The 144,179-nt window shown below is 34.2% G+C and overlaps 2 pseudogenes; both read left to right on the top strand.

Moving 5' to 3' along the window:
- The first annotated feature begins 74,747 nt into the window (after window positions 1–74,747).
- LOC149552430 (potassium channel KAT1 pseudogene) lies at window positions 74,748–111,969 on the top strand (annotated as a pseudogene).
- Window positions 111,970–112,022: 53 nt separating this feature from the next.
- LOC149552429 (potassium channel AKT1-like) lies at window positions 112,023–112,823 on the top strand (annotated as a pseudogene).
- Window positions 112,824–144,179: the final 31,356 nt, after the last annotated feature.

Genomic DNA, 144,179 nt, shown 5'->3' with positions numbered 1-144,179 from the left:
GAAGTTTGGTAGAAATTCGAAGGCACTTTTCTTCCTGCTGGACTTTGCCATATTCAGGATACAAAAATCCAAAGCTTCCAAGTTATCAAGCTCCAATCCCAATTGATTATAGGAATTGAAGATGATGAGATAGTTCTTGAGCCAGGCCTTGCTATGGTCTTCTCAGATCCCTCTCCACTTGAGAAGAAAATGGATACTGGCTTCCATTTTTGGCCATTCTTGAAAAAAAGGCATTCTCTCAAATTACCAGAGAGGGACGTTTAGGGACAATGGCTAGCTTGAAGCTCCCAGGTGGATGCACCATGTAAAGCTCTGGGAGAGGGATCCTAATTTTCTCATCTATACTCTGAATAGCTTCTTCGGGACCTACACACCAAGTTGGATTGAATACATTATAGTAAAGCTTGATAATTTCCCACTTCTCCACTTTGGCTCTAGCCAGACAACCTATAAAGGAACCTACAATGTCATTGTTGGTTCTCCAAGAGAATTCATAATTGAAAACACCTTCCCCTAAGACATGGTTAACAACAATCCTAGTCATGTAATCCACAAGATTTAAAAGACAATTCCATCTTTCTGGTTTTACATACCCCTAAATGCCATGGTATGAACCTCTGAGGAATGAAATAAGCTAACATTGGTTTCCATACTAAGACTGTAGCTAAATTAGGCTCAATAGTGTAGGGCAAAATAAGCATCAAGTACTGAGATGAATATAAATATAATACTAACAATCTCAGAAGAAGGATCCAAAAGAGCCGAGAATACTTGACATCATTTACGGATGCCAGCTGTAGGAAACTAAATAATGCTGATATATGATGATGCCTAGTGTCAAGCAATAATGGAAAATACAGGGGTATAATAAAGAGGTTACAGATGTTGGGAATAATAAAAAAATTACAAAAAAATAGTCGAGAAAAAGATTAGAGCTAGGGATCAAGAAACTTGTAGGATTCAAAAATATGTTCCAATATAGACTTACTAATATCCTCATTCTTAAACTGATTTCCTTTCATATTTGGAAGTACTATTGTCTTAATTATTTTCATTTTAAATTAAAAAACCTTTATTATTATTATTTTTTAAAATTATATTTTTAAATCTATCAAAGTCTTGATTAATCCCTAAGAATTCTTCTCCATTTGCCCCTTTGTTTGCTATGAGGGGAAAATGCTCGAAAGTTTATACATTTTGATACACACACACACACACACAACTTTTTATGTATATAAATGCATATATATATATATATGTATGTATGTATGTATGTATGTATGTATGTATGTATGTATGTATGAAAGTTACAAAGATATTATATTTGTTTGTATCCTTATTATCTAAATTATCCATAAGGGCTAATTTAGTTAATAAGAATGAGAGTTATATTATCTAGTTTTGATTAAGATGACTATTCAATTTCTTATTAAGTTACTTATAATTATAGATTAAGATATTTTTACCATCAACACCCTTATTTGCTAATTGACCTGCCTCTTTATTACCTTCCCAGAAAATATGCATAATCTAAATATCTTCAAAGAGGTCTAGGAGATTTAGAACTTCTTCCAATTTAGAATATAAAATCCAATTTGGTGTCTTCCTTTTTCTAATTGTATTTAGGACAATTTGTGAATCTCCTTCAATAATAAGTCTTGATATACTTAGATCCAGGCAAATTTGGATACCTTCTTGAAGGGCTTCTAATTCAACGAGGTTTTTAGTGGTTGATCTTATAGATTTAACCCTTTTAGTGATCCAATTGCTAGAATCATTATTAATGATGCATCTTATTCCCACAATACTAGAATTTCCTCTCGAGGCTGCATCAAAATTTAATTTGGTCCAACCATAAGGGGGTGGAATCCATCTACACTTGTCCCTCACATCTTTATTCTTTTTTTTATACATAAGCAGGGGATTAATTATATATTTCCAACTTTTTTTTCATTAGACCATCCCATTCTAAAAATGATCCTTCCTCTTTCAAAGTTTTCCTAAGGTTAGAGTTTAAAGTTTCCACAATACATGCCTCGATTTTATTAGTAAGCTCAAGTACACTCATGTCTTGATCGTGAAAACTTCTTCTACTTCTTTCTTTCCATATTACCCAAACAAGGATATATGGACAGATATTCCAAAGTTTACCATAAATACAACCATTATTATCAGTTGACCATCCCCTAAGAAGATCATCCAAAGATTTTGGCAAAGGAGTGGTTCAACCAAGCATATGCTGAAGCCATTCCTAAAAATATTGAGTATATGGGTAGTTATATAAGAGATGATCAATATCTTCATTGTCATGCTTACATAGTGCACATCTTGAAGGACCCTCAATGCCCATCTTTATGAGTTTGTCAATAGTTAAAATCCTGTTTTGGGAGGAAATCCACATAAAGAAGCCTGCCTTTGGCAAATAGGAAGAGTCCCAAAAAAATTTAAGGGGGGTATTCACTTATTCCCACCTTTGGGATGACTAATTACTCTATATCCATTTTTAACGTTATAACTGCCATCTTTTGATGCTGCCCATATGAGTTTGTCATTTCTCTCTAATTTCTTGATTTTCCTCTTATGAATGATTTTTTCATAAATCTGCTAGTTCCACTTCAATATTATCCAGGGTTTTCCATTCCCAACTTAAATTTCCATTAATGTCTTTTTTAGTTTTATAATTACTTATCTTACACCCCCATAGTTTTACTAATTGTTCTTTAAGGATAGCTAGAATACCTATGCTATCTACTAGGGGATGACCATCCCACAAATCCTCCCAGAAGAAAGCTTCATCAAAATTACCAACATCCCACGTGAGATATTTATTAATCAGGGCTATGCTTTTTACTATAAAATTCTAGCTTTTGGATCCTTTAGGAAGGGTCCTCATTCTAAACAAGGAGTAATGATCAACTGCATTTAGGTATTTGTTGTACAATTTTTTTGACCATTTTTGTTCTCTTTCTAAAAATAGTCACCATGTCAATTTGGCCCCTAATGCTTCATTTTGCTAGCTTAAGTTTTTGATACCTATGCCTCTTAATTCCTTTGGTTGACATAAGTTTTCCCATTTTATAAGAGCCATTCTTTTTTGTTCGTCAGTGTCATTTCAAAGGAAGCTTGTGAGTTTTGCTCCAAGCTTCTTATTGATACTTTTATATAGAGGTAAGTAGGAAAGGGGGTATGTTGGGAGGGCAGATAAAATTGCTTTGATCTTAGTAACTTTACTAGCTTTTGTTAGCCATTTATATTTCTAGCCTCCTATCTTTTTATCCATTCTATCAAGGATACTATGCCATCCCTTGTTAGTTTTAGTGCCTTTTTCTAACTCTATTCCTAAGTATTTACATAGGAATGTACCTCTTTTATATCCCATAATATTGCAGATCTATTTTTCTATTTTAGGTTTGGTGTTAATGAATTTTTTTTCTAATTTTTTAGCATTCACTTTTTGACCTAAAGCTTCCATATATTGTTGAATGATCATCTTGAGGTTTAGAGCCTTATTATTGTACTTTCTCCTAGTAGAATGGTATCATTTGCATATTGTTGGTGGGTTATATTAGGGACATTTTTTATTACAGTAATTCTACTTATTTTGCCATCAGTGTGTGCTTTGGTAATTTCTCTACTGAAGGCTTCTACCATGATAATGTATAAGAAAGGAGATAGGGGATCTCCTTGTCTTATACCTCTTGATATGTCAAAGATGCCTTCAAAGGTCCCATTAATAAGAACTAAAATTTTAGTTGTTAAAATGCATTGATAGATAAGATTAATCCATTGGTGAGAGAATCTGAATGCTTCTAAGGTTTTGCATAAAAACCTCTAGTCAACCATATCATATGCTTTTTGAATGTCTAGTTTCATGAACATGCTTGCCATTTTATTCTTATTGGTTGAGTGTAAAGTTTCTTGTATAATGAGTATCCAAGCTAGAATCAATCTTCCTAGTACAAAACCCATTTGTTCTCTGATATAAGCTTAGGAAGAAATGATTTCATTCGATTAGCTAAAATTTTGGATATGATTTTATAGATGGTGTTGCAAAGAGTTATAGGTCTAAAATCCCTTGGGTTTTCAAGATCATATTTTTTGGGAATTAAAGTAAGAAAGGTATAATTAATTTCTAATAGTAATGACCCACCATTTCTTGATGCTTCAATGGCTTTCCAAAGATCAATTCCAATAATATCCCAACATTTTTGGTAGAAGAAAGCCTGGAATCCATCTGGACCTAGAGAATTATCAGGGTTCATGTTGAATAACACATATTTGACTTCTTCTAGAGATATGGGCGAATTTAATGCTTTATTATCTTCTATAGAAACCAATTTTGGTATAGCATCAAGCAATTTTGGTTGAGATATCATATTTGAACTATCGAAATTATTTAATAACGACTTACAAAAATCTTTGCTATACTGTCAGGGTTTTCAGTGATAGAGCTTGATGAGCCTTTAATTTTAATAATTTTGCTTTTAGCTCTGTTGCATAGAGTGCTATTATGAAAAAAAATAGTATTACTGTCTCCCTCTTCTAGCTAATTTTCTCTCAACTTTTGCCTCCAAAATACTTCTTCCTTTGCTAGAATGCTTTCCTGCCTGGTGAGTAGTTATTTTTCTAGAAAGAAGTTCTCATTATTCATGCCTTCTTTAATTACTTCCGTGTTTAATTTTTTTAAGCTTTCTTCAATGTCTATTTTTTCTTTAAATATATTGTTGAAACGGTCTTTATTCCACTTAAGTATATTTTATTTAATCTTTTTCATCTTAGAGACAAATATATACATTTTGGAACCTTTAAAATAGCCTTGATTCCACCATTCTCTAATGAGCTCCATAAATTTTTAATGTAAAAACCAGATTTTTTCACATTTAAAAGGATTTTTTAAAGGTTTAGTAGGTTCAAAAAATTAAATTCTAACAAGATAGTGGTCCGATCCTGCTATAGGTAGGATTGAGGCTTGAATATCTAAATCTAGTCCACTTAGTTCTCCTTTGAGAAAGAACTTGTCCAGTTTCTCAATGATAAAGGAAAAGTCTTTCCTTCTATTATTCCATGTGAACTTACCATTATTAATAGGAATATCAAATAGGTTGTTAAGTTCTATCCATTTTTTAAATTCCAAAGATGCTTGGGAATTTTGCTAGATGCCTCCAAATTTTTCATCTATATTAGTGATAGTACTAAAATATCCATCTATAAGAATGAGTTCATTGCCATGATTTTTAATAAATGGACTTATTTCTTCCTATAGCATTTTTTTATCTATGTTATGGATAGGGCCATATATGTTTATTAGAATTACCTGTAAGTTAGTCTTTATACTTTTAATTCTACTGCTCATCCATGAATTATTTGATTTTAGTATATTTAGAGTTACTTTCCTAGGATTCCAAATCATTCCTAATCCCCCTGAGGCTCCTCTAGATTCATATAAGTTAATGTTCCAACTACCTAGTTTTTTTTTCTTTTCTTTTTTTCTTTTATAACGAGCTCTACAATTTTTTGAATTTTTTCTCGCCTGGCTCCTAGCACCTGGTTTTGCTTCGGCTTCGGCCTTGGGCAACCTGGCCTCTGTGTCTGGTCCTACATGAACTCTCTGCAATGGAGTCATTGTTAGGCTCTACATCTTTTTGATTTTTCCCACCTGGCTCCCTGCGCTAAGCTTTAGCTTCAGTTTCGGCCCCTGGCTTTGATATTGCCTTTGTGCCTGGTTTTGACTTTGGCTCGACCTCTATTCTTGGTTTTGGCCTTGGCTCCAACGTGGGTCCTTCTCTTTCTCCAATGATTGGTTTTAGTTCGTGTCTTTGTTAGGATCTTCATCTTTTTGATTTTTCTTGCTTGGCTCCCTGGGCCTAGCTTGGGCTTTGATTTTGGCCCCTAGCTTTGATCCTGCCTCTATGCCTGGAACTGACTCTGGCTTGGCCTCTATTCCTAGTTTTGGCCTCGGCTCTAACATGGGTCTTGCTCTCATTCCAACGACTAGTTTTGGTTCGATTTTTTTCCTATTTTTGGCTCTATGGAGGTCCCTTCGGCTTCAAGGTTTTTTTTGCCTGGTGCAGGTGGTTCAACCATTTCTTATGCTGACATGGTTGCCTTTGAGGTTGGTCTTGGTGGACTTGCTATTAAGCGAGGGCTTCATGCTTCCATTCGCTCAAGGTCTTCGATTGTAGTTAGTAACCCTTTAAAGATTAATTTACAACCTTCTGCTGTTGATGAGATCTCTAGCTATTTGGTTGACTTCTCAGCCAATGCTACTATCTTTTTCTTTAAGGGTTTTTGGCCTTCTTTGTCAAATTTGCATGCCTGGATTTCTCATAAATGGGATCCCTTAATTTTAGTGACAACCCATATCTACCCTTTGCCTAGGGGGTTGTTCATTGTCAAATTTGCATCTACTGTTGATAGGGTTGCCATCCTTCACCTTGTCTTCTACTGGAAATTGAAGTATCCCTTGATGGCTAAACCTTGACATAAAGAATTCAACCCATTGACAGAATCTCTTACTACGTTCCCTATCTAGGTTAGGTTGTTGAATCTCCCCCTTCACCTTTGGGTAGATTCTATTTTGGAGGAGGTGGGGAGTTCCCTTGGTGCTTTCTGCTACATTGATAAGGCTTCTTCCAATGTTTTTCACACTACATATGCTCGCATACTGGTTGAGATCGATGTTTCCAAGGGACTTCCAGACATGATTTCTTTGGCTTCTTCTTTAGGGTCATGGGATATCCTTCTTGACTATGAGAGTATCCCCTTCCACTGTAGGAAGTGCCACAAGACTGGTCACATGGCTTTTGGCTGCTCCACAAGTAAATCTGGGCTGAAGCTACCCCCTTCTTGGTGGAAAGGGGCCTCTGAAGATCACTACATGGTCCACAAGGTCCTCTCTTTAGGGGAAGATGACTCTCTTCAAGATATTATGGTGGAGGTCTCTTCTACTATTCCTGGTTCTTCAACAAAGGTTCCTCCTTTGGCACCTTTGGTGGTAGCAATCAGTCTTTGGTTACTGCTGTCCCATCTTCTAGTGCTTTGATGGAGGATCCTCCTTTGGATCCTTCTGTGGTTGCATATAATCTATCTTTTGGTGCCCTGGGGGTAGCCACCTCTTTGGCTCCTTCTTAGGTGGTTGTTCCTTCTCCTATTCCTACTATTAATTCCTCTACGACAGTTCTTCCCTTGGCTTTAGGGTTTCCAAGGTCTAGTTGTGGCCTTGCTGTTTCGCAGTGCCAGTTGGCTACTGGTTTGGTGGGGGTTGGAAGGACCTCTGTTAATGGTAATTTGGTCATGCCCTCCTCTTTTGTTTCATCTGGGGTGGCCCTTCCCCTGTCTTCTTCTCTAGATGCAGTTATTCCTGTTGAGGCCTCTTCCCTGGTCTTGAGGATTTCTGGTAGTTCTGGTGTTGTTGATTTATGATGGCAGAAGGCGGCGGGTTTGGTGGAGGATGGATGGACCATAGTAAAAGGAAAAAAGATGAAGCCATCCTTTGCCTCTTTTGATATGTCATTACGGTCTCATAAGAAGGGATCTAAAGGCAGTGCATGACTGTTTCTGGTCTGTTGTTCTTTTTTTTTGCCCCCTAGCTTTTGGCCTGTTGATCTTTGTTGTGCATCATGGTTGGGGATTTCTTTCCCTATATTCTTTGGGTTTCAGGAGCCCAGGAAAAACTTGTGTTGGTGGCTGTCATGATGCCACTTTGGTCACCTTTTGTTTGGTGATCTGATGTACTAGCCTTTTGTTTGGCCTTTGTCCTTTGGTTGGGCTTTAATTGCTTATTTTCAGCCTTTTGTCTTGTTTCAACTTGGGTTTCAGGATCCCTGTAAAACCTATTTATTTAATCAAAAACTACCTAGTTTCTTTTCTAGCTTAATACCTTCTTCCTTATTCAGTTTTGTTTCTTGAAACATAATAAATTTCGAATCAAATTATTTTAAATTATGTTTTAGTAAACATTTCTTGCTAGGGGAATTTAAGCCCCTAGCATTCCAAGTAGTGATCTTCATGCTACTTTGGGAAGGTTTTTCCCCTTTCCAGGATTAAGTAATTGATTTATCTTTTGCTATTCTTTTGCTTGCCCATTTGCTTCTCTGATTTCTTTAAGAGATTTCCTTCCTCTCTTAGCTTTCCATTTGCCATATTTGGGAGTAATTATCCCTTCTTGATTCATCAGACTACCCAATTTCTCTATGTTCTCTTGAGCATTTACAGCAGTTTCAGATTGCTTGCCTTCTTTCACATATTTTTCTTCATTTTCCAATTCTTTCATTATCTAATCTACAAGGGTTATCTGAACACATGTATGTATATTATCTGCTAAATCTAGTGTACTCTATGTTCTTCCTAAATTAGTAACATCTCCTTGTCTTGTAATTTTTCTATCTTCGGTTGTCTCTACAACTTTACTTCTCTTATCTTCATCCTCAATGATTAACAAATCTCTTCTTAAATCTTCAAAGGTGTAATTATCTCCACCTAGTTTTAGAACTCCTTTTATTAATTCCTCTTTTTGTAAGTCATTGTTCTTATAAATATTGTTAAAGTTAAAAACTTGGATTAGTTCATCTATTAGAAGTTCAAAATTTTCTTTTTTAGCGTCATCTGAAATTAACATTTCTAGATCATCAATCTTTGATGTATCATTATTCAAGAAGTCATGAAAATCTTGTGTTAATATTCCCTTTATCTTACTTTGGTCCTTCTCCCTTAGAATGTGCCCACTAAGGTTATAAATAGGAGATTCTTGTGTTGTATTTGGTGTTTTCCAAAATTTGGTGAACATCTTGATTGCCTCTTTATTGGAGTCTATGATCTCCTTCATAGAATCTTCTTTCTATTGTAGTAGAGTGTCAATTAATTATTTTGTGTATTTATCCTTACTTCGCTCAGGAGATGCATCAGAGAAAGGACTTTTGTTTTCAGTTTCTTCAAGAATACTATTAGTATTAACCAAGCTATTTTTGTCCTAAGACCTAGATTCCATTCCTGATGCTTTTTCTTTCGTCACTAATTTCTTTTTTAGCCTTAGCTTTTTGTGCTTTTTAAAGTTTCTTGTTTAGCCTTCTGCAACTATTTACCATCTTTTGCATCCTAATGTTAGTTGTATTAAGTTCTATTTTTTTTACTTCTCTTCTGTCGATATCTTTAGGACTTTGATCTTCACAGGTGGGATCAATTTTCAACTATGAGCTAGTGCCTTTACTTTCTTTCATATCTAATAAATCAATCATTTCTTTACTTTTATTTGATATTAAAGACTTTCCCTTTTCTTTTCTTTGAGATTCTTTTTCTTTTACTACTTGTAGTATCTCTGTAACTTTCTTCTGATCTTTGTATCCAAATTCTATAATTGGAGTTATGACTATTGTTTTTCCTTTTCTTATTTCACCATCTTCCAAATCTGAAACTTCTTTCCCTACTGTGAGATGACTGCACTTCCCCTGGAATTCTTTTTCATTCCTTATATTCATTATAGGGAAGGCATCTTTAAGATTCGAAGTTGGTTGAAATTTTTTAAATGTAATCTTTCTTTCATTATTTAATTTGATTATTTCAAAAATTTTGCCTTCAAATCTATAACAATTTAAGTTATAGATAGATCTATTTGTTATTTCCTTAATGGGTTGGAGTTCTAGAGTTTTAGTCTCAAAGTTGATAAAAAAATATAATATTATTACTATATTTATAAGAAGCATCTAGTCCTATCAGATTACCAATTGATGAACCTATATTCTTGAGAATCTTTGCATGCATAAGTTCCAGAGGGAGAGATTGAATTGAGACTCAGGTTGGGATGGAGAAGTTTAACAAATCTTCCTTACAATCTGGGGTCCATTCCAAGAATTTAACAACATAACCTTTAAAATAACAAATAGAGACAAAGAGGAAATGTTTTCTAACATATTCATCACTACAATGAATGTAAGCTAATCTATTCAAATGGTGAGATATACTTACCTAATTTTAACAAAAATCCTTTAGCCAATTAATGAGATTGATCATTTCTTGTTTTGGCCCATTCCAAAATTCAAATACACCAACATTCTGGCAATCCTGCCAATAATCTTTGTTGTCCTGATTGTTGATAATCAGGATTCATTCCTCAGTTTTTTAAACATTGTGGTGAGGAGCTAATTGGGATTGAAAGGGGGACTAAGAAGGAGACTTGGGAATAATATTCCTGCAGTGAGGGGGGATATATGTTTGATGGTTTGATATTTGAAGTATCAGGTTTACATAAATGTGCTTCACGGATATTGAGAGAAATCACATTGGGTTTAGCTAGAAAACCAATCTATTAGGAATATAGGGAAATCTATTTTAGGTTACATATTTAGTATGATTAAAAAGTGAAATTGTTTGTCAAGACTTTCAGTAGAAAATATGATATTAGGTCGAAAGCCTTTCTGGGAAGAAGAGTTGACTAATTGAGGGAAATCGTCACTTTTAAAGGTTTGAAGATTCAATAGAAGCTTACTTGCCTTATTCAGAACTGGGGAAATTTGAGATGAAATGATCTAGTTCATATCTAGTTTAGCCTTGGCATTGATATTCTGATTTGGTTTTACCATTGACTGAAACCCTAGCCTCTCTGAGGATTTCTCCAGAATATCTTGAGTAGTGGTCCCTGATTTTTTATTGATGATCTTATGTATGAGATTCATCTGTTGGACCCTAGAGTGTTCTAGAACATTGGTCTCAAACTAAAAAAAAATTGTTGTCTTCACTACATACCTCAAATTTGCAGAAAGTGAGGGAATGATGGGAGGGTGGCTAATGCAAAGTCTCCTAGACTTATTTGTTTCCTTGCTAGATCTTCAAGGCGATGACAAAGGATGATGCACCAACTGCTTGCATAGCAATTTAGATCTAGGGTTTTGAGAATTCACTAGATACCCCAATTTCTTGGGTTGCCAACCTTTATAACCTTATCGTTTGTCTTTATTCACAAAATTTGTATGTTTCGCCTAGCTAAAATCTGCTCTGTTCACCATATTCACCATTTACACAATCATTTTTCCAAGTTTTTTGGCTAATGATTTTATTTTAACCAGTTTTATTAATTATTGATTATGATTAAATGTTAAGATTATCAGAGTCTAGGTTAACTGTTAAGATTATTCATTGTGGTTTTCTTTAGGGCTATTTTTTAAAATTAAAATTTGGAATCATGGATAAGATTAGGAATTTGGGACCATTCTAGGGTTAGAATTAGGTCTTAGAACATAGAGTTTGATATTATTATTTGCTAATTGAATTTGTGTTTCAAATATTTGATTTTAGATATTTCTATTATAGTTCTTTAAAGAAGCTTTATTTTTTATTAAATTACTTTTGAGAAATTGTATTTCTAATTTAAAGCGATTTTTTAATAAACTTTATTGTTATTTTATTTTTCTATACTCAATTCTAGAGAGTAAAATAATATACATTGTATATTAGAGAAATTTTTAAAAAAATAGTTCTATATAAGTAAAATATTTTTAGTGACCATCATTTGATGAGCATAGATTAATAGTGTACACAATATTTTGGGCCAAAGGGGAAATAAAACCAAATTTTAGCAAAAAATTTTTGGAATCATAATACATATGCAGTGTCTACTGAGCAAGTCAACTCAATGTCATTAAAAAATCAATGATGACATGTCACATGTGACCAATGACAAGGCAAAATTAAATGAGAGTCTATGGGATCCATAACACCTGATAATGAATACCAACAACCATTTGATGAACACAAATCAATGGCCTGAGGTTTATTTTAGGCCAATTTGGGGAACAATCACCTTTTTTGCAAATGTCCCCCCAAAATAAGTTGTGTGTCATAGACATGCCTTTAGAAAAGAGTCTTCACAATAAAAGTTAATATTGAATATATTTATACAAGCCATGACCCACCTTGCAATATTGTATGAATATTTTCCTTTATATTTTCATTCTAAGTATTTTAGTTCTAACTAGTAATAAGTATTAGAAGTCTAGAAAGGGGTTACAACTTCTAGGTTAACAGACACAACACATTCTCTCATCTCTTTGCCCACTCACAATCTTCTATTTCTCAGGTTGAAATTCTAGGTAAAATCTTGAACAACTACTTTGTGCTTTTAAGTTTTTCAACTCTCACTGTGTGGTTTACTGTACTATAGATTGTAAAACTAGAATTAGGGTTTAATCTTGAATTTAAGTGTAAATTGTATCTTTGTAGAATTAATTTCAATTTTTGAATGAGTATATAGCATGACAGTGAAAACTATTTCTTCAAATCTCATAGTTTACTATTAAATTATAGAACTAGAATTAGGGTTTAATATTGAATCATGCCTATAAAGTGCAACTGTATAGAACTATTTGAATTTTTTATTGAGTACGTAGCATGATGACCAAAATAAACACCATGAGTATAAAACAAAGACAAGATCTAAAGAGATAATAGACTTCCACAAAAGGTTTAAAACACCAAGTTTTACTAATGAATTCCATAATATTTATTACCATGTTATCCATTAAAAAAAGTGAACTGTGAAAATTATATTTGCACTTGAAAATAAGTAGAAATTGTAGGGATTACAATGCGAAAGGTAAACTTTTGAGGGAGGGTAGGGCGGGGTGGGGGGTGGGGTTGGTGAATCAGTTCTTTAAACTTTGACCCATAAAACATTCACCACACATCCATCTCATACATTTAATAAGCGAACTAAAATATCATGTAAAGCATGTAAATCTAAATCATATAAACAAATAAGCATTCACACATATATGACACTAGATATGATTACCCACAAAACCTCCAATGAGAAGGTAAAACTGGGGTGCGGATGATATCCACAACTCTTCACTACTATAGTAATAAAGTGTATCCAATGAAGGTTACAATGTTTGATCATGAGACATGATCTACCTTGTGAAAGGTTTTCCCTGTTAAAGGCTTACAGAGACTATTAGGTCTTACCTTGTTAAAGGATTTCAACATCTTGTTAAAAGTGTACCTTGTTAAAGGAATTTAACTCATAATAAAGTAAGCACCTTGTTAGAGGATTTCAATACAACTTGTTAGGACTACTATGTTAAGAGATTTAACTGATTCACCTGTTAGAATGTCTCAACATTGATCTTGCGGTTAGCACTTTGTTTCTTGATAACAAATTACCTCTAAACTGATGTATTCTTGATCCTTCTTGATCAGTGGTCTCTCTGTTGTTCTTTATTTCCTTCCTCTATTCTCCTTTAACTAATTCTGCAATGCAATTTTGGATCATTATACCTTGGTCACCATGAATGTCCTAGTTTGCACATGCAAAACTCTCCTTGATCATTCACACATTTCCTTTTTCTCTAATATGAAGTTTACGGTTTTCCCTCCTTAAGAAGACATAGGTGATTTAGGGTTACGTATGAATCAATTATTGTGATTCATCCATTTTTCTGCTTAAACCTTCCCCTTACCTAATTGGATGCATGCACTTCATAGGGGTTCCAACTTAAGATTCATCCTTATCACCAAAATATCATAATTCAATCTATAAGTGAGCTCAAAAATGGTTTACATAGTAGTTTGTGTCAATAAAAACAACTATGAAAAAAACTATGTTACTTAGCATTTAAAGTCTCTGATGCTTAGCATAAAATGATTTCTATATTGTGACTTGACATCTGAATGAATCGACATGCACTACTTGCTTATCTCCTGAATCACTTGGCATATACTATCTACTCAACACTCGAGTGACTCGGCACATGAGTGACTCGACACTCACTATTGACTCGACATGCTCTATGTTGTGCTTGACATATACCACTTGTTTGACATGAACTAAGTAAATGAGCTAAGTGTATAGACACTCACTAGTCAAAACCAATCTGAGATCAATAAAAATATCCAATGGAGGAGACAAACCATTATCCATTTAACAACATGCTAAATTTGAAGATAAATTGCATTGTGGGTTACTAGATCAACACACACGAAATTACCTCAAGTATTCTCTTATCCAAAAATTATCATGGTATACACCAAAAATTATGAAGAAAATAAAAAAACACTTATCAATAAAAATACCTAGGAGGTAATGTCATCGATAAATGAGATTGAACTAGCTAGTCTATTAGACCTAAGGTTTGAAGCACAAAATGCAAGCGTGCACATTAACATGGGAGAGTTGGTAGAGAAACATAAGAAATGAAAAGAAAGTAAAAAATATTTTTATATCATAGGAATAACATGTATTTGTAGACTAGATGTGATTATAAGTCTGCCTATAATTATGACACTTTTGTGCAATGGGTTCAGGATAATGTGCTTGCTAATATTTCATTTTGAACGAAAAAGTAGCAAAGAAGTGGGTGCTACAATTCTTGAAATGATGTTTAATATTCATTATGAATAAAAAATAGTAAGATATAATTTTATTTAGCACACTTTGCATTACATGAAAGAATAATTACTAATGATTAAAATATGTTCACAGAGAATATTTAGATTCACAACCTACTTGTGTTATCTTTTTTTAGCAAAGCATCATGAAATTTTTTAGATAAACAAGATTGAAATTTAGGTTCATAATCCAATATATGAATGGACACATCTAGCAAGGATGAGTGATAATAGAAGGAACTACAACCATTTTGTAGACAAATTTTTGGCATTGATGTATCATAAAATTATAGACAATTTAGTGCATATATTGTTTGTGTCTTGTAGAGATTGCATTCACGTTAAAAGTCTAATAGAATTGGTTGACTGCCACTCCATGGAAGACTAGATTATATCAAGGTTTTATGACACAGTGATAAATTTGTACAAATTTCTAATACATGTGGTAGGGAAGGTTTTTGCATTGGATTATGTATGATAGATGGAGAGCACAAATGTACTCTTTCATGGTCAATGAAAGAAAATGATCTTTCCTTTCTCATGTGGAGGGTTCACATTTGAGAGAAGAGGATTCAAAGTGGCACACAATTTGCTTACAATTTTTACCTTTGATGTTGATGGTCACTAGTAGTATGATCCACTAAACATAATTGGAACAAAGCTTGTATGGAATGGGAAATCCATAAGGAAATGTCAACATTAGAGTTCCATTGATAGAAATATTTGAAAACATGGGCTCCTGAGATGTGGTCAAAAAAGAGATGGATGAAAACATCGTTGAAAACAATATTTCAATACAAGAATTGTCATCACAAATTATAGCATTGCACAAATAGGAAGGAAAAGTGCACTCCAAAGTTTCCTAAAATTTCTCCTAGAAATTTGATCATTCATCTAGAAAATCTATTTTAGATGACCTATTTGATCAATATAAAGGTGGTAATTGGACTCGAAAAAATAATTCTAATTTTTGGAAAACGAGGAAGAATCTCAGTGAACCAAAGACCTCTATGGATCTTTATGATTTGGATGAGAATGGAATATTTAGAAAATTATGAAATAATGAGGATGCACATAAAGCATATCATAACAATGATAAATGTGAATATAATGATTTTGAGGCTTTTGCAGACCCCACATCCACTGATTCCACTCCCAAAAATACTACAACCTATTCATCTATTAGTATATTCGACATGGAGATGAGGAAAAATTATGGAAAAGAGGCAGAGATGATAGAAAAATAGGTTATTTAGGTGATGGTTGTCTAGGCCCAACAGATGATGGATGTTTCTTTCCACTTGCCATAATAGATCAACTAAAACATGGCAGTAGGCCAATCATTGGTGGTGAATCATCAGGTTCATCAAAAAATGTACTACTCTATCTCATACCCTTATGCCTTTATTTATTCCATCTTCAATTACAATTCTACATATTCTAAACACTTAGATTCAATTTTAATCAAGTGTCATTGTCACTGGTGGGGATAACATAGGTAGTTATGGTGGTCCAAAAAGGACATTACTACTAGATGTGAAAACAAGAGATCTTAGTGATCAAGGAAATTCAAAGAAGAAAAGGTTATGACAAAAATGGTAATAATGAGTCTAGAAATTCTCACTATTAATCCAATGGTGAGTGCAACGATTGTTAGTACTAATCCAATGGCGAGTCCAACTATTTCCACTATTACAATTCCTTCAGTATAGAACCCTCAGAATAGTCCAAAAATTTCACTTGCTTCTGATAATGGGGTATGATTAGGAATGGGTTAACTTTTTTATAATCTTAATAGTGTAATTATTAGAACCTTAGTCATATGTGGATGCAAGTACATCACTAAAAGTTCTATTTCTCCTTTCATGAATTCAATTGTGTCAACAAACCCATATTTTCAGTACAATGATTTTGGAACTAATTTTGAACAAATGAAAAGAAAAATAATACACAAAACAATAAAACATTGAGGAGGGATGCAATTGTCTTAACTCATGATGTAGAACCTACATCAAGTATGACATTTCCCATATATGACCAAAACAAAGAAATGACAGAGTTCATGGTTGTTGTACTCTACTTAGAGATAATAATCCACCAATGAGTTTGATAGATCCATCAAAATTTTATGTTAGCACCCTACAAATGGATTTTCCCAAAATAAAAAATGTGGAAAAAGTTAGTGTGGCAAAAAAGACCAACGACGTGGTCCACACTTCACTATTCAAGATAAAAAGAGAAAATAAAGTTGGAGAAAGTAATTGAAAAGTTAAAAGAAGACCTAAGAAATGAAAAGGAACGGGATAAAGATATAGATAATAGGTTCAAATAATTATAGAAAAGGAGAAAATATACTTTCTCTCAAGAAGAAATTGCACAACAAGAATATATGGAGGCAAAACTAAACATTATGAGGGAAAAATTGGAAGAAAGCAATTAAAAAATTGAGGATGAAAAGGTCTCATCACTAAGTTTATTAAAAAAGGTGGAGACTACAACATAGGAAAACAATAGTTAAATAAGGAATTGGAGAATTAGAGGGTAAAATAAAAACTATGGGAAGAGAAAGCAAAGGAAATAAAAAAACTTGGTGAACATCAGTTGTCAAAATTGGGGAAGAGTTACAAAAGGAAAATAAAACAATTAAAATCTATGAGAAAAACTTGAATATGTAAAATGAAAAACTTAAAAATACATTCAAGAAAAATAAAGAAAACATTTAGGGGAAAATAAAGGCAAATGATGATAAGTTGTGTGATTGGTTTGAATTGAATGACAGTGCTAGAGATGTTTTTGGGAAGCTCAAAGAGCACGTTGAGAAGAACATAAATCTTTATCACATAGATAATATTGCAAAATAGACTTTGAAGAAAATAAATATGAATAGTGAGAGGCATTTGGAAAGCAAGGGAGTTCATGATTGTATTCATGCAACAATAAAGGCAACATCTATAATTCAAAAATGTCAGTAAATAAGGAAAGGAGATGAATATTTAAACTCATATGGGAGAAATCTTTCCAAGACAAGTAAATAACAACCAAAATGACAAGTCTTGGTTTTTTAAATCCATATCCTACTAACTCATCAACGAAATTCAGTGGAAGAGAACCTTACCAAAAAAGTTGGAGAACATAATGAAGTATGAAGTAGGCTAGTTTTCTTAGGACATGACTCCTGAAGGCATTTAAAATTGCACCAAACCATTATTAAATTTGAATGTAGTATTGGATGGATAATTTCTTAAAAGCCAATCTTCCAATTATGGAGCTTTGAGGAGGTCGCAGGTCATGTAGTATAACATGAAAAATATTGACCTTCTAAGAGAAGCAGAATGGAAAACCCTAAAAAATTGGGTAGAATCATCTCATAATTGATCATTTATAGTATGTGAAAGTACTTTCAATCATCTCTATATTTAATTTCTAAAGGCTTGAATTGAGTTTAAGTTTAAATTTTTTTTCTTGAACAATATAATTATAGTAGTTGCCAAAATCCATATGCTAATTTACTAAACCAACCTTTCAAATGTAGAAATGAACAGTTGTAGAGAGGTTATGATACTAATTTTGATCTTGAGTCTTCACATGAAGAAAATTGACCTGAAGGTCTTATTTCTCCTTTCTTTCTATAAAAGGAGTTTCAAGGTCATTTGTAAAGGGTTATGATTATGAATTTGGAACCTGGGTACTAAATTTTGCAAATAGAATCACTCAAAGTTTAATTATACTGTTACTCAATGAAGTGTATCATATGTGTACTACTACCTAATGAGAAACTAGAATCCCTATGATTTGTATCATAAAAATATGAATTTCTATATTTATAAAGAATCAATGAAATATCAAAGAATTATATAAGATCTCAATGTCACATATGAGTTGAACAATACAATTGAAAATCAAAATTAATTGTAAAAGTAGATTTGCACATAAAATATCATCAAGTTTTTGAGTTTCAACCACAATGATTAATAATTTTGTATATTTGACATTCATGATGTAATATGCATGATTAGTGATGAGAATTTGACTAAGTAAGAAGTTTAATTATCAATAAATACCTATGTCCTAGGACCTTCTACTACTAAAATGGATCAAGTTATTAGTTCCCCTTATCATCTACATCCTTGCCCTCAAATTTCTTTTGTTCAAGTTCATAGCTTCCTTGATTATTCATTGTATTATCTATTAACATTAATGCTAATGATATTCTTTTGGGGGAGTATCCTAAGCATTGGAGATATTGTGTATATGATTGAAATGTTGCATTAATGACTATGTTTTTCATTGATGTCAACATAGCATTGTTTCTATGAAGACTAACAGAGTAATAAATAGAGAATGAGGTCATACAAACCATTTGTTTTCAATTAGGTTAAGCAAAATTGAGGATGCATTCTACACTATGTCTTGATGAAGTGGACAAGTACATGTATAGAGAGTCAAAGACATGTAGAAGTTATTCATGAATTACAAAAGATAGTATGAAAACAATGTACCTAATAAGTGGTTTTTGATATTTGGATTTTATCTCTTAATAGGGATAAAATTGTGATAAGTGCAATTAGACAATAATAATAGACAACCTGATGATGATCTCAGTAAGTGCACAAGGTCATCGATCGTACGTGTGAGAAGTTGTGAAGACTGTGGGCTAACAATGTTGTCTAATTGTAAAATAATTGTATATCTTAATGAGGTCCTATTATAATTAATTGGAAAAGCCTCAAGGTTGACTCAAGGAGTTATTTTGAGGATATGGTATAAAGGTAAGTTATTTTCTTTGTTGTGAAGTATGTGATTTTTGTGTGAAGTTTGAATTGTACAAGTGATATGTGAAGTTGGTAAATGCGTGTAAGCAATCCAAGGGATTAATTGGATGAAAAGTTCAAAGATTTGGTATTGAGATTAGAAGATGATTGGTCTAGTTAAGATGAAAGAGGAGTTCAAGATTATTCATTTCTATTATTCTACAAGGAATAATACAGAGACCAATTGGACAGTGAGTTCGATGGTCTTTCCCATGAAGCTATTTAGATAGTGGGTCCTCTTGCCTTCTACAACTCCTAATAGGGTTGGAATATCCTAACAAGGATTCAAAGTCTCCTAACATGGAATGATATGTACTAAATGTATTTCATTGGCTCCTAACAAAATCCATCCTCTTATAAGGAACTTTTATATTAGTACATCATTTTGTGGGTACCATCCCCATCGGGGTTTTCCCTTTGGTCAAGGGTTTCCCTAGTTAACATATCTGGTGTTATTGTGTATGAGTATCTTCATATGGTTGATAATTATATTGCTCACATGGTTAAGGATTAATAAGGTTGATAAATGTTTTAATAGTTGGATAATTGATTCAGCCCCTGCTCCCCCCCTCTCACTTATCTTGGTGGGATTTATTTTCTAACAATTGGTATCAAAACATCAAGTCCTTGAAGAAAAAATATTAACATCTTAAGGTGATCAATGGTGGGTCACTTCAGAAAAGAAAGTCCTAAATTTGGTGGAGTTAACTAAGACTGTTGGAAAGAGAAGATGAAGACTCATTTGCTATGTATGTGTCTAGGGTATTGGTTGATGACAAAGAATAGAAATAAGATTGTGGAAGAAAGAAAACTTGAGGAATACAGTGAAGCTAAAAGAGATATATTTATGTGCAATATGCTTGTCAAAGAAGCATTATTGTCAAATCTTCCTAAGAATGAATACAATCAGGTAAGATCCTTAGATACATCTCATAAAATTTGGAAAGCTTTAGAAATTAGATTTGAAGGTGATGCAAATGCTGAAAGAATCAGATTATAGAATTGGACATGTTTGTTTCAAGATACTAGAATGATGGAAGATAAATTTGTAAGAAGCTATAATGGTAGAATATCACAAATTGTTGTAGTTTTTAAGTCTTGCAATGGAACTAAAACTAAAGATGAGGCTATTTGGAAGATCTTGAAAAATTTGATACCACCATTCAAGAAAATATCACAAATGATTGAGTTAGTGATACCCTGCATTGAGAAGTCTACCAAAGAGACACTACTTGGAATATTGGAAGTAGCAGAAGCAAGATTGAAGCAATTTGGCGATTTTACCAGAGTGGATACAACCTTTAGTGCAATAAGTGTTAACCCTTCTTTATCAAGAAGTGCAAGAATGAGTGGACACTATGTTAGTAGTAGCAGATCTAGATCTAAGGAGGATAGAAGAATTGAAGAAAGAATTGCCCTGCTTGTAAGAAGAGAACTAGATGGTAAGATAATTCTTAAATGTTGGATGTGTAATGAATTTGGTCATTATTCTTCTAAGTGTCCTAAAAGAGAGAAAAAGTATAAGAAGAATTTGAAATCTAAAAGGCCTAGAGATTGTCTGCATGCAAATGAAGATGATGAGTCTAAAGAAGGAGTTCAAAGTGAAAGTGATGATGAATTAGGATTTGTAGCTATAAAAGAAGAAAATATTGAAAAAGAAGTTAGAGAAGAAAAAACACGTGTTTCACAAGTTGAAAAGAGATCTAATTAGATTATAGATAGTGGTTTTTTGCACCATATGACTGGAGACATGAATAAGTTTGTTAAGTTTACCAATCATGATGGGGGAATTGTCTGAGTTGGTAACAATGCAACTTATCATATCAAGGAAATAGGATCTATTACTCTTGATGGAAAGGATAACATTGATGATGTCTATTTTGTTGATGGATTAAAGCATGACCCATTGAGTGTTGGACAGTTGGTTGATAATGGTTATCAATTACAATTCACAGAAAAGACATGCATTATCAAGGATAAAGATGGGAAGTTGATTGGCACTAGTACAAGAACTAGAGGTAATTTTTTTCAATTGAACCCTATAGAGAGGATATGTTTGGTTGAAAAGGTGGATGTATAATATTTTTTCATATAAACTTTGATAATATTGTGAAGGCTCATAGTACATTTTCTATTAGAGATCTACCTAAGATTGTGAAGCCTATTAATATTGTGTACAAAGAATGTGTTATGGCTAAGTAGAAGAAATTTTTCTTTCCTAGAAAGAATTTCACTACTACAACAAAATTGGAGATTGTTCATACATCTTTGAGTGGTCCTACAAGAATAAGAGGATTCTATGTTTAAAGGTGCTTTATGATTTTTGTTGATGATTTCATTAGAATGATGTGGGTAACATTTTTTAAAGAAAAGTCTGAGGAATTTGAAAATTTTAAGTTGTTTAAGAATAGAGTTGAGAATGAATATGGAGTGAAGGTAAAATGTTTGAGATAAGATAGAGGTGGAGAGTTTACCTCAATAGAGTTTAACACATTTTGTGAAGTAAATGTCACCAAGAGGCAACTATCATCACCTAAGACTCCTGAGAAAAATGGGATTGCTAAAAGAAGAAATAGGTTTGTAACAGAAGCAACAAGATCCATGATGTTTGAGAATGATGTATCCAAAACATTTTTGAGAGAAGCAATCAATACAATAGTATACACATTGAACAAAGTGTAGATTAGAAAAAGTAAAAACAAAAATCCCTATGAATCATGGTTTGAACATGCAACCTCAGTAAAGTATTTCATAATTTTTGGAAGTAAGTGTTACATAAAGAGAGATGGTGATATTGATAAGTTCAATGAAAAAGTGATGAAGGTATGTTCCTTGGTTATTCATTGAAAAGAAAAGCTTATAGATGATTTAATTAAAGAAATAAGACTATTGTTGCATGCACAAATGTTAAAGTACATGAAAAGTTTGGAGTTAAAGAGAGAATGTTGGACTATAATTCTGATGAAGAAGAAGATAATCCTAAACCTATTAGAGAGAATATTGAAGTTTTCTTTGAAACTAACAATGATTTGAAGAATGATGTTTAAATTGTTCAACAAAGAGAAGAAGTAAGATTTGAACCAAGAGAAGAAGTAAGAGTTGAAACATCAACACCTACACTGAGCATGAAATTGACAAAGAATCACCCTGCCGATCAAATTATTGGAAGTAAAGAAATGGGAGCTATGACAAGAAATAGAGTACATGAAATTTTTTGTTTAATCTCTCAAGTTGAACCAAAGAGTTTAGATGAGGCATGCAAGGATGGTCACTGGATTCAAGCAATGAAGGGAGAAATAAATCAGATTATGAAGAGTGAGGCATGGGAATTGGTTCCTAGACCTCAAGACAAGAATGTTATAGGAACTAAATGGGTTTTCAAAAATAAGATGAATGAAAAAGGTGAGGTTGTGAGGAATAAAGCAAGATTGGCATGCAAAGGATATTCACAACAAGAAGGAATAGATTATGAAGAGACATTTGCCCGTATTGTTAGACTTGAAGCAGTAAGGATTTTCTTGGCTTACACAACAAATAAGAAGTTGAAAGTATATTAGATGGATATAAAGTCAACATTTCTGAATGGAGAACTTAAAGAAGAAGTCTATATTGAGTAGCCTCAAGGATTTCCTTTGACAAAAGAAAAGGACATGGTATGTAGATTAAAGAAATAATATCATGGTCTAAAGCAAGAACTTAGAACCTGGTATGCAAGTTTGGATAAATATTTGACAAAATTGGGATTTTCTAAAGATACAACTTATAGTAATTTGTATTTGAAAGAAACTAAGAATGGATTGTTGATTATTGTGATATTTTTTGATGAAATAATATTTGGAGGAAATGATGAAGAAAGTGATAAATTTGGTGATGAAATGAAGAATGAATTTGAGATGAGTATGGTGAGATGAAATACTTATTGGGTCTATATATTGTACAAAATAGTGATGGTATTTTTCTATCATAATCTAAGTATTTGAAATATTTGTTAAAAATATTTGACTTGGAAAATTGTAATCCTATTGGTACACCCATGATAACTGACACAAGTTATCTTACAAAGATGAGACATCTACAGTTGAACAAAAGAAGTATAGATCTATGATGAATGTTTGAAATATCTCACTCACACCAGACCAGATATAGAAAATGCAGTTGGTATAGTAGAATGATTTCAAGAAGATCCTAAAGAAGCACATTATGTAGCACTAAAGAGAATATTTATGTAGTGTCAAAAAATGGAAGCACTTCCATTTAGGACTAGTTTAGCCCTCTGAGTAAGTGGTCTAGGGTCATGTCAAAAACCTTAAATTGGTCTTTAACTTGGATTTGAATTTTCCCCCTGTTTTGCCTCATTTTCCACTTTCTTTTTGACTTTTCTGGCATTCTGGACTGAAATCCTAAGATTCTTAACTTTTGGGTCAAGGATGAACTCAGTGTCAAAGACATTCTTTTTAGATTAGGGTCAACCTCGACCTTGACATAGGTCAAGCTTGACCTCATCCCTAACCTAAGGTTCACATTTCAAGGTTCCATAATTCATGGATGTTAGGTTTCAGAAAGAATTGTTTTCTTGCTTTTGGGTTGGCAATTTTGGTCTCTAAAATGATAAACTCTTAAATTGTATTTAATTTATGTCCTTTTCTGGGGGTTAAGGTTAATTGGGATTTAATGCTCCTATGTCAGCCTTCTCTAGAAGTTTGTGCCCTAGATCTCTATATAAGGAAGCCTCCTCCTCTCATTTTCTCTAACTAAGGCAATAACATATCTCGCAAACCATTATCAAGCATTTACTTTCATGATCAAGCCTTCAAGAGTTCAAACATTCAATTCATTAAGGAGATCCATTAGTAGCCATAGAAGGATTCAAGGTCTATGAAGCCCTCTTGTTGAAGATTTATCCATCCATTTCCATTCAAGCTTCTTCCTATGCTAAGATCCATTCAAGATTAGCGTTGAAGATCTAATGCCATTGATTTGAGACATCCTGCATTCAATTCTACATTTATTTGGAGCATACCTATTTGTGGATTCAAGGATTCAAATCCTCCATGAGGATTTCAACATAAGCAAGGTGAATAGTTCCATTTACTTTGTTTATGCATTTTGCAATTTCAATTACATTTCAAGGTTGATTCTAAACTAGGGTTTGACTAAGGAAAACCCCCCATCAAACAAAAATAATAATTTTTCTTCTAGGTACAAGTGTCAAACAACAAATATCAATGCAGATTTGGATACCCTTTTTGTCGAACTTATGGGATCCACAAACAAAAAATTTGTCAGAGTAGTGCAACTCAAGGTTAACTTTTTGGAGCACAATTGTGCCCCACTATTTAGGTCAAGGTCTAACTACCCTTATAAAAGAAAAATATTTATGGGCTTTGTAGAACTCGCAGTCTCGGTTTAAGGGCGTGAAAACCAATAGTTTTTGAGATTGTTTGACATGGTTTTCAACCGATTCTTTTCTCAAGGTAAGTATCTTTTATTTCTTCATTTCAATATTAGTAATGTAGCTTTACTTTCAATATGATAAGAATCTATATGAATGTGTAAAATGTGGGTTTAGGGTCTCTTTTATGTGCACTATTCTCAAACCATATTCATCATCCATATTTACCCTATACAGATCATAGATTTGAAGGGTACACCTAATTTTGGTTTATGGCATGACAGATCAAATAACTTCACTTTGTGTGCTTATACTAATGTGGATTGGGCATGCAGTATGGATGAGTAAAAGAGTACCAGTTGTGGAGCATTTTTTCTTGGAAGAAGATTGGTTTCTTGGCTAAGCAAGAAACATGATTGTATTTCATAGAGTATAATAGAAGTAGAGTATGTCGCAACAACAAAAAATTGTAATCAGATCATGTGGATGAAGCAAATGCTGAAGAACATTGGGATAGATTTTTTAGAACCTATTATCATACACTATGATAACACAAGTACAGTAAGTATGTCTAAGAATCCCATGTTACATTCTAAGACTAAGCATATATCTATCAAGTATGATGTTTTGAGAGAAAAAGTTGCAAATAAAGAAATTATATTAGAATATGTGAATACAAAAGAATATATTGTAGATATCTTTATGAAGCCTTTACCTAAAGCTACATTTGAGTATTTACGCGATATGCTTGGGGTTATGCTTCTACCTACTTCTGAGTAGATGATGCTGGAAGTACATCTGTCAAGTGGTGTAGTGAACTATTATTTATCAGGAATAAATATTGATGCCTCCTATATGGGGGAGAATCTTTGATGAGTAGAGTCATCAAGGACTCTTGGTAGTTGGAATAGAATAGTGTCTTTGGATACTTGAGCTAGTTGAATACTTGGAGTAGATGATTGACATAATGAAGTCTTTATCATTGATGTTAATGGGGGAGAGATTGCATTAAAAACATCTCCTATGTATTGGGGAGAAGTGTTATAGATGGAGAATGATTGAAAATATCCTCTAACATTATGAGGGAGAGATTAGAATGAGGTAGATGTGTATATGGGGAGATATGTAATAATGGGGGAGATACACTATTGAGAGTGATTAATGTCAATGGGAAGAAACATTGAATTATATCAATAAGGGAGAAATTGTGAACAATTGAATTCCATCCATGTAAGAATGAGAAAGCATAAATGAAGAATTTTTCTTGTGAGTTAGAGTATGAACAACTGATGTTGATCCTAAGAGTAGTAAAGTAGACATAAAAATCTTCTCTTGAATTTCAAATTTGATTGATGAAGAGGATTTGAAAAGAAGAGAACAACAAAGTTTGATTTGATATTCTTGGAACTTAGATATTTTTCATCTATGTTGCCATCAATTCCAAAGGGGGAGATTGTTAGCATGAATCTTGATGGCCTTCCTTTGGAGGAGTATTTAAGCATTGGAGAGATTGTGTACATGATTTACATGTTGCATTCATGACTATGTTTGTCATTGATGTCAACATAAAATTGTTTCCATGAAGATTGATAGAGTAGAATATACAAAACTAGGTCACATAGATTGTGTGTATTACTAATTAGGTCAAGAAAAATTGAGAATGTATTCTACATTATGTCTTGATGAAGTGGACAAGTGCACGTATGGAGAGTTGAAGACATGCAAAAGTTATTCATTAATTATAGAAGATAGTAATCAGACATAGTACTTGATAAAGTGGTTTATGTTGTTTGGATTTTATCTCTCAATAGGGATAGAATCATAATAAGGGTAGTTAGACAATGATAGTAGACAAGATGATGATGATGTCAGTAAGTGTGCAAGGCTAGTGGTTGCATGTTAGAGAAGTTGTGAAGGCTATGAGCCGACAATGTTGTGTAATTGTAAAATAATTCAAATATCTTAATGAGGTCCTATTATAATTAATTGGGAAAGCCTGAAGGCTGACTCAAGGAATTATTTTGAGGATATATTGTAAAGGAAGGTTATTTTCCTTGTTGTGAAGTGTGAATTGTACAAGTGGTATGCAGAGTTGGTAAATGTGTGTAAGAAATCCAAGGGATTAATTGGATGTGAAGTTTGAAGGTCTAGTATTGAGATCATAAGTGGATTGGTCTGATCAAGAGGATGAAGGATTCCAAGATTATTCATTTCTATTATTTTGCAAGGAATAATAGAGAGACTAGTTGGACAGTGCATTTGGAGATCTTTCCCATGAAGTTGTTTGGATGGTGGGTCCTTTTGCCTTCTACAACTCCTAATAAGGTTGGAATCTCCTAATAGGGACTGATATGTACTGAATGTATCTCATTGGCTCCTAATAGAGTCCATACTCTTATAAGGAACTTTTATATTAGTATATCATTTTGTGGGTACCATCCCCATCATGGATTTCTCTCTAATCAAGGGTTTCCTTAGTTAGCATATCTGGTGTTATTGTGTATAGGTTGTTGGAAATCTAATTGAAAAGCTCATTGTTGATGTCATTGATGTCAAACCTACTATTTTTAGGAATGACATTTTCTTATAAGAGCCAAGCACTATCACTTAGTTGATTGATGAAGAGGATTTGATCAACAAGATGTAACAAGAGCACCTAAGGGAAAGGTGAGTTATGATGTTGTAATGAAGTGCAAGGATCAATTAAGACAATGGTTAAATGATGTATTGATAACATACTCAAAGATACAGAGGTTGGTCACACTTAGAAACATTAGAGGAATAATTTGTAACAAGGTTGACTACAAAGCTTAAACTAAGTTCATTAGTGGGTGCCAAGCAAGCTAGTTGAAGCCGAGTAAATTTTTAGTTGGAGTCGAGCAAAAGTCTAGTGTCTACCAAGTGATCTTCAAGTGCCAAGTGAAGTTCAAGTGCTAAGAAAAGTATTAGGTACTGAGCATTAGAAAATCTTAGTTGGTGGTGAGTGAACTTTAGGTGTTGAGCATTAGTAAAAATGTAGTTGATGCTGAGTAACATAGTATGTGTTGAGCACCAGTATTTCAATAGTTCTGAGTTGCTGCATTATTTTAAATGATGAAGATTTTCCAAATCTGAGCTGACATAGTTGTTGCTTTGAATTTTTTGAACCAGTTGGAGGATAAGGATGATGAGCTAGTGGTACAAAATTTTGTGTAAACCATCTTTGAAAGAATTCAAAAGGATTATTCAAGAAGTTTCTAGAGGAAACAAAATATGGGTTAGATACAATGAATCCTACCTAATCCATACGAATTAAAATCAAAGGAAGGAATAATTGAGCGAGAAAGGAACTCCAAGACTTCTATTTAAGAAGTCATAGACCAAGAAGCAAATGTTGCTATTGGAGTACCAAATTGTGAAGTGGTTAGAAGGGTGTCAAGGAGAAGACATCTGAGAGAAGGAAGAACAGAGCACAGAGACTCTACTTCTACAAGTGGTCAATACAAGATGATTGCACTGGTACATTAAGCATGAAGACTCAAGGAGACAAAGCTTGAAAGAAGGGCAAGTTGACAGAGTTGCAGAGATTGAAGGCCAATCAATGAGAAGAGCTGAAGAGTGATCAGAGATCTGTAAGTTAATTTGTATGTTGTAATCAAGTCAAAGACTTTCTAATACTCTCTAACAATTGTATTAGATATGAAAATCCTATGGACTTATGTTGGTTTAATAACCATTTGTAAATCCTTTAACAAGGTGGCATTCCAAGTGAATGTTCTAAAGTCTTCTAACCAGGCCCACTTCTAACAGGGTGGATAAATCCTTTTACTAGGTCACATTTAATAGTGTGTTGTAAGCCTTTAAAAGGGTAGGCCTTTCACAAGGCATCACTTAAGAAGAGTGAGAATTGACTAACATGTTACAGGTGGTTTTTCCCAAATTGGATTTCCACATAAATCATTGTGTTATGTGTTGATCTTTTTATGTGTTATGCTTGCATGTTGATTTACAGTAACTTACTAAATAGAAATATTAAAGCTTGGATGAATGTATGGTTGAATGGGCTCACTACACTTAGTGAAAAAGTTTGAATTGGACATGTTGGACCTTGAATAATTGATTCACTCCCCCTCTCAATTATTCTAAAGCATTTATAGCAATTGGTATCAGAGCTATTGTAATATCTTATTGGAAAGAATGCTTCTAAGAGGGAGGGGGGGGGGGGGGGGGGGGGGGTGGGGGTGAATCAGAAGTACTAGCTTTTGACCTATTTTAAATCCTTAATAACATATATTTGAAATGAATGTGCATGCATATAAACAGTAAGGAATTATGAGAAACAAATATGTATCACCACATAGCACTTGAGATTTTGGTAACCCAAAAACCCTCCAGGAATAAGAAGGTAAAACTGGGGTGGGGATGATACCCACAAAAATTACTGCAGTAATAATGTTTAACCACTTCTGATGGTCTGCCTTGTTAAAAGCCTGCCCTGTTAAAGGCTTTACACTGTATCAATAGTGACCTGGTTAAAGGATTTACAAACACTTTACATGAAGTGTTACCCTGTCAAAGGATTTAATCACCTATTTAAAGGATCTACAAAATAGCTTTTAAGCTAACCTATCATCATATGATTTCCTTTCTAATACAATGGCTAAAGAGTATTAGGTATAATAAGCCTGATAGCTTACAATCCTTGATTTTTGAATACAGGCACTTGATCTTCTTTCTTCTGACCTTGATCCTCTAAGATCTGATATTCATTTGTATCCCCTATTTTTTGTTTTGATTAACTGGATATTTAACTGCTGATCTCTTCCTCTAACTCTTTTTATACTTCACTCTAAAAATAGTTTGCTTTCCACACCTTCATCCCCTCATCATACAATGAGACTTCATCTTCCTTATAAAGACATTTGAAGACTTAGGGTTAGATGTGGATCTACGATCCATATTGAATCTCTATTTCTCGCACATTCCCTATACTTCTATCATTGGTTGCATGCCTTCTCCATTTTTCTTATTGGCTACATGTAGATTGCATAGGAAATATAAATGATTTGATCTTATCACTTAAATTCTTTGAGATTCATCATATGTTAGCCATGAAAATGGTTTACATCTGAGTTTGTGAAGTTACAAACTCATATACTGATTTTGAGTTACTCGACACTTATAGATTCCTGATGCTCTACACCTTATGTAACTTGGCTCCTGTATCATTCCTATCTTGCTTGGCATTGTTTATGACTCGGTACCTAAATATTGCTCAGTACTTGTATCATACTCGGCACCTGTAGTCATTCGGCATTTGATCTTCACTCAGCACTTGAAGATCACTCGACATCTAATGTCTTTCCTGACTTAGCACAAGTTGTGGCTCGGCATACATAGTGTACTCAACTTTAATGTAGAAAGTGGTTAAGTGTGTTGGCACTCAAGTGTCAAAGCCATTCTTAGACTAACAATCTCCCCCTTTGACATGAGTGTCAAAAACACTTAACTAAGAATTATTTATCTAATCTTATGAGTACATTCACTGATCTCAAAAATTATTATAACTCCCCCTAAGTTGATCATGCCTTGTCATGTCATGAATTTTGATGTCTTGTGCCATTATGCCTAATATTCTCTTTAATATATCTTCACAAGATTCACAATATTATCTATATATCTTCACAATATTCACAATTATCTATATATCTTCACAATATTCACAATATTATCTCCCCCTTAGAATATTAGTCCTAAATAGTAATGCCATGCTTGGCCAAAAATGTCTTATTTACCTCAAGGAATATTTGGAGAGTTGCATCCCAGTTATTTAAGGCAATATCCAATGACTTTTTTTAGATGGCAAGCTCTGCTGCTAGATCAACTAGTCCTTCATGTGTAGAAATGTTTGGATCCTTCTTCAGAAATATTTCTGCACACATTTTCTCCTTGTGTAATACTTCCAAGTGAGGAGTAATGGAGGCTTGGATTTGCATCAACTTTTCTTTGATAGTGGCCTCTTCTGCTGATAATGCAGCTAAGTCCCTATGAGTGTGAAGTGTTTGAGCAAATTGCTTTTCACTCTATGCAGGATTTGAGGGTAGTTGCATGCTAGAGAGCTTTAATTTACTCTCAAGGTTCAAAATTTTTGGATTTATTTCTTGTGTGAATCTGGAAAAATCACACAATTTGCTATAAAGGGAAAATATGTTCCCTAATACACTCTTTACATTTTCCAATTTCTTAGCTAGGTCAACCTATCCCAAAATTATGTTATTAGCTATTTTTTGATTGAATTTACCTATAAACTTCTTTTCTGACCATTCCATTAGTTTAACATTAGTATCATGATCTTCATTATTCACTTGGTCAACTATATCAGATAGTTGCTCAAGTATTGGCCTGTTTGGATATAGAGGTTGAAGACTAAAAGCATCCATGAATATATCTTTTATCTCATTCATTGCCTGCTTGTATTTTTAGTCTTTACTCATTGCCTCTTGCCTCCTTCTCTTATCCAATGCACTCTGTATTTCATTCATCTTTTCCTCATTTAGAGTGCTTGAATCATAATAGGGTATTTTAATTTCTTCATCAAGCTTAGGAATACCATAATGAATGGTCCTGGCTACCCTAGTAGAACTTGAACTTGGTGTACTGACATGTAAGGTCATCATTTCAGTACTCAACTTATGACTGGGTTTGGTGGGAGTTCTTGTTTTTGGTAATTCAACCAAAGTTTGTATTGCAGACTCCTCTTTATCTTGTGTTTCTTCTTTGTCCTCTTCTTCTTGCTTGGCTTCTTCTTGTGTCACTGCTGTTGGAGGTATACTCACTGTCTGAACTGTTATCCTTGTGACTACCTCTGTTGTTGTACTCGGCTCCTGATGAGCTTGAGTGGCTATTCTTGGTGGTGATGGAGGTGGTAGAAATGTAAGCCCAATAGTTTAAATGATTTGAGGTAGTTCTTGTGGTGACACCTTGGCTTCTTTGAATTTGTCTACTAACTTTTGGAGATTATCCATACTGACCAATATAGGACTTGTACACAATTATGCTTGTAGAGTCGTTTGGTCAAGGGTCTTAGTAAGATCCTTTGCAGTTAATGGATTGATGTTTTGACATGTGGTGTCAACAACATCCTTAATCTTTATAATCTCTGTAGGTGTGGTAGTAGAGTGAGGCGGGCTAGGAGGTGAAAGTTGTGTGTCTTGCACACTTTTCTATTCATTAGTACCTTTGTCTTCATATTTATATTCCTCCTCTCTTTCTTTCTTGTTTTCCTCTTCGTCAACCTTTTTCTCTTCTTCTGTCTTATCGTCTTTCCTCTTCCTTCTTTCCTCAGGTTTAGCAGCAACTTCCTCTTTGTATTCCTCTTCAAGGACATCTTCAGTTGTCTTGTACAAGTTTTTCCAAACTCTTGTAGTTCTTTGTACAACTTCTTCAATTTTGTTTTGTAGGATGGAGAATGCCCTATATTTAGGTGTAAACCTTTTACTATGCTGCTTGACTGCTTAAGTTACCTATTCTTTTATTAAATCAGAAAGTAGGTTTGCTAGGGTTGATTCCGTCATCTCTTTCTCCATCATTAGACATAAATGCGATCTGTCTTCTATAGTTTTAGATAATTCCTTTGGTAATTGTCCATCTAGTTCAAGAGGTGTATACTTGAACTGTGCCATTAATGCATAAACTGATTCTTCTATGCTATTTTGTTCCTCTCTACTGAACTTATTGAAATCAATCTTTTACATTTCACTTAAATCTCCATTCCTAATCTTCTCACATTATATATCAACTGAAGATTTAGGAGGATGACTTACCCTTTCAGTCTAATCTTGTTCATTAGTATCAGGTCAGGCCACATATCTTTTCCTTTTCTTTGGCTCTTCCTGTGCCTTTTTAACTGTGTTCTTCTTCTTTGTGACTTCCTCTTTGGCCTTTTGGGTAGAGGCCCTTGTTGTGGCTCTGGTTGTTGGCTTCTTGGGCATTTGCACAACAGCTTTCTTTGGTGAAGTTTGAGAAGTAGGAGGTGTCTTTTTCTTCCTTTCGATATCTCTGCCTTTGATGGGTGCTTCCTTGGTTCCTGCTTCCTCAACACTCTCATCTTTCTTTTCAAGTGGCTCTTGTTCTGGCTCACCTTCTTCTTCTCCTTCACTAATCTCTTCTACTTCGCCTACTGCACTTGATTCTTCAACACTAAATTTTTTCTTTATCTGCTTTACCAGCTTGTCCTTCTTTGTGACTGCTGTGGTTGTCTTGAGTTCTGTAACAACTCTTGATTTGACAGTGTCAAATGTTCCAAATGCCTTGGCAAATTTTTCCATTTCCTCTGCAAGTAATGTTATGATGGTTGCAGAAGCTTGGTCAACATCAAGCTCATATCCCAATGGTCTAAGCCATCTTGTTCTTGGAAGGACTGCTTGAATGTAAGTATAATCAATATCAACAAGAAAACATATGTCATTTACATGCTTTTCTACTAGTGAAACTAGTATTCTCATTCTTTTCTTTATTGCATTTTTGAAATCCTCAAAATAGATAGACATTTGATCATCAAAGCTATCTCCCATTTGTGCAATGAAATCATTGATTTGATCAAAAATGGTTCTATTTTGACTCCAGTTAATTTTGCCAAATGAAGGGAATTCCTTCATTGCATAGAAGAACATACAAACCAACACTGAACCAAATTTACACTGTGCTCCCTTGGACTTTCTAATAGCTCCAATATTTTCATTGATCTATTGCAACAAGAGCTCTGCAAGGTCATAGGTGTGGCCTTTCTTTACAAGCTTATGTGCCACATCCACTGCTATGCAGGGTACACTATTTAACCTGCTGGATTGATGAAACTTATATGATATGATCCTTATAGAAAATTCTAGAAGGGGATTAGTTATGGTATCTATGGTCATACCTATATTGTTCCATTTTGTGCCTATGTTCTTCTCAATTGTTTCCTTCTTTTCACTTCTTAATGTCTTTGGCCAATCTAGGGTTGGAAAACTTGTAACCCTATGAACCATTTTCTTAGTAATTTTGACTAGTCCTTGTCTAACCAGAATGATCCATCATGGATTTTGCTGAGTATTATGCGTATCCACTCATTTTTAAATACGATTGGGAAAACTAGGGCTTTGGTTAAACCCTTCTTTTCCATAACAAAAAACTCATCTTTCAAGATACCATTTTCACAAAGTTTGTCATAGGCATTAAAGATTTTCAAATCTCCTATGGCTCCTATTTTACAATTCTAGCACTTTCGCACATCTTCAACCATAACAACTTTTTCAGGGATGGCAGATAGGGCACCAATGGGATCACTTTTGTATGCAACTTTTGGTATAGGTCTAAACTCAGGTTGCTTAACCTTGCTGCTGACAAGTTGTATCTCATGGCTTACTATCCCTTGGGTCATCTTAGAACTAGATGTCATTTATAACTGAACTAGGGTTTATCAATTAAAGTGAACTTCTCAAACTCTAAAACTCAGCACCAGAAAGAAATACCTAGATAAATGCTTAGATCACTTGAGTAGATGTTGAATCACTAGTTGAAAGCTTGAAAATCACTCAGTTGTGCTCAAGGTAATCGCTCTTCATTTGAATGTCTCAAGAATGAATCAATTTTTACTTTTAAGTGACAAAAGAAACTTTTCATTTAATGCATTTTAGTACTTGCACCTATCACTTTACTTCCAAAGGTTTTTTCAACTGGGCATCCACTCAGCAGCTATACTTACTTGGCATCTACATATTTTGTTAGTAACTTGGCATCCAAAGCAGTTTCACTCGTCATCCAAAGATAGCTCAGTATCATCTTTCAAGTTTAGTCTTAGCATCTTTTCTCATGCAAATTTATACTTTGCAGTGCTTCTTCATGGTTTAGGGTTGATGTGTGATACTTCCTATGTATTAGCCCTATAGGCTTATCTTGTGATTAGTTAGATGAGAAATGATCACTTGACCTCATGGGTGAAGTGACCCTTTCATAGGATTTCCTTGATCCATCCTTTTTCTGCCATGTCTTCTTCATGTTTGTTCTTATGTATTCTACATCAATCTTTTCTTTTCCCTTATTTACTTCAGTCTTGGGTGCCTTGGCCTTTGTTGGACAATTTCTACCTACATGTCCAGTTTTCAAGCAACTGAAGCAAGTAGTTTGGTTCAACCATCTTTTATAGTTACCCTTGAAATGTGTTCTTATGCAATTCTGCAGTATATGTCCATACTCTTGACAATAGTGACAACTGTACTTGGTGTTATAATCCCAATGGTAGTGACCTTCATTCTCTTTTGCTGGTTGATTTGATGTCCACATAGGCTTTGATCTGCATTCAAATGCCTTATGTCCATATTTCTTGCAATTATGACAATGTCCATTAAATCTTTGTGTCCTTGGGACTTTGGATCTGTAATCTTGTGTCATATGACCTTGCATGTTGCATTTGTGATAGTAACTCTTGCTTTTGGATGTGTTTGGCTGATTGATCCTTCTACTCCTGCAAACATTAGCAGTATGTCCCTTTTTATTACATTAATGACAAATGGGTTTAGAATCCTTACCTTTGTCACTTCTTTGCTCAACACTCTTTGATGATTCACCAACTTCAGTGCTCTTGTATCCAAGTCTTGATGTATCATGGGCGGATCTTGGGGATTTCAGCAACTGTTCAAAGTACTTTATGGCTTCGCTTGACTTGTTTAGATTCTTTGCTACCTCTTTTTCTCTGTTCAATTCATTCACCATTTGTTCATTCTACATCTTCAAAGTAGAGATCTCAATATCTTTCATATTGAGTTCATGATGAAGGTTCATCATTTGGGAAAATGTATCTATCTGCATGTTTGAGATCCTTGTTAATTCAGTACATTTTTCTTCAAGTCTGTTTGCAAGATTTATTTTTTCATCTTCCATCATGAATTTATCCTCGACTGCTCTTTTCTTTTGTTCAGTGATTTCACATAACATTATGGCCTGTGATTCATGTTTCATCTTGAGAGATCTTATCTCTTTTTCTTGAACTTTGTTTTTCTCCATCAATTCTGCTATTGTTGCATCAAACTCTTTAGTGTCTCCATTGGCAAATAGTTTTGTGGTATCTATCTCCTTGTAGTTTGTATCATTTTGATGGGGACACAACCCACATAGAATGGACACAACATAAAGGGGGAAATTATATTAAATGAGAAAATAAGCTAGTACAAACAGTACAGAGAAAATAAACTTCAAAACATGCCCTAAGGGCTTACAATAGCATAAATGTGGAGATAATTTCTCCTTTCAGTACCTCCTCTCAAACTCCACTCTGAACAGCCTTTTACAATGCTAGGAATCTCCTTAAATAGACCTTGAAGGGTTAAGGACTAGGAATACATTCTAGAAGGTGCTAGTAGGCATCCACTGACCAAATAGAAGGCTCCAAAAATTGCGTTAGAAGTCGGCGCAAATCTAGAAGAATCCAGAAATGGTAACCGAACTTTCAGGAGGCATAACTTTTGAACCATAGCTCCGATTGACAAACCGTTTACATTTTTGGAAAGCTCTCGAAGCACTCTATAGCCTTATGGACAGATTTGCTCATCCCCCATTTTTGGGCCCTTTTTGAGGTCATTTAATGCCCCTAACTTGACTTTGAAGCATTCTTAGGAGGTCTCCAAAACCTGAAAAACTGCAATAAGTTTCAAACCGTGGGGCCTTTTTACTTGATTCTTTTTCTGGAATGCTCTAAATCATAATTACATTCATTTGGCCAATTCAAACCTTCTAGTTTACCAAAATGATGGCCCAATTACATGCTCCTATTTTTTTAGGATTTACACAAACACTAATAGTGGAACTGTGAGAGTTGGAACCTTTATTTGACCCAAATGGGTATCCAAAAATGAAAACACATGAAATAGAAACTAAGTCTAAGTACATTTTTATGGGTGACACAGGATTGCCCTTATACCTCTGGATGCTCCTGCATCACATTTTCAGCTATGGCTATATCATTTCTTCTTTTCAAGGATTTTCTTAGTTCCTCCCTTGCTTCCTCTACTTTGTGTAGAGCCAGTTGCACATCAATCACTTGATTGTCAATAATCTTTCCAAGGTTGAAGACTTCCATATTCAGACCTTTTTCTCTAAGCTGTTAGACTTCTTCTTGTGAGAACCTTGTGGCTCTGATACCAATTGTTGTAATATCTTATTGGAAAGAATGCTTCTGAGAGGGGGGGGGGGGGGGGGGGGTGAATCAGAAGTACTAGCTTTTGACCTATTTTAAATCCTTAATAACATATCTTTGAAATGAACATGCAAGCATATAAACATTAAGCAATTATGAGAAACAAATATGCATCACCACATAACACTTGAGATTTTGGTAATCCAGAAACCCTCCAGGAATAAGAAAGTAAAATTGGGGTGGGCATGATACCCACAAAAATTATTGTAGCAATAATGTTTAACCACTTCTGATGGTCTGCCCTATTAAAGGCCTGCCCTGTTAAAGGCTTTACACTGTATCAATAGTGACCTGGTTAAAGGATTTACAAACACTTTACATGAAGTGTTACCCTATTAAAGGATTTAATCACCTATTCAAAGGATCTACAAAATAGCTGTTAAGCTAACCTATCATCATAGGATTTCCTTTCTAATACAATGGCTAAAGAGTATTAGGTATAATAAACCTAATAGCTTACAATCCTTGATGGCTGAATACAGGCACTTGATCTTCTTTGTTCTAACCTTGATCCTCTGAGATCTGATATTCATTTGTATCCCCTATTTTTTGTTCTAATTAACTGGATATTTAACTGCTGATCTCTTTCTCTAACTCTTTTTATACCTCACTTTGAAAATAGTTTGCCTTCCACACCTTTGTCCCCTCATCATATAATGAGACTCCATCGTCCTTATAAAGAAATTCAAAGACTTAGGGTTATATTTGGATCTATGATCCATATTGAATCTCTATTTCTCGCACATTCCTTATACTTCTATCATTGGTTGCATGCCTTCTCCATTTTTCTTATTGGCTGCATGTAGATTGCATAGGAAATATAAATGATTTGATCTTATGACTTTAATCCTTCAAGGTTCATCATATGTCGGCCATGAAAATGGTTTACATCTAAGTTTGTAAAGTTACAAACTCATATGTTGATTCTGAGTTACTCGACACTTACAGATTCCTGATGCTCGACACCTTCTGTAACTTGGCTCCTGTATCATTCCTATCTTGCTCGGCATTGTTTATGACTTAGTACCTAAATATTGCTCAGCACTTGTATCATACTCAACACTTGTAGTCACTCGACGTTTGATCTTCACTCGGCACCTGAAGGTTGCTCGGCACCTGAAGATCACTCAGCATCTGATGTCTTTCCTAACTCGGCACAAGCTGTGGCTCAGCATACATAGTGTACTCAGCTTTAATGTAGAAAGTGGTTAAGTGTGTTGGCACTCAAGTGTCAAAATCATTCTTAGACTAACAAGAGCCATCTGCTGATTTAGTTTCAAGGTATTAGAAGCAGGAAGATCAAGATGTCCAAGAGAAGTTCCCAAGCTCAACAAAGACAACTTTGCTACATGGAAGAGTCTGATAAAATTGCACCTTGGATCAATAGGTGACTACGCAAAAACCTCAATTGGAATAGAACATGTAAATTTAGTTGGACCTCTTACTACAGATGATTTGAGGAAAAGGAAGGAGCACAATCAAGCAATGCTGGAGATTACCTCTGCACTTAGCTATGTAGAATATGATGACATCAAAGATTGTAACACTACATTCAAGATGTGGAAAGCCCTAATAGATATCTATGGAGGAGATTGGAATGTCCAGAGAGCAAAGAGAGAAAGCCTCAGAGAAAAGTTTGATGACATGAAAATGGAGGAAGGTGAAAATGCTACTCAATATGCTGCTAGAATGAAAGAAGTGGTAAGTGCAATAAGAAGTCTAGGTGGTCAATTAGAAGAAGAGACTGTCAACAACAAATACTTAAGAACTCTGCTTCCTATCTATTCTATTAGAGTTTCAACTATCCAAGAGCTAAGGTGTGTACAAAGAAACACATTAACCTTTGAAGGAATAGTGGGAAGATTTACTGCATTTGAATTGTCAAACTTTGACAACTATATACCTGAAAACCTTGAATCTACTTTCAAGGCCAAGATGACAATAAAAGACACTAAGGAGGAGACATCAATCAAGAAAAGAAGAAAAGGAAAACATGCATCCAATGACAGTAGTATAGATGAAGAACATGTGGAACTGTTAGAAGCACTAATAGCTAGAAAATTCCATAGAGGCAAAGGAGAATTCAAAGGTAAGCTCCCTATCATATGTTTTAATTGCAATGAAGTAGGTCATATTGCTGCAAGGTGTACATAGAAGAAGAACTACAAAGAAGGAAACAAGTACAAGAATAAGAGAGAAGATGATAGAAAAGACTACAAGTAAAAAGACAAAAGATGCTACATTGTTGAAGAAGATTCTAATGAGAATAATGATGAAGTAGTCTATGTGGCCATGAAGGATGAATCATATATAGATGAAGATGAAGCAACAACATTTCTTATCTGTGTGAATAAGAATAATAAGTGGATCATAGACAGTGGATGCTCACATCACATGATAGGAGATAAAAGTAAGTTCATTACCTTTACTCAATATGATGGAAATAGTGTTAGATTGGTAATGATGCTCCATGTCAAATCAGAGGAAAAGGTTCCATTAAACTCATAGAGAAAATTTCATTTGATAATGCATACTATGTTGAAGGATTGAACTACAACTTGTTGAGTGTATCACAGTTAGGCAACATAGGTTGCAAAGTAGAGTTTGGAAATAAAAATGCCAAGATCTATGACATTGATGGAAATCTGATAGGAAAAGGTGAACTAACTAGGAGTAACTTGTTTTACCTAGATAAGAAGATGCAACTTGTCTTGTTGTTAGACTTGATTATGTGTGGTTGTGGCATAAAAGATTGTGTCACGTTAACTTTGACAATCTGATTGGCATAAAAAAAAAGAATAAAGTTAGAGGGTTGCCTAAATTGAAGAAACCTGAAAACACAATGTGCAAACAATGTCAACTAGGGAAGATGACTAAGTCTAGTTTCAAAAGAAAAACATACACTTCCAAAGAAGTACTAGAGTTAGTCCATACAAACTTATGTGGCCCAATAGAAGTTCAAAGCTACCTAGGAGATAGATACATAATGCTATTTGTAGATGATTATTCCAAGATGATGACTGCCATGTTTTTGAAACAAAAGTCTAATGCATTTCAAATTTTCAAGTGGTATTTGGAAAGAGTTAAGAAAGAAATAGGAAAGAGTCTGAAATGCCTAAGATCAGACAGAGGAGGTGAGTTTACATCAAAAGAATTTGAAGCATTCTGCAATGACAAAGGTATCAAGAGGCAAACATTAACACCAAGAACTCCCCCACAAAATGGAATTGCTGAAAGAAGGAATGGATCAGTGATAGATTGTGCAAGAACCTTGATGATTGAGAAAAATGTTGCTCTAAATACTCAAGAGAAGCTGTAAGCACTGTAGTCTACACATTGAATAGAGTCCAAGTCAAGAAAGGTACAAATGCAACACCTTTTGAATTGTGGTATGGTCACTAACCTAATGTTAAACATTTCAAAATCTTTAGTTGTAAATGCTATATTCTTAAAGATGCTAGAAATGGCAAGTTTGCTACAAAGAGTGATGAAGGCATATTCCTTGGCTACTCCACTAGAAGTAAGGCATATAAGTGTTTTGATACTAACACTAATAAGATTGTGGAGAGTGCAAATGTAAATTTTGATGAGCATGCATAAGTCCAAGTTGATGAGTCCAAACAACTAGAAGATTATAGATATTTTGTATACTTCTATGAAGGAATGTCTATTGAAGACAATGCTACCAATCAAGTTGGGAATCAACAACAAATCTTAGTATTAGCCAAGTCACACCTAGTGAATGCCGAGCTCTATTCATAAGCTGAGTTGCAGCATGTAGAAAATGCACATTCTGACTCTGAGAATAGTACACATGAAAGCAATGATGAAATACCAGATGAAGGAGAGCAAAATGACTCTGAAGCTAAAGAATCAAACATGGAAAGAAGGATAGAACCAAGGTTAGCCAAGTATGTAAGAAGACATCATCCTATAGATCAAATAATTGGTGATAGGGATGCCAGACCAATGACAAGGAATAGACTAAGGAATGAATCATGTTTGTTGAGCAAGGTTGAGCCCAAAATAGTGAAAGATGCACTACAACCTAATGATTGGTATAAAGCTATGGAAGAAGAGATAGATTAGATTGAGAAGAACAATACCTAGACCCTAGTGCCTAGACTAGTTGATAAGAATGTAATTGGTACCAAATGGGTGTTTAGGAACAAACTTTATGAGAATGGTGAGATAATAAGAAACAAATCCAAATTAGCTTGCAAAGGTGATGCACAAGAAGAAGGACTAGATTATGGGGAAACATTTGCCCCTGTTGCAAGAATGGAAGGAGTAAGAAGACTGCTTGCATATGCTGCATGCAAAGATTTCAAAGTCTACCAGATGGATGTCAAGTTTTCTTTTCTAAATGGTATACTAGAAGAGGAAGTCTACATAGAATAACCAAAGGGATTTTTTGATGAAAAGAACAAAGATATGGTTTGAAAACTACATAAGGCACTTTGTGGTTTGAAGCAAGCACCAAGAGCATGGTATGAGAGACTACACAAATATCTTCTGAAGATAGGATTGGAGAGAACAAATGACAACAACAACTTGTATATCAAAGCTGAAAAAGGTAAAGACATTTTGATATAAGAAATCTTTGTTGATGATATAATATTTGGTGGAAAAGATGCTCTATGTAAAGATTTTGCTGATCAAATGAAGCATGAGTTTGAGATGTCAATGTTTGGAAAAATTAAATTCTTTGTTGGATTGCAAGTACATCAATTGAGGCATGACATATTTGTGACCCAATCAAAATACATCAAGGAGATACTCAAGACATTTGGGTTAGAAGATTCAAAACTAGTTGGCACACCAATGGCAAAAAGACATAAGTTATCAAAGAATGATAAGTTAGCTGAAGTGAATCAGACATTGTATAGATCAATGATTGGAAAACTGTAGTATGTTATACATAGTAGACCAGACATTGCATTAGCTATTGGAATAGTGGCAAGATTTTCTACAAATCCAAGAGAAAATCACCTGATGGAAGTGAAGAGAATACTGAGGTATCTAAAAGGAACTAATGACTTTGGTTTGTACTACAAGAGAATTGAAAAGTTTGAACTAAGGGCCTACAATGATGCAGATTGGGGAGGTAATATTGATGATAGAAAAAGCACCAGTGGAGGAGCACTTTTCTTGGGAAAAAGATTGATTACATGGACCTGTTGGTCTGAATTTTCTCATCATAAAATTCCTTTGTCCAAGTATAGAAAATTCAGATTGTATCCATTAATGGTGAGTAGGGTTTCTAGCTAAGTCATCCTTTTGTTAGCCTTTAAATTTTTTTGTGAAAACCCTACGTTTCATTCCATTTATAAATTTTTGGGTGTGAAATACTTGAAAAATCAATGTGAGTGAATATTCTATTTTCTTTTTATTATTCTCACCCTTGAGTTACTTTTTCTCTTAGATTCCTCACCATCTAATCTAAGTAGATTTACTGTTGTCATTTCCTTGCTATAAGAAATTGAGCACTTTTTATGTATAGAGAGGTAGCAAGTGCCAAAAAGTTATAAAACGGGATCGCAAAATGAATATATGGTGGTCAAATATTTGTCTTCGGGCCTACTTTTCAGTCACATGCACCTTGCAAGTACTGTCAGAATAGAAAAAGGGACCTAGTGGAAGCAGTCAGAAGTCAGCACTAGAATCAGGGTCTTTTCGATATCTCACTACCTCACTATCAAAAAAACTAAGCATCTTGCCACTAGCAAAATAGCAAGGTGCCATGAAATCAAAGACATGGTGGCCTCAAAAATTCTTGGTAACCATGGTCTGTCTAGGTGGGATGACTAGCAGTAACTACTATTGTTAGAAGTAGTTAGTGAGAGTGATGGTGATTTGATGGGTCATTATATTTCACGACGTCAAGTTTTATTAAAGTTGCCGAAGCTCACTACCTCACTATCAAAAAAATTTGACATCTCACCCTTAGCGAAGTAGCAAGGTGCCATGAAAAGAACATCTAGTGGGACCTCAAGTGATGTGTAAGGGTGACTAAGATTAAAAGAAAGGTTTGGTTTGTGCTAGTTGTGTAAATTTTCCTATGTCACCAGTGCCCCAGACCCACAACTCATTCAAAAATCACATAAGGGATCCTGATTGTCAGATCAAACTAGAATCAACAGTCCTCGCTACCTCACTATGGAAAGTTGCAAGTTGTTTAATCCATGTGACATAGCGAGTATGGGACCCACCACTCTTTAGGGTACTTGGTGCAGTTTCTCCATCTTTGATTTAATCTCAGATCAATGGCCATTACTATCTTGCCATGAAGAGTTGCTCGGATGATACGTACAGTGAGGTAGAAAATGAGGGCCCACCACTGTCCATCTAAGAAGTAAAGTAATATATCATCCACAAGATCAAGATCAAATTGATGGCTGTCACTGCTTCGCTATGGAAAGGTGCTCGTTCTTTATGTATAGTGAAGTAGCAACCTATTGAAACATGTCCTTAGTTACCAGTGGGTCTAGATAGAAGTTCCATCAAGGAAAGAGCTATGTATGTGGGCAGTTTTCATTGGATCAACTAGCCAACTTGTCAAGTGCGACACCAAGTTGTTTTTCTCCATATCCCATGATCATAGGATTTTGAAAGATCGACAGCATAGCTTTAAACACAAAAGGTGGTGCCACTCTGTGTATTAATTAGACATGAAATCTTTGCATGTGAGGAAAAACAGAGTATAATACAAAAGATTTTATCAATTTCACCTTACACGAACAATGATTTCAAGCTATTCTTGAGCAGAAGAAATTACTAAAGAAAATTGTGCTGGAGTTTGGCAAGTTTGTGAAGCAGTTTGTTCATGAAAAAATTTGCAAGAATATAGAGAAAAATGAGGACATAATTCAAGTAAGTAATCCTACTATAATTTTTGTAGGTGTTTCAGTTCTATAAAGCATAAACAAAGATGCCTTCGAAGAAGGGATTTTCAGGTCAAGTAAATTACTTGGATAGAAATGTACATGATGACTTGCTTGAGTTGCTGCCTGAGTCTACTGTAGAGATAGTGCAAGTTAAAAAGTTGACCTCATTGAAACCTAGGTTGAGGATAGCTAATGGATTATATGATAAGGGTAATTGGGTTTAGGATGCTCAAACCTCACAAATCGGTTTAAATTTGTTCAAGAAATGGTTTGCCAAAAGGAAATTGTATGCCTCACATGCCAATATATGGAATTTTGACCTGGGAAAGCTAGTTGTTCCCAATGGGTTTATGGATTATGACCTCCTTGAGGCCATGGCAAAAAGTTATGATCAAGCCACTAGGGTAGTGAGAAGAGTAGATGGTGAAATTCTAATCACCATCAGTCCAGAAGAGATTAGGGAAGTTTTCCATTTGGGACCTCTCACTAGGTATCATGTGCCCATTGATTTGACAGATTTAGAAAAATAATATATGTGAAAGAAGGATGTAGTTAGACAAGGTGCACTGAAGGCCCACATTGGCAGAAGTGGAAACCTACCAAAAATAACATCATCCTCTAAAGAACCTTTCAAGAAAGCATGTTTCAATGCCAGGGCAATAGAGATATACAAGACCCTGTGCAGAGTTTTTGGAGAGGGTGAAGAAGATTTTATCCCTGTGAGCTTCATGTATATGATCACTCAAATCTCCTCATTTAGTGTGGAAATAATTTTTGATTTTTCTTCTTACCTGCCTGATGAGATTCATAGTGGATTGGTGGGGATTGCTAAGGGCAAGGTGGAGAAGGTTTGGGGCCAATACTCCCTATTGATACAAATGTTTGTATTTAAGGGGGCTACATACTTTGGTAAAGAAATGGTTTTGAATAGAGAACAAGAGGGGGAAGCACTACCAGTTCAATCATGGAGTGCATATATGACTCGAGAAGTAGAAAATGCTAGTTTTGTTAGATTTGACAGGCACTTTGCCTCCAAACTGAGATGCCTCATATTGAGTAACAATCCCAAAATTCCTAAGGCACTAATGCACCTCATTAGGCCTATGAACAAACCCCATAATCTGAAAGTTTCACATAATTGGGGAGATATTATCCCATATTTAGTTTCAACTATTATCAAAATTTATGGATTCAAGGGGACACCCCATGTACTACCTTACCAAGTGCCCTTAAAGGTAGGAGTAGCTGAATTCTTGTGGCAGTTGGGAGGAGTAGAAGAAGCCTTTTTGCACAAAAGGGGAACATGATCAATTTTTCTCACTTGCACAGTAGCCCACCAATTTGTAATAACCAAGGAAGGGTGGGTCTTCCTCTACAAATTTTTGGAGCAATATAAAATGGCAGTATCTCACTCTTATTTTTGTGATGCAGAAGGTTTCTTTAATTTAGCCCTTAGGCATAGGATCAAGCTTCATTCAGTTGAACATGAATTCTATTTCCCTGGAGATGTAATAAGGAATGAGTACTCTCTGTAGGAGCAAGAAAAAAATAAAAAAAATGGAGAGTTTATTTAAAATTTTTGGATTTTATTAATTGTTTTAACAAAGATTACAACCCTCTTAGTAATGCTATAACTATTGCAGATAGAATAAATAAGCTTATGAGTACATTCCCCGAAATAATGGAGGTAATGAATGAGAAGAAGCAACATTTCATTGATTCTTTTCCAGATAAAGGTAGGGAAATAATGAGAAGATTGGGCTTCACTCCCAATATAGGGGCAGGCCCACTAGTTGTGCAAAGGAGGTCAGGATATACTGTCATTCAGGATCAAAGGTCCATTGTGAATAAAGGAAAATAGATAGTTGAATCTACTAGTGCTACTTTTGAAGAAAGGCCACCTGAACCTTCTCCTAAGAGAAGAAAGATAATAAAGAAAGAGGAATCACATGATGAAAGTTACTCACCTTCCCAAACCCCTCTGAGAATTGAGAAGAAGCAGCTCACTAATGAGAAAATTGAACAAATTGGATCACAAGGGGGAGTTTTTGTTACCCAGGCAAAGATTGATGAAGGGAACCCCCAGGAACCTCCTATGCCAAGTTTTGAGTTAACTATAGCAAATTTTATGGGAAGGGAATTAGACCTTGTTTTGGACAATTTTTGTTTGATGACAGTTTTGTAAAATCTAGGGCTTTCCATCAGTTTGCTTGGAGGGAAAACATGCACATTTTTGAGGAAAGATGTAAAAATATGAAAGCAGAGCATCCGGAAATGGATGAAGCCCCATTTAGAATCAAATAAAGGAATAAATGATATAAGAGTTCTAGAATATATCCCCTGAAGAGGGGAAACAACTGGTAAAGGTTGCAAATATTTTATTATTGCCCAATTGGGACATTGCTGATGCGTTCATTTTTAATTCAGTGTTAAATAATTTGGGATTGCAAGATCCAGATAAAAAGGAGTTCTTAGGAACTGCATTCAGTAATGACCAAGCTACTCTTGTTATGTGGTCATTAAGAAGAGGATCCACGGTTGCTCCATCATAGCCTAATGATTTAGGACTAACAGGGAGTATCATTGTGAGGAGAGTTGCTGATACCTCACATGTATAGGTAGCCCACATGAATGTGGATTATTCTCAATTTGCCTTGGCTACTGCAGAAAGGGAAGAAAACGAGATGACTAAGATGCAAAGCAAGTATGAAACAGTGGTGGATGCCTACAATAAAGAGGTAAAAAAGAGAATTGAGCTTGAGAACAAGCTATTGGGAAAATCCACTAGGCCAAGAATAACATACCCCCACCCCCCAATTGAACCCTTCAAATCCAACCCTCTCATAGAAATACCAGATACAACCCAAAGGCCACAATACTACACTGCTGAGGATTTTTAAGAAGAAAAAGGTAAACTATGGGCCTTACATGTAGAATTGGAGTCCAAATATGAAGATAAACTAAGAAAAGCTCCCACATATTTGGGGGACAAAGTTGAATGGCCACTAATTCATGATCAGTTGGCTAGGGTGATCAATATATGGGAGGATTTGAAAGCCAATGATGAGGCTCTAAAGCCTATTGTGAATAAATGGGTAAGGAGGGAGAAAGAAATGACATTTTTGTGTTTTTTTGTCATAAGGGGTTCTTATGATCAAATTGAAAAAACCTTTGACATTGTTTCTGATCTTGCTGATTTTGACAATAAAAGGATTCATTTACAGAGATGATAATAGGTTACTTGAACAAGTACAAGAGCCAAAAATTCAGTTTGTTTCCTAGTGCCCTAGATAAGAAAAATAATTTAAAAAATAAAGATGAATGGGCAAAGGAACTTGATGATATATTCTATTTAAGAATGAATCAAATCATAAATGAAATAGGGCATGCATGGTGGGCAACCACAATAGAAGAAATGGTGAAGGCCCAGATATTCTTTGATTCTTTAAAACAAGAATTTGTTGCTATTAATAATGAAGCTGAGTATGTGCTAAAAAGGAAAAGGGATATTTTGCTATTCAATTGGACATATAACACACATTTTGACAAGTGGATGGCAGAAATAGTTTCTGGTGAATAGTTTGATGAAGATGAAACTGATAGTGATGAGGTGCAGGATGAAGAGATCCAAATCATTAACACCGTCACTACACAAGCTCGGATGAAAGAAGAAGACAAGAATAATCAGTCACCTTCAGTTGCAGGCCTAGGCCCACATGATGCTGATACGACCAAAGAAAAGATAAAGGTAGAAGTTACTCCCACCACACAAGGTAAAGACAGTGAAAGCCCACAAGTGGAGATTAGTGTGCCATCATCAGAACAAGCTTCATCATTGGCTAATTTGGTTGTTGCATACAAAGAGAGATCAGAATAGCAGCCAACTCAATAGTGTTAAAAGATGTGACAAACACTGACCCACCAAAAAGAATGTTTTGATTTGGACATCTTTTGTTAACCACATTTTTGTCATTTTGTGATAGGTGTATGTAAATATTTCTTGTAAAGGACACCTATCACTTTCTCTTAACCTAAAGCTTGTTGCATCTCACACTATATAAGTGAGATTCTAGGGCTAGAGAAAGGGTCTAAATTTTATTTTTTTAAAGTAATATACTTAGTCTATTTTTGGTCCAATGTTTGGAGAAAGTTTATGATGTATTTTCTTTATTAGTTCCTAAGAATATATGAATAATAGAATAATTTATGTGTTTCTTCCTAAGGTCATTATGAGTTTACTATAAATGTATACAATTTTCAAAAAAAAAGAATACAAATTATGAGCTTTCCCCATATCAGTTCTTTTTGAATTTTGTCTCCTTTTGATTACTTGGTTATCTTGATATTGTATGAGTAAAGGCTTGTGCAATTGAATGCAATCTAGTTAGGTTGTATATCTGTTCATCACTACTATTAGTTCAATGGATTAAGTAAAAGTTTTGATGAATTTGATAAGGTTGCTATAGTAGTGGAAAGGATTTTTGAATGATGAATTTTGATAAGAATTGCTGATAAATTTTTTTGTAAGGCAACAAATTAGATCTAATGATTTGTAGTAGACTCTGAGCCCTAATGGATTAGGCACTAGTCAAATTGATTCAGTTGGAAGAGAAATGTGTCATAAATGGTTTTCAAATGTAGAATTATAATCAATTTTACTTTTATTTCTTCAAGATTTTCAAAGTTGGTCTGTACTTGTTTGCATGGAATGTTTTAGCTTCAATTAGCCACTATTATTGAGAACACGTGCAGACCTATAGAAGAATTTTGGCCAGATCTATTATATGGGATGTGTTTATCAAATTGTCATGAATTATGCATGTATTTGAGGATTTGAGATGAGAATCATAATGAAAATAAAATAATCCTCATATAGTGTTTCCTAGTCTTGAATCATCCTTGGGTATACCCACCCTGGTTTTGCAGAGCCTAGAGAGTAGAAAACCACCCTTGGTTTTGTTGAAGTTGGGTCCAAATGGTTTGCACTTATAATTGTTGATAGGAATTGGCTAGTCCATAGATTGTATGAGTGATATCATTTTGGTATTGAGCATTTTGTTGCTTGGTAGTTTTTGTAAACACCAATAGGACCAACAAAAAGCAAAGTTATACCTTACAGTCTACTGTAGAAGATGAATATGTTGCAATTGCTATAAATTGCACCAATATTGTATGGATTAAACATTTGTTGCAAGGAATTAAGGAAGAAGTGAATGAGCCATTGATACTTTATTGTGATAATACAAGTGCTATCAACATATCAAAGAACCCTATAATGCATGCCAAAACCAAGCACATTGCAATCAAGTATCACTATGTAAGAGAGTTGGTGGAAGACAAACAAGTGAAGATGGAATATGTTAGCTCAAAGGAATAGATTGCTGACATTTTCACAAAAGCACTACCCAAAGATGTTTTTGAGTATCTTAGAGGTAATTTAGGGGTGATACCCCTAGCCAAGGCTACTTAAGAATAAGCAAGACTGCCCTACATCAAATGAGTTGATTGTTGAAGATTTTACAGATTGATGCAGAGGATGTTTACTTTAGGATTCATGCCAAAAGTAATTAAAGTGCTAAAGTTCCAAATTAGTCACAAGCAAGGTGACAGAGGGAGAAATTGAAAGAGCCTGCAAATGCTACACTTGCATATTAAGATGCTAAAATAGTATGTCTTTGGCATTGTTGTCAAAGAGGGAGAAATGTTAAGAAACTGATCAACAACTATTGAGTAGATCAAAAATGAAGATAGAGGGAGAAGTAGATAGAACTGGTCAACAATTGATAGGAGAAGATGAAGAAGCTGAAAAAATTTAGTAGAAGATGAGCAATGCATATAAAGGGAGAAAAAAAAGGAAGAGGATACAATAGCTAAGAGGGAGATGTGAAAACTGATGGTAACACAATCTTCTTTTTGGCATTTGACTTATTGTTCTAACCTAGTTAGCATGTGGTTGAATAGTTTAGTCTGATGGTTGATCAATTTGGTTTGCCATCAATGCCAAAGAGGGAGATTGTTGGAAATTTGATTGAAAAGCTCATTGTTGAAGATCAAAGAGGGAGATTATTGTTAACAAAATGTTTTCAATTATTATTTTGTCATTGATGTCAAACTTGCTATTTGTAGGAACGACATTTGCTTATAAGAGCCAAGTACTATCACTTAGTTTATTGATGAAGAGGATTTGATCAACAAGATGTAACAAGAGCACCTAAGAGAAAGGTTGAATTATGATGTTGTAATGAAGTACAAGGATCAGTTAAGACAATGGTTAAATGATGTATTGATAACATACTGAAAGATAAAGAGGTTGGTCACACTTAGAAACATTAGAGGAATAAGTTGTAACAAGGTTAACTACAAAGCTTAAAATAAGTTCATTAGTGGGTGCCGAGCAAGCTAGTTGAAGTCGAGAAAATTTTCAGTTGGAGCTGAGCAAAAGAAAAGTCTAGTGTGTGCAGAGTGATCTTCAAGTGTCGAGTGAAGTTCAAGTGCCAAGCGAAGTATCAAGTGCCAAGCATCTGAAAATCTTGGTGTCGAGTGAACTTCAGGTGCTGAGCATTAGTAAAAATGTAGTTGATGCCGAGTAACATAGTATGTGTAAAGCATTAGTATTTCAATAGTGTCGAGCTACTACATTATTTTAAATGACGAAGATTCACCAAATCTGAGCTGACATAGTTGTTGCCTTGAATTTTGTGAATCAATTGGAGGATAAGGATGATGAGCTAGTGGCACAGAATTCTATGTAAACTACCTTTGAGAGAATTCAAAAGGATTATTCTAGAAGTTTCTAGAGGAAACAAAATATGGGTTGGATACAATGAATCCTACCTAATCCATACAAATTCAAATCAAAGGAAGGAAGAACTAAGTGAGAAAGGAACTCCAAGATTTCTATTTAAGAAGTCATAACCCAAGAAGCAAATGTTGCTGTTGGAGTTCCAAATAGTGAAGTGGTTAGAAGGGTGTCAAGGAGAAGACATATGAGAGAAGGAAGCATAGAGCACAGAGACTCTACTTCTATAAGTGGTCAATAAGTGATGATTGCACTAGTACATTGAGCATGGGGACTCAAGGAGACAAAGCTTGAAAGGAGGGCAAGCTAATAGAGTTGCAAAGATTCAAGGCCAGGCAATGAGAAGAGTTGAAGAGTGATATGAAATTTGCAAGTTAAGTTGTATGTTGTAATCAGGTCAAAGACTTTCTAATACTCTCTAGAAATTGTATTAGATATGAAAATCCTAAGGACTTAGGTTGGTTTAATAGCCTTTTGTAAATCCTTTAACAAGGTGGCATTCCAAGTGAATTTTTTGAAGTCCTCTAACCAGGCCCACTTCTAACAGGGTGGATAAATCCTTTAACCGAGTCACATTTAATAGTGTGTTGTAAGCCTTTAATAGGGTAGGCCTTTCACAGGGCATCACTTCAGAAGAGTGAGAATTGAGTTGCACGTTACTATTGGTTTTTCCCAAATTAGGTTTCCACATAAATCACTATGTTATGTGTTGATATTTTATGTGTTATGCTTGCATGTTGATTTAGAGTAACTTGCTAAATAGGAATATTAAAGCTTGGATGAATGTATGGTTGAATGGGCTCACTACACTTAGTGAAAAAGTTTGAATTGGACATGTTGGACCTTGAATAACTAATTCACCCCCCCTCTCAGTTATTCTAAATCATTTCTAACATAGGTATCTTCTTATGGTTGCTAATTATATTGCTCACATGGTTAAGGATTAATAAGGTTGATAAATTTTTTAATACTTGGATAACTGATTCACCTCCAAGTTGTCTTGGTGGACTTTACTTTCTAACATTTTCTTCACTCTCATTCTGCATCTCAAATTCGAAGCTACTAGTAGGTCCACTTCTAGTACCAATACATGAGTCACTGTCATTCTTTTTGGCACTCCCACTCCCACTTTGGTTTGAAATATTGCCCAACCCACTTCTTTGGCATTTCTTGCCCAACCCACTTCTTTGGAATTTCTTCCTCCAAATTTTCATTGACCTATCATAAGGAAAAGTATGGACATCATATGTAGATTTATAAAACCTCAAGCAATTTTTCAAAATATGGTCTAATTAGTCTCTTAGATTTGACTTTGGGAACCCCAAAGTAATACAACCTCTCTCATCCTCCACTAAACCCAATATCATGGTGAGACATCAATTAGTAAGCTTAAAAAATTATGATATTTAATTTCTCTACATTTCTCTCTGATCTAGATATTTGAAAAACCTTGTTACTAATCCCTCCTTATGGGGATTTTGCACAATTTTATATCATGCCCTCATTATGCGTGAAAAATATCTTGGTTTCTTTGTCAAGTGATTTTCATCTAGAATTCCATTTATGATTATTCCATTAATTTTTTAAGTTTTTCAAAAATTCTTTATAAAAGTTAGAAGCTTATCTCAAAAATTAGTCAAATTGTTGAGATTCCAATATTGAGGAAACATAATAGCCATGGATTTATTTAGTTTGTATTGAGGGAATATAAGTTTAATCTATGAGGAAAAATGACATGAAATTACTTTAGTAGAAGTAGTTATAGACTAATGGTCTTTGGAATGTATTCCTTTGTAACATGTGACATTTTCTTCCTAAGATTTCCTCCTAGTTCATTGCCCCTGGTGTCAACCTTGGCATAGTAGTGCATTGGTATGTCAACTTTGTGTACATTGGCATAAATCTGCATGTCTACATTGATAGGTAGATAGTTATCAGAACTATTCAATTATATGATTGTCCACCACTTATCAAATTTTATAGTACAGACTGTTTTAGAGTGATAGAGATCATCAAGAGTCATGCATGTCATTTAATGTAATCTAGAATATTTTGCAATGTGCTTTTCTCTTTGTTGGGCCTTTTTAATATATCTCTCATTTCCTCTAGCATAGGTAGAAGAGCTTATAAAATTAAGAAAATCTCTACATTAGTTAATATCTTAAGTAGGACATGATATTTCAGTTGCCCTACATCATTGCACTTTGAGTTTATGAGTCTAAGAAATGATGGATATTTTGAAAACACATGATGGGTTAGTTTGTTTGAAGATATCCATCTAGTATCATTATCCTTAAAAGTCTTATTCCCACTAGCTATTCCATTACTAAAGTGTTAAAATTCTCCAAATTGTTTTGGAGTTTGACATAAGTATTGGTAGATCTCTTCTTGATAATAGATTGAAGAAGATAATCAAAGAGGGAGTTTGTTGAGAACATACAAGTATGACCAATATGCTTCAATCATTGTTTTGTCACTAATGTCAAACCTACTATGTATGGGTAAGACAACTACTTATATGATTTAAGTACTATCACTTAGTTGATTGATGAAGAGAATTTGATCAAAAGATGTAACAAATACATCACCTAGAGGAAAGGTTGAGTTATGATTATGTAAAGGAGTACAAGAATTAGTTAAGATAGTGAAAACATGATGAATTGATAATCTACTTAAGGTTACAAAGGCTGGTTACACTAAGAAAGTTTAGAAGAATAAGTTACACAAAGTTTGTCTGCCAAGCTTGACCAAGTAGATGTAGGTGTCGAGCAAAAAAATAGTTGGAGCTGAGTAAATGTTTATTCTAGTGTATGTCGAGTAGAACAGTGGATGTCAAGTAAAGTTTAGTTGGTAAAAAACACCAATAAACTTTAGTTCATGCTGAGTGATTTCACAAAGGATGCCAAGAAATGCACTATGTGCTAAGCATCAAAAGCAAGATAATGCCAAGCTGCTGCATTATTTTAAAGATTGTGAATTTGATAGACTTGAGCTGACAAATTTATTTTCTTGGATTATGTGAACTAGGTGGAAAATAAGATTGATGAGCTAGAGGTATAGAATTCAAGGTAAGTGATTTTTAGGAAAATTCAAAGAGAATTCAAGAAGAAGTTACTAGAAGAGATATGGAATGTGGGGTAGATTCATTGTATCCTACCTAATCCATCTAAACCCTAAATTAGACAATGGAGAATGAGTGGAAAAAGATCTTAATTTCCTATTTATAGGAATGGCTAGTCATGAAGCAAGGTTGTCATATTCGAGAACCTAAGGAAGTCAAGGAGACAAGGGTTTTGCTTCATCTAGTGACCTAAGAGAAGAGTCTACAGTGACATGTTAATCAAGAAGGCTTAAGGATATGAATGCTTGAAGGGTGAACAAGCTATTAAAGCTGTAATGTATGAAGGCCAAGTAGAATGGAGGACTGAAACAATGATCTATAATTTTCAAATGAAGTTGTAAGTTGTTATTAGATCAAAGCCTTACTGTTACTTTCTAACAATTTTATCAGTCTAGGGTAAATCCTTTGGATTAAGGTTGACCTAATAGTCATTTATAAATCTTTTAACTGGGTGACATACCAAGTGAATGGTCTAAGGTCCTCTAACAAGGCTCACTCCTAACAGGGTGATTGAAATCCTTTAACAAGATCACATTTAACAGTATATATTGTAACCTTTAACAGGGTTGGCCTTTTATAGGGCATAACTTCAAAAGATTGAAAAAGAGTAGCATGTTACTGGTGGTTTTTCCCAAATTGGGTTTCCACGTAAATCATTATGTCAAGTGTGTTGATGAATCTGTTATGTTTCATGTTTACATTTTTGCAAGTTGATTTAACAACAACCTACAATTTTTAAGTGAGTGCATAATATTATGAATGCATGCATGATGAATAATGTTTTATGGGTTCACTAAGCTGTGAAAAAGTTTTATTTATACATCTAGACCTTGGATAATTGATTCACCCCACTCTCTTAGTTATTCTAAAAGTATACCAACAATTGGTATCAGAGCCATCTGCTTAGGAGGACTAGTTTGAAGGTAGTAGAAGCACAAAGATCAAGATGTAAAAAAGAGAATTACCCAAGCTTAATAGAGATAACATTCCTACATGGAAAATTCTCATGAAGCTACACCTTGGAGGACTTGGAGATCATGCACAATCTATCATTACCACTCAACATGTTAATCCTACTTGTGCCCCAACTACTGAGGATATGAGAAAGAAGAAAGAACATAACCAAGAAATGCTGGAGATTGCCTTTGTCCTAAGTTATACTAAATTTGATGATATCAAAGGTTTTGACAGTGCAAAGAAAATGTGGGATGCCCTAACCACTATCTATGGAGGAGATGCAAATGTTCTAAGAACCAAAGTTTAAAGTCTCAGAGGTAAGTTTGATTATATGAGAATGGAAGAAGGTGAAAATATTACTCAATATATTGCAAGGATAAAAGAAGTTGTTACTGAAATAAGAGGAGCTACTGGTAAAATAGATGATGATACTGTGCTAAGAAATTTTTTAAGAACACTAGTACCTATATATGCTATTAGAGTTTCTGCAATTCAAAAACTAAGATGTATACCAGGGAATAATGACCTATCACTTGAAGGTCTGGTAGGTAGACTCACTACTTTTGAGCTATCTAACTTTGATAATTACAAACCTAAAATTATTGAGTCTGCTTTCAAAGCTAAGGTATGATTGAAGGAACCTGATGAGAAGAAAAAGAAGAAAAATAAGAAGTATGTGTCTAGTGATAGTGATACAGATGAGGAGGATGTAGACCAACTTAAACACTACTCGCATGAAGATTTCACAAAGGTAAAGGTAAGTTCAAAGGTAAATTACCTATCATTTGTTTCAATTACAATGAGGTTGGTCATATCACTACTAGATTTCCACAAAAGAAGAATTATAGAGGTGGTGAAAAATAAAAGAGCAAAAGAGATGAAGACATTAAGGACTACAAAGACAAAGACAAAAAATCATGCTACATTGCTGAAGAGGAAAGAGGAGATGAATCTGATGAACATGATGATGAAGTGGTGTATGTTGCAATGAAGGAAAAATTTGATGAAGATAAGGCAATCACACTTGTGACTTGTGTGAACAAGAATGATAGATGGATCATTGATAGTGGGTGTTCACATCACACAACTAGAGACCAAAGTAAGTTCATTTTCCTGAATTGTTATGATGGAAATAGTGTAAGATTTGATAATGATGCACCATGTCTGATAAAAGGAAAAGGTTCTATCAAAGTCATAGATAAGATTTTATGTGACAATGCTTACTATGTTAAAGGACTTAACTCTAATTTTTTGAGTGTGTCACAACTGAATAATTCAGGATGTAAGGTTGATTTTGAAAACAAGATTGCTAAGATATATGACACTGATGGAAAATTGATTGGAAAGGGTGATCAAACTAGGAGTAATCTATTCTATCTTGATATAGAGGATGCTGTTTGTCTTGCTATAAAATTTGATGATGTGTGGCTATGGCACAAAAGGTTATGTTATGTTAATTTTGATAACCTGGTTAGTATTAGTAACATGAGAAAAGTTAGAGGTTTTCCTAAGTTGAAGAATCCTGATAATGTAATGTGCAAATAATGTCAGTTAGGCAAAATGACAAAGTCAAGTTTTAAGAGTAAAGCTTATACCTCTAAAGCAATACTAGAGATTGTTCATACTAAATTGTGTGGTCCAATTGATGTGCAAAGCTATAAAGGAGATAAGTACATTATGCCGTTTGTTGATGATTTTTCTAGGATGATTACAATTATCTTTTTGAAACATAAATCTGATGCTTTTGAAATGTTTAAGTGGTACTTAGCAAGAGTTGAGAAGGAAATAGGTAAAAGTCTGAAGTGTTTGAGATCTGATAGAGGAGGAGAATTCACATCAAATGAGTTTGAGATGTTCTGTAATGAAAAAGGAATCAAAAGAAAAACATTTGCACCTAGAACCCCTCCACAAAATGGAATTGCTGAAAGTAGGAAAAAATCTATAATGGACCGTGCTATAACACTCATGATGGAGAAGAATGTTGCTTTGAAATATTGAAGAGAAGATATAAGTACAACTATTTATACCTTGAACCATGTACAAGTCAAGAAAGGTTCTCATTCAACACCTTTTGGACTATGGTATGGATACTCACCCAATGTGAAATATTTCAAGGTATTTGGAAGTAAGTGTTACATTCTTAAAGACTTTAGGAATGGTAAATTAGATGCAAAAAGGTGATGAAGGTATATTTCTATGATATTCCACAAGAAGTAAAGATTATAAGTGTTTAAATACTAACACTAACAATATTATGGAAAGTGCAAATGTGAACTTTTATGAATATAAAGAAGTACATGAGGCTAAACCTATCAAAGAACCAGAAGAATAAAAATCATTTGTATAATTTTATGAAGGTATGCTTGCTAAGGAAGATGTTGCAAATCAAGCTACAAACCAATAGGTTTTAGTGACTGTCGAGTCATAGACTTTGAATACCGAGTTTCATTTAGGAACTAAGCTACATTTAGATGCTGAGTTACAGAATGAAGTTGAAGTAAATTCTAATTCTAAGATTAGTGTACATGAAAGAGATGTTGAACTACCTGATAGAGATGTACATAGTGATTCTAAAGCTAGAAGACAAAATGAAGAAACAAGAGTTGAACCAAGATTGTCCAAATATGTGAAGAGACATGATCCTACTATAAAAATAATTGGAAATAAAGATACAAGACCAATGAAAGGAAATAGATTGAGAGATGATACATGTTTACTAAGCATGAAGAAACTCAAATTAGTGATAGATGCATTAGAAGATATAGACTGGAGTAAAGTAATGGAATATAAGAGATTTAACAAATAGAGAAAAACAAAACATGGACTGTCATTCCTAGACTAGAAGAAAAAAATGTGATTGACACCAAGTGGGTATTTAGAAACAAGCTAGATGAAATGGTGAATTCACAAGGAACAAAGCAAGATTAGTTTGCAAGGGATATGCACAAGAAGAAGGAATTGACTATGGAGAGATATTTTCTCTTTTTGCTAGGTTACAAGGAGTAAGAACGTTACTTTTTTATTCTACATACAAAGGTTTCAAAGTTTATTAGATGGATGTTAAATCTGCATTTTTGAATGGCATATTAGAGGAAGAAGTTTACATAGAACAACTAGAAGGTTTTGTTGATGTTAGCATTAAGAACATGGTATGTAGACTACATAAAGCTCTATATGGTTTGAAACAAGCACTAAGAGCATGGTATGAGAGACTTCATAATTATCTTATGAAGATTGGATTTGAAAGGACTGATGATAACAACAATCTATACATGAAAAGAGAGTAAGGCAAAGGTATTTTGTTATCTAAAATTTTTGTTGATAATATAATATTTGGAGGTCAAGATGCTTTATGTAAGGATTTTTCAAATTAGATGAAGTAAGAATTTGAGATGTCTACATTTGGAGAGATCAAATTTTTTGTGGGTTTACAAGTATATCAGATGAAATATGGTATATACATCACTTAGTCAAAGTATGTCAAAGAAATGTTAAAGACTTTTGGATTGGAGGATTTCAAACCAGTAAGTACACCTATGGTGATAGGACACAAGTTGTCAAAGAATGATGATTCAACTGAGGTGAATCAAACATTGTATAGGTCTATGATTGGAAAATTGAAATATGTAGTACATAGAAGACCTGATATTGCACTATTTGTAGGGATAGTTACAAGATTCTCTACTAATCTCAGGGAGAATCACTTGATAGCTGTAAAGAGAATTATGAGATACTTGAAAGGAACATAAGAGTTTGGTCTACACTATAAGAAGAATTAGAAATTTGAATTAAGAACCTAAACTGATGTTGATTGGGCTAGAAACATTGATGATAGAAAGAGCACTAGTGGAGGAGAATTTTTATTAGGAAAAAGGCTAGTTACATTGACTATCAAGAAACAAAATTGCACTTCACAATCTATTGTTGAAGCTGGATATGTTGCTACTATTGTAAGTTGTACAAACATTATATGGATCAAATAGCTACTCAAAGGTATGAAGGAAGAGATCATAGAACTAGTGATACTTTATTGTGATAATACAAGTGCTATCAATATACTAAAGAATCCTATGTTGCACACAAAGACTAAGCACATTGCAATCAAGTATCATTAGTTGAGAGAGTTACTTCAATATAAAGAAGTGAAGATCGAATATGTTACACAAAAGAGTAGATTTCTAATAGCTTCACAAAAGAATTACCCAAGGATGCTCATGAGTATCTAAGAGGTAAACTAGGAGTGATAGCCCTATCAAAGGCTATCTAAGTAATAAGAGGAGTTCCCTACATCACACAAGCTAATGTTCATATGATACACATTGATGCAGAGGATCTTACTTTAGGAGTTTTCTAAAGTAATCAAAGAGCTGAAACTTCAAATTAGTCATAAGCAAGGTGATAGAGGGAGAAAATGGAAGAAACTAAAGAAGCTTATATCTGCATGTTAAGATGAAAATCTTTTAGCCTAAGTATTTGGCATTGTTGTCAAAGAGGGAGAGATTACTGATCAAGAGAAATTCACTGGAGATATCAAGAGATAATTGTCAAATAGATGGAGAGATTGTTAATCAAGAGTGATTCACTTATCAGAATTTATTGATCTTAGAGGGAGAGAATTTCTAAAGGAGACAATTGTTGATTAGGAAAACAAAGAGAGAACAATCCTAAAGAGTTAGAAATCCTAACATTTGCTTAGTAAGATGGAGATATAAGAAGAAAATCAGAGGGAGTTATAAGAAAGAGTTTTGTAACCTAATTAGGAGATAGAAGTTGCTAATAGAGGGAGAGATTTCAATAAAAGGAATTATTTTCTTTTTGGTATTTTTATTGGTATTACTATTTTAAATTAGTTAGTTTGATTGAACAAAGTGTTTTCCATTTGGTTGATCAGTTTGGTTTGTCATCAATGCCAAAGAGGGAGATTGTTGATAATAGATTGAAGAAGCTAATCAAAGAGGGAGATTGTTGAGAACATACAAGTATGACCAATATGCTTCAATCATTATTTTGTCATTGATGTCAAACCTACTACTTATGGGTAAGACAACTGCTTATATGATTTAAGTACTATCACTTAGTTGATTGATGAAGAGGATTTGATCAAAAGATGTAACAATAGCACCTAGAGGAAATGTTGAGTTATGATTATGTAAAGGAGTACAACAATAAATTAAGACAATGATAACATGATGAATTGATAATCTACTTAAGGTTACAAAGGCTAGTTACAGTAAGAAAGTTTAGAAGAACAAGTTACACAAAGTTTTCTACCAGGCTTGATCGAGTGGATAGTAGGTACCGAGAAAATTCAGTGCAAGCCAAGTAGAAAATTAGTTGGAGCCAAGTAAATCCTTATTCTAGTGTATGTCAAGTAGAGTAGTGGATGTTAAGTAAAGTTTAGTTGATGCCAAGCACCAGTAAACTTTAGTTTGTGTCAACTAATTTCACAGAGGATGTTGAGCAATGTAGTATGTGCCGAGCATCAAAAGCAAGATAATGCCGAGCTATTGATTTATATTAAAGATTGTAAATTCAATGGATCTAAGTTGACAAGTTTGTTTTCTTAGATTATGTGAACCAGGTGGAAGATAAGATTAATGAGCTAGAGGCACAAAATTCAAGGTAAATCTTTTCTAGGCGAATTCAAAGAGGATTCAAGGAGAAGCTACTAGAAGAGATATGGAATGTGGGGTAGATTCATTGTATCCTACCTAATCCATCCAAACCCTAAACTGGACGATGGAGAATGAGTGATAAAAGATCTTAATTTCCTATTTATAGGAATGACTGGTCATGAAGCAAGGTTTTCATGTGCGAGAGCCTAAGGAAGTCAAGGAGAAAAGGGTTTTGCTTCATCTAGTGACCTGAGAGAAGAGCCTACAATGACATGTTAAGCAAGAAGGCTTCAAGATATAAATGCTTGAAGGGTGAACAAGCTATCAACGTTGCATTGTATGAAGGCCAAGAAGAATGGAGGACTAAAAAAGTGATATGTAATCTACAAATGAAGTTTTAAGTTATTTTTAGATCAAAGCCTTACTATTACTCTCTAACAATTGTATCAGTCTAGGGTAAATCCTTTGGATTAAGGTTGACCTAACAGTCATTTGTAAATCCTTTAACTAGGTGACATTTTGAGTGAATGGTATAAAGTCCTATAACAAGGCTCATTCCTAATAGGGTGATTGGTATCCTTTAACAGGGTCACATTTGACAGTGTCTATTGTAATCTTTAAGGTTGGCCTTTCACAAGGCATCACTTCAGAAGAGTGAAAAAGAGTAGCATGTTACTGCTAGTTTTTCCCAAATTGGGTTCCCACATAAATCATTGTGTCAAATGTGTTGATGAATATGTTACATTTCATGTTTACATTTCTACAAGTTGATTTTATAGTAACCTATAAGTTTTAAGTGATTGCATAACCTTATGAATGCATGCATGATGAATAATGTTCTATGGGTTCACTAAGTTGTGAAATTTTTTTATTTATACATCTAGACCTTGGATAACTAATTCACCCCCCCTTCCAGTTATTCTAAAAGTATTCCAACATCTCTTTGATTAAAATTTAAATATTTTTTACTAGAGCATGCTTACTTACAATTCTAAAAGTTAGATTCATTATTTGGGCCATGGGTTGAATGCCAACAATGTAGGGCGTTGGAATATGATGATAATGATGATTTTGGAGTTATTTTTGTCATTTATGTCAAATAACTATACAAGAAGAACCAAGAAGTGAAGAGGGAAAGATAATAGGTAAATAAATAATACATTATTGAAAAGATGAAACTTATCAGAAGAAAGGAAATGGGCCTATAGGTAGAAGCAATATATTAGATAACTAGATAGTTATTGATACAAAAGCTATGGAAGAACCTAATCAGTACACAAGATATGCAAGAATGTATTTGGTACAAACGAAAAGATAGTTTGCTATTGGAAAATACAAGTAGTTATTAGAAAACAAAGAAGTGTTGAATAGGTAAAGAATTTGAGCCAATGACATAATAGATCAAATTTATTATGTTATAGTTAAAATTCATTGTATATGGTCAAAGGAAAAATGACTTACATAGAAATATGGGAAGAATTGAACGAATTTTGAAGATTGGGGATGAAGATTTAGGTGAGGATCATGAGAAGAGTTCGATGAAAAATATTATACCTCATAAATAATAAAATTTATAATGAAACCAAAAAGTTAAGGAAAATAGTTTGTGGAAGAATCAAGATAGATTCAAGATCAAGTTATGGGAACCCTAGTTAGGTCATGGAGACTCAACAAGCATAAGAAGTAGATCAAGGTGTAGACACCTATATCTGATCACACAATATGTGGATCACACTTAGTCATCTTCTAAGAAATTATTGATAAAATATTTAAATATTTAATTTATTTATGTTTTTGATTAGGTAAAACTGGTTTTACAGGGATCCTGAAATCCAAAGTTTTACAGTGAAAAGAGTGAGATGAAACAAACTAAATAAACAAAAAATTGCCACAAAAGGTCGGAGACAAAAGAAGGCCCGAAGCCAAAGTATAAAAGCTAGAGACAAAAAAGATAAGCCAGGTGAACAAGATAGTGGCCATCCGTGCCCATGGCCTATAGTATTTCTGTAGCATCATTTTCCTTCTAACTAGCCACGCCCTCCTAAATCCTGGTAGGAGTGTTCATCTGGTTCCCCTGATTCACCTGGTCACTGTCCTCTTTCTAAAATTCATCCCGATTGAATCCGTTCTCTGTGTTCTGCTCCGCATCCCTTTCAAGGCCAGTTGTAGTCAGATAGTCCCCCAGATTGACAATATTCTCATTCAAGGTGTGAAGGGTGTCCATTATCTGTTTGGTGATTATCTGGTGGACAGAATCCAGCCTTTGGACCTTCTGCTCAAGCTAGGTGAGTCTGTTATCCTGATGGTCTCTAGAGACCTGGCCTCTGTCTTTCTCCTAGCTACCCACCTGATCCTTGCTTCCTCTGGCTTCCTGGTCCTTGTCAGAATCCTAGTTGTTGGGTTGGTTACTCCTATCCTTCAAAGCCTTAATTTCCTAAAAAAGCCACTTGATGGAACGAAAGTTGTCAATCAGGCTATTCTTTGCATTGTTCAGGAAGTTGAAGCCAGTTTCTTGCACATTGTCAGAGATAACTAAAAGAGCCGGGTCAATGAGTTCATCGTAGTGGGTACTTTTGTCAAGGTCCTCCAACACCTGGAGCAGGTTCTCTAACAATACCCAAACTGACCTTGTCCCCATAGAAGTTCCTCCATGCCCTCCTCTTGTTCTTTCTGATTACCTCCCCCCCTTTTTCAACCATGATTTCAATCATTTCCTTTGGGGGTGAAATGGAAACCTCCTGAGGCGAATTGGGTAGGGTGGGGCTAGGGGGCACACCAATAGGGTCGCTAGGATGATCTTGGGGTAGGGCTTGGTTCACTTTTCTTTTCTTGGGGTTAACCTTGGGGTCCATAGGGGTCACCACCTCCTTGTCATTTTCTCTCCCCTTATCTTCTTCCATCTCACTTTCCTTCCTCGTCTTTGAGTCCTCCTCCTCAAACTTTGTATCAGACTCCACATCATTATCACTAGCCTCTTTCACCTCCTTAGGATGAGGAGAGGGGGGGATAGGGGGAAGACATCTAGGGCTCTTCTGCTAGGGATGAGGGGATTACGGGTAACAGGGATAGCTATGCTCGGGGTGTTAATTTTCTCTGATTTCACTCCAAGCTCATCCCCAAAATCAGAACTAGCAGTGTCCTCTGAGGCACTACCCAAAACCCCAATGGTTTTACCTCTAGTTTGGGTTTTCAAGAACACATAAATCAGAAGTAGGAGACCCTCATTGAGGGCAGGATTTTTGACAGGGCATTTCTTGAACCCCTCTATATTCTTGGCCATGGAGGTGAAAATGTAAAAAGGAAAAGAAATTTTCACTTTGTGTCTAAAATGTTTTAACAGAACAAAATGACGAGTCCCGATTCTATCAAACTTGGGGTCAAGAGTGACATATTCAATGATAATCCTAAGAACATACCTCCAAAATGTTTTGATGGAATCAATGTTGTAGTAGGTGTCAATATTGACCAATTTGATTTTCTCCTTATCATCCTTGACAAAGTCATTGATATTATTGGTGGACATCTTCTTGTCCCTATAGAAGTTCAAACCATCCTGAGAAAAGCCAGTCACCTCCGCAATAAGACCCTCAGTGATTTGGTGGGAAACACCATCAATTTTGACCCTGCCATTTTGCCAGGAATCAACCATAGCTTTAGCAACCTCTGCATCAAATCCATGAAGCTTCTCTATGAATTTGGTTATACCTCCCTTTTGGAGCTTTCTCCAAACCTTCCTCTTCTCTTTTCATCTCTCCACTTTGCCCCATGGCTCTCTTATGATCCTTTCACCCACCATTGCAGTTTTTGGCTCAACTAACCCTAAACCACTAGAAATATTGCCGAGTTTAGAGTAGCAAAAGGCGCTGAGAGCAAAAATAATTTTGTGCATGTTTATGGGTTTATTTCTAGCTTCCTTCAGCTCGTGTCTTCCATACATGTGATTATGGAGTGGAGGGGGTTCCACATAATTCCAAATAATTTCCTTTTTGAAGTATGATTTTGCAAATCCTACCATCATTAAAAGGACATTATGTTGGTGCCGTGAATTTTCTCTTTTTAGATTAGCTTAGTCGCCACTGCTGGAAAGTCATTGTTACTTCCCCACGTCATCACCGAGTTGCTAGCAACCACTTTATTGGTGAACCAGTTAGAAACCGTGTTTGCTTCACGATAAACGTGGCTGACGTGGTATTTTTAAAATTTCCTTAAGTTTGATTTTAGGTCCTCAATAATGCTTTCAATGGTCCAAGAGGGTTTTGTGACTCCTAAAATGCAATTTATTATATTTAAGGAGTCACCTTCAAGCCACAGTTGCTCAATCCCTGAGGCCAGGGCTTACTTAACAGTGAACCTAGCAGTACTGGCTTCAGCTAGATGATTGGTTTGGTGGCCAATAGGGGAAGAGATAGCAGTAATGCCACCTCCTGAACTATTTCTTATGATACCTCCACATCCAACTGGACCTGGATTCCCCTTAGCCGCCCCTTCAAAATTGGCTTTATGCCAGTTCTTAGGGGGAAAAGACCAAGTAGCCTCCTGTCTTCTTTTGATCTTGTCTTCTTTCCTGGCTTTACTGTTCCCTCCAACCTTTATATCTCCTTCTTTGGTTATGGAAAAGTTCTCTGTCATAAGGTTTTTGATTTTCTCAGCTATTATAATCTCAAGGGCTTCTCTGTCTCTAAATATCCTGTTGTTGCGCTCCTTCTAGATTCCCTAGCAGAAGTGTGGGAGGATCCAGGAGCTCAATAACTAAGAATTCAAACCTTAGTGGGGGCTTCTCCACTAACTAAAGAAATCCTAGATGCAAGCTGGAGGGGACCGGTTGAAGTCTAGATTAGTAGTCAAATGGCTCCACACCCTAGAGGAGAAGGGGCAGTGGATGAACAGATGATTAACCATATCTAGATCTTGCTTACAGAGGCAACATCTATTAGGTAAGATTTGGCCTCTCTTGGCTCAATTATCCTGGGTGAGGATTTTATCTTGAAGGAGGAGCTAGAAGAAAATGTTTATCTTAGGTGTAAGCCCAAGGATCCAGGCTTTGGCCCATATAGTTTTCTCCTCTTTACTCACAAGGGATAGATAGCCGGTGGCCATAGAGTAAAGGTCCCCTAAAGAATCTCCCCAAACTAAAGAGTCTCCATTCTGGTTGATGAAGATGGCATTCAGAGAGGACATTAAAAGCTTGAGGTCCTGCGAAAGTTCAGCCAGATTGTGCCATTCATTACCATTTTTGTAGTTCCTTACCATCAAACCGTATCTGCGAATACACTGATCAGCCCACCTACCAAATATGGGGTGATTAATGAGGGGTCCTTGACATAGCCAGCTATCCTACCAAAAAAGGATTTTGTCTCCCATTATTTATCTTATGTTATCCTTAATTAATTAAATTAATTAATTATAGTTCAGTTAATAATCAAATAACAACCAATAGTCTCACTTATTAATTAAATCCCCTTTCCTATATTAAATAAAATAAATTGCACAAACTATTTGATTTAATTTTGAATTCCCCCTCTATTTAATTAATTCAATTAATCAAATCACTCAACAAAAAACTAATCCTCAACACAAAAATTAGCCTAACCCAACTCATGCACCAATAATTACAATTTTTAATTAAGTAATTCAATTTATTTAATTAAATCCCCCCCACATTTTTCTAACAAATCCACTTACTAGCCACATCACCTCCTCAACTAAACCACATCACCCTCTTGTCTCAACCACATCACCCCCTTATCCATGTCTAATTACCTCCTCTATATCACTGCACAAATGAAGGCATGACTTAAGTCTTCTTGAATTAAAGCTTAAATTCACTCTCTTTCCACATCTCTCTCTCCCACCTCAGAATACTAAAGTCCATTTCACACCTAATTCACTTAAAGAATCCTCCACAAAGTCTATCTTGTCACACTCCCTCTCCTTGCAATACTTGTAGTGATGCTATAGATTTGAGAAAGCACAATCCATGTGATCATTTATCCTTGCATCCTATCCTTTCCTCACAATCTTCTTATTTTGCATATTGCCTATCCATTTCCTCTACCCTTGGCCATAAATTGAACCCTCCACCCTTCACTATTTGAGTAAACTTATTATGTTTTTTTGAGAGCTAAATATTATTAAATCACCATTTCTATACTTATATTTTGATACATCCATCCATCATTTGCATTAGATATTGAAGCTTGAGAAACCATTGAGCACACATACACGATCATGAGAGCACATCAAAAGAATCAAGGAGGCAACAAGGATTCAAAAGGTTTGAATTTCTATTATGTTTAGCTTTCTTTTGGTCTTAATATAATTTTTGTTATTGTTTTTGGATTGTTAGATGTTTAGCTTCAGTTTAATATCTTTTGCATTCCAATTTAACTGCTTACATTTTGGCATGCGCGGTGAGACCCCACAATAAGATCATTCATGTATATTAAGTTATTTTTGCTTTGATAAAGGACTAACTAGATAATTCATGTTTTGAGTTCTTTTTCAAGGTTGATTTTGAGTTTTTTAGGTTAAATGTGTAGGAGAAATCTCAAATGCCATCAGAACTCAAATTAGAATCTACATAATAAGCTAAAATTCATCTTCATATTTGTGATCCTGGGACTGCGAGAATGCCCTTATACACCAACAAGAACATGATCTCAAGCTTTTTGGAATGAAGCCTCAAAATTTAAATAGTAAAAAAACATGCTTTTTAATATTCTACTAACATTTGACATTCCATCTCATTCCTGCCTTTGTGAGAACACAAGTTGAATACATAGGAACATGAGTTGACTGAGCGGGAATGTGTTATTTCACCTATGGGAACAAGTCTTTGTCAGAAAGCTCTATGATATTTTGCATGCAAGAATCTATTTTTTGTTCTACTATTTTATTTTCCAATTTTTGTCAAGCTTTCCTAGCCTTCATGAATACAATCCCACGAGTGTAGGAATGCTTAATTAATTGCAAGAATGTAGCTGGTTTTTTTTTAACTTGTTTTTTAATTGTGCAAGGTATATTTCCAAAGTTAACCAATTTTAATCTTAAAATTGAACTCACATTTGATTTTGGAAGTTTAAAATGAAAAAATGCATGCTGTCACATCATACAATATTTAATAATAAAAGGGAATGAACAACACTATGAACCTTTCAATTTGGGTATAAAAAGATATCATCAAATCTTGAATGCATAATAGTTAATGAATATTGTAAATTGAGCACTTCATTTTTGTAAAAACAACTCTTGAATGCTAAAGTTTGAATACACTCTTATTCCCTCTTGTTTTTGTATATGAGAAATATGTTATCAAGTAATACTAATCTATTCAAAAATAAAAGCATTAACTAGCATATAAACCATAACATAAATGAGAGACTAAAGAGGAAACCCCAATTGGAAATGTGAGCCAAATGAATGGCCTCTCCCAATGGGATTTAGCTCCTTTCTTGGTAGATGGGTCTAAAGATTGGGATGTATGCTCAAGGTTCCCAAAAACTAGCTTCAATGGAGATGAAAAATGGCAAATTGGTAGCTTTGTGAGCTCTCAATTTGGCATCATAAGGGTATGGTTGATGGCGTTTGGCTCTCAAAAGGGCATTATAACTTTAGCTCCAAGATTGTGATGAAATGGCTTGGGAGGGGATTCAATTTATAGGCTAAGGGCTTGAGAGATGGAGGGCTAAGATGGAAGGAAAGATGAAAGCTTAAAGAGGGCTAGGATGCACTCAAAAGGGAGCACATGGATTGTGCTTGTTTAGCACCAATCAGGGAGTGACACATGTCACAAGGTGAGTGGATGGAGGAAAGGGGAAGGATGAGTCAACAAAGGAGGCTCAAAGGATACTATCTTCATAAAGACCCTTCATTATGGCTTGTAAGAGCTTGTAAGAGTCTTTATGGCTTTTGTAAGAGCATTCATTGTTGGGTGGTTGGGATATTTTGGAGGGAGTTGAGATTGTTGACTTTCCTTGGCTTAAGAAAGTCTTAAGCCTGCTTAGGGAATGTGACAACATTAGGGGGTGGATTAGGCTTTGGTTTAGGATTAGATTAGGCTTGTTAGAGATTTGCAAGTGGATGGCATTCATGAGGGTGGGTGAGTTAGTGATTAAGCTTAGTTAGTATGGGTGGATGGGGTGGATTAGGCTAAAAAGAGGGTTTAGGAATAAGTTTGGGGTTTTAGATTTGAGGGTTTTATTTATCAAATAGGTTTATTTAATAAATGGGGATTTTGGAATTAAATAGAAGAATAGGATTTAATTGATAAATAATAGGTTATTTGATTTATCAATTAGGACTATAGATGATTAATTAAATTAATCAACTAGGGGATGGTAAAGAATTAATTAAATAGGAATTTAATTAATGATGCCTTTAGAGATAACTAAATAGGATTACCAAAGCAATGTAATCAAATTTAGGTGTCTACATTTTGCCCCTCTTTGACATAGTGTTGAGACAACACTATTTCAAAGAAGTTCGAATGAAGATGACACAAGAAAGATGTTTTGGCAATGAGGTTGCCCCAGTCTCAGATAAGAAGAGGAGAGACTAGAATTAGATGATGCCCCCTCAAGAAGGGGGCGGGGAGAGAAATGAGGCTCGACGACTTCTTGAAAAGTATAAGAAATTGAGATGAGCTAAGACACAGGTTGTCAAAGAGAAGGGGCTGAATTAGCTCAAACTCTCACTACGAGAGTATGATAAAGGGAAATTAGGGGCACAAGAGGAAACAAGCTTAAGACTTTTGGGATTGGGGGGAGGATGAAGGAGCAGAGCACTATACAAGGAATTCAGGATGGAGAGATGGATGAGGGGATTAAAAAGCTAATGCAACATGATTTCAAAGAGTCAGATTGGCAGAATATGGGTTTTTGGAGATCCCTAGGACTAGGATTGTGGATCTCAAAAGATGAGGCTTGGTGGATTGATTTGATTGGTGGATCCCTAAGACTAGGATTGTGGATCTCTAAAGCTAAGCGTGAGGAGCAATTCAAAGAGATATTGATGCATAAGTTGGGGTAGGAGAGACAGATGCTAGATATGGATGGGGGATAATGGAGATGAAGGAAAACCATTGAAGCTTTTTGAGCGGGGGGATACTTCAAAAAGAAGTACCACCATGCAGTTGAGCACTAGATTTGCTATAGGACTATTGGTTAATTGCCAAGGTTACCAAGAACATCAAGGCCTGTTCACCAACTGTCTAGAGGACTGACAAACTGACTCGAAACAAACACACAAGGGTTGCCCCAGTATCACACATGAATCCCATAGTAAGCAGTGTGGAACCAACACTGGGTAACCCACAAGCAGAAAAGAAAAACAAACGAAAGACTTGATCAAGACCTTACACTCTATTTGCCCCATTTGCAGCATACCATGATATGGAAGATCGTGGCAACCTTGAGGAGGGAACAAGGAGATTGCTTGGAAAAGATACTTCAAGACCCAAAAGGGAAGATTCCAAATCAAAAGAAAGAAAAAAATCCAAAAGAGAACCGTTTGCCAATGAGATGGGTGGGACGAGGTACTAACGGACCAAGATCAGACATGACGAAAGCTATATCCTACAAGGATCTATCGAAGAGCACCTAAGCTGATGGATCTGGATGAGTGGTGCATCTGGCAAGCTGAACTAAGAAGGATAACACTTTGGTGACACAAGATCTAGCTAAAGGATGCATTGAAATAACTAACCAAGGGTTTGTGCGATGTGTGCAAGATGTTGATCAAGGAAAAATTGACACAAAAGCTGGATAGATACAATGGTACTAAGCTAAAGAGGATGTACAAGATGACGAACCAAGATATTTACAAGCTAAAGTTGACCAAGATAGTTACAAGCAGGCAAAAGCTCAGGATGATAGGATAGCGGGATGGTTCGATGTTGTGCAAGATGCAGAAGCTAAGGATGAGGTGATAACGGAAGATATGGATTTGGGGAGGATGTATCCCAATGATGATGAGAGATTTTGTGGCCAAGGATAGCTAGAGGAGCAGGATGAGATGGCTGGATAGGACAGTAGATAGCGAGGATTATGATGGATATAAAGAGATGACATTGGGTTTGCATGAGGATAGCCTAGAGCTAGATACCAATGACAAGGGAGGATGGACAAGACAAGATCTCCAAGGAATACAATGCCCCTAGTCAGAAGATGACATGTGGAAGAAGGTCTTACAATGGATGTGATAGGATTGAAGCTAGGATGGAAAAAGCTAAAGGGGCTAGGGAGATGGATGATAGCTAGGATGGTTGGCTGAAGCTGCAGGAGATAAGTGGATGGTGATAGATGGAAGATGGAGGATGGAGGATAGGTGGATAGATTGGAAGATGGAGTTGGATGTCAAGAGATGACCAAAATCATGAGGATGATAGGCTAACCTGGGGATGGCTGGATTACGCATGACACTTGTTTGCCAAGTTTTCATCATGGTACTTGTCCAAGGCGCTTGAATTGCCAAGTTTTCACCAGTGAATGCTTTATTATTATTTTTTCTTTATTTTTTTGACATTTTTACTTTAGACTTAGCTGGAATGATTTTGGCTTTCTTCAGCTATTTCTGGCTTTTTTCTTAGGATTTTTCACTAGCTATTGGAATGTTCAATTTTGTTGCTAGCTGTTGGTACACTGGATGTGTGATTTATGCAATAGGTTGGATTAGATGGGATTGATGGTAGGGGATGGAGGGATGAAAAGGTTGGAAAGGAGCATGAGATGGAGATGTTTGCAGGATCAACATTGGCACATGTTGGGACAGGTGTGAAAAGAGCATATGGGGGATAGATGGTAGATGTGGGCTTGATGGTGGATTTTTGGGAGCGCGCTTGGGGATATAGGCACCCTAGATGGAGTTAGGAGATGGGGGACACAAAGCACTAGATGGGGGATTAGCAATGGTGGATGCCATTATGCATTGGGTTTCAACTATTTTCTTTGGGATCCACATGGTTTTGGATTTTCTTTTCATAGGCTTTTGCATTGTTTTTCATTCTTTGATTGGATTTTTCCTTTTTGGAGTATGTCTTTTAGAATAGACATATGATTGCCTAGGATGTGGATTTTTAGCTTTATGCATTTTGAAGTTGGCATTTACATTGCTATGGTAAGCTTTGGGAAGATGTTTAGGAGAAGCTTTGTGAGATGGAGAGGATATGGGAGAGCGTGTAGGGGGATGGTGATGGATGATGTGCCCTGATATGTGCCTTTGTTGATCTTGCATATGAATGGATGGAATAGGATTTGAAGGATGGCTGATAGGAGGATGGAGGATGGTAGATTTTGGGACATAGGGCCCCAAAATGGATTTAGTGGATGAAGGGGGGATATGGTAGGATGTTTTAGGTTGTAAAGATGGTGGAGGGGGGATGACATAAGATTTCTTGAAGGAGTGATGGGAGGCTGGCATGGTGGGCTTAGAGATAGGCTTGGTTTGGGGGTGTGGTGTACCAACACCTTTAGATGGTGACCCTTTGGATACATATCCAAGACCATGAAATCCTAGATTCTTTTGTGCAATAATAGGCTTTTTGATTCCTTGCTCTTGTGGTCCTAAACCTTGACCTTGATAATGCCATCGATTGAGTATTTGAACTAGCTAAGGATACTTTTTGTTTGTAGAAAGTGGTGGAAGTGCTTTATCAGATGTACTGCAATGGGGAGATACTATTCTTAATTCTTCTGCTGAGAGGAGGCCACCATGGATGAATGTAAGTGAACCAAGAGGGTAGATTATAGATGGTGGAATAGCTTGAATAGGTGGTAAGATGGAAGCATGGAGTGGAGGAGATGGGAGGATAGGATCTTGATTTAGCTGATGGGATGAAAAGATATCCTTCAGTAGAGGAGGTATGGCTTAAGTTTTTGGAGATGGAGGGGATGGTGACTACGCTATGGATGGAAGACATGGTACGAGGATATCTTCATTTATGCTTTGGGGGATGTCAACATGCTTTTGGGCAGGATCTTGATAGGATTGTTTTGGAGTGGATGGTGTGATAGGAGGTGAAGGGATGGACTCTTCAAAGGCAGTGGATGGATAGATGGGAGATTCAGTAGTGGAGATGTGTGAGTAGAAGATGGATGCATAAGGGTTATTTCGGGAGATTTGGGAAATGCTTGGAGGTGATATGGATAGGATTTGAAGGGATTTGATAGGTGGTGGGATTTTGATGCTTGTGGAAAGTGGAAGGATTTTAAGCAATTTGATGGATGGTATGGGGATGGTAGCTATGGGAGATGGAGGCGACATTATGGATGGGGAAGCTTCGTCATTGACTACTTCACATGGTTGGATTAGCTGACATGGCTTACCAACTATTGGAGGCTACTTTTCTTGTATTTCTTCTAGGAGATTCCTTGGAGACTTGTGTGTCGGAGGTGGAGGTGAATTGACAGGAATAGCTAGTGTGATGGGGGTGGAGGATTGGAAGCTTGGTTGATTGGGTGATGGAGGAGAAGCTAGGACATCAAATGGCATGACTAGATAGTTTGGAATAACTCTTGGATTTTGGGGGATGGTTGGTGGAATGTTTTTAAGGCTCTCAAGATACCCTTCATAGTCAACAATATTTTCATCATCATTGGAATAGGAGGTGGCAGGAGCAAGGACAATACGACCAAATACATCATGATAGGATTGGTACTTCATGCTTTGACGATGAGTTTGATGGGGATGGGGTCTTGCATATGGATGAAAATGAAAGCTCATGGTCGGATTTGGATTAAGCTCAGATTTTGGATTGGCTGATGAAAGATTTCCTAGGGAGAGTCAAAGCTGTATGACAGACCTAAGGAGGATTGGATGGAGATTTTTGGCTTTCCTGTGGATGGAAGATTTCAAGGGCATGCTATCAAAAAGTGAGAGTTTTGCTTTCCTATGTGCAAGATTGGTGGAGATTGTGTCAGCTTAAGGATAGACTAATGATCCTATGGGCATGACACGAGATTGACCACTTGTGGATCCCAACCTTTAGCTCAAGGTGATGAGGGATACAAGTGACAAAGCCGAGTTACCCTAGACAAAGCTCTGTCAAAGGGATAACCTTGGTGAGGCTAGTGGATTGGTCAGATTGATTGGATAGAAAATTCTAGCAGAGTGACAACAACTCTTTAAAGGCTTGGGTGAGATTTTGGATTGGGTTTCTAGCTGGCTAGGGGGGATGATTTGGAGAGACCTTGGATTTGGGATTGTTCTAGATGGATTTGGTTGCAGCGGGGGAGCTTGGATGATCTTCTGATGAGGTAGTGACTACGCTAAGTATGCCTTGAGCTGGGAGATTTCTACTTTTTTGAAATTTTGACCAAAGTTGGCAAACATTCATTCAAAAGCTATGAACAAACAAGCAGACAAAATTTTGGAGCAAGAACGTCAAACACACCAACATCCTAGGAAGCTTTGTACAAGGATGAAATTTGGTTTAGCTAGGGAGTCCTCGATATACGCAAGGTACATGAGGCCCATATCCATAGATGAAACCAAAAAGATGTCACACAGCCGAGAGGAGCGGTAACACACTTCTCCTCTTTCACTTCTCAAGGGTATAAAGTTTCTTGAGGCTTAGCCCGAGTGACAAAATTTTGATTCCAAGAGAGGTGTCTTTCGATTCACCTCCTGATTCTTATACTCCACTGGAACGCTGGAGTTGAGGTCATCCAAGGGGTGATGAGATCCCCAAGCAAGCCTCCTAAAAAGAGAAACAAGGTTTTGGATCCTAATCTTATGCACCCAAGATGGCCTCGAAAGATGATAAGGGGAGAGAAGACTTGTATGACCTTAGACTAAAAAGCAGAGTTCTTTTCCAATTGATGATTTAGATTTTGTAAGCTATGATTAAAGACACTCATGATTATGGCATACAATGTTCATTCCAACTTGATAGCATCGTCAACATAATGAAAATTGAGAATTCGTCAACGTAAGAAAAGCGAGTGTCATTGAGATGCATCAAAACCATGTAATGTTCATTGATTGTTAGGCATTCAAGATTGTGTTAGAGTGTTTTAAGCCCAAATTGGAAGTGTGAGAGATTGCAATGGTTAATTGATCCTTGGCATTCAAGATTGGATTTGTTGTTTTAAGCATGCATTCCAAGAAAGATTTATTTTAAACCATTGCATTCAAGATTGTGTTTGAGCAACATACATTCAAAGAAAAAATGTGTTTAAATATGCAAGTTCATTCCACAAAAAACCTAAAAAACATGATTAGTCACCCAAAAAGTTGCTCCAACCTACAATAAGACAAAAAAAGAAAATTGATTAGTCACCAAAATCTTCAAAAAAAAGGAAAGGTTAACTATGGAAAATTTTTTAAAAACTTTTTTTGTTGTTTTTCCTATGTGTAAAAATGCTTAAAATGGTCTAAATCCTACAAAGTGTAGAAATAAATATTTTAAAACAGAAATGCAACATAAATAGGCGAAGACGATAGTCTATCAAGTGGAGATGCCAAACTACGGAGACGCTGAAATGCGAAGACGCTAGTATTCAGAGACGACAGGTCAGATTTGTGGCACAGAAAATAGGTGACAAGCAGAGATGTCGATTTGCACAGACACGGATTTTTGCAGATGACGATTTGGGTTGGCGGCGGTGAAGATGACAAAATAGGTTGCAGAGACGACAGAGTTGCTGGCAGAGATGCAGATCTGCAAAGACGAAAGTTGAGGATGCGTAGACGACAGTCTAGTGGCGGCACTGACAACAGAAAATTAGGTGGAGACACCAAGCTGTGGAGACGTCGATTTGATTGTGCAGACGACAAAGTAGCCGACGAAGACGATAGTTTGCAGGTGCAGACGCTAAACTGCGGAGACGACAATGCACGAAAAAAGTTGAAAAATGCAATTTTTTAAAATTTTTTGCTATTTTTGGATTTTTAGATGGTATTTCTTCTTCCTAAGTGCATTCTTTAACCTGCAAAAACAAGAAAAACACCTTACAACACACTCAAACAACAACAAACATTAGATGGTTAGAAAAAAAAACATATAGATGAAAATGGATGATTAAATGACCCATAGTGGGGTCCCACCGGACGTGCCAAAATGTATATGAGAAATATGTTAGCAAGTAATACTAATCTATTCAAAAATAAAAGCATTAACTAGCATATAAACCATAACATAAATGAGAGACTAAAGAGGAAATCCCAATTGGAAATGTGAGCCAAATGAATGGCCTCTCCCAATGGGATTTAGCTCCTTGCTTGGTAGATGGGTCTAAAGATTGGGATGTATGCTCAAGGTTCCCAAAAACTAGCTTCAATGGAGATGAAAAATGGCAAATTGGTAGCTTTGTGAGCTCTCAATTTGGCATCATAAGGGTATGGTTGATGGATTTTGGCTCTCAAAAGGGCATTATAACTTTAGCTCCAAGATTGTGATGAAATGGCTTGGGAGGGGATTCAATTTATAGGCTAAGGGCTTGAGAGATGGAGGGCTAAGATGGAAGGAAAGATGAAAGCTTAAGGAGGGCTAGGATGCACTCAAAAGGGAGCACATGGATTGTGCTTGTTTAGCACCAATCAGAGAGTGATACATGTCACAAGGTGAGTGGATGGAGGAAAGGGGAAGCATGAGTCAACAAAGGAGGCTCAAAGGATAATATCTTCATAAAGACCCTTCATTATGGCTTGTAAGAGCTTGTAAGAGTCTTTATGGCTTTTGTAAGAGCATTCATTGTTGGGTGGTTGGGATATTTTAGAGGGAGTTGAGATTGTTGACTTTCCTTGGCTTAAGAAAGTCTTAAGCCTGCTTAGGGAATGTGACAACATTAGGGGGTGGATTAGGCTTGGGTTTAGGATTAGATTAAGCTTGTTAGAGATTTGCAAGTGGATGGAATTCATGAGGGTGGGTGAGTTAGTGACCAAGCTTAGTTAGTATGGGTGGATGGGGTGGAGTAGGCTAAAAAGAGGGTTTAGGAATAAGTTAGGGGATTTTAGATTTGAGGGTTTTATTTATCAAATAGGTTTATTTAATAAATGGGGATTTTGGAATTAGATAGAAGAATAGGATTTAATTGATAAATAATAGGTTATTTGATTTATCAATTAGGACTATAGATGATTAATTAAATTAATCAGCTAGGGGATGGTAAATGATTAATTAAATAGGAATTTAATTAATGATGCCTTTAGAGATAACTAAATAGGATTACCAAAGCAATGTAATCAAATTTAGGTGTCTACAGTTTTAAGATTTCATATTTACTTTTCAAGCACACATGCATTTGGTTTCAAAAAATGAACCACACATGATAATCAGAGTGTCTTTTGTCATTGGTAGATAAAATCTCAATTTGGAATCAACAAGTGTTTGATATGTTTGTAGGAGTGTTTCTCAAGAAACATTTTTACAAGATCATTTGTCTTTTTAAAAATAGATCCATTTAATTAAGTGACATTTGAATAAAAAATTTGTTAGCAAGATCATTCACAACAACTTTAGGAGAACTTATAAAGAGATCTATCCTTTGAGAAATGTCCATCCCCACTAGAGAATGATGTCAAACTGATAATTCCTTGGCTGATATATATATAAAAAATGAGGTAATCTCTTGTATATCCCTCAAGATTAGGTGAAGTGTCTCAATGGTAGCCTAAGGTAGGTAGATATTCCTACAATTTTTGCATGGTCACCCATGCTCTTTAGTGATTCACACATGTATAATTGATTGAGAAGGCACACAAAATATTATAAAGAACCAATTATTGAAAGACACTCTTTTTATCCTTGGTAATTTATTCATAGTATAAGAGAATATAAGGTTTCTTTGAAGTTACCTAACATTTGTATTTTCCCTAGTATAAGCATAAGGCTACTTAGGCTTCATCTTGAAGAGTCATTGACCCCACAGAAAGGGGGCTTTTGTTTTCAATACCTTTAAAGTTCCTTCACGTGTAAGTTTTTCAATTGAATCTTGTATAAACTCAATACTTCGACTTAGAGGGAAATACCACACTAAAAATAGAAAGTATCATGAGAGCTCTATGTGGTAGGCCTACAAATACTATATTGCTACCAAATTCAGCTATAGGGATTGCATACGCTTAAAGTGTTTGTATTGTGATTGACCTCGTAAGAAACATTTATTGAAAATGTACACTATTGGTTCTATTTCAAATCCTTTTGCCAAAAGAAATCACTTGTTTATCTCCCTCAATGTTGCTTTATCCTTTGAGGGATTGTTTTTTCACTTGACCTATTTTAATCATAAATTTTTATCATCTACTAATAGGTTATTAGCAAGTTCATTCACAATAATTCTAGGTATAGGTCTAAAAGAAACTTGTCATCTAATTTATGTTATTATCTACTAATAGGTTATTAGCAAGTTCATTCACAATAACTCCAAGTATAGGTCTAAAAGAAACTTGTTATCCAACCTAAGTTAGGGTATACTTATCATAGTCACTACCTAAATTTGAAAGTTTTTTCACCAAAAAGAAGTCAAGTTGAGTCGCCATGACGGATAAGACCAAACCTAAGTTCAAAAAAGTTAAGCTTAAACCATCATTGGCATATAGAGAACTAGAAGAAGAACACAAAAAATCAACACCTAAACCAAGAATTGCAAAGGAACTCCAAATTGAGAAAGACAACATCGTAGTAGCCTTACAAACAAAGTGGGATGATAAAGTCTAGAACACAACCCTTAGGAGAGAAGTCAATCACGAGTTTATCGACTACATGAGCTACAATCATTATGATTAGATTCCATATTCTTCCTCATACACTTTGTAGTATTTCACCTTAGAGTTCTTATTAGAAGTTACCAAATAGGTCATCATCCATTAAGAATTATTAGATCCATAATATTTATAACATATTAAAATCCATGCTCAATCACATCTTGAATAAAATTCTCCACCATATCCTAGCCTTGGTATCATTGTCCTAGAAATCATCTATCCTAAATCATACATCCATCACATCATTATGACTACCCCTTTTACTAACACATACATCTAGGGTAGTTTATCTTGTAACTTGTGTCCCTCATCACCTTGTTCTATATGCTAGGCTCCACATTTGATTATCCCACATCTCTAAAAAGTTCACTAGTCTACCCTAGGTTGAGATATCCACCATCCTCTTGAAGCTTCCACACAGATAGAATCTCATCAACCTTTGATACCATAGTAATCCTTATGGTCATATGGGCATCATGACCTTAGAACTAAATCCTCTACCATCATCCTTTGAATCATCCCTATGTCTTATGTAGTATTGCATTGGTCACCATTTTTTTTTTTAGAAACTCATTGCATCATAAAATTTACGTCATCCCATCACCAATAAAATACCTTATATTTAATCTTAAAATCTACATCCACCTTCATATCATTCTTGTTCCTAAACCTAAGTGTAGTATATCTCATGCCACCAACCATATGTCTCAATCAAAACAAAAGGGAGAAAAGAGATATAGATCCTAATCCTAGTAGTTCTAGTCCATAGCTTGACCCTAAAATCTCCATTGTCATGCATGAACCGATACCTCAAAATCCAAGAGCAAGTACTAAAAACATCATAAGTTCACAACCTACAACATCTTCTATAAAGAAATTCATGGATCAACTTGGGAATGCAACATTTTTCAATACCATCATTGATAGGAATATATATTATCATGGATAATTTGTAAAGAGATAATGTTAGGGAATTTGACATTGGGAGAACACCACCACCCATCACTATTACAGATCCCACTCATCCTCCTTTTGGAATGCCAACATCATTGGGACCCATAGATCCTAATTAACCTCTTTATACTCCTAGTGGAGAACTCCAATAAATGACACAAAAATTTGTAGACCTAACTGTAAGATCTACCCAACTTAGTGCCCCCATCCCCCAAAAAAACCCATCTTCTATCACACTGTCACTGATCCATATAACATCACACCAAACTACCATGCTACAAGCCATAGCCATAAATATTCTCATTACCATTGATGTTCTTACCCAAAATGTATCCATACTATTAAACATTGTAGGGCCCACTATCCCCCAAACACTTGGCCAAAGTATCTCCACCCAACAAACCACATTTGCAGCCAACATCCTGCCTGCTAGCAAGACCACAATCCCATTTCAACAAGGCTCATAAATGCCATAATACTCCATATGTATGCCACCTATGGGTTCTGCAACTCAACTCATTCTACCATCTAGAACTACTACCATCCATTTGCAATCACCTAGGGCATGCTGACATCATTCCCACCTACACCATGGGTGTTAATAAAAAATGTATGTTTCTGACATACCTATTTTCACTCCCATAGTACCAACTCAACTGCAAACAATCCTCCATACACAACATCAACCACCACCACCACCACCACTACCCAGTTCACTTCTTCATATCACCAACTACTTGGACATGTTGTTTCAATATCCTATCAACATACTTGAGTAATTGATCTACATAGAGACATAACATAGATTTGACCTATGTGATCCTAGTGAAATCAATTGTTGTTGGGTTATTTTCCTCCTTGATAGCTCTCATGGTTATTATGTAGACTTTTACTAGAGTTTGTTTGTCTTGATCACCTTCCTCACACTACAATATGCTTGTGGGATTGATGATATTCACCTCTTTTATCATATTATAATGCATTTCCTTTATCTCTCTTTCAATCACTTGGACTCCAGCAATTGTAACTTTGAATATGGAGTTTCCCTATCCTATGTTCTTTTTGAGGATGTATAACATACATTCATCAACTAGTTTTAATGAATTCCTAGCTAGGAATTTGGACATTCCATACCTTTCAACCTCTGAAATCAGGGTGACCACAATAGCCAATTTTCTTTTATATGTTTGTGTATCCCCAAGCAATGCCTCTACATCATTGAACATGATATTGGACTCCTAAATAAACTTGCTCCCATCCTTGATTATTTCACTAATATAGTCATCCATTGCTACAACTAGCATTTTACCCCTTTGAATCTATCTTACTATCAAGAGAATTAGGGTCAAAGGCCTCTAGTGCTTGAACCAAGGGAAAGAGTCCAAAATTATTGAATGAGTCAATATATTATTCCATAGCTACAATAATTTTCTTTAGCTCCTTATTATCTCAGTTGTCCTTCTAAGATTGTGTCAACATGTGTTATGTAGAGTGTTCAAACAAGTGGTTCTTAGCATCCTTGTCGAACTCCTAGATACACTGTAGTCATTTCAAAGTTATTAACATCTAATTCTAGGGTTCCTTATTTAGGTTTCTAGGTAGTAACCTCTATAGTCACCCTACTAGCCTTTGAATCTATCACCAATCTTTTAGATTTCTTTGTCTTCTTGGGTTTAGGGGTTTTTACCTTAGATTTAATCACCATGACTAAGATGGGTATAGAGACTAGTACCAAGCCATGTTTCTTTCTCATAAAGTTTTTTATCCATTGTGGTAAAGAACTAGATTTAGTCTTCTCCTTAACAAGCTTCACATGGGTAATCATAGTATCTAGCACTAGGGAAACATTGTTATCTTAACTCAATTGCTCAGTGTCCATAGAGAGAGAACTCAGTTCTTTCTCTTTGTCCAAATCTATGCAGTTTGTCTCTTGAGTAGTCATGTTGCTGCATTTTTGGGACCTAGTTTTGGACTTATATGGAATAATGAACTATGATAGGTTCAATATCTTATTCATCAAGACCATCCTTCTTTCTTTGGAAGTGGTCTCTACCTGCATCATCAATTGAGATAGATGTGATAGATATACTAACAAGGGAAGGTAGGGTACTTTTTTTAGATGGTTTAGGTTGAAACATATGTGCCCTTTCTAAAATTTTATGTTTTAACAAATTATCAGTCTATCTGATAATGCCTCTAGTCCTCTAATGAGTGTTATCTTCCTCTTCTTTGGTCTAGTGTACTATAGGTAATGTTGACACTTCTTATGAGTTTTGATACTCTGGTTCAATGATATTGAAACCATCATCCTCTATCCCTTATATATTAATTTTTAGTTGCAAAGTGGTAATTTGAGACAATTGTAATCTAGAGTAATCCCTTCTATTGACCGCTTTCTCATCTAGGAATCCTTCCCAAAAATATTCTAGATGGAGAATTGGTACTGTCTAATCCTCCAAATCTAGGGCTCATCTAGAGAAACCTTTATTGTCAAAACCATTTATGTCATATTAATACTTGAGATCAAAATTGCATAGATCGCAACCTATATTGGTCACATCCTTCATAGATTTGCACATAAGACAATCCAACTTAATGGGGAACATTATCTCCCATTTCTCTTTGGGAAGAAACCTCCTAACCACTAGGGAGAGTTGTCTATATATCTCTACCAACAAAAAATAATTTAGTCCATGCCTCAAAAAATTTACTGATTCATTTTTGAGACCACCAATTCAAATGTATGTGAACTAAGGAATTGGATGTAAAAGTTTTCATATACTTGAATTAAGTTCTAGGCTTCTGGAGACATACTTCTTTATGATTTTTTGGCCAATTAAAAATACAAAGTTCCCATAAATACATTTTATACTCTCCTATAGTTCTCAATAACCCCATTTCTTTGCAACATGGAGCAATACCTTATAGATAGACATATCATTATTCCAAGGTTCAATGGGAATTTTGGTCAAATTTGGGTACATGCTATGCGGTACATCAGATAGGAAGATATATTAAAATATTTATTCACCATTTGGGAAAATTTGAGTTTTTCTCTCAATGTACCTACTATAAGTTCCCCTTGTCCATGTATTGTTTACCCTCAATGATGATTTCAATGTAAAAATACATCTAATTTGCAAACAAAAAGGCTTTAGGGGAACACCAACAAATTATGAATGTAAAACTTCACATGATCTTTATTAAGGATTTTAGGAAGACCAAAACCTCCCTTATGGAATTTCTTAGTCCAATTTCTTGCAATGACATTGATTTTTTTCAACACATTTGTTGAACTTAGCCAGGAATTGAGTAGGAGTAAACTTTGAGAAAGGATGTTATGTGATTTTCAACATAGAAATTTTAGTTTCTCTATTGATAGGAATTAAAACTTCACCATCATTTTTATTGATACATATAGCCTTAATATCATAGTGGTTTATATATTCTTGAATTAGTTCTGGGTACATGATTGTAGGCAAAAAAGTTGTAGCTTGTAACAAACCACTTGACATGATTTCAAGGGTAAAAATCTTGGCTATTTGGTTGGACATCCTATCATTAATTCTTTCCATATCTCCCCTTTTAAATACATATATCTTATAACAAGACTTTCACAATTCAGACTTGTAACATTACCAAAGCAATGTAGTGTAAACCCCATGAATCTTCTTTTAAATAGACGGTAACCATTCAAGATTATCAAAAAGAAATATTAGAAACACACATGAAGAAAGGTTATTATTATTTACCTTTCATACCTAGTCACTCTAAACATCTCCTTGTACTCCTTTATTTTACTTCCATAATTCATTATTAAAGAAAAATATTACCAGTCCTCATCATTATATATCTCTCATAAATTGGCACATAAAATTAAACATATCTCAATGTTTAATTATATAAAGATTTCCATGTGATAAAGGATATTGCTTTGAAATTCATACAACAATGTTAATTAATACTTGTCATTTCCCACACTCGACCTTTTGTTTCATTATTACCACATTCGTGTCAACTCCCCTTTTCTTTTTTCATGCCACAAAAAAAAAAAGATCTTTCCCAAGCCTTAATAATTAATGATTTTTGTACAATAATTCAATCAACTTATCCCCTCTTAATCATGTTGATAAATCATGTTGTAATAATTGGAAAACTTGGTGAACCCTTCTAAATTAATTTGAACTGAGTGCAAAGAGGTTCCATGAGATACAAATTTTTTGATATCATTTAGACATGGGGCCTGCCTTTGAGCATCTTAAAAACTTCCTTGAACCTCATTGAACCTATCCAAACTTTTTTAAACTTTGTACAAAGTGGTTCAAACATCCCACAATGGTTCAAGATATTTAGCTTTTAGAATAATGATCACCTAAGTACATGACACATACAAGAAAAATGTAGCTAAGGAAACTGTAAGAATTTGTCTAAGGCAAATAATAAAAATGCCAAGATCAAGAAGCTTAATTGATAGAAAAATAGAGACAAATGAAATGATCAAATTAATGATTCAATATTGATCAAATGATAATAGGTAATTAGATCTAGATAAGCAAATAATGAGATACAATACATGTAGATGTGCTTGAATATATAGGCAATGCAAGATGATTGAGAGTTATGTAAGTGATAAGTATCACAACTAAGCACATGTACACCAAAGGTGGATTATCCTCCATTATGCATGAAAGTACATACACCAATGAGAGGATAAGAACACAAAGGTGTATCACACAAAGAGAGGTGCAAGACAACATGTGCTCAAATAAAGTGCAAACTCCTAAGTTTCTACATGACAACTAATATACAAATGTATTATCCTAAGTAAGCTTAAGTAAAGTGTAATTAGTAATATTTAATCACACCAACACCCCCTCTTGAATGAAACTTAAGTGAATGCACCTAAGCTTACAAAAGCTAGATGAAAATCCATAATGGGTCTTGAATACTAGGCCATGTTAGGTACCCATGTACCAACTACAAGTGCAAAATATATGCAATGCACTCTCTCATAAAGTGGAGAAAGAGGGAAAACCACATGGGAAAAAGCCTCCCCCAAAAAGAGAGATGAAAAGAAAAAGTAAGATGCATGAATAGATGGAGTAATCAAGACCCCCCTGCCCCCCCCTCCATTATGACATACATCATGCATATACAATATATAATCTCCATATAGGAGAGAAGTGGAAGACATACCAAATATATTCTCCTCAATGGAGAGTGTACATCGGTAGTAGATTTTCTAGGATCAATTTAGAGACTACTCCATGAGTGTAGAACAAAATTCCTCCCTTTAGGAAGAAATAAAATGAAAGGTGCATCAATGAAGCCTCCCCCATCTGTAGGAAGAAACTTCAAAATGTATGAATCTTTGAAACATGCTCAAGTGTCCCCATGTCAATATTGAAAAATGCCTCCTCCAAATCACGTGTAGCATGCCACACCATTGAAAAAGAAAAATTAGGATCAACTAAGGATGAATTTAGAACATGAATCAAAGACTCAAGTGTCTTCTCTGAAGAGAAAGTGACCTCCTCCAACTGCTATATCAAAGTATCTACCATCATCTTAACCTTGAAAGACAAATCAAGTAGAGAATGAAGATGAGGGTCAACATGCTCCCTTGTAACAACTAAATAAGGATCATCTTCAAAAAAGAGAAGATGAATATCATCAATAGTGTCTTCAGGACTCCACAAACAAACTTGAAATGTCTGTCAAGTAGTCATCCCATGGAACTAAGTCTGGAAGAAAATGAGTATCTTGTTGCACTGAATCACCTAAATCCATATATTTGTGAGTGCAAGCATCATCATGAACAAAAATAGATGAAATATCAATCGTAGGAGAAGAAATAGATGGCTCAAGAACCTGATCACATGTGAGAATACCCAAGTAACTAAAATTCTCATGAATGTCTGAATCATCAGTGGAAATGTGATCAAAATCTACTAAAGAATCAATTTCATCATCATGAGAAAATTATGAAAAGTAGTATAGCTGATATGCATGATCAAATACCCTTTTAGTAAGAATATCTCTAGTCTCCATGTCTCTGATAAACACTAAATTAGGTTTGAATTCCATAGTTCTCCTTATATCCTCATAAGTGATTTGATAGATGAAAAGATGATTATGACTTAGGTGAGGTACACACAATATAGCTTTGAAGTATCTCTCTCGAGAATAAATATTTCATTTCCCAATCATATTCATGTAAGTATGGTTGCCTATCAAGATAGGTGGAATATGACAAGGATGAAATGATGAAAACATAGACTATGAAGATGCCATATGATGATAAGACCTTGTATCTAGAAGCCATCTCCCTAAATTTTGACTTGAAGTAGCTACTAAGGCTTTAATTTTTCCCATGTGATCCTTTCCTTTATCAAAATTTGAATGTGATGAATAAGGTGAAGTAGTCATTCTTGAAGGTAGGCTTATTTGATTCTTCTTAAGGAGATTCTTGAGCTCATCTATGTCCTTCTCTCAACAATGATGTTCTTCATGTCCATTCTTCTTGAAATATGCACAAGTAAGTAACTCCTTCTTGGATGATTTTCCTTTACTATTGGACTTTTCTCATGGTGAGGAGGTTGAGTGTTATTTCTTTTGTTCTGACTTTTTTTGCCATGGTTTCTAATTCTTGTTAGACCCTTTTCCTTGGTCCCCTTTACTAGCCACCAATGCTTTCGACTTTGAAAACTAGTTGAAAATCCACATTCTCATCAAGTTTGACTATTCTACCATAAAAATCTCCATAAAGGCATGGTGTATGAGGAACCTAAGGTCACCTTATGAGTGTTGAGGCTAGAAACAAATGGTGCATACTTTAGAGGAATTTTTGTTACCAAATTATGGATTAACTTTCATCCTCTATGGTAATTACACAATCCTTAACCATTGACCTTAGCTCATGAGCCTTGGTGATGTAGTCTTGAATTGTTGCAAATCCTTAGGATATAATCTCATGAGTTTTTCATCAAGTTCAAAATCCCTAGCTTTGTCTACTTTTTCATACAAGCTAGAAAACTTATCCCATGATTCCTTGAATATTTTAATATGATCAATATGGAAGATAAGATCATCATGTACATACTTCCTCGAAGTATCAATAGAAACATTATTGTTATAAATCTACTATTTAGTTTATCAGGATCATCTGGGGCAACCATGACTCCATCAATATAACCAATTGGACATTTTTTCCATCATTTTACTCCATGCTCTAATTTTCCATGTAGCATAATTATGTGGAGTTAAAAATGGAAATCTAGGAGAACCCATGATGAAAAAAGAAAAAAAAAAGAGAAAGAGAAGAACAATCACTCAAGACAACCCCCCAAACAATCAAAGAACCTCCCCAAAATGGATGATTTTGACACTTTATACTTAGTGCATTTACAATAATCACTTGTCAAGATGGACCAAAGTGGACTTTTGATTTTGATGGTTACAACAAAAAATTTGAAGGTAGAGCAGACTCAAGAAGATAAAACACTAGATCTCTCAAGGATCTAATCAACGACAAGTGCCAAAATAGGCCAAAAGAGACCAAATTTTGAAAGGACAATGTCCACTCAAAACTACTCCAAAATGATACCAAATCTAAAAATTAGATGATAGATCATGCACTTTCATAAAATGACACCTAAAAATGTTTCCAACTGACTGAACGGAGCCTTGAAAGTTGCAAAAACTAGGATTATGAAGGTACAATCACCAAAGTCTATCAATTTTGCAAAATATGTCCACCAAATCCAAAAAAAAAATTTACCTCAAACATTTAGGAAATTTAGCTCAAAATTAAAAATAATAGAGCTGAATTTAGAGTCTAGATGAATGAGTTACAACCTCACAAAGTTGCACTACAAAATTAAAAAACTCGTATGAAGAGGGGTACATAAATTAAAATAGCAATGATATCAATAGAGATTTCATCTTAAAGTTGATGGTAAAATGACCATGACTGAAAAAAAAATGCTCATTTTGACACCTCAATGGCTATCAAATTAAATCCATAGAAATGTTGATGCAAGAATTACTCTAAAATTGATGTTATTGTGAACTTCAAAGCAAAAAATGTGAATAACCCAATAGAAATCTAGTGGGCATCAAATTTAATAGCCTGCAAACTATGCAAAATTCTTTTTTTTTTGAAAATATACCAATTTTGCCTAGGTGTATGTGAATTGTTTAGACTATGAAAAAGTCACAAAGGGCTTGGGCCCAAGACAATGTGAATGTGCAATTGTTGAACTCTAAATTCCCTACCTCATGTAGAATGTGATGTTATTGTGATGCCAATAATTGAAGCTTTGTCTAATGATAATACAATGCTATCCACTATCTAAAGGAATGTCCCAATTTGGTGATGTGAAAAATCTAGATGAGCTTGGGAAATGTACTAGCGCTAGATTGACTATGTGAACCAAAAAAAAAGAAGCTCATAGATTAGGCTTCAAGAAAAATTGTTCCAAGCTCTCATGTTGAGAATGCAAGTTGTGGGTGGGCGGGAATACCATATACTGGATCAGGGTATGATGGAAATGACTTTCTTCCCCAACGAACAAAATTTTGTCATAGATATATTAAATGATATGAACCTCATGATAGTCCTTCATTGATAATCACTCCAATTTTGCAAATCAAGCTTTCAAGTCTGATTCACAATTATTATTTTTGCTTCAACTTTGAATTTCAGCTAATATAGGCAAATTTATTAAAATGACCATCCATACGTAATTGTGAGGTAATATCTTGCTCTAAATGCTCCTAATAACTACTAATACTCTCAATCTAAATTATGGTCCTCCAAAATATGAGATAAATAATCCTCTCCAATAGCTAACCGATGAACACTGAGCGCTCCTTTGGTTCCGATACCATATAAGTGATAAGCACCATAACTAAGCACATGTATAGAAAAGGTGGATTATCCTCCATTATGAAAAATTACATGAACCAATGAGAGGATAAGAACACAAAGGTGTATCACACAAAGAGAGGTGTGAGATAACATGTTCTCAAATAAAGTGCAAACTCCTATTTGTCTTACATTACAACTAATATGAAAATGCATTATCCTAGGTAAGTGTAAGTAAAGTGTAATTAGTAATATTTAATTACACCAACAAAAATAATAAGAAAAGAAAGGGGGAGACATCTAATTTAACTAATTAGAAGGTATCTAAATTTAGAATGAAATTAAGAAATCACAAGCAGGGAGAAACCTCCAACAACAAAAAAATGACAACTCTAAAATTGAAACTAACACTGTGCTATTATATATATCATGAGAAAAGTGGAGTGGTAATAGTATCATGTAACTGCTGATTCATTGGGATCTTATACTTATGTATTTTTGACAAGTGCATATCCACCTTGGCTTTTTCATTTTCTTCCATAAGTGACATGTTGAGGATGACAAGGATTGTTTCCTAAGATCGTGGACATCTTGGCTGTTATTGTAGGTGTCTTTTTAGAACATGAGAACATGTTTTGGGATCTATATAGTTTCATGGATGGGAATGATGTTGTATTTTTCATCAAGTTACTCTTAGCATTACAAATTTTGACATTTCCAGTGACTCCTAGAAGGTCTTTGTCAAGTGTGAGACTGTTGGGAGTAAGGTCCCTCAATAGAATAATAGATATCCATGAATATGATAGTATAGTTGAGGATCCCATTCCTAAAATTCCTTCAATACTAGAATTAAAGTGTTTCTACTATGAACTAATATCACTCTCATAGTGATGATTATTTGGAAAGCTAGTACTATTGTAAATTAAATTATATCTACAATGATAGAAGACCCATTTCAATCAATTACTATATTATCACCCTATGATCCTATGCAATTAAGTCTACTTAATGTCATGTCCTTTATTTGAAACCCTAATGACAATATCCCAGGTTCTTAATATAGAATATAACAATAAATAATATCAATATCAAAATAAATAAATAAACATTAATTATAATATAATATATAGTTACAAGACAACAATACAAATCAATCAATAGTTAAGCTTATTAAATAAAATAGTTAATTGTATACACAACAATTATATCACCTATCAAATAATTACTCATAACCAATCAACCAAATGTTAAAGAATGTGTTCTTTAGGAAGAGACATGAATATTGAAAGAGTTTTTTTTTTGAGGTTCATGCATAATGGGATCGAAGTCATTCATTTTATCACCATGGGATAGAAAATAAACATAAGGATGAAAGATTATTAAGGAGAAAAACTACTAAATAGAATGCATTGATATACTATTTTCTTGTGGTTTACTATGAGTGTGGGATATGCACAAAATATATTTTTAAAATATTAATGGTATTTACAACCCGTGATCCACATATCCCACCATAAATATACAATATACACAAAAAAAAGGTTTGTTGAAAAGGTTTCATAAAACCCCAAACAAATGCAATTAGTTACGACCATCCATCAAAACTTTAAGGATATATGCACAAAAATGTACACTTCTCTAAGTCTTTTCATCCAAGGTATCTCATGGATTGAGAGCCTCAAATGACAACTTAGAGCTCCCTAGTCATGACATACAAAGGATGAAAATGAAGTGTTGTGGCTCTCAAATGATCTTAGATATGCAGCCCCTTGCAAGGTGCACCATGAAATGGGAGATTGAAAGACAAGAGAAATGGTGCTAGTGTCCAAGAACCTACAGGAAATTAAATGAAAAATTAACTAAGCTAAGAGAATGTAGGATGCAAAGCTAAACTCACAAGAATGAAGTGTTACAATCCCCTATTTAAGCTAGATTATCTATTCTAATGCATGAAAAGGAAAGCTACACTATGTGCCATTATGCTAAAATAAAAATGATGATGAAGTAGTGCAAGAATGCCACAATCTCTCATAAGCTAAAAAGGGTACCTAAGATTCCTACATCATAATGCTAGTATAAAACATAAGTATTTTTAGATGAGGAGAGATCTCTCCCTTTTAAAGAAAAATGGATGATGGAGATCATGAGGCAAGAGGGGTCTAATCAAGGATGGAGAATGAAATTTGATTGATCCATGTGCACATGCATTTCCACCAATCATAATCAAGAGTTGACTTTTGTGCTCCATGTGAGACAAAAAGGCCTTTTATTTTATTTTTAAAGTGGGAATAATATTTTATGTATGCTCAACTTAGGATAAGTAGGGAGTGGGGTCTTTTGTTTAATAAAAGGGGGACAAGTTCCTTTTAGTTAAATAATAACTTAGTATATAGTGCTCAAACTATAGGTTAAAATTAAATAAATTATAAAATGAGAATTTGATCAAAGATAAGTGATTAATAAATTATGCAAAAATTGCTCGAAAGGGGAATAATAGTCTAGAGGACTATTTTTGGGTGATTACATTTTCCCCTCTTTGACTAATGTGTGATAAATATAGTAACACATATCTAGGAGCACATTACATCAAAGAATGAAGAAGACAAGCAAGAAAATAGAGAGATCTAACTCCAAAGAATGAAGTGTAGAGAGATAGCAGATCTTGAATGCATAGTCTATTAGTGGAAATACTAAACACTAGGGGGGAGAGAGAGAGACAATATCAGAACCCAAGACGAGTACTAATATGCCAAGCAAAGAAAATAGATAGATCAAGATAAAATGGAAAGGTCAAGCACGTGCTCTTAAGAAGTGGATAGCCATAACAATGTGTAGCAATGATAGAGTATTCCCGCTCCCTCAAGATAAAAATTGAAGTGGGATAAGGGATATGTAGAAATGAGATAAATAATTTCAAATAGAGATAAAGTAAGGTCCATGATGACATATAAGTGATTAAGACCAAAGAGAGACCACCAAATAGTGAATATATGCCCCAATTTGACTAAGTTTGACCAAGAAAGATAAAGCATTAGAATTAGGTCAAAGCAAGAAGAAAGGAAAAATGAAGTGAAAGGAAATGAATAAGAAGAGTGGAAGAGAGAAGAAATGGTGAAGGAATGAAGAAATGATGATGCCCCAGCGAGATTCAAAGATTAGGCCTCAAAGGGTTAGCCAATTGTGCAGAAGAAGAAATAATTTTTAAAAATGATTTTAACCATCAAGATGAATTTAGATTTAGATTTTGATCCCAAAAACGGATCCAAGACATTCAAATTAGCCAAGGGTGCAATTTTTGCACAAATTCGAGGAGTTCAAAAATTAGATCAAAATTGAGTCAAAATGTATAAAAGGGGTCCAAGGTGTAATTTTCAAATCATTTCTCTTATTTAATTTTTGATATTTTAGAGCTTTAGAGAGAGAATACAGTGGCGCAACAAGGAGTTCAAACCCACTAAGACCATTTTGAGTGCAGTTGGTTACACAACTAATCTCCACCTTACTGAGCATAGATAAATTTTTGTCATTTTGAGAATTTTAAGTCATTTTATGAGAATTTTAGCACATTTTTCTAGGGCTAGATAGGGTTTTGAAAAAAAATTGTGCATTACTTTATAAAGTATCACACTATAGTTATGGAAACTATTGTGCAATACTTCTGCCATGCAAATAGTATCGCACACAGTTTAGAGAGTATTGTATGGACCCTGCCCATTTGTTGCATGATAGCGTACAAAGTATCGCACAACAAGATTGTATCACATGACTATAGAGAAAAGTATCACATGATACTTGGTTAGAAAATTCATAGTTTTTATGCAATTTTGATGTTGTCTATCATTTTTGTGTGCTATTTTCTTGCTTGACCAATTAAGTTATGATGTTTTTAGTATCAACTTCATTCTCATCTAACAATTACTAACATTTTATGCATGTTTTGGTTATATAGGTGGTGTTCCCAACCCTTAATATTAGGGCACTAGTGGTAGTTGATTTGAGACTTGTACCACATCTAGATGATGTTGATAGAGGGAGACTAGAGACCATAAGGTTTGGATTATTGCTATGGATGCCTCATATTGGAGCTAACCATGTCCTTCTTACAACATTAGTAGAATAGTGACACGGTTAGCATAACACCTTTCACTTGCTCACTAGAGAGGCCACAATCAAACTGGAGGATGTGTATCACATTCTTTGTGTGCCATGTTATGGAGACTCAGTCAGTGTGATGAGCATGTCCATTAGTTATAGTTTATGTAGTATCTCTTGATGTGAATGTTGATTCAAGCTTATGTGTTAAATATTTATTACGACCAGAACTTAGATGATAGTAGAGTTGCACTATACACATTATTATAGGATGCCACTATCTTGGATAGACACATTGGATGGAAGCGATTGATCATGGATTAGGATGATAAATATCCAGTGGAGTGCATAGTATGCTCTCTTATAGTGCAAGCCTTGATCATAGACATGAGCTAGAGGGGCTTCCCTTATAGATGGGGTAGATTGGTGATGGATATGGTGCAGAGGTTGAGATAGATGACATAGGGTCCCACCATCTTAGCCAACATGTACCATGAGTTGCACAATGTTTTCTACTGAGAGGGGAGGACATCAACATGCGAAGCGATTCTAACACAAGTGTGGGCTTGGGATCACATTGTAGTGATTTGACTGAGGTGCAACCAAGAGAGAGGAGGTACATATACATTTACAAATAATCTAGGTTTATATCTCAACCACATAGTGGAGATGTGACCTACTACCAACGAGTACTTGATGAACTAGTGATATTTGAGTAGAGGCCCTATGTGGGTTATGAGGGGTGGCAAGAGGCTTAAGATAAGTTGGATTACATAGTTTGGAGTCGATGGCTAGTGGGTTGACATGTAGGGATAGTAGAACACTTTGTTATCAGCTGTGTATGGAGGTAGTTTGGATGGAGATAACAAGTGCCTACTAAGACCACCATGTATGCATAGGTATAGGAGGATGAGGATAGGGGTTGGATGCCCATGCTGGACTATATAGCATGTTTGTAGGAGACACAAGGGTTATAGAGGTAGGCTTGAGATGACTTCCTCACACAGAAAAATGAAAAAGTTTTGCCAAATTATATGCATGGGAGATGAGATGACACCCATTTCCTTGGTTCAAAGTTCTAGATGCACTCCTAGGTGATGATAGTAGGGGAGGTGATGATGGAGATGGGGGAGAGGGAGGGGATGGAGGAGATAGAGGGGGAGGAGGGAGAGGGAGACACAAACCTATTGGCTCTAGGGGTCCATCCGGTAGTTGGACTAGGTCAAGGAGTAGAGTACAGAGAGAAAGGAGAAAGAGGCAGAGACAATAGAGGAGGAGAGTTTGGTCAAATGACCTTGGGTTGAGAGGAGGCAAGATATGAGAAATGAGTAGAGAGAGGAGCTATTTGCACTGGTTGGGAGAGAAAATCCTAAGGATTAGATGATTAGAGTGCTAGAGGCTGAGCTATAGAATACATAGGTTACTATTGTTATGCAAGACCAACACGTGATAAATGAGCGGGCTTGAAGTGAGGAGTTGAGGTGAGAGACAGATAAAACTAGGTGAGAATCATAGCACCATGGAGTGAGTGAAACCTATTACTATGTAGTGTATAGAGCGGTGGTGGCTCTAGGATAGGGATTAATTAACTACTCCAAGAGAGATGGGAGGTTAGAGGGAGTGATACAGTTGCTAGACAGGGCATAGGCACCTCCTCCACAACCACATATGACATAAGAGGGAGAGAGTCAATCCTAGGTCTAGGTCTAGGTTTTTGAAGTCCTTGTGACATTTTGATGTATCATTTTGAGAGACATTGTCTAGATTTTGATCTCACATTGTATTCATACTAAATCATATGATATATATGAGATATTGGAATCAGTTATTCACTATGTATTTGTCCCTTTCTTGCTCATCTGATGATGTTTCTATTTAAACACTCAAATTTATGTTTCATGTGATGTTGATATGTATGCTCATGTTTATGTTTATGCTCATAGATGTATGGATGTATCTCTCTTATAGATGTTTGTCTCTGATATTATGATACAGACTCATGATTTGAAAATTTAGCACCTAGATAAAGTAGATATGATGATGAGATTAACCCCTTGTAATGACAAGAATTAAAGAAGCATTAAGTTGATAAGACTGATGTAACACCCCACCAAGGGACCCAAAACAAACCAACCTAAATTTTCACTAAGTTTGCCAAGTTTTTTTCTTTTTGAATGATAATATATAACAATAATTATAAAATAGCAGAAGCAATAGCATACATTCATATATAAGCAACACATAAATAGGTTACACCTCTTAAGGATCCCATGATGTTGAATCACATTAAGTTTAATTAATACTAAAACCAATATATCACAAATGTAGATTAAAGCATATTTACAAGTACAAATCCATATAAATAATATACAATTATCTTAAATGCCACTTGGAAATAATTAGAATGCAGGATCATCCATTGTACAAGTTACAAGGTATGGAAGGCTGAAAGAATATACATCATAAAAATAGATTACATAATCTTGTAAGATCTATGAAATCAAATACAATACTATACAATACAACCATCCATCACAGTACATAAAAATAGAATGAAAGAGAGTACAGAATAGGGAACTCCAGCCACGACATCAAACTGTCAAATCTCAATAGTAAAAGTAAAAAGCACTACCACCTTAACTCATGAAATCCAAAAAGGTCCACTCCCACCATGCTAAGGAGACAGTCTCAAGTCCCAAACTAGATATCAAACTCCAAGGTCAGAACCAACATCTAGGTCAAGGAAAACCTGAAAGCAATCTAACTCAAAGGTGCCAAGATATAAAGGACATCTAAACCCAGAGGCAATAATGACAAGTAGGAAATCTACTATGTAAGTGGGAAAGTGTCATCACATGAGCCAACTATAAGGTTACCCAATCAATCTTTTAATACTCTGGCCCCCTAGTGTCTCTATGTGGCATCAGTATCCTTTTGTATAGATAAGGCATACTAACAAAGAAAGGTCACATCCAAGCATCCTCCATACTCCCATCCTAGCCTATACTAGCACTAGAGGCTTGGGAAAGGAAAAATAATGACTCTTATTAATTCATTTTACTCTCATTTAATGTAGTGTTATCACTTATTAAAACAACCTACAGTGGGTTACCCATCAGCATCTTTAAGACCTCAACCTCCATTGCAAACCACTTGCCAACATGACATACAAATAATCTACCCTAAGCTTAGTAAAATTAGTAGGTCTTATATGACCATAAATCACTCATCAGTTCTTAAATAAGAAACTCAAAAAATATTGAAAACATTACTGATCATAATCACAAATTTCACCAATTCGATCATCCTAACGAGACTGATCCAAAATCAAGTACACATATACAAAATCATTACATCACATGACATCGCCAAAATAATAACTCAATATCACCTCAGTCCTATACAAGAAATTGAGAAGCAATCCAAAGATAATTGATCAAAGACTCAAAGGTTATATCAGGAAAGATACACCATTCACCTTAGTTCTACACAAGAGAAATTGAAAGCAATAACAAAACATCTGATGAACTCTACATAGAGCACACATGACACATCACCATGGTTGGGTATAGAAGATCAAAACCAAAATAAGCCATAACATCATCACACAACAAAACTCCCAAGCCTCTGGTAAACATTCTGATTTGTTCAAAGAACTAAGTCAACCCCAAAACCCAACACACAAGAAAACATTAAACTGACAGTGTAGTTTCATAGTTTTGGTTTATAGTAAGGTTCATGTTTACATTTCATTGTAAGTTTTTGTTTTGATAAAGTTTATAATTACCCGTATAAAAGGATCCATATTCACTTTTAAATTTGAACGCACAACTACTGCTAGCTCATAAAATAATACTACCTCTATTAATCATTATAAAATAATTTAAATAATAATAATTAGATTATTAAAACAATAATTATTGATTTATTATTAATAAACATAATCACTAATTAATAATATAATAAAAATTAATCTAAATTCATTAAATAACATTTAATATTATTTTAATTAATTAATACTAATTAAAAAATTATATTAATTAGTAATAAAAACTATATTAAAAAAATTATTTAATTTAATTTAATAAAATAATTTTTAAAAAATTATAAATAAATAAAAACATTTAAAAACATTTCTAAAGGCTCGCCCGCTTGCCTAAACATAGGCCATTGTAGCAAGCCCTACTATAGTTGTAGCAAGTCTTACATCAACAGTACCTACTGCTATCGTAGCGGGACTGCTGTGGCAATCCTTATGTGCCACCAGGGATAAGACGGGGAGGGAAGGTGGGATGTGGTGGCCTACCTCCGTCCAAAATACATTTAATATTTTTTTATTAAATTTTTTTATGAAAACAAATTACCAAATTTTCCCCCTCCAATAAATTGTAATTTATAATTTATAATTATAATTTTATATTTAATAATATAATTATACAGTAATTACAAATTACTATGTAATTACATTATATATATATATATATATAAATTTTCCAATAGCAGATTTGAGAGAGAATTTACTAGCAATCAAACAAATTTGATTAATCAATAATCTTTGTTCGATTTCAAACCCTACCTACAATTTCATTTTCTAAAATTTACCATGTGAGGGTTTGTAATTCACAATTCCTCATATACAAACAATTTTGAAAACAAAGAACAATGATAAACTATAACAAGGGTTTCAATAAATTAATTCCTTCACATACAAAATCAAGAACAGAATCTAGTAAATTACAACACAATGATATCAACCAAATCTAAAATTTTGAGAATAGATTTATCTAGGCACGAAGAAGACATGAAATTTAAGAATGGAAATCTACTACACAAATTAACCACAAGATTCTACCTAAATCTGAAGCTAATTCAATAGCGCATGGAGCACACAAGTATTTCCTTTCTTTCTGAAAACATCCTCCCAAATTTCTCCTCCAAAACTTGGTTCTTGCAAAAATGAGTTGTAGATCTCTGATAAAGAGTTGTCCCCTAAATTTATGACGTCAATTGTGCAATCACGTGAGAAGACTCATTGATCTTTATCTTTTATTATTTTATTACATTTTAAATATTCATGCACAAATTTTTTGCCATTTAACTAAAATATCTTTATTAAATAATTTTCTTTCTCTCTTTAATTAGTTCTTGAGACATTTTTTATAAAAATATTTATTAAATTAAGTAATAATAATATTTAGCATTTATTTAAAAATGAAATCCTAAAAATAATATTATTAAATTAAATAAATATTATTAGGCCAAAAATTAGACTTTAACTAAATATTTAAATTTAATTCTTTAATTTAATTAGTTTCTCAATTAATCAAATATAATGAAATATCAAATTTCCTTTATATAATTTCCATTAAACTAAATCATTAATTATTTTTTTAATTTGATTTAATTATAACAGAAAGTAATCACAGACCCACAAGACTGAAATGAAAACCCATAATAAAGTACAAAAAAACTAGATCAAACTCAAGAATTATAATCATGAATTTACGTCACTTGAGGAATTCGGAAGGGTAAACAACTTAGGTACTTGTCCTACTTTCTAGGATAATTGGCTTAAGGATAGGATTTAGACTCAAGGGTTATCTCCCCTCTCTTACCATTGAGATATTACGATAGGGTATGATTATCCTGGCAATTCAGGAATGTCGATACCTGGTACCTACAATTTGCATAAAATCCACACATGTACATACACATATTCTAAACTAAATAGGCAATGACTATAAGTGGTGCATCATGTAGATCCCGACTAGTAGGTGACTACGACTCCCTCCCTCAACCATATCAGAAACATCATACATAAAGTACAACATGTAGGTACACCATACCCATGCAAGTATGGGGTAAGTAACCATAGAAAAAAATCATAAAAATAATCCATCTATCTATCATCACAAAATAATTGAAATAAATGTATACAAGTATAATCATCGAAGAACAATCATGCATACATGAAATAACTAGTACCAAATTAACTCATCATATAATCAACTGAGTATGAAATAATATCCAACAATTTGAAAAAAAATGTCATTAATCATCAAGCATAAACATAAAGTTGGCCTAAAAGAGTTTGGTAATATAATATGGAAAGTCAACTAGGGGTAGGCATTACATCTAATAAGAAGCAAACAACATGATCGAGGAGCAAAAAGAAGTAAACATAGTTAGCTTACATGTCTATAAAGATAAAGAGAGATCTCTCTCAACATGCAAAATGCAAAAGCTAAACTAGAATGAACCTTAGAATACAAGCTAGAATGAAAAGGTACAATGACAAGGGACACATAAGCGAGCCCTAGTTTTTCATCATCAAGACTATTTAGGGACATCAAAAGATCATACAATCATCACTAGTGTAACTATGAAGATATGATTATGATTTATATCAGATAGGTATATGGGAACCCAACCTATGCACCAAAGACATAAAGGTCAAGATGACTAGTGCAGTTAAATTCCCTTAAGTTTACTATAACAAGATTACACTTGTGTTGAGGCACAAATGCCAGGATAATCTATGAGTGTGGTCTTACAAAAAACATATAAGGATGATATATTGTAGATCTTAAATGTCAAGTAGGACAAACATGAATTCTCTTGATACTTAAGATCAAGAGAGTATACCCACAAGTAGGTAACAAGAGAAAACATGCCCCATGCCCCCAGTCCTCTAGTCCATGGTGTCCTCAAGAGACTATTAGGGAGGGAATTCTCAACAAAGAAAACATCATAGGCAACACACAAAGAAAATAAAGCCAACAAGTCTTATCAAGTTTGATATTCAAGTGTGTGTGTAAGTCACATGACTATCTCTTTAGGACTCAAGTTTTTCAACAAGAAACATCAAACATCCTAGACTATAGCTAAGGTATATAATAAGCATTGAGAAACACCAAAGTTAAAGGAAATGTTGAAAAATATTGTTGACCAAGCTGCCAGAGAAAGACCAATGAGCAAGGAGACCTTAACATGCCAAGCAAATTTGTGCCCCCTAGATGTAGATGAGATTTAGTTCCAAGCTAGGCAAGATGAAGTAAAATGAGATGAATAGGTTCATGAGCACAAAGTGAGACTAATAGACATGGGTGTAAGGGTCTCAATTAGTGTCTATTTTCAAGTTTTTGCCACTTGGTAGCATTTTTTTTTCAGGATCTTTTATGATTTTTATGTTTTTTTTGAGATATTTGTTTTTTTTGGAGATACATCAAAGTACCTATTGCTAGGTTTTCACTAAGATGCCCATTTTTTCATGATATTTTATGTTTTTTGTGGATATTTTTTAGGATCATAAAATATGTACAAATCTAAGCAACAAGCATTAAGCATGTAACTTTTTCATGTGAAGTATGTTGATGGGCTCGAGGAGTTGTTCTCCCTCTGGTGTAGATAGCTAATATACACCAAATCCAAATGAAAAAATAACAATATTATTGATCTCAAATTGGTTTTGACTAATGAGTGTCTACATACTTAAGTCATTTACTTAGTTCATGCCAACCAAGTAGTATATGCCAAGCACACCATGCATAAGATAGAGCATGATGAGTCCATAGTGAGTGCTAAGTCACTCAAGTGCTGAGTGTATGCTGATTGATATAGGAGCCCAATAAGTAGTGCATGTCGATTTATTCAGATATTGAGTCATAATATAAAAAATTAGTATGTGTTGAGCATCAGAGACTTCAGATGCCGAGTAACACAATTTTTTCATAGTTGTTTGTATTGGCAGAAACTACTATGTAAAACATTTTTTAGTTGACTTAAAGATTGAATTATGATATCTTGGTGATAAGGATGAACCTCAAGTTGGAATACCTATGTATTTCATGCATCCAATCAAGTAAAGGTAAGGTTTAAGCAAGAAAATGGATAATCACATCCGTTGATTCATACCTAACCCTAAGTCACCTAGGTTTTCTGAAGGAGTTCAAACCCTAAACTTTGTACATGTGTGGAAGGAGTGAAGAAAGAAGTTTGCATGTGAAAATAGAGCATTCATGGTGGCTAAGGAATTGTGAATTGAAATTTCATTTCAAAATTAGTTAAAGGAGAATAGAGGAAGGGAATATTGGTACAACAGAGAGACATCTAATCAAGAAGGACCAAGAATACATCAGTTTAGAGGTGATCTGTCATCAAGAAACAAAGTTTTAACCACAAGATCAATGTTGAGACATTTTAATAGGTGAATCAATTAAATCTCTTAATAAAGTAGTCCTAACAAGCTCTATTGTAATCCTGTAACAAGTTTCTTACTTAGTTGTGAGTTAAAGTCCTTTAACAAGGCACACTTTTAACAAGGTGTTGAAATCCTTTAACAAGGTAAGACCTAATAGGCTTTGTAAGGCTTTAACAGGACAAACCTTTCACAGGGTAGATCATGTCTCATGGTCAAACATCGTAACTTTCATTGGATACACTTTATTATTGTAGTAGTGAAGATTTGTGGGTGTCATCCCCACCCCAGTTTTACATTCTCATTGGAGGGTTTATGGGTAATCATATCTAGTGTTATATATGTGTGAATGTTTACTTGTTTACATGATTTATATGTATATTCTTTACATGATATTTTAGTTTACTTATTGAATGAATGAGATGGATGTGTAGTGAATGCTTTATGGGTCAAAGTTTAAACTCAGAAGTTTACCTTTCCTACTGTAATTTCAACAATTGGTATTAGAGCCTTGTTCTCTGAAAGTGAAGCTTTGTAGCTTTGAGGAAAGATCTTGAAAATGGAAGTCTATAAGTTGGGAAAGATCATTGAGAATCAGGAAATTGAAATACAACTCATTCTACATCAATTGAATGAAGCAAGAGAAGACTTAAAGAAATCTTTGAAGAGAAGGAAGGAAATTGCTATTGAAGAGAATGACACATAATATAGAGAGATGGACACTATTATGATATTTACTAATGGAGACTCCAATGAATTTGATGTAGTGATTGCAGATCTAATGGAAAAGAATAAAGCCCAAGCTAAAGAAATCAAAAATCTCAAGTTAGAGCACGAATCACAAGCCATACTACCATGTGAGGTGATTGAACATAAAAAGAAAGCTATGAAAGAAAAAGAAAATATTGAAGATGACAAAAGAGTTTTGACCAACAAACTACAAGAGAAATTATCAGAGCTAAATGAGATTTCTAACATGAAATTGGATACTTTGAGTCAAATGATCAATGCCAACTATGAATTGAATGTTAAGGACATTGAGATAACAACATTGAAGTTGTAGAATGAGCAATTAAATAATGATCTAAAAAGGGAAAAGGAATTTGCTGAAAGTTTCAATAAACCAAGTGAAGCCATGAAACACTTTGAGAAATTACTGAGATCCCCTAGATTCAACAATGGTACATCTGGAGTGGGATACACAAGTACCGAGGAAGGAGAGTCATCCAAAAGTGCTAAAGAAAGGAGCAAAAAAGTAAGAATTCCAAAGCTACTTGTCATAATTGTGTTAAGAAAGGACATAATCCTAATGTGTGTAGGAGCAAGACTATAAATTAGAATGTCAAGTATAAGAGCATGGTTCACTACCATAAGTGCAACAAACAAGGTCATCAAACACATGAATGCAGAACTAAGACCATGCACACTCAAAGATTTGAAGGATATTGTTATAACTATCAAAAGTATGGACATAGAGCTTTTGAGTGCAGATCTAGACCCATGTGGTCATCAAATATGCAAACAAAGGTGAATAAAAATGGAAACTCTTATAATTAGGATTATAATACAAGATATAGCTATCATTATTGTCAAGATTATGGACATGTTCTTGAGAATTGAATTAGAACATACTTCAAAAGTGATTTCAAAAGTTGGTCGAGTCAAACCACATGTTTTAGTTATTGAAGATTTATCACATCAGTCGATATTGTCCAACAAGGACAAGGGCACAAATTTGTGAGTTCAATAAAGATAAAGGTGAAGGCAAGGAAACTATTGAAGATGTTAGAAATGAAATGAACAAGACATGAAAGAAAAAGGAGGATTGCAGCACATCAAGTGGAGAAGGGATCACTTCAGCTAATGGGTCAGGTGATCTCACCTCATCAAACTAAGCAATCAAGAGATATGTGAGACTAATATTTAGAAGTTATATCATATATCAGTTCCAAAGGATTTAGTACTAAAAAGTCTACATAAACATGAACAAAGATGCAATATGTTATTGGGAATCAAAGAAAAATCTTTAAGTTTTTCATGTTACTACTGAGCATGAAAAGTTTCCTATGATTGCCAAGTAAAATGCTAGTGGATGCGAGTGAGCCTAAAACTAGTTGATGCTAAGCTTACAACTGTGTAAGCACTCAACATTAGTTATAGCATTTTGAAAGGGTATTTGATTAATTTTCTTCTTATTTTACATCATTCAAATTTGAGAGAAAGCAAGGAGAGCTAGAGGCGATCAAAAAATTCATCTGAAGCAATTGCAGAAGATCTAAATAGCAATTTGACATGAGTTTGTCAGATTTTGCAAGGTATTTATCATGTGTCAAGATACACTATTTCTATTTTCATAAACCCTAGTTTTGTATAATGCTATCTAGTTCTTCGAGGGCTAAAGAAATAGAGGGTAAAGTGGTTTTGAATGTATATTTGGTTAATAACAAAGTGAAACAACCCATTTTCAAAGTCATACCAAATGTTGCATACTAACAGGATCCCTTTGGTGCATTATCTATGATACTACCAAAAGTTTTAATGATTCAAGATGTTAAAAAGTGTTACAATTGTAAAATTGGAAGTATTGGTGACATGGAGATAAGGGAAGAATATGGAAAACTTTGTGAAAATAGTGTGTTAAGGGAAGAATTTAAGGTTGTAGAAAAGAAATGGTTAACTTGTGCTCTAGACTTCCCTAATGTTTTCAAACTCGAATGGATCAAGATTTTATTGAGTGGGATTCATGATAGTTCACAATGGTTAGACAATGGATCTATCAAAATCACCAAAAGAATAACACATAGGGTAACAAGGTATCCAACTCTAGATTGGCCTAAGACTATGAGGAGTGAATCCAAAAAGATTATTGAGAAGAACACATGAGCTGTGTGGAATAGGAGGGGAATGACAATTGACACCATCATAGATTCTCTAAGAGATTTTGCAGTAAGGATAATTGCACATAAGTTTTACCAATCAAGCAGATTGAATAGTGTGCCCTATATTGAAGTGGATGTGGGTTACAAGATTGTGAAGAAGGATCATACATATTATCTTGCCAAGCTACAACTACAACAATTGATTGAAAACCTAGGAGTGATAAGGAGAAAAAAGAGTGCTCAGTGCAAATATGGATCTATTTTGATATGTGTCTTCTTTTATGTTTAGAAAACATTTCCTACATTTTGCACTATTGCATGGAAGACAAATAGGTTTGTGGCAGTTCAAATGGGAGAGTTCATTGAACAACTAGGTGAAAATTTTGAGTCAATAATGACTAGTTACTTTGAGGACTTCAAGAAATCTATGAGGAAAAGATTGAAGATTCTAGTATCACTAGTGGAAAAACATTATGATGATGTTTATTTCTTGGTTGATGTTGATTTTACATTTGTTCAAGCAAAAAATCCAAGAGTAATATGGCTAAGGCCATTAGGTTATTAAATTAATGTAGATAAGGCCTTTGCAATAATAAAAACATTACTTGCAAAAGAGATAGACAAAAATGCCAAAGCATTTGGTAATTATGAGATGACCAAATCTAAGATTACCATGGAATCAAAGACTACCTCTGTCATCAAGAAGAAGGAAAAATTAGTAAAGAAATTAAAAGCTAAATTTGGTGAAGGTGCCAAGTAGGAAGAGGATGAAGAAGAAGAGGATGAAGAGGAAGAAGATGGTTAGATTCAAGCACCAATTGCATTGACACAAGGACAGGGTGAAGATCAATAAGAGGAAGAGAAAAAAATTGTAGAAGGTGCTGAGGAAGCACCTACTCCTATTGATAAGAATAAGAGAAAGGCTAAGGCTCAACCAGTGAGAAGATCCAAGAAGATTGTTAAACCAAGCCAGCCTAAACCTACTACACCTACCACAAGGGCTAGTGCACGTGTCACTACACAAAAGGAAAAAGAGTAAGCAAAACCTACAAAGCACAAAGGAGGAGCATTGAAAAGACCAAGGAGAAAGTACATTTCTTAGGCCAAATCTGATGAAGAAAGAATAGAATCTAATGACAATAGCCAAATCCAAGTGGTGAGTCATAATCCATCTTCAGATCTAGGCAACCTATGTGAGATTGTTAGGAATAATGCAGATTTGTTAGAATTTTCTCACATTGATTTTGATAATCTTGGAAAATTTGAAAAGAATCAAGTATTGGAGGCAATATATGCCATGATGGAAAATTTTAAGAAAGCCTCTCTAGAGATTGCAAACTCTATGCCTAAAAGTTTATATGAAAGAGTGGAGCAAAAATGGCATTATTGTTTGAACCTAGAAAGATAGATTAGGGAGACATCACTTGCTCAAGTTATACCTAAACTTAACAAGGCACAAATTGTAAAGAAGACAAAACAAATGTGGAAAATTATATATGGGATAGCTATAGTAAAAGAAGGAGAATAGGAGCCTATTGAGGTTTAAAATGATGAAGAAGATGACAATAATGAAGATATAGTTGACAAAGGTACTGAAATGAATATAGATGATGAGGTAATAGCTAGGGAAGAGCAACAACAAAAGAAATAGTAGCAAGAAGAACAGAGTGTATAAGATACACAATTGCCAAATGTTAGCCCTCAACAAATATCAAGTGTAAACATTGAAACAATAATAGTAAAGGATGTTTCTAATCTCATTGCTCACAACATCAATCCCTTAACAAAGGAAGACTTGAAAAAGATACGTGATCAATCCACACTATAAGCTAAACTATGTAATAACCCTATATTAGTGAGTGTAGATGAAATTCAGAAATCAATGACTGACACTACAAGGAAAGAGGTGAAAATAAAAGAACCACCTACCATCGCCCCTCAAGTCACTAGTGTACAACCTTTAGATAAAGTACCTAAAGTTACACCAAAAAAGGTTGATACAATTGTAGCACAAGTTAAAGGTGAAATTCAAGGCATTGTGGTAGATAAGGACAAGCCTAAAGAGACCGAGTCAACACCCAAGTTAAAGGAGCAAGTAACAATTCAAGCTCTAGTAACTTTACTAGAATCTAGCATTCCTTCTAGTCACACTCTTGAAAAGCTGAGCATAGATACAACACCTTTGCAATATTCCCAGTTTTAAGTCCAAGTTCATCAAAGGTTGAAGAGGTAATAACATATGGAGATGTTAACATTAATGAAGAAATTGTTTTACCAAAATTTGATTATGCCACAATGACAATTGAGCAAGTGGATATACTATGAGAAACCTTGGCTAGGAAGAAACATCAAGAACTACTCAGAAGGGAACATAGGAAAAAGAAATCTTTTCTTGATATTAAATGCATCTTCCTAGATGCATTCGGTCTACCTAGTCCAAATGAAACCAAGCCAGTTATTGAACAATTGAAAAATTTAGTGGAAAGGGTAAGTGATGCAAACCTTGATACCAATGCAAAATTATTAGAATGGTCTAGAAAGAAATTTCAAAGTAAAGTGAGAAAATATCTAGTGATATAACACTTACACAAGTTGCATTGGCAACTAAGGTAGAAAGTGTGAAGAAGGTACTTGAGAACATTTTCTCACTATACACCAAACTATGCAATCCCACACTCTTCACACAAAAGATAAGAAGTCACATTTTGAGCTTGGAAATTCAAATAAATTCATTAGGTGCAAAATTGCCTATGACTCCAGCTTAAAGTGAGAGGCACTTCAGGACTTTATTGCAAACCCAAAGTTAGTTAACAACATTATATTTAGAAGAAGCCAACATAAGGGCCAAACTGTTCAACATCTAAACCACATTGACTCCACACATGGAGATTTTGCACAAGGAGTTAGGCTATGCAGAAACCCTTATGAAGAAAGACCCTAATCTTTCTACGTTAGATGACCTAGTTCACCTTGCTATCCAAATTAAGTCTTTGGATGTAGCTTTTGAAAATTGGGATGTAGTTCTTAAGATTATTCTTGAGGTCCATAGATCTTTCTTAGAAAAATACACTTTCAGTGTATAGCCCATTGACATTAGTTTTAGAAAGGGGGAGAAATTAAATCTTAAGAAAAGGGGGAGAAATTAAGCTAAGGGGGAGAAATTAAGCAAAAGGAGAGAAATATTATCAGCTGAGGTAGAGTAAGAGCATGGGGGAGCAAGTAAGTAAAAGAGTATCATTTGAGGCATATCTACTCAGAAGGAGTAACATTTTGAGTACACAATTTTGAGTATAGAACTAGATCTAACACTAGTACAAAAACAACAATATATTACTAAATAAACTACTAAAAATTGTAGATATGTGACTAATTTTGATCACATGACCATTGGTAGTTTATTGCCAGACATTTATCTCCCAACAAAATTTATGACTAAACTATTTTAATCATTGATTAGGTCATTGATTTAGTCATTTATTTTTGTTACTTGGTAGTTTATATGGTAGTTTATTTGGTAATTTTGGTAGTTTACTTGGAAGTATATTTGGTAGTTTTTTGGGTAGTATATATGGTAGTATATTTTGTAGTATATTTGGTAGTTGATTTGGTAGTATATTTGGTAGTTTTTTGGGTAGTATATTTGGTAGTATATGGTAGTATATATGGCAGTATATTTGGTAATATATTTGGTAGCTTATTTGGTATCTTATTTAATAATTAATTTAGTCATATAAGGGCATGATGGAATTGAACCACCATCCTCCTACTTATAAATTAGGTGCTCTTCCATTGCGCTAGTACCCCTTAAAGAATAATGCAAAAATTTGACAAAATTGTTTTCCCAACATTAGATCTACCATGATCATGGTCAATATAACATGATATGCTCTTCTCAAAGAACAAAATTTTTAGTTATTATGAAAAACAATAATCTAAATATTTATCAGCAACAATTCAACAATTTTAAATTCTTCTGTTCGAGCATTTTATTAAATATAATTTGGAGCACTTTGGCCACACACAAGTATTTTTTCTTGTGCTAACTTCTCAAAAAAAGATACAAATTATTATGAAATTTATGACAAGAAAATAGACCTTTGCATTAAATAAAAATATTAAACCCCATTAAAAAATAGCATCTATTAAAAACTACGAAACACAATCAATTGAAATACTCACTTTTTAACATATGGAGGTGCCAAAGGATCAAATATTTCCTCTTCCTTATGCTCAGGTGGGTGCTAAAAGTGTTTATTACACTTGATTTTGACATTTATTGAATCTTAGTCTACAAACAACATAAAAATAGGAATTTGATAAAAATAAGGAATGCAAAAGGAAAGTTTGCATCGATGAACTATAATTAAGTTATTCATAGTAATAGAGAAAGTGGTGCCAATTCATAAATGCAATGACCTAAATAATATGTTTATGATAAATTGCTTAAAAAAACCTATAACAAAAGGAAATAATGAACTAGTAAAGTTTGGTAGGTAATGGCTATGCTTCACTTGTTGATAACTCCAACTATAGGATAAGCCCCAAAACCATACATTGATGGATCATGAGATGGTTGATCATAACCATAATGTAATGTCCCCTTTATAGATCTAGATTTGAATGATAATGTAATGTCCCATTGTAGGTCTCCATTAGTTGTTATTTATAAGAGTTATAAATGTAAGTAACTATTATAATTTCTCTAGATAGTAGATGTTATCTTATTGCTCAATTAGCATTTATCATAATCATCAAAGCTAAGATTGAAGAGCTTGATATACACACAATATGGTTGAAGAGACAATGATCTAGTTATTTCATACAATTCAAGATTCTTTAAGTGCACTCAGATTTTGCATTGTTGTTGATGGGTCTCATGTCATTGGGAGAAGCTTTTGTGATGGAAGTATTAGTATTCATGATACATATCTTGATGCAAAACCTTCAATACATAGCTCTGGTTCTTTTATAGAGGAAGATGTGCATAATTAACAATAACATGTCTAGATTAAGAACAAATAGTTAAAATCTGAGGATCCAAGGAAAATGAAAGTTTCTAGTTAAAACCCTACAAACCTCTCTAAACACAATCATTTACACAAGGAAACAATGAATGTAAACATTTGATCACATAGATTGGAAGGCTACTTTCACATTAAAAAAGAAAACTAGGGCATCTTGCATGATGTTGCTCAACAAAAAAGTGAAAGTAAATGATTTTTTGAAAACAATTCATGGATCTTGCAAGTTATTGATGTTAAAGATTGGAAAAACATGTAAACATCTATTTTCCATTTAAGAAGACTAGCTAAGCAAAATTGCCTATGATCCTTAAGAAATTAAATTTCTCTTATGCTGAGAAAATATATGGTGGGATTTGGAACATAGTACTTGGTTATGTCATAATTCAAACATGTGAAATAGATGAGATTCATAACATCACAACAAAAAGTGGAAGTTTGAGCAATTACAAATTTGAAATAACTAGCTTTTCCATTTGCAATCTTGTTCTATAATAGAACAACATCTTAATGGATTTCTGCATCTTATTCATTACCACAACATTTTATTCCTTAGCACTATGTATTCACTGTAGAAATAGTGTACTATTTTCTATTTTGAAGAATTAGGCAGTTCCTAGGAGCTTCTTGATATGATTTTTGCAAACATTAAGTACAACTATTATTGATTATCTTATTGACACATCAAAAATTTGTTATATAAAATAGGATCTTGATGTTATCTTGATACATATGCATCAAAAAGAGCAAATGGTAAAACATTAAATAAAGTATATAGAGAAGGCATGAAACTACAAAAGAGGGATTGCCAAGTACCTCAATATTCAAGGGAGAAGTAGTTGGATCATATCTATCAAAAATATTTCCATCTTGTCTACCAAAAATTTGGTGAAGTTTCAGGTAATTTTGTCACCCAAAAGGTCACCTTTCTTTGATTTCAGTAACTTATAAATAGGTTCTACATTATCATTTTTGATCTCAACCTACATTTCATAGCTGCAATATAAATGCTAAAAAATATAATAAGCATACTAGATAAGCTAATTATTACCTATTTACAAGATTGTTTCACTTATGACAGATGAATTCACATAAATACCCAAACAAAATAGTGAGGAAATAGAATAATAGGAGTGATGTACTTACCTTCTCAAATACTAGAAATTTTCCTTAAAACAAGTACATGCCACTTCTGTGATCTGCTCATTGTCACTTGGTTCCTCTCTAGCAAATTTGATTGCATGGAAAGGCCAATATTTCCAGTCCTGCAAAAAAATGGCCAACAAACTCTACAATATTACATAATATAAAGATGAGAAATAAAAGTTTTAAATCTAACTTAAAAGAAATTAATGTTTTCTAGCTGAGAGGATGCTAGAAAAGGTTGTGGAGTCTGGCCATACATCCACTGAAGGAATTTTCTTAACATTTTCCAGAGCCTTTTCAACAAGCTCATTTTCTACATATCTTGCAACCATAGCATTCCATGAGATGAAATTTCTTTGGGACATTTTGCAAAATAGTTCATGAGCCTTGTGAATGTATCCACATTTTGTATACATGTCTATTAGAGCATTCACAACTTCAACATCTTGTAAAATTCTTAGTCCAATAAGGCATTGATGTAACTCCATACCTTGTTACAAAGCTCCAACTTTGGCATACATGGGGAGGATGCTAACAAAGGTTGTATAGTTTGGATTTACATCTAGCATTAATTGAATTTGCATAAAAGCATCCAAATTATTATCAACAAACCTATTTTGTGCATATCTTGTGATCATCACATTCCATGAGATTATATTTCTTTGAGGCATGTTATCAAATAGTTCATGCACCTTATATATGCTCCCAAATTTTTCATACATGTCTACCTGGGAACTTGCAACTAAAACATAAGACATTAATCCCTTCTCTTCTATGCTATGCAATGACAACGAGAACTATGCATGACAATGGGGAACTAGGGATGCATCAAATTAAGAATCGAAGATCAGTTCTCCATAATTTAGGCAGTAACCCCACCTTTCATATACTTAGATAGATCTAATTGTTAAAATAATACTATTTTTCAACACTAACAATGTGGTTTAAAATACATACTAGAAGATACAGTCAAAGGTATTAATAGAAAATTATTAGATTAATATAGTTTATATTTCATATTTTTCTTCAACCACATGGTATTCATCATCAATCCTATCGTTGAAGATTTAAAATAGAAAAGTAAATGTGAATTATGAATGATTTTTTGCTATTGTAGGTGCATCTATTACAAGAATTAGAGGTCAAGAAGGTGGTAGAGTGGATTATGGGAGGGCTTGACAATTATTATGCTACTAATACTATTGATGTAGCTTTTGCATCAAGTGTAGCAGAAGCAATAGCTATAGAAGCTACTTAGGAATCAAATGTTTCACTTGGCACTCATTTTCTTGTTTCTACTCTGCATAATGCCTCTCATAGTAACTTGCTTCTAGGAAAGATAAATGAAGCTTCAAGTCCTTTAGTGATTTAAAAAATTTCAATTAAAATTCATTGCTTTTAACACCTAGTGACTATTGTAGCAATAAATAAAGATGAATAAATTTATGATGATAGGAGTGGTATTGTGATGGAATCTATGGAATAAACTCATTTCTTAGATTTTAGGAACCCTGTTCCAATATCCACTAAAATATGAGAGGGTGTGATTGAACTTTGAGTCTCTCTATCCTTCATTGGAGGATACTATGGCACACATCATAGGAATTAAATTATTCTCTTTAGTTGATAGTACCCTTTCTTTAGCTACCTCAACTGCATTTTTTTCACCATAAAAAAATTCATTTAAAATGAGGAAAATACAAATAAGAATGGGAATGACAAGTTGTTTTTACAAGTAATAATTGTGGGGCACCCAAATGTTGAATTATCAACACTACAAGTTCATGATTGATGGAAGAGTCTGTGCTAATTGGTCCTGACCAAGGTGTAATACGAGTTTCTATTCAGGCATAGTTTGATAAATAGGGATGAAAATTCTATCTGGTAGACACAATTGGTTTCTAACAAAGGTTAAAAGTACAAGAAAAACTAAGTGAAACTACAAAACTTTAATCAACATAATTATAGATAGCCCAACATCCTTTTATGGTAATTCAAATCTTCATTGTTCAAATGATTTTATTTGTTCATGTGGAATCTTGAATCTTGAATCTTATCTATGAAACTTTCCAAACATTCATACAAGAGACTCTGCAGAAACCATTAAATACCAATGGGCTATAAGAGCAATTTCATAAGTCATGAATCCCAAACATTTTGACAAAGTGACTATTGACTCATGTGCAAAAATATCTAAAAAGTTAAATTTTGTTAAATAATGTAGGGTATGGGAAACATTATTGATATTGCTGGTTATTTACTAGCATGGGTTTCACCATTTGTATTTTCTTTTATTGATTCACCAAGTCAACCACTATTCTATGTGGACCTTCCAGTCAACAGATTTTTCTCAATGGATATAATCATGACCCTTTTGTTAGCTTTCTTGACAAAATAACATACCTATTAGAGGATGATCACAAGAAAATTTTCAAAAGGTAGATTTGCACATGGCTTCTTTTTGAAATTTCTTCAACAATATTGTTTGAGGAAATTAGTTCCATCTCCAATCTCAAACAAACTTATCTTTTGGCATTCTTAATATGCTCTAGCTTTTTTTTTTAAGGAGGGTTGGTTCTATTTTTGCAAGGCTTGAGAAAGTTATCTGATTAACTATTTTTGGACACACTCTACAAAATTAGTGTGTCACTCTATCTGTAGTGTACTATGTTGGGTGCTCCAATTACCTTATGGAAGTTCGATATCCTAACAAGAGGAGGACCCAAATTGGTGCTATAATTCTAAGTTTCCAACAAAATGATCCCTAGACTTGCCATGTTCTTGCAATTTACTGGTCCATAAATACTCTTACATCTATTGGGTATGGAGACCTACATGCTCATTACACAAGGGAGATGGTGTTTGACATCTTCTACATGCTATTTAATCACAGATTGACTGCATATGTGATAGGGAACATGAAAAATTTGTGCATGGCATGAGATGAACAATAAGATTTATGGATTCAAAGACTATGTGCTCCTTCATTTAGAGTATGGAGCAGATGTAAACAACAAATCCTTGACCAAATTTTGCCAATCTAAAATAGATGAAGAAGGAAGTTGATACCAAATTTACTATGGGAGAAGAGAGAAAATCTTAAGTCTAGTGATGTTATTAGTTTTATATTGATTGCTATACAAATGGGTGACATGGAAATGCTCAAACATTTTCAAAGATACGAAGAAGGTGTAAATGAACCAAATGAGAAGGGATCTACATCTCTTCATCTTGCCACTAATTAGGGGTCCATCAATATGGTCAAACATCTATTAGAGAAAAAAGTCATGAAAAAAGTGGATTGTAATGGTTCCACAACCATGACCATTTTTGAAAAGCTAGGGCAAGAAGACCTAGTGGCATTATTCTAAGAAAAATCTCAAAAAATTAATTGAATCTTTATATACCCATTAAATATTATGTAAAACTTTTCATCCTACATAGATGAGAGAAATCATAGAGAGATCACTAAACCTTTAGATCTTTTTGTGGAAATTAGTTTTCATCATTTTGAAAACCCAATTTCCCTTGGGGGACTTTTGGAAGTCAAAGGAGAAAAAGGGTCAACAATTTCCCAAATTCATTGTTTAGTATAGTCACAATGAAATCTCACAATAACCTCAACTTTGGTGGAAATATTATTGATGGCACAAAATCCTTGTAAAAAAATTCTTCACTTCCTACAAGAATAACAATTTATAATGATCACCCAATCTATTGGAAAATAAGCAATTAGTGAGGGGAGTTGATACTCTTACTAGACTTAATTTGGGAACTTTTTAGAATCATGGCCTGATCTCATCGGTCTTAAACCAGATCTCAGGTTCAATGTTATAGAATACTGCTCAAAGTGTCTTGCACAACATCACATTCCCATAGGAATCAAGAAATAGTTTTACATAAAGGTTTTGAGAACAACTGCCCATGATAAAGGTTCCAATTTGAGGTCCAAGCCTAAATCAAAGTGAGTAAAAGAAAACAATCAAAGACAAGAGATGAATCAAATATTTTTACCTGACCTCAATCTACTTTGAAGATGATGAAAGATCATCCAAATAAGCAAAAAGAATCCAAATAACCATGTAGATAAAGCCACGTGTTAAGGGAAATTTGAATTTGAAGAATCCCATGGAAATTTATGGTGAGCTCCAAAGTAGAACCGATCAAGGGCCACAGATTTAGATCCAACTATGATTTGCACTTTGGATCTTTAGATCCAAATCCAAATGCCCAAAGCTATGGAAAAGATCAAAAAATAAACATTGTCTTCTAAAGAGGAAGAATCTCTTTAGGGGCTACCTTAGATGTACATAGGATATACTTTAGAATTTAATTTAGGTTTTGATAAACTTGATTATGACAATTATTTGATTGATTTATCATTATAATAAACTATTAAATTGTTTGAAGTAATAGTAGACTAGTTAAGCTTTCCCTTCTCTTGTGAAAACCTTGTATTTGATTTAATAGTTTAGATAAAATCAAATATACACTTTATATAATATACTTTTTATGATTTTTATCATGTTTAATTATCAATTTTTAAATCTTTTGTAATATAGGACAGTTTTAGAAGTTTATGTAGGTCTATTCTATTCTTATGCCATATAAAATGAGTGTAAATTTCTATTAATAATGTTTATGAGGTCAAGTAGTTTAAATGATTTATTTAAGTAAAATTTACATTTAGACTGCATGGATAAAGAAAATATAGTATTTATATTCAAAATATTCAATAGAATTAATAAAAATAAAATAAAGATATACAATTTTATGTTTGATATAATTTGATTAAGATAATTGTTATTGATTGACTTCTTATTATAGTAAAATATCATATTGTTTGAAGTAATAATTCTTCCCATTTTCAAAACCTTGGATTTGATTTAATGTTTTGTTAATAAAATCAAATATATGCGAAGCTTATCATGTAATATATTTTATATATTTATTTCTAAACTTTTGAATTGAAAAGATAGAAATGAAATTTTGACTCTTGGCATAGTGAGGACACAATCAAATCATGTTTAAATTATTTATTAACTTTAATACCAAAAAAAACTCATTCATAAAATTTAGAGGATAAACTCATGTTAAAATGATTTGCCAATTTTAATATAGAAAAACATCTCTTTGTAGCCAACTTTCAACTCTAAGGATGGTGAGGATGGGATCAAGTCATATCTAAATTCTTAACCAACTTGAATACAAGAAACATCTCATTTTAAATTAAGTGTACAAGAAAAGATTTTTCAAATAAGCTCTTTAAATCAATGAAGTTGATGTATTAGAGACACGTCCTAGCATTTGAAGTTTTGTGTGTGTGTTGATTAATGGATGAGGGTTGTATGTAATTCATTTGTACAAGTAATACATAGGTATATGCCAATTAGACATGTTGTGGTTATATGGACATTCTCAGTGTTTCTATATGAATATAGTTACAATTCTACACTCTTTAGGTGCATCAAAAATATGTTATGAATCTACAACTTATATGATATTCTCAAACGTCTATTCATGAGAGGTAAGGTGTGCCTATAAATAGTGTGATTAATGAAAGAAGAAAACAAAAAATTCTTAGATATAGTTAGATTGAAGGTTACAAATAAGACAAGTATTTTACAAAGTATATATTTTACTAAATAAATAGTGTAATCATTGCACCCTCCTTTCAGTGCAGGTGCTAGTTATATGGAAAATTTTCAGAATGTTGTTATATCATGAAAGTCAAAAGTTGAAATAAAATATATAAGTAAGGATTAGGTGGTCACATGAAATAGGTATGAGAAAAGATAAAGGGGATCTTTATCAAAAGATGGACCCTAATCATATGAGAGTTTGAGATCAAGAAAGAGTTGAAATCCTAACTCCAAAAGCGACCAAAACTCTAGTTATAGCATAGACTTTTCCAAACAAGTCAAGTCCAAAATTAAAGTAGTCTCTCTTGCTTTGGGATTTGGTGAACCTTATGTATTGTATGGTCATGGGCATTTTTTTATCTTAGAAATTATGATTTTTTTTTCAAACAAATCTCCATGGATCGTAAGTGTAATATTAATATTTTTGTAAAGTAATTTATATTTAAATTATTTATATTATTTTTTTTCTTATATTATGAATAAATATAATTGAAACCATAAATATTTATCATTTTTATTATTTATTAAATTGTGGTTTTTACTATTTACTAATTAGTAAATAGTGGGAACTACTATTTAATAAATAATAATCATTAAATAAAATGATTTAATAATAAAGATAACAAATATATGTGTTTTAAATTATATTTATTAATAATATAAGGAAAAAAATTTAATAAACATAATTTGAACATAATGATAATATAATTAAGTATAAATATAAAAATACATTAAATGAAATAAAAATAAAATATTATTAACTTTAATAATTCTTATTACCACAACTAGGAGAGTGACAAGGAGGCTACAACCTAGGCCCTAGGGTATATAGTCTGTCAAAGCCATATCAGGCATATATAACTTAATATTTTATTAATAAAAAAGGGACTATTCATAAAAATATGGTTATTACATGACATGAATGTGATTAATAGAAATTATATAATGTTGAGATCATAAAATACTTAACTAATAATTAATATTTTTGATATGAGAGATAGACTTGAAGTCTTATTTTGGGTGCATGGACATTTTTTTATTTTCTTCAACTATTCATAAATAGATTACGAGGAGTTTGAGTGTAAATTGGGGTGATTTTAAGTTTATTTCTAGTTCAATACAAGTTTAGAGCACATTAGAGGAGGTTTCTAATAATGATATATTATTAGGACAAAAACTCCATGACTAAGTAATAAAAGTTATAAAAAATTAAAGAATTTATTAATATGACAAAAAAATCTATCTATCAATAACTTAGTCATTTATTTGGGTGATTGATTATGAGTGATCAATTTCTTAATCATTTATTTAGTCATTTATCTTTGTCTAATTGTATGATTTTAGTTGATGACCAAATTAGTCATTTATTTCATCACTTATACTTAAAAATTATGAAACATTACTAAAATTTGATCACTTTTAATCACGTGACTAAAATTTTTAGTCTTGTGACTAAATGTTTTAGTCATGCAGTCATTTATTTGCCAAAAATCTACTAGTGTAACAACTTAAGGGGAGTATAAGATTTTGAGGTATAAGTTGTTGCAAAATTTTGATATTTTGAAGTTTTGTACAATAGTCGAATAAGAGATATGTTATGCTCATAAGAATAAGGATATTAATGCATGACCAAGTGCTTTTGACACTCATGTCAAATGGGGAGATTGTTGATCTCAGATTGGTTTTGACTAATGACTATCTACACACTTAAGTCATTTACTTAGTTCATGCCGAACAAGTAGTATATGCCAAGCACAAAATGTATAAGATAGAGCATGCCAAGTCCACAGTGAGTGCCGAATCAATCAAGTGCCAAGGAGATAGTGTATGCCAAGTGATATAGGAGCTGAGTAAGCAGTACATGTCGAATCATTCAAATGCCAAGTCATAGTATAGAAATCAGTAGATGTTGAGCATTAGAGACTTCAGATGCTAAGTGACATAGTTTTGTCATAGTTGTTTGTATTTGCAAAAACTACTATGTAAACCATTTTTGAGCTAACTTAAAGATTGAATTACAATAATTTTGTGATAAGGATGAATCTTAAGTTGGAATCCCTATGCATTCCATGCATCCAATTAGGTAAAGGGAAGTTTTAAGTAGAAAAATGGATGAATCACAACCATTGGTTCATACCTAACCATAAGTCACCTATGTCTTCTTAAGGAGGACAAACCCTAAACTTCATATGTGTGGAAGGAGTGAAGAGAGAAGTTTGCATGCACAAATAGAGCATTCATGGTGGCTAAGGAATTGTGAATTGAAATTGCATTGTAGAATCAGTTAAAGGAGAATAGAGGAAGGTAATATTGATACAACATAGAGACATCTAATAAAGAAGGATCAAGAATGCATCAGTTTAGAGGTGAACTATCATCAAGAAACAAAGTGGTAACCATAGGATCAATGCTAAGACATTCTAATAGGTGAATTAGTTAAATTTGTTACTAGAGTAGTCCTAACCGGTTGTATTGAAATCCTCTAACAAGGTGCTTACTTAGTTGTGAGTTAAAGTCCTTTAATAAGGCACACTTTTAACAGGGTGTTGAAATCCTTTAACAAGGTAAGAACTAATAGTATTTATAAGCCTTTAATAGCATAAATCATCTCTCATGATCAAACATTGTAACTTTTACTAGATACACTTTATTACTGTAGTAGTGAAGATTTGTGGGTGTCATCCCCATCCTAGTTTTACCTTCTCGTTGGAGGGTTTATGGGTAATCATATCTAGTGTCATATATGTGTGAATGCTTACTTGTTTACATGATTTAGATGTACATTCTTTACATGATATTTTAGTTTACTTATTGAATGAATGAGATGGATGTATAGTGAATGTTTTATGGGTCAAAGTTTAAACTATTGATTCACACCCCCCCCCCCCCCCTTCAGAAGTTTATTCCTATTCTAATTCCAATAAATATAGGGACCCAACTAGTTAAGTTCTTATTATAGCTTGTAGACATGCATTTTCCCCTGCCCTCAGCCTAAAATTTTATGGTATGGGCCCTACAATTTTATGGGGGTATGACATGAAGGTGGCATGTTATGTAGAGAATCTCAATAGAACTCTCTTCCCCTTGTAATATAAGGAATAATAAGATCTTCTGTGATTGAAAGAGGCCTTATGACATTCATCTAGCATTTCAAGTTCATGTATACTCATAGCCCTATAATATTCATCCATGATCAATCCTTTTAAGGTGACTCATAAAGAAGGAATCTCAACCTCTAGGGGTAAAACAACTTCGTAAGCATAGATAGGAGAAAATGGGGTAGCTCCACTAGGAGTGTGTATGCTAGTCTAGTAAGCCCATAATGTAGGATTGATTTTTAGATGCAAACCTCTCCCTAATTTTTATACAATCTATGCAAAAAATTCAGCAATGTTTTATTGGATGCTTCATCCTGCCCATTCCCTTAGGGATAATAAATAGAGGACCAATGTTGTTTGATTTTGAATTTCTTATAGAGTTTCCTTAGTTCCTTATTTTTCAATTGTCCCCCATTATCAGTAACTATGGAGTAGGGAATACCATACTTAAAAATGATGTGATTCAAGATCAATAGAGCAACATGCTTCCCCATAGCAGTAGAAAGAGGCACAAACTCAACCAATTTTGTAAAATATGATATAGCTATAATGATAAAATTGTGTTGACTCAAAGAACTAGGGTGGATCTTTCCAACTAGATTGAAGGGCCATTGCTAAAAAGGCTAATGTGTTATGGATGGAATCAACTCACATGTAGGAGCATGAATTAAGCTTCCATGAAGTTGACATTTATTACAAGATCTAGCGTAATGCATGACATTTGCTTGCATGGTAGGAAAATAATAACCAACCCTAAATAGATTTTGAACAAGCACAAAACTGTTAGAGTGCAAGCCACAAATTCTATTGTGAACTTTGGCTAGTTCTTTTTTGAACTCATCTATTTCTAGACACCTAAGAAGTGTTCTGTTTAGAGCTTTCCCATATAGGTCACTAGAGATAAGGGTATAGTGTGAGGTATTACAGATAAGCTGACATTTTTTTGTTGCAAGTAAGAGTGTTAGAATTAATTTGATCTTGGAGGTAGGAATAAATGGTAGCATAACAAGAGGAATCATGACCAACAACAGTGCAAATGGCTCTGTTGTCGGGGGAATCATAAGTGGGATAGGGTAGTTCTTCCACTAGACAGTGAGACTCATGTTCTTGTAACTATAAGATAGATGCTAGGGTAGCCATAGCACTTACAACTTTGTTCTCAACCTTAGGAATTTGTTAGAATGTGAAAAAAGTGAAATAGTTTCTTAGGTCGTTAATCAATTTCTTGTAAGGTACCAACTTTTCATCTTTGGTTCAATAATCATCATTGATATGATTTATAACAAGTTGAGAATCTCCATAAATTTGTAACTCAGTAATCCTCCATTCAATAGGTAGCCTGATACCATTAGAAAGGTGTTGGCATTATATTATATTTTTCATTAGTGACAACACTTACTTAATTTTGAATGCTTACAGAGCATCCAGTGGTTACCTTGTAAGCTTAGCAGTTATGTAGTTTACACTGAGCATTCCTAAAGCTACAGAGTAAATATAGACAATATGAAGACCAACAGTGTCTATTGAGTTTCTTAGCATCTACCGTGCTTCATAGTTTCTACCGAGTAGTAAGTTTGTGTCATGAAAATTTAGAGCAAACCAAGCATTGAAAGAAGTAGTGTTTATCGAGTGAAGCAAGGTAAAGTTAGTGTGTAGTATCTACCGAGTGACACTACATCTACAGAGTCACCAATGGTTATCGAGTTTAGAAATACATCAAGTGATTAGTATGGACTAAGCCTTCACTTCTACCAAGTGCATGATGATGTTGAGTAATGCAGTGGATGCCATGTATAAGAAGGTCACCAAGTCAGTTCATTGAACCTAAGTTATTTACTGTTGGGTTGACTTTGTAATGTATTTGTTCACTTTTATTTTCACTAACCTTGCAATTTTGTAAATTTGAAAGGTATATATGTAAAACATGTTGTAAGATATCAATCATCAAGGAACAACGAAGTAATGTGAAGTAATTTTGAAGAGTATCTGTGAAGGATTTTCAACAATAGTTCAAGGAATACAACAAGGTTAATACAGAGGCAGAAAAGTTATATTCATCACATAAGGTGATCAGTGCATAAAGGGTCTCATCAGAAATTAGTTGTAAGTCTATCCACTACTTCATCTTAATAGGTGAATTAGTCTTCTAAATCCTCTAACAAGGTAGACTTAACAATCTTTGTACAAATCTCCTAACCGAGTGCATACTTCATTGTATGTTTGTAAATCCTTTAACAAGGTGGACCTAGCAGTCCTTTGTGCTCTTAATAGGGTAGATCACCAGAAGTGGTCAATGTAAGCCTTAATAGGCCAACTTTATATTGCAGTATTGAAGTTTTGTGGGTATCATCCCCACCCCAATTTTACTTTCTATTTGGAAGGTTTCTGGGTCACCAAAATATTGTGTTCTTTTGTGCAATGAATGTTTTATGTTTCAGATTTAATGAATGCAATAGCACAAATGTATGTGTGGTAAATATAAAGGAAAGTTTTTAAAATTATTGATTCACCCCTCCCCTCTTAGTAACTTGTCATATCTTGAATATTTCCAACAATTGGTATCAAAGCTTTGTGGTTCTCAGGATAAAAGTTTGGCAACTTGAGCAAAGATCAAAAAGACAAATAGAGATATTCAAACTTGACAAGGCAATTGAAAATGAAAAGTTAGATCTAGAGATGGCCATAGCTCAACTCAAAGAAGCAAAGGAGCATCTTTCCCAATCCCTAAAAAGAAGGAAGGAACTTGCAAGACAAATGGATGACCATTAGTATGTTGAAGAAAAGATTGAAGAACTTTTACCATCAAGTAGCTCAAATGAAGCTAATGAGGCAATCAAGGAACTCCTAGCAAAGAATGGCTCTCTATAGGAAGAAGTAAGAAAACTCAAAAGAGAGGCAGCAATCCAATCAATCAGGCTATGTGATATTTTGGAACAAAGAAATAAGGAAAATGAAGACTTGGATGCAAGAAATAATCAATCCAATCAGCATGAAGACCTCATTGATCAAATCTCTAGAGAAAATGAAGAAATTAGGATTCTCAAAGCATAGAATGAAAGAATAAGAAGTGATCTAAATTGTGAAAGGGAAATTAATGAAAAAATATTGAGAGAACTAAGATGTGAAAAGAAAATTGTTGAAAAATTAAAGAGTGACCTAAATGCTGAAAAAAAAATCAATGAAAGAATGATGAAGTTACAAGAAGACATGAATCAACTGATTTAGTAAAATGAGTAGAATCTTCATAAGCAAAAAGATAAAGCAGGACTTGGATACAATGAAGAACAAGGTGAATCTTCCAAGCAATGTGCAAAAAGGAATCCAAAATGCTCATGCAATCATTGTAGGAAAATTGGTCATACATCATACAAATGTTGGAGCAATGGAAAAAGAAAATTCAATGGAAAGTGCTATAACTGTAATTAGCATGGTCACAAAGCTAATGAATGCAAGGAGAAACCAAAATTTGAAGGTAATTGTCACAAATGAAAGAAGCATGGTCACAAGGCATCTCAATGAAAATCCAAATCATTCAATCTAGCTGAACAACTTGTAAAGACAATATTTGGATGGGACTACAATACCTAGTGCAAATGTCATTATTGTGGAGAATATGGACACACTGGCATAAATTGTGCAAGGCACCACCTAAGAAAGAAAGATACTACTATAAGGTGTTATGCATGCACTGAACTTGGTCATATAGCTAAAAATTGCATGAATATAGGTAAAATTGAAGATGAAAAGAAAGCAAGGGCTAAAAACATCAGGAAACAAATGAAGCAACAATGGATTCCTAAATCCACTGAAGATATAAGCTCAAATCATGGAAGTGAAGTCACTCAAGAAGTAAGTGACTCCATCCCCTCAAACTAAATTCCTAAGAATGTGTTGGAGCTGTACTTAGCAAGGAAATCATAAGCAGTTCCAAGAAATGTGAGGAATGTAAATGATCAAATCAGTATTGCGGATCACAGAAAGGTTATCTTTCATCGATTGCATTAGGCTCCACCAAAGAAAGTGGTTAAAGATCTTACCGAGCAAGGTCAAGAGTAAAAGGAATTTGGTTTATCTACTAAGTTGATACTCTTTTCGAGTTAGGTCAGTGGATGACAGTCTGTCATGCACTACAAAAATATGGTACCTAGCATTAATGGAGAACTTTTCATCAAAATGGACGAAATTCAACTTCATTTTTCATCTTATCCTCAAAGAAAAGAGATTTTGAGGTGCATTCAAAGTAATTTCAAGCGATTTTGAGCAAATTTTTAGTTGGGGAATTTTTTCAAAGATTTCCATCACTTATTGAGCAGCAATGGCATTCAAAAGAACAAGCACCAACAAGGTGAAAAGAGGATAAAAAATGTTGGTCAAGGATGTAGAATGGAAAGCACCAAATTTCAAGTTAGTTCCTGCAGTGGCAAAGGCACTCAACCCTAATGGTGCACAATCACAAATTCCACCAAAGGTTACTTCTGATTAATGATATCTGAACTCATTTTAAATGTTCAATTCAAGAGACAAGAACCCTAGAAATGGATAGCACTTTAGAAGAAATGTGTGTTGATGGCTCATTGAAACCTGAGCATAAGCATTTGGAAACAAAAGGGCTGACTCACTTATCACATCTGCCAAGAAGCTTTCAGATAAAATGGATTAGGTACATTCTTAGCCATGTTCACAATGGTCAATTATGTTTGGAACAACTCGTATTGATTACCAAGAAAATGATTCACAAGATTACTGGCCTTCCCATTTTGAGCAAAGATAAATCCACCAAAACCCTAGGTTAGGATGAACTCCAAAAGAAAACCCTAGCTGAGTGGGATGATAAAGGCTTAAAAATTAGCACTGTTACCAACGTAAAGCTAAGATTTGGAATTCATGTAATTGCTCACAAGATTTACAGTTTCAATCATTTGAACAGTGTGCCATGTGAGGCAATAGACCTAGCATTTAAAGTTGTGAAGAAAAATTTGGAATATGACCTATCTAAGTTATAGCTAAGGAAACTAAACAAGAATATGGATAACATCAGGCCATCAAAGAATAATCCCTATAAATTTGGTTCTTTGTTAACATGTCTCTTCTTTTATGTACAAAAATTCTTTCCATCTAAAGGTTCTGTCGTATGGAGAAAAGATGTTCCCATTTTATATTAGATAAATGAGTTTATAGCAGAAATGGGTGTAAACTTTGATAGTATAATGGATAATTATTTTGAAGACTTCAAAGAAAGGATGAACAATAGGTTCAGGATCTCTCCTAAACTTGTTGAGGACTACAATGATGATGTATGTTTCATGGTAGACTGCGATAGAGTATACATTCAGGCAGTCAAGCCCTGAGTTGCATGGGTGAAACCTCTCCCTTATGAGGTAAATATTGATGAAACTAGGGACATCATTGAAGCACTGGTAAATGACCCTGTAGATCCCAAGAAACTAGTCTTTGGTACTTATGATGAGGCAAAAGCCAGAATTGAATTATAGATTAAACTTCCTCAAGAAATCAGCAAAGGTAAAAGAAAGATTGCTAAGATGAAAACTATTACTGATCCCTTAATGCTTACCAAGGGAAAAGGAGAGGACAAAGAAGAGGATCAAGAAGAAGAAAAAGAAGAGCAAGAATCAAAGAAAGAGGCAGAGCCAACAAAGAAGAAAGGAAGGATCATCATTACTAAACCCCCAAAGGCCTCCACAATTGTTTTCACTAGGAGAGGCAAAGGTAAAAATAAAGATGAAGTAGTATTCAACAAGCCCCAACTTACCTTCCAAGAAAAGTTGAAATAGATGGAAGAGGGAGCTGGCATTACTAACTTCAAAGCTTTAAAGTTTGAAACTAGAACTGATGTAGAAAAGATGCAGACTGAGGATCTATTACTTACCAAAATGGGAAAATAGAAGTATTCCGTAGACCAGATTGCTCCTCAGATCTCAAAAGAATTATTAGTAAGACTGCAACCGAGGTGGGAATCAGCCACACAAATGGCAAAAGACATCTATGAACAATCCTTGAAGAATCTTTTACCAAATCTCATTGAGGCAGAAGTAAAGGTAGCCATGAAGAACAATGAAGGTAAAATGATGATTAGATTTCACACATGTTTGATTCTAATTAGGGACATTGAGCATGTTGTAAGAGATGCAAAAACATGTGGAAGAATATCTATCATCTACATAAGCGTAGTGATAATCTAGTTGAGATCAAGGATGATGACAATGACAGTAATGATGAAGAAGAAAAGGGAAGAAGTTGAAGAGGAAGACAAGGAGGAAGAGGATGAAGAAGATGACCCAATGAAGATTGCAACACAAGTCATTGCTTCCCTTCCTCACTCTCCACCTAACATGGAAACATTATCAGGGTTGGAGACAACTTCAATGACATTGATTGCATCTACATCAGAAATATCATCTACTCCTGCTACCCCATAGCTCTAAGCATCTTCTATGGAAGTATCAATTACTTCATCTATCGAGCTATAGCTCTCTTCATCAGCACCCGAGCAATCAATCACAACATCATCAACTGTGTAAACTTCCTCTGCTCTATGTACAATAAGTTCAACAGCTCATTCTACAATTTTGTCTACCACTGTTAGAACTTCAATTGTAAATATTCCAGCCTATACATTACCTATTTGTACATCATTTTTGGAAAGCACACCAATTTTGGATATAGTTGGTATTGCTCTCAATTTTCCTCCAGTTGGACCAATTCAAGTTTTTTCTGCTAGTCCATCTATATCAACTATTGTTTCTATTTCTAAATCCAAGGAAGTAAGCACTGAAGTAAAACCTAAGATTCCTCTAAAAATTTTGCTTACTGGAAAGCAAATTGATGAAGATATAGACTTGGATAAAGAAATTATTATTCCCAAGATAGATTTGGACACTACCTTAGCCAATGAAATGAGAATGGTCAGTAAGCTTTTAGAGCAAAAGGCAAGGCAGAAGCAACTAAGAGCAGAAAGAGACAGAGAATACACTATAATAGAGAATGCTAAAAAGATAATCATTGAAGCTATTGGTGTTGATGTTGATCCATCTCAACACATTTTGTTACAATTAGAAGAGGTTATAAATAAGTCCAATGAGGACACCTTTGGGCAAGAGAAGTTCATTGAAAAGGTTGAGAAGAAATTTGACAATAAGGTGCTGGAGCACATTGCTCAACACATTGCAATAAAGTAGGTAGAATTATCCTCAATTTTGAGCAACCTTGAGCAAGCTTTTACAAATGTTAAATCACTTTTTGGAAAGCTCTGTGATGTTACCAAGTACACCAAGGAGGTCAAAGAAAAATTAAATAAGATAGATGTGGAAATGAAGGCTAGTGCTCAAAAGTTGTAGCTTGACCATAGTTCAAGCTCATCACATCACATGAAGGTGAAATTTTTGTCAGAAATGCAGGCAGAATTACTTAGAGAAGAAGCTAGGATCAAGTCTATACTAATTGACATCCAGAATATGATTCTTCCAGTCATGGACCAAATGCAAAAACATATTGCCTATTCAAAAACATTGATTCAAGACAACATTTTTTCTATAGCAGATCATATGATTGAACTTTCTATAGAAGTTCAAGTGGCTCTCTCCACCTAAAAAATTTTGCAATATAATTGGGATAAGACATTGTCTCTCACATTTTGGTGTCTCTATTTGAATTTCTTGTATATATTCTTTGGCATTATTGTCAAATAGGGGGAGTATGAGATGAGCAAGAGAGAAAAAGGAGTAAGAGAGACATTGTAGAGAAATAAATATAAATTGACATATGTACAGATAAAAGCTATGCATGCCATATGTATGGGGGAGATATGTAAGATATGTATAGATAACAGATCTACAAAGATCAATTTTGGTAAATCAAAATCAGAATGTTAGTCAACAGTTTTGGTTCATAAGTGTTTTTGTCACTAATGTCAAAGGGGGAGATTGTTGGCATTATATTATATTTGTCATTAGTGACAACACTTACTCAATTTTGAATCCTTATCGAGCATCTAGTGGTTACCTTGTAAGCTTAGCAGTTATGCAGTTTACACCGAGCATTCCTGAAGCTACCAAGTAAATATAGAAAATGTGAAGACCAGCAATGTCTATAGAGTTTCTCAGCATCTACCATGCTTCATAGTGTCTACCGAGTAGTAAGTTTATGTCATGAAAATTTAGAGCAAACTGAGCATTAAAAGGAGCATTGTTTACCGAGTGAAGCAAGGTAAACTTAGTGTGCAGTATCTACCGAGTGACACTACATCTACCAAGTCACCAATGGTTACCAAGTTTAGAACTACATCGAGTGATTAGTATGGACCAAGCCTTCACTTCTACTAAGTGCATGACAATGCTGAGTAATGCAGTGGAAACCGTGTATCAGAAGGTCACCAAGTCAGTTTAGTGAACTCGAGTTATTTACTATTGGGCCAACTTTGTGATGCATTTTTTCACTTGTATTTTAGCTGACCTTGCAATTTTGTAAATTTGAAAGTATATATGTAAAATGTATTGTAAGATATCAATCACCAAGGAATAGTGAATTACTATGAAGTAATTTTGAAGAGTATCTATGAAGGATTTTCAACAATAGTTCAAGGAATACAACAAGGTCAATACAGAGGCAAAAAAGTTATATTCATCACATAAGGTGATCAGTGCATAAAGGATCTTATCAAAAATCAATTGTAAGTAGATCCACTACTTCATCTTAATAGGTGAATCAATTTTCTAAATCCTCTAACAAGGTAGACTTAACAGTCTTTGTATAAATCTCCTAACCAAGTGCATACTTCATTGTATGTTTGTAAATCCTTTAACAAGGTGGACCTAGCAGTCCTTTGTGCTCCTAACAAGGCAGATCACCAGAAGTGGTCAATGTAAGCCTTAACAAGCCAACTTTATACTATAGTATTGAAGTTTTTTGGATATCATCCCCACCCCAATTTTATTTTCTATTTGGAAGGTTTCCAGGTCACCAAAATATTATGTTCTCTTGTGCAATGAATGTTTTATGTTTTAGAACTAATGAATGTAGTAGCATAGATGTATGTGTGGTAAATGTAAAGGAAAGTTTTTAAAGTTATTGATTCACCCCTCCCCTCTTAGTAACTTGTCATATCCCAACTTTTCATCTTTGGTTCAATAATCATCATTGATATGATTTATAACAAGTTGAGAATCTCCATAAATGTGTAACTTAGTAATCCTCCATTCAATAGGTAGCTTGATACCATTAGAATGGGCCTCATATTTAGCAATATTATTGGTGCAAGAAAAAAGTAACTTGTATGACTTAGGATTTGTATATCCATGAGGTGTAATGGACAAGATGCCAATGTCAATCCTATTTTGAGTGTGAAACCCATTGAAGAATATCTTCCAAGTTCTTTTTGTGACATACATGATGGACAAATCCAAAAAATCTATCTGCATGGGAACATTTTTCTAGAGTGGGAAATCAGCAAGCTGACCAGCAATGACTTTCCCTTTTATAGCTTTACACTTGACATACTAAATGTCAAATTTAGATAGCATCATCATCCATTTAGCTAGTCTTCCTATAAGTGTAAATTTACTCAAAATCTACTTTAGAGGATTAATCTTAGCCACTTGTTGTGTAGTATGCACAAGCATGTTATGACAAAGCTTTTGTGATGGAAAAACTATAGCAAGAGAAGCCTTCTCAATGTTATTATAGTTGATCTCATAACCAACCAATGTGCAGTTGACATAGTAGATAACCCACTCATTCCCATTGTCATCATGTTGTGCTAGCGAATCTCCTACAAAAGTGTTCATAGCTGAGATGTATAATATCAAGGGATTTCAAGGAATAGGAGGCATGAGGATTGGTGGTTTAGCTAGGTAGTCCTTTTTTTGAGTTAGGTTCTTCTCACATTCTTTGTTCCATACACATGTGGATCCCTTATGAAAATTTTGGTTAAATGGTTGGGATCTATCAACTAAATGAGAGACAAGCCTCCTAATAGATTGCAAACATTCTTGTAGACTCCTTAATTGACTGATATTCCTAAGAGGTGTCATGTCTATTATTGCTTGCACCTTTTCCAAATAAACTTCATTTCCTTTAGTTGATATAGTGTAACCTAAAAATTTTCTAGATGTGACATTGAAAGCACACTTCTTAGGATTAAGCCTAAGTTAAAATTGTTCCATGAGATATAATATCAAACTTAGGTTAGTTACATGAGTGCTTCTCTATTTGGATTTAGCAAGGGTATCAGCAACATAGTCTTCCAAGTTCTTGTGCATCATGTCATGGAAAATTGTGGTGATAGCCCTTTGATAAGTAGCACTCACATTTTTGAGACCAAAAAGCATGACATTCTAGCAAAAACTACCCCAAGCACATGTCAAATTTGTTTTCTTTTGATCCTCAAGAGCTATTTTTATTTTATTATAACCCAAGAAACCATCCATGAGAGAGTATGTTTCATAACCTTTCGTCATATCCAATTGTTAGAAAGTAAAGACCACCAAGCTAACTAAAGGGGGGGGGGGGGTGGTTAAATCAGTTATTCAACTATTAAAATATTTATCAACCTTATTAAACCTTAAACATGTGGACAATATAATCAACAATCATAACAAGATACTCATACACAATAACACCATATATGTTAACTAAGGAAACCCTTGATTAGAGGGAAAACCCTGGTGGGGGTAGTACCCACAAAATGATGTTCTAATATAAAAGTTCCTTGTTAGAGGATGGACTCTATTAGGATCCAATGAAATATATTTAATACATATCAATCCCTATCAAGAGACTTTGAATCCCTATTAGGAGTTTTGCCAACCCTATTAGGAGTTGTAGAAGGTAGATGGACCCACTATCCAAACAACTTCAAGGGAAAGACCACTGAACTCATTGTCCAACTAATTATTCCTTGTAGAATAATAGAAATGTATAACTCCTTCTCTATTCTTTAACCAAACTTCTCTTCCAATCTCGATACCAAATTACCAACTTTGCATCTAATAATCCCTTCAATCACTTACTCTCATTTACCAAATACATTGCATATCACTCTTGAATACCTCTTCTCATCAATTAAAATAACCTTCCTTTATACCATGTCCTTAAAATAATTCCTTGAGTCATCTTTGAGGCTTTTTCAATTAATTATAGTAGGACCTCATTAAAGTATTACAAAAAAATAAATCTTTTTGTAATTATAAATCATTGTCGGCTCACAATCTTTACAACTTTTCACACATGTGATCTGAGACCTTGCACACTCACTGACATCATTATTAGGCTATCTACTATCACTATCTAACTGTGCTCATCACGATTCTATCTTAGTATAGAGATACAAATTAATCATCTTTAAATACTTATCAGGTACTTTTTTTGCTTACTATCTTCTATAAATTAAGAATATCTTATGCATGTCTTTGACTCTTTGTATGTGTACTTATCCACATCATCAGGATATAGTATAGAACACATCCTTAACTGTACTTGACTTAATCATCAATATATAGTACACACAACCTTGTTATCTATCTACTACTCTTCTAGTCTTCATAGAAACAATGCTATGTTGACATCAATGAGAAACACAATCGTGACTATAACATGTCAATCATGCTAACAATCTCCCAAGTATTCTAGCAATGCTTAGGATACTTTCCCAAAGGAATACCATCAACATTCATGCTAACAATCTCCCCCTTTGGCATTAATGACAACATAGATGAGAAACATCTAAGTTTTAAGAATACCAAATCAAATTTTGTTGTTGTTTTTGTTGTTGCTCACTTATTTTCAAATCTTCTTTGTTAATCAAATATGAAACTCACAAGAACACTCCTTTGTTTGTGCTTTCTCTTTCTTAGGATTGACACTACTTATTCACACTCTAACTATTGGGAACAACTTACATGGATGGAAATCAATTGTTCACAACTTTTTCCCTTATCAATCAATCATTCTCCCCCATTATAACACTTTTCCCCCATACATACATCTCCCACATATTACCAAAAGATGTACTCATGTACTCTTTCTCCCCCAATGTTCTTAGATGATATTTTTCATGCAATCTCTCCCCATTGAAATTAATGAAAAAGGTTTCATTATGTCAATAAACTACTCAAAGTCTTAAATTAGATCAAGTGTCCAAAGACACTATTCGAGACCAACTATCAAGAGTCCTTGATGACTTTTCTCATCATAGATACTCCCCCATACATGAAGCATCAACATTCAGTTTAGTCAAACAATAACACTCTATACCATTAGAGTAATGCAATCTCTGCATCATTTATTTAGAAGTAGGCACGGGCATAACTCCAAGCATACCTCACAAATACTCAAATGTATCTTTAGACAAGGGCTTCATAAAGATATCTACAATATGCTCTTTTGTACTTCTATACTCTAATATGATCTCTTTCTCTAGAACTCTCTCTCTCAAAACATGATTCTTAATAGATATATGCTTAGTCTTAGAATGCAACACATGATTCTTGGACATACTCATTGTACTTATGTTATCACAATGTAATATAACAGGTTCTGAAAATCCCATTCCAATGTCTTTCAACATTTTATTCATCTACATGATTTAATTGCAATTATTTTCTTGTGCTACATACTCTTCTTCTACTGTACTTTGTGAAATGTAATCCTATTTCTTGCTTAGGCAAGAAACCAATCTTCCTCCAAGGAAAAATTCTCTACCACTAGTACTTTTTCTATCATCCATACTACCTTCCCAATCTACATTAGTATAAGAATACAAAGTGAAATCACTTGATCTATCATACGATAATAAAAAATTAGGCGTGCCCTTTAGATATCTAAATATTCTCTTCACTGTCACATAATGTGATTCCTTAAGATCAACTTGAAATCTTGCTACTATCCCAACTATATATTCTATATCTAGTCTGGTATGAGTCAAATATTGTAAACCTACAATCCTAGATCTATACTTCTTCTACTCAACTGTAGGTGTCTTATCTTTTCTAGATAACTTATGATCAATTATCATAAGTGTACCAACAGGGGTACAAATTTCTAAGCCAAATATTTTCAACAAGTCTTTCAAATAGTTAGCTTGTGATAGGAAAATACCATCACTATTTTCCACAATCTGTAAACCCAAGAAAAACTTCCTCTCACCAATCATACTCATCTCAAACTTGCTCTTCAATTTATCAACAAATTTATCACTTGCTTCATCATTACCTCCATAGATTATATCATCAACTAATATTACAATGATCAATAGTCCATTCTCAATTTCTCTTAGATATAATGTATTATGTGTCATACCTTTAGCAAATCCAACTTTTGCCAAATATTTGTCCAACCTTGTATACAAGGCTTTAGGTGCTTGCTTTAGACCATACAGTGCTTTCTTCAATTTTCATACCACGTCCTTTTCTTCTATCAAAGGAAATCCCTTAGGCTACTCAATGTAGACTTCTTCTTCAAGTTCTCCATTTAGAAATGTTGACTTTACATCTATTTGATACACTTTAAACTTCTTACTTTTTACATTAGCTGAGAACATTGTTACTACTTCTATTCTAGCAACATGGGAAAATGTCTCTTCATAATCTATACCTTCTTGCAATGAATAACCTTTTCATACCAACCTTGCTTTATTCCTCACAACTTCACCTTGTTCATTCATCTTATTTTTGAATACCCATTTAGTTCCTATAATATTCTTGTCTTTAGGTCTAGGAACCAATTCTCGTGTCTTATTCTTCACAATTTGATTTAATTCTTCTTTCATTACTTGAATTCAATGATCATCCTTGCATGCCTCATCTACACTCTTTGGTTCAAATTGAGAAATCAAACATAATTCCTCATGTACTCTATTTCTTGTCATCACACCTTTTTCTTTACTTCTAATTATCTAATTCTAAAGGTGGTTCTTTGTCAAATTCTTGTTTGGTGTAGGAGTTTCTATTTCAACTCTTACTTCTTCTCTTGGTTCACATCTTTGTTCTTCTCTTTGTTCAACAATCTGAAAATCATTCAGCAAGTCATTGTTAGTCTCAAAGAAAAATTTAATATTTTCTCTAATAGGTTTAGGATTATCTTCTTCTTCATCAAAAATATAATCCAACATTTTCTCTTAAGCTCCAAACTTTTCATCCATTTGCTCACTCAACAATTGTCTTAGTTCTATGATTAAAACATTTATAATCTTTTATTTCCAATGAATAACCAAGGAACATACCTTCATCACTTCTTGCATAAAACTTACCTATACAATCATCTCTCTTTATGTTACACTTACTTCCAACTATTCTAAAATACTTTGCTAATGGTGCATGTCCAAAACATAATTCACAAGGAGTTTTGTTTGTACCTTTTCTAATCTGTACTTTATTCATCATGTAAACTGCTATGTTGATTTCTTCCCTTCAAAATGTCTTGGATACCTCATTCTCAAACATCAATTCTCCTGCTACTTTAGTTACAAACCTATTCCTTCTTTCTATAGTCCCATTTTTCTTAGGAGTCTTGGGTGTTGATAGCTATCTTTTAATGCCATTTTCTTCACAAAAGATGTTAAACTCTCTAGAAGTAAACTCTACACCTCTATCTGATCATAAACATTTTTTTTACACTGAATTCATTCTCAACTCTATTCTTGAACAACTTGAACTTTTCAAATGCCTCAAACTTTTCTTTGAAATGCTAACCACATCATTCTAGTGAAATCGTCAACAAAGATCATAAAGTACCTTTCTCCATAGAATCCACTTATTCTAGTAGGACCACTCAAATATGTATGAACAATTTCCAATTTTTTTGTGGTAGTGAACTTCTTGTTGGAAAATGAAACCTTCTTTTGGTTAGCCATAATACATTCTTTGAAAATAACATTAGTAGGCATCATGATTATAGGTAAATCTCTAACTACAAATGTATTGCTAGCCTTCACAATATTATCAAAGTTTATGTGACAAACCTTCCATGCAATAGCTAATTTTTATCTACTTTTGTAACAAAAAAATCATCTCAGTATATCTACTTTTGTAACAAAAAAATCATCTTAGTATATCTACTTTTGTAACAAAAAAATCATCTCAGTAGGGTTTAATTGAAACACTTTACCTCTGGATCTTGTACCTGTTCTAATCAACTTACTATTTTTTCCTTGATAATGCAAGTCTTTTCTATAAATTTTAACTAACAACATTTATCAACCAACTATCCAACACTCAAAAAGTTATGCTTTAATCTATCAACAAATAAACATCATCAATGTTAATCTTTCCATCTAGAGTAATAGATCCTATTCTTGTGATATGACAAGCCGCATTATTACCAAGTCTAAGAATTCCTTCATCATGATTTCTAAACTTAACAAATTTATTCATATCTCTAGTCATATAATGTGAACATCCACTATCTATAATCCAATCAGATTTCTTTTCAACTTGTGAAACTAGGACTTTTTCTTCTTCGGGATTATCTTCTTTTATAGCCACAAATCTTAATTCATCATCACTTTTACTCTAAGGTCTTTCCTTAAACTGATCATCTTCATTTTCTTACATACAATCTCTACGTCTTCTAGGTTTGAAACTCTTCTTATACTTTTCTCTCTCTTTTAGGACACTTAGAAGCATAATGAAAAAATTCATTTCAAGTTCAACATTTAAAAATTATCTTGCAATCTAGTTCTCTTCTTACAAATAGAGAAATTCATTCTTCATTTCTTCTATCCTCCTTGGATCTGGATCTATTGTTGCTAGAATAGTCTCCACTAGTGCTTGCACTTCTTGATAAAGAAGGATGGACACTTAATACACTAAATGGTGTTTCCACTATGGACAATTCTCTATATTGCTTCAAGCTCACTTTTGTTGCTTCCAATCTTCCAAGTAAAGTCTCTCTAGTAAACTTTACAGTGTAAGGTATTACTTGCTCAATCATCTATGTTATCTATCTAAATGGTGGTGTAAATGTCTTCAAGATATTCCATATAATCTCATCTTCATCTTTAGATCCTTCACAAGACTTAATTTCTACAACAATCACATACATTTTACCAACATAGCTTCTGATAGATTCATCTTCCACCATTTTAGCATCTTGAAAAAAAAGAATCCAATTCCTTAGTTTGACTTTTTTAGCATGCTTATCACCTTCAAAAGTAGATTCTAAGGCTATCCAAATTTATTTAGATGTCTCCAAATATTTTACCTGACTGTATTTATTCTGAGGAAGAGCTGACAATAATGCTTCTTTGGAAAGCATATTACACATAAACATATCTCTTTCAACTTCACTACATTCCTCAAGTTTTCTTTCTTTCACAATCTTCTTTTCATTCTTTTTCATTAGCTAATATCCTAGACCCATACATAGAAAATGAGTCTTCATATTCTCCTTCTAGTTTTCATAGTTAATTCCATAAAATTTAGGACTTCCTTTTCTGAAGTGACTTGTCATTAATCTCACAAAGCTGTTAAGATTTTTCTTCAAGGACCTAATGCTTTGATACCAATTGTTGGAGGATGGACTATGTTAGGAGCCAATGAAATATATTCAATACATATCATTCATTGCTAGGAGACTTTGAATTCCTATTAGGAGATTCCAACCCTATTAGGAGTTGTAGAAGATAGATGGACCCACTATCCAAATAGCTTCAGGGAAAAGACCATTGAACTCAATGTCCAATTGATGTCTTTATTATTCCTTTTAGAATATTAGAAATGTATAGCTCCTTCTCTGTCCTCTGATCAAGCTTCTCCTCTTCTGATCTTGATACTAAATCACCAACTTCACATCCAATAATCCCTTGGATTATGTACTTTCATTTACCAAATGCTTCACATATCACTCTTGAATACCTCTTCTCATCAAGGAAAATAACCTTCTTTTATACCATATCCTTAGAATAATTCCTTGAGTGAGCCTTTAGGATTTCCCAATTAATTGGAATAGGACCTCATGTAGCTATTACAAAACTTTATATCTTTCTATAATTATAAATCACTATTGGCTCATAATCTTTACAACTTTTCACACGTACAACCTCAAACCTTGTGCACTCACTAATGTCATCATTGAGTTGTCTAGTGCCAATGTCTAACTGCACTTATCATGAGTATATCTTAGTAAGGAGATACAAATTAATCATCAAAAACTACTTATCAGGTACTTTGTCTACTTACTATCTTCTATAAATCAAGCAGTATTCTTTGGAAGATGAATGTCACTCTAACTATCTATAAACAAATAATTATCCCTCTGAGGGTGTCCCAATTCTTCCAAGAAGAAATAAAGCTATATCATCTCCTTGGCTACCTCTATAGTGGATAAAGCATTCACCTTCTATAACCTAGAAACCCAAATCACAGCTGCCCCACCAACAGTAAATACATAACGTGTAGTACTCCATGTGGTATCAATTTCCCCTCCCAAATCTAAGTCAACATAGCCCTATAAAGCAATAGTAGAGCCCCCAAAGTGTAAACACTTACTGGATGTTCCTCTCAAATATCTAAGAATCCATTTAATTGCATTCCAATGCTCAATCCTAAATGACTCATATACCTACTAACAACTCCCATTGCATGTGCAATACCTAGCCTAGTACATACCATAGCATACATCAAGCTTCCTAAAGTTGAAGCTTAAGCTACCTTCGACATCTTATTCTCCTCTTCTTGTGTCTTGGGACACATCTGCTTAGTCAACTTCAAATGACCAAGTAAAGGACAACTTTAGCATTCTCTATAGAGAAATGTTGCAACACCTTCTCAACATAATTAGCCTGAGATAGTGTCAATTTATTTTTCTTCCTATCTTTGCAAATATTCATACCAAGGATTTTTTTTGTTGCCCCCAAATCCTTCATAGCAAATGCACATGCTAATTGGCATTTCAACCCTTTAATATGATCCATGTTAAACAAGCTACAAGCATATCATCAACATATAAATAAAAAATAATGTACCTATCATCATCCAACCTCTTAAATTAAACACAATGATCTAAATGACACCTAATATATCCATGTTCATGCATAAAATTTTCAAATTTTAGATACCGTTGTCGAGGTGCTTGCTTCAAGCCATATAAACTTTTCTTCAATCTGCACACTAAGTTCGCCTTACCTTTGACCTAAAATCCCTATGGTTGTGCCATACATATCTCTTCATCCAAATTTCCATGAAGGAAGACTATTTTAATGTCAAGATGCTCCAAATGTGAATCTTTAGTAGCCACAATACTTAAAATAGTATAGATATAAGTCATTTTTACAACAGGAGAGAATATCTCATAAAAAATAGTGCCCTTTTTCTGTGCAAATCCTTTTACAAATAACCTGGCTTTAAATATTTTCTTACCTCCATCATCTTCTTTCAACCTATAAACCCATTTATTTTTTAAAGCCCGTTTACCTGCAGGCAACTTGCATAAATCCCAATTCTTATTTTTTAGCAAAGTGTCCATTTCATCTTTCATTGAAAACTCCCATTGAATCTTAGTATCCACCTGCATAGCTTCATCATAACATTTAGGTTCACCAACATCTATTAGTAAAATAGAATACAAAGAAGAAGAAAATCTTTCTAGAGGTCTACTTAGACTTGTTGATCATCTAACATTCACTGGTGTGTGTGGTATTTGTTGTTGTGGTTGTTGCACATCATGAGGAATTTCTGGAACATCATCTTTTGGAGTATCATCCAGCACTACATAATCATCTTCTTTCTTCTCATGTTGCTGCAACAGATCTTTATACAACACTTTCTCATTGAATATGATATACTTGCTTCTTACAATTTTACAAATTTCAAAATCCCATAGCCTATAACCAAATTCATCAATTCCATATCCAAAAAATACACATTTATTCAACTTAGCTTCTAGCCTTGTGTTATTTCCAGAATCTATATGAGAAAATACTTCACAATCAAAGGTTTTGAGAAAAGAATAACTCACCTTCTTACTAGTCCATGCTTCCTTTGGAATACCACAACCCAAAAGAGTAGAGGGACCTCTATTAATAATATACACAATAGTATTAATAGCATCTACCCACATGTTTAAGGGAAACCCATCATGCAACCTCATGCTCCTTACATGCTCCATTATAGTCCTATTCATGCATTTAGCCACTCCATTTTCTTGTGGAGTCCTTGGAATAGTTTTTTTGTCTATGAATACCATTAGTGGAGCAATAATCTTCAAATTCATGACTACAATACTCACCACCATTATCAGATTTGAGACATTTTAATTTCTTACCACTCTCATTTTCAACCAAGCATTTCCATTTCTTAAAAGTTTGAAATACATATGATTTTTGTCTAAGGAAATAAACCCATACTTTTCTAGTTGCATCATCAATAAATGTAACATAATAATGAGAGCCATGGAGGGAAGATACCTGAGCTAGTCCCCATGCATTTATATGCACAAGCTCTAACCTCTCACTTTTCTTTTCCTTCCCACTCTTCACAAAAATCACTCTTTATTGTTTTCCATATACACAAATTTCACTAAAATCCATATTAACACATTTTAGACCTAGTAAAACTTTCTTTGAATGAAGTACTTTCATACCTTTCTCACTCATGTGCCCAATTTTGTGATGCCATAGTGCTGTATCAAAATCTATAGCAATCGTTTGCTCTTCCTACTCAACTACAACAACTATTCCTGAACATTCATTTTTCTCCGAAAAATTAAAGTAGAAGGAACAATATGACTTGTACAAAGATATAAGGTGCCTACTTTTACACCTTTTGCTACTACAAGGGAAGCTTTTGAAATCTTCCAATTTTTATCATTAAAGGTATTACACAACCATCATCACCAAGTTACCCTGCTAAAACTAAATTCCTACTTAGCTTTGGAACATGTCTTACCTCACGTAGTAGCCAATTATTCCCATTCTGCAACTTAATCTTAACTTTTCTCTTTCCAACAATCTGACAGGGTTTTTTATTCCCCAAATAAACAAGCCCAAAATCCCCTTGAACATAATCAATAAAATAACCTCTATGAGGTGTAGCATGAAATGAAGCACCAAAATCTAAAATCGATGAATCATCAACACTTTATAAAGATAGAAGAAAAGAATCCCCTTTGAATTTGTTACTTACCACATTTGCCTCCTTGTCTCCATCTTGTTTTTCTCCTTCATTTTTCTTTCGAGTCCAACAATCTTTCTTTTTATGCCTTGGTTTCCCACAGTACCAGTAGTCATTTGGTCCTCTCGATTGAGACCTCTTTCCCTTTGACTTTCCTCTTGATTTTCCACAATTTCTAGAATTATTTCCTCTGTCAGTCATTCTACCTCTGCTTTGTGTGTTCAAAGTAATTGTTAATGTAGATCCACTTGAGGTTTTCCTATGAGTTTTCTCACTCAAAATAACACCAATCACATCATTATATTTTAGAGTATTAGATCCAAACATGGAATTACTCACAACCATTACCAAGCCATTCAAACTTTTAGGCAAAGAACACAAAATCAAATGAACCCTAATTTCTTCATCAAAATTAATACCCACAGAAGATAATTGACTAGTAATAGTATTAAATTTATTTAAATTATTTGCAACAAATTCACCTTCTACCATCTTCATATTAAATAAATGCTTCATGAGAAATACCTTATTTGAAGTAGAGGGATTTTCATACAATTTTACTATAGTTTCCATCAACTCTTTCGTCATCTTCAAATTTGTAATGTTAAATGCCACTAATGGTGCTAGGTATAATCAAATGCTTCCAAGTGTCTTTCTATCTAAAAGATCCCAGTCGTCATTTGTCATAGTTCCCTAGTTCTTAGTTTTTCCTTCTAACAACTTCCATAAATCCTTCTGATAAAGATAGTCTTCCATTTGCATCTTTTGTAACTAAAATTTTTGCCCATTAAACTTGTCAACCCTTAGCTTACCCTCATCTACCATCACTCCCACTCAACCCTGAGACTGCCACTCAACTATGAGACTTTCTTACAGAGAATATCTAACAAACAAAAACCTCACTTTGATACCACTTGTTAGGATTAAACCACGAACAAAAATAAAAATACATGCAAATATAAACAATATCAAAAAACAATAGATCACATAGAAGAGAACACAAGACACCAAGCTTTAATGTGGTTCACCCAAACCCTAGGCTATGTCCACCAAACAATAAGTCCAATATTATTACGATCTAGTGATTACAACCTGATTATAATTTGTAATCCCTTACAACTCAATACTACCACAAGAAGCAATTTTACATCACACATTATAGAAATCCCTAACCATAAGCCCTTTTTATACAAGTATTTTTTCCACATTAGGGTTAAAATTAGTTACATGTTAGCCATAAATTGGAAAATAAATAATAGCCAATTGGCGAATAATAGCCAATTTGTGAATAGTACCCCAAAGAATTTATAAATTATGTATAGTATTTCCCTGATCAATCACCACAAAGTAACAAGTACTTCATCCTTGGATGCCTTGAAGAAGTTTTCACTCTTGGATACGTCTTTATTTTTTACTATTTTTTGGCTCCAACATCGCCATGAAGTGGTTTTCTCTATTGGAGCTTTTTCTTTTCATTTTTCTCCTTAGTTTATGACTAAGGTACTTGATGTTGTACTCAATCATATTAATAATTGGTTCTCTAGTGGAAGAGACTACTAGTTCAACAGAGTTCAAATAGCAGGCCATCTCATAGTCATTTTTGAACGATGAGAGCTCAGGGCTTTGATGTTTTTATAGATGAATCAATGAGATTGAGGTGGACAAGTGAAAACGAGGATGAAGCTTCAAGATTATTAATATAAAATGAATTTTATTGGGTGACAAGAAAGTTAGGGTCATAGGAAAATCTCTGAAGGATTCCAAAGCAAGATTAATCCTAGGAACACCAACATGATCCACTAAAGTAAGGTGTGAGCCTAACTCATCAAACCCTATGAGAGACTCATCAACTATGTTAGTTTGGTTAATGTAAGCATGTAACACATCAACCCCCACTTCATAAGATGTTCCAGAAAGAGACTCTCATTCATACTCGTTCAAATCAATACTTTGATTACACACTAGAAGACAAGCAATGTTTCTTATAACTCTTTCTTTATTATGGTATTTGACATTTGACTCATCAAATTTAGGTTGTTTAGAGGTATATGATTCAATAGAGTTATCATTGAATAACATATCTATCCCAAAAAGAAGGGAGGTAGAAGGGATAACATTCTCTTCTCACAGTAAGACAATAGTGGTAGGTTGAACCTCATCTTCAGACTCAATAGCTGTAGTGACTTCTTGGTCAAAAAATAGCAAATCATAATCAACACCATACGCTAAGCCCATTGTATCTCTACTTTTTTTCCCCTTAGTATGACTCATGGGTTCTATAAGAGAATTCTTGTTATCATTTAAAAGGTCCTTAGTCATGATAACCCATTTTTCTAAGAAACTAGTACTCTTTCCCATATCTATTGGGGAAAATAGGAGTGGTAAGCATGACTTCATCAACATTTTTTTAATCTCTATATATACAATTTCAAACTACTTGATCCTCTTTTTCTTCCTCTAAAGGTATTGAGGATTAAATGAATGTACCATAGATAGTCATGGCCAAGGCTGAAGGTTTCATTTTCTTAGATGGTTTTCCATAGGAACATGGATAAATAGGTAATACTGCAATAGAGTCTATGGTGTATTCTCTTGAACCAATACTCATCATTTTCATCTACTTCTTGCATTCAACAAGAAAGGGTCTAATATCACTAGTGAGTCAGTTGTGGTATACTAAGAACTCAACAATAGTCAACATATTGATAGACATAGATTTATCCCTTGGAATTATAATCTCCACACCATTAAAGGGGAATTTTATGCATTGGTGATAGGTTGATGACAAAATTTTTATCTCATGAATCCATGGTCTCCCTGAAAAAAGGATATAACCAAGTAAAATATATAGTACTTGGAATACCACATCCTTCTCCATGGGACCAACTCAAATGGGTAGCACAATAAGACACTTAGAATATCTTTCAACCTTATCATAAGTCTTAATGACAATTTTGCACCTAGGATCAATGGTGAATTTAGATAATCCAAATTGTTGAACCACACTAAAGGAAACAATTTTTTACCCCACATCATTGTTTATCAATACATGTTTGACTTAAGTATGATAAATTTGGACCTCAATGTATAAGGAAAGGTTATGAGGATGACTCAATGCTTTGTCATCTTCTTTAGAAAATGTGAGGAAATGTGGTTTACCACAGCTTGGAACTTATCTACATCCATATCTATGGAGGCACTAGCTATGAGCAATGCTTTTCCTAGGATCCCCTTATGTAAAGGAGAGAAATCTAACAACTCAAAGATGGATAATTGGGAAGGGGTTCATTGCAACTTAATCACTGGATCATAGGTAGACACAACATAAGTAGCAAGTTTCTTGGAAGATGGAGCTTATTTATGATCATTAGCCACTTAAAGGACAACCTTAGACTTCCCCCTAGTAATAACATTTAACATCTCACTGTGATAAGTAGAGGAATTTTCCACCCTAAGTGAAACCCTAGGTCTAGTATCATCGAACTATGGAAAGAGATCACACGTTCTCAAGACCAATTTAGGTCTTTTGTCATCAGTGTCATAATTTGGTTCCTCATCAAATTTTGGAACCATCATGTAGACATTCTCAATAGCCTCCAACATGTTGATAACATTGTTTGTATTGGCATTTGTGTAATTAATTTTAGCATCATTGCCTTTATTGGTAGCATTAGATGTCTCTCTTTTTTTGTACTCAGGAAATGGTTTCTTAAAAGCCTTGTGATTATAATTCTTGACAAGGCCATCAATGAAAAATTTCTCCTCATCAATAAGATCTTGTATTAAACCATTAAGTTTGAAGAAATTATTAGTATTGTGACCCTTATTTCCATGATAATTACAGAACTGGTCAACTTTCCACCAATCAAGTTTAATAGGAGGGTCATAGGGTCATGATTTTTTAGGTAAGGCGATGATTTTTTTGGCAAGCAATTTCTTTAAAACCACATTTTATGATTCAACCATTGGACTATAGGCATGCCTAGGTATAGAAGGATTCTTAGAATTGTCAAAAGATTGTAATGTGTTGGAAGCTTTAGACCTTGTTGTATCTTGTTGTTTAGCAGCATTTATAACATTGGTCAAATGAAAGGTGGGTTTCATTATCTTAGGAACATCAACAAAACCATCATTGACAACATATTTATTCTTGTTCCATGATTTATTTTTATCTTTTCCATTATTATTACCTTTATTATCTTTATTTAGGATAATATATCTCTTCTTGACAACAACATCCTAAAAATGATAAGCGCTTCAACCATGTCATTAAATGTGGTCAATAATTGCTTTCTAATATCATAATATGATTCTAGTACAATATTATTAACAAAGATATCAATATTTTCACTTTCTAGGATTTGATGAGGGTGTCTAGAATGAAGTCCTCTCCATCTTTCTAGGTATGTAGTGAAATATTCTCCTTGTCTTTGTTTGATATTGCATAGATCCAACATGGTGACTAGGTGTTGTATGTTGTATGAGTAGTATTGGATGAATCTTCATGCAAGATTATCAAAGGTCTTAAGATATCTTGGTAAACCATTCCATAGTTTGTTCTTTCAAACTCCTAGGAAATAACCTCATAAGATATGTATTTTCATGCATGAAATCCATGCTAAGAGCATAGAAATGACTCACATGATCATGTGGATCACCATTTACATCAAATTTTTCATACTTGGGAACCTATATACCCCACAAAATGACATCATGTAAAGACTCTTATTGAAAGGAAGAGCACATATAGTTTCAAAAAATGAGGTCCTTAGAATTTTCCTTTTCCATTTCCATAAGTGCAAGTTGGTTTCGTAATTCTTGAACCTCTTTCTTTATAAGATCATTTTAAGTTGGCTCTTTATTCTATATAATTCATTGTCTATCAAAATCATGTGGTATTCTCCAACCTCTACTATTGGTCATATATGTGAGATACTAATCTCCATTTTGTTCTAAAGCCTTGTGCATAAATTTTTGGAGATATTCATCTTGTTGGAACTTTATGACATCCTCACTGTTAATTTTATTATCTACTTCACTTCCATGATGGTACTATTATGAGCATCTACGTGGTGACACATACCCCTCAATGTGTGATCTAGAAGTTATTGGAGGAGTATTGTTTCCATTTTACCCAAGAGTGGGTTATTTTCAAAAGGATTGCCATAAGTAACATTAGTGTGTCAATTCTCAAAGTTATGTGCATAGCATCTCCAAAACCTTGAGCATGGTTGTTGTGAGTATTAGTCTCTACGTGTAGGTGAGATTATTTCCTAGAGGCTATATGTCTAGCTTCCTCAAGCCTTTCCCTTTCTAACCTACCTTATTCTTAAACGCAAAGAAACATTCTAAAAGAAAATTTCTTTCTTCTTGGTTCATGGTGAGAGACTCATTATTTATAGCTCTAGGAGTGCCAAGGGGAGTATCAAAAGAACTACCTAAGTGGCTAAGAGGAGCATACAAGGTGATAGATTTTTCTCCATCTTATTTGTCAAAGATAGGTTCTTCCTCAAAAAAATTCTTATGTAGACACCTAGTAGGAGAAGACAATTGTTCAAAACTAAATGAGGGATAGTTTTCTTGACCAACTTGTAGCCTAGTCACAACCAACATGTAAGAGTAAGTCTTTTAGCATAAAAGGATTACATAAAGCCTTTTGAGAATTAAACTTGAATAGTTGAGATGCTCACTTGTCAAATAAGTGTAACAAAGAGAGAGAGTAGCTTGTCAAAAGTTCCCAAGCAATTTATGATACTACTGACTTAAACCAAGAGTGGGGCAAGGAGCCTAATAGAAAATACCCTAGAGAAGTAGGGTAATCGAGTTTGACAAGTGAACAGTCTATGAAATTAAGTTCATATTCAAGAAGCTAATCTCATGTTTTCAGCCTAAGACATAACCAAACATGCAAATTATAGAGCAGGGACACAATAAAATCAAGTAGGAACACCCCTAACTAGTTAGAACATAGTTAAAGACCAAATTTTGTAAGAAATGGGACCAAACAATTGTTCCCAATAAACCATGAAGTATAAGTTCAACAAGTAGGATAGTACAAAAATTTCTATAATACCCAGATGACAGTTTCTAATGATATAATGGTTCATGAAAGACAGTGAGATAGTTTGCAAAATAGTGGTGTGACAAAGTTTATAAGGTGATGTGATACTTCTAGAAATCCTAAAGTACCATACAAAATTTTTGATAGTAGCTCTGTGATACAAGTTCAACAAAAAAAATACTTTGTGACTTCGTGCTTAAACACCTAGGTTTCTTTTGACATTAAAGTCAA

The sequence above is a fragment of the Cupressus sempervirens genome, chromosome 6 (assembly GCF_028749045.1).
Source record: "Cupressus sempervirens isolate cs-2001-9-10 chromosome 6, ASM2874904v1, whole genome shotgun sequence".
In the NCBI taxonomy this organism is placed as follows: Eukaryota; Viridiplantae; Streptophyta; class Pinopsida; order Cupressales; family Cupressaceae; genus Cupressus; species Cupressus sempervirens.
This window is presented reverse-complemented; position numbering and strand designations above follow the sequence as displayed.